General features: G+C 47.6%; 1 protein-coding gene across 1 annotated transcript; it reads right to left on the bottom strand.

Annotated features, from left to right (window-relative positions):
- Positions 1–34,254: 34,254 nt before the first annotated feature.
- TM2D1 (TM2 domain containing 1) lies at positions 34,255–135,445 on the bottom strand. The gene is made up of 7 exons (XM_063939229.1): positions 135,253–135,445; positions 119,057–119,130; positions 99,254–99,362; positions 78,572–78,663; positions 58,388–58,461; positions 46,297–46,414; positions 34,255–35,178 (listed from the first exon to the last, which is right to left on the bottom strand). Exons 1-6 carry the CDS (start codon positions 135,384–135,386, stop codon positions 46,304–46,306), a joined length of 594 nt encoding a protein of 197 aa, XP_063795299.1. The 5' UTR covers positions 135,387–135,445; the 3' UTR covers positions 34,255–35,178; positions 46,297–46,303.
- Between the last annotated feature and the right edge of the window lie 8,734 nt (positions 135,446–144,179).

Genomic DNA, 144,179 nt, shown 5'->3' with positions numbered 1-144,179 from the left:
TGTGCCCTCCCTACCACGTCTCTCTATGTCCTCCCTACTTGCAGCGTCCATATGTCCTCCCTACTGCCTGCATCTCTCTATGTCCTCCCTACTGCGTCTCTGTATGACCTCCCTCCCGCACTACGTCTCTCTATGCCGTCCTTAACGCCCCGCGTCTCTATGCCCCTCCTACCGCCCCGTGTCTCTATGTCCTCCCTACCGCCCTGTGTCTCTGTGCCCTCCCTACCGCCCCGCGTCTCTATGCCCTCCGTACTGCACTGTGTCTATCTATGTCGCCCCGTGTCTCTCTCTGCCGTCCCTGCGTCTCACTATTCCCTCCCTACCATGTCTCTCTATGCCCTCCCTATCGCCCCGCGTCTCTATGTCCTCCCTACCGCCCACATTTTTCTATGCCCTTCCTACTGCATCTCTCTATGCCCTCCCTACCGCGTCTCTCTTTGCCCTACCTATCGCCCTGCATCTCTATGTCCTCCCTACCGCTCGCGTCTTTCTATGCCGCCACGTGTCTCTATGACCTCCCTCCCGTCCCGCGTCTCTCTATGCCCTCCATACCGCATCTCTCTGTGCCCTCCCTACCACCCACGTCTCTCTATGCCATCCCTGCCACCCGCATCTCTCTATGCCATCCCTGCCGCACCGCGTCTCTTTGCCCCCCAACCGCCCTGCGTCTCTCTATGCCCTCCCTACCGCCCGCGTCTCTCTATGCTGTCCCTGTCACCCTGCATCTTACTATGACCTCCCCCCGCACCACGTCTCTATGTCCTCCCTACCACCCGCGTCTCTCTATGCCGTCCCTGCCACCCCGCGTCTCTCTATGCCGCTCCTGCCTGCCACCCTGCATCTTACTATGACCTCCCTCCCGCACCGCGTCTCTATGTCCTACCGCCCTGCATCCCTATGCTCTCCCTACCACCCCGCGTCTCTCTATGCCATCCCTGATGCCCCGCATCTCTCTATGCCATCCCTGATGCCCCGCGTCTCTCTATGCCCTCCCTGCCGCCCCGCGTCTCTCTATGCCCTCCCTGCCGCCCGCGTCTCTCTATGCCATCCCTACTGCCCATGTCTCTCTATGCCCTTCCTACCGCCCCGCGTCTCTATGTCCTGCGTCTATCTATGCTGCCCCGTGTCTCTCTCTGCCATCCCTGGTCCCACTATGCCCTCGCTACCGCCCCACGTCTCTATGTCCTCCCTACCACCCACGTCTCTTTATGCCATCCCTGCCGCCCCGCGTCTCTCTCTATGCCGTCCCTGCCACCCCACCCACCGCTGCTCATCAGCTTATGCCCTGAAGGAGTATGAGAAGCTGGTGTTGGTTCCGACTCGTGCACAAGAATGGTTGCGAATTGTAAGGAACATCACAAAAACATCCATACGTATAATAGATTAAAAAAGAAAGAGAGAGACTCGGGGCAGCTGTACATTGCAGCGAGCCGGGAAACAAAATCTCTGGATAATGTCAAGGCCGGTGAACTTTATCCTAATGAACTAGAAATCCTCGTCTATCAGTATGTAGCTATTTATTTGACAAATCTCCATAGTTACTGCATTATGATAACCCTGCTCACACTGCTATGGTCTGTCATGGTTATGTATATTCATTATTCATCACTATCTGCCATATATTAGCCATATAACTTTATATTTCCCTTTCAGGGGGAGTTTTTCCTCATCGTTATCTCACTCTGGTTTCTTTATTGAATTATTATAATTCTGTTCTGGTAATTTAAGCGGTATATTACTGCCTACAAAAGTTTGATAAACCTTAACTTTTTGTAAATTAAATAATATAATCTGAACAAACACATAAAGCGGGAAGTAATGAAGTCCTGAGTTCCGCGGCTGTGCAAGATGCCGGCCAAACTCGTACATGTTCTTAACCCCTTCAGTGGCAGGTTATACTTTCAAAAACATATCCTGGGGGGGTGTTTTTAAATTGAAGCGGAGGGGGGGGGGGGAGAAGATGCAGGGGGGGCGAGTGATGGGGCAGGACGAGGTAATGCCCACGGGGATTGCCAGCCCCAGCACTGATTCCCGTGCGCCACAATCAGCGAAAAACATTTTACAGCTAAGTCCGCCCCCGGCCAATAGGAGTCCGGGGGGGGCGGGCTAAACTCCATAATGGAGTATGCTGATTCCAGGGCGCCGTACGCGCTGCACGGCTGTCCCCGGGGAATCGGCATACTCCATACAGCGCTGGCAACCCCGGAAGATTTACGGGCATACCACTGAAGGGGTTAAAGGGGCAATCATTTACAAGGCTAAACCATGCCTTGTAAATTATTGCCCCTTTAAAAAAAAAATGTCCACGGCCGCCAAACTCGGACTTCATTAAATCCCGGCCCCTAGGGTTCATTAATCATGAATTAGGCGTGACCAAGGGGGTCTGGATTTCAGTAAAAGTGGTGCACCCCATAACAGCAGTGTGCACTTATCACGGGTATCCGCATGATAGATCTACACTGGCTAGAAAGACAGTCAATAGGCCGACACCATATTGTTGACATACATTAGGTCAACACTCTTTTTTTGTGTTTTCACATTTTTTACAATTTGCTTGATGAACATCTACATGGACTACGATTGGGAATAGTAACATGTGCCAAGGGCAGCGGTAGCGGAGCAATGCACCTTTGCCTAAAGCGCGCCCGGGAAGGTCTACGTGTGCTATTACTGTGGCCACATACCATGAAACATAGAAAAAGACACCAAAAAAACGTAAAAACTTTTCTGTGTCGACCATTTCCATGTTGAACTTTTGACCCTGTCGACCTTCTCTACTGTCTATCTTTTCCATGTAAACTTTTTGACTCTGTTGACCGGATGTATGTCGATCATATGGGGTCGACCTAATTACTGTATACCTAATTACTCTTATCTTATGCGGAAACAGCAAATTGGGTGTGAATTACTCCTGAAATAAATGTTCACAAGAAACGCGTATATCAGCAGAGACGAGCAGCCCTACATCCGCTTGCCACGCCAATGTCCACGTAGTTGAGCGATTACTTTCAACTGCGCATGTAGGAGAACCCATGAAAATCCCTACGACGCATGTATTAGAGTGAGCGCACGAAGGTGCTGTTGCGATCGGGTCATATGGTATAAGAAAGGTGGCAGAAAAGTGGCAGGCATTCCGGGGTGGTGGCTAGTAGTGGATGCAAAAATGGGCAATTCGGTGTGCGTGGTATGGGGTTGTCACAGGCATGTCAGTGAAAGTGGCTGCGTTTCCAGACACACAGCCGCAGGAGGCCATAGTCAGACAGAGACACAGCACCTGCCACGGTAGAAGTAATGGTGGCGTGCATGGGCGCTGAAAGTGGGCACCTCAGACCTTGCACCTTCGGCAGTGTGGATGTACACTAGGGAAAGGGTTTTTAGGCCATTCGCAGAAACTTGCAGACAGAAGGCCGCCGCTAGACGCTGCTGCTTGCGACTTAGACCCAATATGTTTGGTCCTTTAGGACGTTAGCGAGAGCTCATTATACGTCAAGTAACAGAAGTATATGTTTGAGCTTGAGAAGATCTTCACACTTGGTTATATTTGAGAGTTGTTCTTTATAAATTCTTCCGAGATATAGACTTTTTTTATTCTTAAAGTGATTCAGAAAATGTTAGGTTCTTCCATTTATTACAATTGTGCACATAACTTGTCCTGTATTATTAGCTCCCGTTACTCCTTGAGACTAGAGCCCCTGAAGCAGTCCCAACATTTTGAAGAGGCTTTTAATTCTTATTAATCAATATCTCCATTGTCCTTTTATAGTAGAGATGGATACCTGTGCGTTATGATTGGCTGAGTAGTCTCACACTGAACCTTTGCCACCACTAAAATACATCCTTGTGGGCAAAAAAATAAAAAAAGGCACTATTAAACTAAATAGGCTCTTGTGTTTTTTTCCTTCATTAATTTAAATTGTATGATCCTTGTTGACCTAGTACCAGGAATGTTGAAACTGATGTCCTCATGTCTTATAGCTTACCATAAGAACCTTCTGAGTCACCTACTTTTTTTTTTTTTTTAGTGTTTCTCATGAAAAACATAAACAAAAAACTTGGCCGTTTCAGATCTGGACCTTCCTGTGAATCTCATTACTAATCAGAACCAGGCTCTCTTTCAGTGTTCTTCCTAAAATTATATATTTGTTCCCAGTAACCTCTGTAACGAGGGTTATTTCTGAAGACCACATTTCAAATCTGGCAGGACATTCAAGTAGTAAAAAGACAGTTCTACATTTTTGGCAAACCAGTTTAGTGACCAGGTCCTTAAACTTCTTAAACATACGCTGAAAACGACCTGTACACAAAGAAGCCTAGAGCTCATATTTCCATTACGCTTACTGTACGGCTACCATTGTCACAAGATGATTCTGGAATTTGGGTGGCCGTTGATCGATCCAGTAAATCTGGTTAACGTGTTCTTTTTTTTCACAGGTTATACTGGCACAACATGTACTGTATCTGGCTATACAGAGGATCACACTGCATTTCAAAAGTTTGGAAACCATTCTCTAATGACATAGGAAAGCACGACCAAGGACTTAGAAGAGTATCTTATTTGCTAAACCTCAGAGCACCAGTTGGACTAAGTTGAATTCCTGCCTCGGGCTGTGAATGCTTATAATAATAGTACCCTTTATCTGGTGGGACCTACCATTCCTTTGTGAGCATGGCAGGCATCCAACATCTTTCTCATTGTCTATATTAGATGTACCCCAAGCAAACTATTGAAATTCTGATTAAAACTGGAAAGTGATCCAAGAAACTATTGAAGCAGTGTTCTCATTAAAATAATGGAAAATAACAATATTATGCTGCTTTCACACTTAGAATATGTTATGCTAAAATGGGCCCCAAATTAATAGGATTGTAACCTCCGTCCTCCTTAAGACCTCCAAACATCTGTCATGGTTCTTCTAAACCTGGTCAAATAATAAAATATGAGTTTTTCAGCTAAAGACTAAAGACCACCACCCATTCTAGTAAATGGCCGCCCAGAATATTGAGGCCAGAAAATCCTGGATTCCCATATTCATTGAGGATCCATACAATATTGGTCCCAAAGAACATTTTTGGATGTCTACTCAGAATCTTCATGTGTGCTGTCTTTTGAAAATATTCCATCTTTACAGTAATAGCTAAGTAGAAGAGAGTTAGGTCCTAAGGCTCCTCCTTAAGTGGAGGTGGAAAAATAAGAATTTACTTACCGATAATTCTATTTCTCGTAGTCCGTAGTGGATGCTGGGGACTCCGTAAGGACCATGGGGAATAGTGGCTCCGCAGGAGACAGGGCACAAAAGTAAAAGCTTTAGGATCAGGTGGTGTGCACTGGCTCCTCCCCCTATGACCCTCCTCCAAGCCTCAGTTAGGATACTGTGCCCGGACGAGCGTACACAATAAGGAAGGATTTTGAATCCCGGGTAAGACTCATACCAGCCACACCAATCACACTGTACAACCTGTGATCTGAACCCAGTTAACAGCATGATAACAGCGGAGCCTCTGAAAAGATGGCTCACAACAATAATAACCCGATTTTTGTTAACAATAACTATGTACAAGTATTGCAGACAATCCGCACTTGGGATGGGCGCCCAGCATCCACTACGGACTACGAGAAATAGAATTATCGGTAAGTAAATTCTTATTTTCTCTGACGTCCTAAGTGGATGCTGGGGACTCCGTAAGGACCATGGGGATTATACCAAAGCTCCCAAACGGGCGGGAGAGTGCGGATGACTCTGCAGCACCGAATGAGAGAACTCCAGGTCCTCCTCAGCCAGGGTATCAAATTTGTAGAATTTTGCAAACGTGTTTGCCCCTGACCAAGTAGCAGCTCGGCAAAGTTGTAAAGCCGAGACCCCTCGGGCAGCCGCCCAAGATGAGCCCACCTTCCTTGTGGAATGGGCATTTACATATTTTGGCTGTGGCAGGCCTGCCACAGAATGTGCAAGCTGAATTGTACTACACATCCAACTAGCAATTGTCTGCTTAGAAGCAAGAGCACCCAGTTTGTTGGGTGCATACAGGATAACAGCAAGTCAGTTTTCCTGACTCCAGCCGTCCTGGAAACATATATTTTCAGGGCCCTGACAACATCTAGCAACTTGGAGTCCTCCAAGTCCCTAGTAGCCGCAGGTACCACAATAAGCTGGTTCAGGTGAAACGCTGACACCACCTTAGGGAGAAACTGGGGACGAGTCCGCAGCTCTGCCCTGTCCGAATGGACAATCAGATATGGGCTTTTGTGAGACAAAGCCGCCAATTCTGACACTCGCCTGGCCGAGGCCAGGGCCAACAGCATGGTCACTTTCCATGTGAGATATTTCAAATCCACAGATTTGAGCGGTTTAAACCAATGTGATTTGAGGAATCCCAGAACTACGTTGAGATCCCACAGTGCCACTGGAGGCACAAAAGGGGGTTGTATATGCAGTACTCCCTTGACAAACTTCTGGACTTCAGGAACTGAAGCCAATTCTTTCTGGAAGAAAATCGACAGGGCCGAAATTTGAACCTTAATGGACCCCAATTTGAGGCCCATAGACACTCCTGTTTGCAGGAAATGCAGGAATCGACCGAGTTGAAATTCCTCCGTGGGGGCCTTCCTGGCCTCACACCATGCAACATATTTTCGCCAAATGTGGTGATAATGTTGTGCGGTCACCTCCTTCCTGGCTCTGACCAGGGTAGGGATGACCTCTTCCGGAATGCCTTTTTCCCTTAGGATCCGGCGTTCAACCGCCATGCCGTCAAACGCAGCCGCGGTAAGACTTGGAACAGACATGATCCTTGCTGAAGCAAGTCCCTTCTTAGTATCTCTTGAAGTTCCGGGTACCAAGTCCTTCTTGGCCAATCCGGAGCCACGAGTATAGTTCTTACTCCTCTCCGTCTTATAATTCTCAGTACCTTGGGTATGAGAGGCAGAGGAGGGAACACATACACCGACTGGTACACCCACGGTGTTACCAGAGCGTCCCTGCTATTGCCTGAGGGTCTCTTGACCTGGCGCAATACCTGTCCAGTTTTTTGTTCAGACGGGACGCCATCATGTCCACCTTTGGTCTTTCCCAACGGTTCACAATCATGTGGAAGACTTCCAGATGAAGTCCCCACTCTCCCGGGTGGAGGTCGTGCCTGCTGAGGAAGTCTGCTTCCCAGTTGTCCACTCGCGGAATGAACACCGCTGACAGTGTTATCACATGATTTTTCGCCCAGCGAAGAATCCTTGCTGCCATTGCCCTCCTGCTTCTTGTGCCGCCCTGTCTGTTTACGTGGGCGACTGCCGTGATGTTGTCCGACTGGATCAGCACCGGTTGACTTTGAAGCAGAGGTCTTCCTAGGCTCAGAGCATTGTAAATTGCCCTTAGCTCCAGTATATTTATGTGGAGAGAAGTTTCCAGACTTGACCACACTCCTTGGAAATTTCTTCCCTGTGTGACTGCTCCCCAGCCTCTCAGGCTGGCATCCGTGGTCACCAGGACCCAGTCCTGAATGCCGAATCTGCTGCCCTCTAGTAGATGAGCACTCTGCAGCCACCACAGAAGAGACACCCTTGTCCTTGGAGACAAGATTATCCGCTGATGCATCTGAAGATGCGATCCGGACCATTCGTCCAGCAGATCCCACTGAAAAATTCTTGCGTGAAATCTGCCGAATGGAATCGCTTCGTAAGAAGCCACCATTTTTCCCAGGACTCTTGTGCATTGATGCACTGACACTTGGCCTGGTTCTAGGAGGTTCCTAACTAGCTCGGATAACTCCCTGGCTTTCTCCTCCGGGAGAAACACCTTTTTCTGGACTGTGTCCAGAATCATCCCTAGGAACAGCAGACGTCTCGTCGGAATCAGCTGCGATTTTGGAATATTTAGAATCCACCCGTGCTGTCGTAGAACTACTTGAGATAGTGCTACTCCGACCTCCAACTGTTCTCTGGACCTTGCCCTTATCAGGAGATCGTCCAAGTAAGGGATAATTAAGACGCCTTTTCTTTGAAGAAGAATCATCATTTCGGCCATTACCTTGGTAAAGACCCGGGGTGCCGTGGACAATCCAAACGGCAGCGTCTGAAACTGATAGTGACAGTTCTGTACCACGAACCTGAGGTACCCTTGGTGAGAAGGGCAAATTAGGACATGGAGGTAAGCATCCTTGATGTCCAGGGACACCATATAGTCCCCTTCTTCCTGGTTCGCTATCACTGTTCTGAGTGACTCCATCTTGATTTGAACCTTTGTATGTAAGTGTTCAAAGATTTCAGATTTAGAATAGGTCTCACCGAGCCGTCTGGCTTCAGTACCACAAATAGTGTGGAATAATACCCCTTTCCTTGTTGTAGGAGGGGTACTTTGATTATCACCTGCTGGGAATACAGCTTGTGAATTGTTTCCAATACTGCCTCCCTGTCGGAGGGAGACGTTGGTAAAGCAGACTTCAGGAACCTGCGAGGGGGAGACGTCTCGAACTTCCAATCTGTACCCCTGGGATACTACTTGTAGGATCCAGGGGTCCACTTGCGAGTGAGCCCACTGCGCGCTGAAACTCTTGAGACGACCCCCCACCGCACCTGAGTCCGCTTGTACGGCCCCAGCGTCATGCTGAGGACTTGGCAGAAGCGGTGGAGGGCTTCTGTTCCTGGGAAGGAGCTGCCTGCTGCAGTCTTCTTCCCTTTCCTCTACCCCTGGGCAGATATGACTGGCCTTTTGCCCGCTTGCCCTTATGGGGACGAAAGGACTGAGGCTGAAAAGACGGTGTCTTTTTCTGCTGAGATGTGACTTGGGGTAAAAAGGTGGATTTTCCAGCTGTTGCCGTGGCCACCAGGTCCGATGGACCGACCCCAAATAACTCCTCCCCTTTATATGGCAATACTTCCATGTGCCGTTTGGAATCTGCATCACCTGACCACTGTCGTGTCCATAAACATCTTCTGGCAGACATGGACATCGCACTTACTCTTGATGCCAGAGTGCAAATATCCCTCTGTGCATCTCGCATATATAGAAATGCATCTTTTAAATGCTCTATAGTCAATAAAATACTGTCCCTGTCAAGGGTATCAATATTTTCAGTCAGGGAATCCGACCAAGCCACCCCAGCGCTGCACATCCAGGCTGAGGCGATCGCTGGTCGCAGTATAACACCAGTATGTGTGTATATACTTTTTAGGATATTTTCCAGCCTCCTATCAGCTGGCTCCTTGAGGGCGGCCGTATCTGGAGACGGTAACGCCACTTGTTTTGATAAGCGTGTGAGCGCCTTATCCACCCTAGGGGGTGTTTCCCAACGCGCCCTAACTTCTGGCGGGAAAGGGTATAACGCCAATAATTTTCTATCGGGGGAAACCCACGCATCATCACACACACTTCATTTAATTTATCTGATTCAGGAAAAACTACAGGTAGTTTTTTCACACCCCACATAATACCCTTTTTTGTGGTACTTGTAGTATCAGAAATATGTAACACCTCCTTCATTGCCCTTAACATGTAACGTGTGGCCCTAATGGAAAATACGTTTGTTTCTTCACCGTCGACACTGGAGTCAGTGTCCGTGTCTGTGTCTGTGTCGACCGACTGAGGTAATGGGCGTTTTAAAGCCCCTGACGGTGTTTGAGACGCCTGGACAGGTACTAATTGGTTTGCCGGCCGTCTCATGTCGTCAACCGACCTTGCAGCGTGTTGACATTATCACGTAATTCCCTAAATAAGCCATCCATTCCGGTGTCGACTCCCTAGAGAGTGACATCACCATTACAGGCAATTGCTCCGCCTCCTCACCAACATCGTCCTCATACATGTCGACACACACGTACCGACACACAGCACACACACAGGGAATGCTCTGATAGAGGACAGGACCCCACTAGCCCTTTGGGGAGACAGAGGGAGAGTTTGCCAGCACACACCAAAACGCTATAATTATACAGGGACAACCTTATATAAGTGTTTTCCCTTATAGCATCTTAATATATTATAATATCGCCACACAAAATGCCCCCCCCTCTCTGTTTTAACCCTGTTTCTGTAGTGCAGTGCAGGGGAGAGCCTGGGAGCCTTCCTAGCAGCGGAGCTGTGTAGGAAAATGGCGCTGTGTGCTAAGGAGAATAGGCCCCGCCCCCTTTTCGGCGGGCTTCTTCTCCCGTTTTTCTGACAACCTGGCAGGGGTTAAATACATCCATATAGCCCCAGGGACTATATGTGATGTATTTTTAGCCAGCATAGGTACTTTCATTGCTGCCCAGGGCGCCCCCCCCCAGCGCCCTGCACCCTCAGTGACCGTTGGTGTGAAGTGTGCTGAGAGCAATGGCGCACAGCTGCCGTGCTGTGCGCTACCTTAAGAAGACTGGGAAGTCTTCAGCCGCCGATTTCTGGACCTCTTCTCTCTTCAGCATCTGCAAGGGGGTCGGCGGCGCGGCTCCGGTGACCCATCCAGGCTGTACCTGTGATCGTCCCTCTGGAACTAGTGTCCAGTAGCCTAAGAAGCCAATCCATCCTGCACGCAGGTGAGTTCACTTCTTCTCCCCTAAGTCCCTCGTTGCAGTGAGCCTGTTGCCAGCAGGACTCACTGAAAATAAAAAACCTAACAAAACTTTTACTCTAAGCAGCTCTTTAGGAGAGCCACCTAGATTGCACCCTTCTCGGCCGGGCACAAAAACCTAACTGAGGCTTGGAGGAGGGTCATAGGGGGAGGAGCCAGTGCACACCACCGGATCCTAAAGCTTTTACTTTTGTGCCCTGTCTCCTGCGGAGCCGCTATTCCCCATGGTCCTTACGGAGTCCCCAGCATCCACTTAGGACGTCAGAGAAATACTATTTGGCTGTTCCCCTAGAGGGACAATCACTCGCCATATTCCAGACTCAGTGTCTGATGCTTTAACAAAGTCAATCACAGTCAATTGGCATGTGCGCTCAGGAGGACACATCCTGCCATAATGGCATGCACTGGAGCAGATCTGCTCATGAGCCATACTGTAGATACTGTAGAACTTATGCACAGGGCAAATGCTGTGCATGGGATCCCTTCTTTAAGGTTTCCTGTACATGCCTGTTTGCGTTTTCTTCTAGTATTTTCACCCTTCTTGCCTTCTGACCTTGCCTGTTATCTGTTGCCTTGATTTTGGATTTGGATTAGTCTCCTGCCCACTCAATGGTTGCTCAATCTGTCCTGAAATTGATCTTTCCTTCTGGGTCTCTGAATTGGATTTACATGTCCCAGGGGCAGAGTTATGCTGTGTACTGTAAAAAAAAAAAAGAATCGGGTGGTTCTGCACCATCGATGGTGGAAAATTATCTGGTTCTCCACGGTCGAACGCAAAATTATTAAATATCGGCCGTAAATCAATGATTTAAAATCATCGATGGTGGATGGCCATCTCTAGACACTACAGATAAAAAGAGAGTATAGAGATACCGGTTGGACAGGCGATTTAATCAAAACAACATGAACTTCCAATCAACTTGGGTAATCATAATTGGAGCAAAATTTGTTAAGCTGGATCATGAGCGGACAACATTATTAGGCCCAGGTAAACATGGACTTCTGGCTCAAGCAAAATAAATAATTTTTCCATTAATGTCCCATCACCAAAAGTCTCCAAAAGATAACATTCATGCACAAATGTCATACTGATAAACTTTAAAGTGACACTATCATGACAACTATTTATTTAATTATTATTGTCGCATTTTTCTTGCTTTTACATACAAGACAGGTTCACTCTCTCTACGTTATATATCTTGCTACATCCACCTATTGTTTGCAGCACAGAGAGGAACACAAAAAGCAGTTGATGCTCCACCACTAAAACAAGTTTTTGTGCAAAATGCAATCTTTGAAAGGTTTTGTTAAAAAAATGTATTGAAATAATACAGTTTTGGTTATAGTGCCCAATCCATCACCTAAACACAGTGCAAAGAGCCACTTCGCAGGCTAAGAATTTTCTCTGCATAGAGAATCTGCTGCACAGAGCAACTCTTTTATCACATTGATGGAAATGGCCACATGAATCTTCAATTGGAATAAGGTGCATAATCTTCTTAACGCTCTGGTATACGTGCCTCTTCCCAAGAGTTTGTGGACTTTGCTAGTGGCTTTGCATTTATTTCCCAGAAATTAGAAACAGCCCAAACACCCCTTTTTCCTATCTCTCAAGAACATGGGGGCAGATGTATTAAGCCTGCCGAAGTGATTAAGCAATGATAAGTGGAAGGTGATAACAGAGCAGCCAATCAGCTCCTAACTGTTTATTTACATATTGGAGCGGATTGGCTGGTGCGTTATCACCTTGCACGTATCACTGTTTTATCACTGCTTTTTCACTTCTCCAGGCTTATCACGTTTGCCCCATTAACTGATACTTTGCATTTAGATAATAACATACTACTAACAGAACACATAAAGTAGATTTAATTAGGGTTGGACTCATTATACTGTACTCACATTGCCCCCTGGTGTAATTCAGTGGTTTTCACCCACTTGCTTCTATCGTGTCAACTCAAATCTGGGACTGCCGAGTTGTATCCCTTAATGAAATGTTTCCCAGCTTGGACCTCAAGGCACTCTAACAGTCCAGGTTTTAAGAGTATCCATACTTAAGCAGGAGTGACTTAATCATACTCCCCATTTTCCCCATTCATGCTCCCATACCTCTCCAATACCCCTTTCACATCGTAATGCCAGGTAGCACCCGGGAATTGGAAAATAATAATAATAAGATTTTACTTACCGGTAAATCTATTTCTCGTAGTCCGTAGAGGATGCTGGGACTCCGTAAGGACCATGGGGAATAGACGGGCTCCGCAGGAGATAGGGCACTTTAAGAAAGCTTTGGATTCTGGGTGTGCACTGGCTCCTCCCTCTATGCCCCTCCCCCAGACCTCAGTTAGGGAAACTGTGCCCAGAGAGGATGGACAGTACGAGGAAGGATTTTTGTAAATCTAAGGGCGAGATCCATACCAGCCACACCAATCACACCATATAACTTGTGATAAACTACCCAGTTAACAGTATGAACAACAACATAGCCTCGGTTCAACCGATAAACTATAACATAACCCTTATGTAAGCAATAACTATATACAAGTCTTGCAGAAGAAGTCCGCACTTGGGACGGGCGCCCAGCATCCTCTACGGACTACGAGAAATAGATTTACCGGTAAGTAAAATCTTATTTTCTCTAACGTCCTTGAGGATGCTGGGACTCCGTAAGGACCATGGGGATTATACCAAAGCTCTCAAACGGGCGGGAGAGTGCGTAATGACTCTGCAGCACCAAATTGAGCAAACAGGAGGTCCTCCTCAGCCAGGGTATCAAACTATCAGAACTTTGCAAAGATATTTGACCCCGTCCAAGTAGCAGCTCGGCACAGCTGTAGTGCCGAGACCCCTCGGGCAGCCGCCCAAGAAGAGCCCACCTTCCTAGTGGAATGGGCCTAAACCGATTTAGGTAACGGCAATCCTGCCGTAGAATGCGCCAGCTGAATCGTGTTACAGATCCAGCGAGCAATAGTCTGCTTTGAAGCAGGGCCGCCAACCTTGTTGGCTGTATACAGGACAAACAGTGCTTCTGTTTTGCAGATCCTAGCCGTTCTGGCCACGTAAATTTTCAAAGCCCTGACCACATCAAGGGACTCGGAATCCTCCAAGTCACGCGGAGCCACAGGCACGACAATAGGTTGGTTCATATGAAAGGATGAGACCACCTTTGGCAGGAATTGAGGACGGGTCCGCAATTTCGCTCTATCCATATGGACAATCAGATAGGGCTTTTAGTGAGAAAAGCCTCCAATTCCGAAACTCGCCTAGCCGAAGCCAAGGCTAACAACATGACCACCTTCCAGGTGAAATATTTCAACACCACTGACTTAAGTGGTTCAAACCAATGTGACTTAAGGAACCGTAACACCACGTTAAGGTCCCAAGGCGCCACCGGCGGTACAAAAGGAGGCTAAAAATGCAGTACTCCCTACACAAACGTTTGTACTTCAGGAAGAGAAGCCAATTATTTTTAGAAGAAAATGGATAAGGCCGAAATTTGAACCTTTATCGATCCTAATTTCAGGCCCAAGTTCGCTCCAGTTTGAAGGAAGTGAAGCAGACGGCCCAAAAGGAATTCCTCCATAGGAGCATTCCTGGCCTCACATCAGGAAACATATTTTCGCCATATTCAGTGATAGTGTTTCAATGTCACTTCCTTCCTAGCCTTAATTAGGGTAGGAATGACCTCCTCCGGAATACCCATTACTGCTAGGATCCTGCATTGAACCGTCATGCCGTCAAACGCAGCCGCGGTAAGTCTTGGAACAGACAGGGCCCCTGCTGCAGCAGGTCCTGTCTTAGACGAAGAGGCCACGGATTCTCTGTGAGCATTTCCTGCAGATCTGGAAACCAGGTCCTCCGTGTCCAATCTGGAACAATGAGAATTGGTCTAACTCCTCTTTTTCTTATTATCCTCAACACCATGGGTATGAGAGGAAGAGGAGTAAACACAGAGACCGACCGGAACACCCACAGTGTCACTAGGGCGTCCACAGCTTACTGCCTGAGGGTCTCCTGACCTGGCGCAATAACTCTGCGGCTTTGTGTTGAGGCGGGACGCCATCATGTCTATCAGTGGCAGTCTCTACCGAATTGCAATCTGTGCTAAGACTTCCTGATGAAGTCCCCACTCTCCAGGACATAGGTCGTGTCCGCTGAGGAAGTCTGCTTCCCAGTCATCCACTCCCGGAATGAAGACTGCTGACAGTGCGCTTACATGATTCTCCGCCCAGCGAAGAATTCTGGTGGCTTCCGCCATCGCCACTCTGCTCCTTGTGCCGCCTTGGCGGCTTACATGAGCTACTACGGTGACGTTGTCTGACTAAATCAGAACCGGTTGGTCGCGAAGTAGGGTCTCCGCCTGACGTAGGGCGTTGTATATGGCCCTTAGTTCCAAGAAGTGAAGACAAGTCTCTTGACTTGACCAAAGACCTTGGACATTTTATTTTTCCCTGTGTGACTGCTCCCCAACCTCGGAGGCTCGCGTCCGTGGTCACCAGGATCCAGTCCTGAATGCCGAACCTGCGGCCCTATAGAAGGTGAGCACCCTGCAGCCACCACAGGAGAGATACCCTGGCCCTGGGGGAGAGGGTGATCAACTGATGAATCTGTAGATGTGACCCGGACCACTTGTCCGGTAGGTCCCATTTGAAAGACCTCACATGGAACCTGCCGAAGGGAATGATTTTCCCCGGACTCGGGTGCAGCGATGCCGACACCTGTCTTGGTTTCAATAAGTTCCTGACCAGAGTCATGAGTTCCTGGGCCTTCTCTATCTGAAGGTAAACCCCTTTCTGGTCCGTATCCAGAATCAAACCCAAGAAGGGCAGACTAGTCATAGGAACCAACTGTGACTTCGGGATATTGAGAAACTAGCCGTGTTGCTGTGACACCTTCAGCGAAAGTGACACGCTGTTCAACAACTGCTCTTTTGATCTCGCCTTATAGGAGATCGTCCAAGTATGGGATAACTGTGACTCCTAGCTTGCGTAGGAGCACCATCATTTCCGCCCATTACCCTGAAATTGGTAATGACAATACTGTACCGCAATTCTCAGGTACGCCTGATGGGGTGGATAAATGGGAACATGAAGGTATGCAGCCTTTATGTCTAGATACACCATCAAATCCCCCCTTTCCAGGCTGGCCATGATCGCTCTGAGCGATTCCACCTTAAATTTGAACCTTTTTCAGTATAGGTTCAGAGGTTTTAATTTTAAATAGGTCTGACCGAACCGTACGTATTCGGGACTACAGCCAAGGTTGAGTAATAGCCCCTTCCTTGTTGCAGGAGGAGAACCTTGAGCACCACCTGTTGGAGATACAATGTGTGAATTGTATTTAATATAACTCCCCTGCTGGGGGAGAAGCCGGTAGGTCCGATAAGGAAAACCGTCGAGGAGGCACCTTTCGAATTCCTTTGTAACCCTGAGAACAATTTTTATTGCTCCGGGATCCACCTGTGAGTGAACTCAGATGTGGCTGAAGAGTCGAATATGTGCTCCATCTGGGACGGACTCCCTTAGCGGAGCTCCCGCATCCTGCGGTGGATGTAGTAGAGGCCGGGGAGGACTTCTGTTCCTGGGAACTAGCTGTGCCCCGTGCCCTTACCTCTGGTAAGAAAGGACGCTCCTCATACTTTCTTGTTATTCTGCGACCGAAAGGACTGCATTTGATAATGTCGTGCCTTCTTAGTCTGTGAGGGAATATAAGGCAAAAGATCAGAATTACCAGCTATAGCTGTGGAGACCAGGTCCGAGAGCCCTTCTCCACACAATTCCTCAGCCTTGTGAGGTAAACCCTCCATATGCCTCTTTTAGTCGGCATCACCTGTCCATTGCATGTTCCACAGGACAAGTCTAGCAGAAATCGACATAGCGTTGACTCTAGAACCCAGTAGACTAACGTCTCTTTGGGCATGTCTTATATATATATATATATATATATATATAAGACAACATCTTTTACATATAAATAAATATATATATATATATATATATATATACTAGGGACAATAACATGGCATCCTTATCTAGGGGTTAAACCACCGCTGATAAGGTATCTGACTACGCTGCTACAGCGCTATAAACCCATGCCAACACAATCGCCGGTCTGAGTAGTGTACCAGAATGTGTGTAAATGGACTTCAAAGTACTTTTACTGCATGCTATTTGTAGGATCCCTGAGGATAGCTGTTAAGTCAGTGCTACCTTTTTGGGTAAACGTGTCAATGCCTTGTACACCCTAGGGGAAGATTCCCATCTTATCCTGGCCCCATTAGGGAAAGGATATTCCCTGAGAATTCTTTTTGGGAAGCTGCAGCTTCTTGTCTGGAGATTCCCGCTCTTTTCCTTCATGAGAGGAGGGAAATTTACCTCAGCTTTCTTCCCCTTAAACATGTGTACCCTTGTGTCAGGGACAGATGAGTCATCAGTGATATGCAAAACATCTTTTATTACAATAATCATATATTGAATACTTTTTTGCCAGTCTTGGCTGTACTTTGCATTATCGTAGTCGACACTGGAGTCAGACTCCGTGTCGATAACAGTGCCTATTATTTTGGATAGTAAGCGTTGTGAGACTCTGAAGGTCTCTGTGACATAGGGGCAGACATGGGTAGATTCCCTGTCTGTTCTCTAATCTTTTGTAATAAGGTCATCTTAGCACTTAATTTCACATAGCCAATCAGGTGTCGGCGTTGTCGACGGAGAGACCACGTACCCACACAGATTTGCTCCATCTCTTCCTTCGGAGAGCCTTTTACCGCAGACAGGTTCCCCCCTAGGCCCTTTGGAGAGACAGAGAGAGAGAATGCCAGCACACACCCCAACGCTATATAACCCAGGAAAAAACACAGAATGTTTACCCAGTAGCGCTGCTGTAATGTATAATCGCCAAATATGTGCCCCCTCTACTTTAAAACCCTCTTCACCGTGTGTCAAGCAGGGGAGAGTCCGGGGAGCTTCCTCTCAGCGGTGCTGTGGAGAGAAAATGGCGCTGGTGAGTGCTGAGGGAGAAGCCCCGCCCCCTCGGCGGCGGGCTTCTGTCCCGCTCAAACTTACTAAAATATGGCGGGGGCTCTTTTATATACATGTACAGTGCCCACCTGTACATGTATATATACTTTTTGCCATAAGAGAGGTGTTATATTGCTGCCCAGGGCACCCCCCTGCGCCCTGCACCCTTACAGTGACCGGAGTATGTGAGGTGTATGGGAGCAATGACGCACAGCTGCGGTGCTGTGCGTTACCTCAGTGAAGCTCTGAAGGCTTCTGCCGCCTGAGTCGTCTTCTGACTTTGTTTCTTCTGGCTCTGTGAGGAGAACGGCGGCACGGCTCTGGGGGTGGACGCCCAGTAAGAACCTGTGTTCACCCCCTCTGGAGCTAATGGTGTCCAGTAGCCGAGGAAGCAGAGCCTATCTTAGACAAGAAGGTCTGCCCCTCTCTCCTCAGTCCCTCGACGCAGGGAGCCTGTTGCCAGCAGTGCTCCTTGTAAAAATGTAGAAAAAAAAAAAAAATGCTTTCTAGGCAGAGAACTCAGGGAGCTCCCTGCAGTGCACCCATCTCGCTCTGGGCACAGTGTAAAACTGAGGTCTGGAGGAGGGGCATAGAGGGAGGAGCCAGTGCACACCCAGAATCCAAAGCTTTCTTAAAGTGCCCTATCTCCTGCGGAGCCCGTCTATTCCCCATGGTCCTTACGGAGTCCCAGCATCCTCAAGGACGTTAGAGAAAATAATAATAATAATAAAAAATGTATGTATATAGCACTCTTTCTCCAATAGGAAAAGGGTCCTTCCTGGGTGCGACCTGGCATTGGAGCCTTACAAAATGCCGGGTCGGGTTGCCATCGGGGGCGAGGACTGTGGTGGCATCAGAGGCGACGCTGGGAGATGAGATCATCTCCACGCCACCTCTGCCTATACTGTGAACGAGTCCCGGGTCTCATCGACCCAGCAACCTGTTAACACTGCCACTGACCCGGTAATAACCCAGGAATAACCCTTCTTTATTTCCAGGTTGAATTACTGGGCCAGGGAATTCGGGACTGATCCCTTTCACACCACACAGCGACCAGCGTCTACCCGACAATATATTAGGTTGATACCGAGTTATTGTGCAGTGTGAACGGGGTATAAGATACAAATTGTTATGTTTCTTAAAATGATGTGTGTTATGCTGTTTATGTTTAAAAAAATTGTACAATTATGGTGTCGAAGTCAAAAATATTACATAGAGAACATACAGACTCCACACATTGAGTCGCTATACTTGCAAATACGCACAGCGAGCACAGCAATATATGGTAACATACGCATTTACACAGACATGCCACAGAGATAGATTCGACACATATTTTATACAGCACATCATTTGAACATATCAAGTGCCAGAAATCATAAAGTTTCAAATTATATAATGGAGTAATGTCATGTACGTGTATCATTGGAACGAAGCAAGATGGACATGTCGTGTTTGGTATTAAAGCTACAAGTTTAATGTGTATATCAATTTGATGCCTGCTATTAAGTTGTAGCACATTGCCATTAGTAGATATGATTAAATGTATGAAAGCTAAAGTCACTCTTATTAGAACAATGGATTTCCTGGAAGACAGCATGCCTGACCAGTGGCTATCTCCTGTAATTACACCATCAAGGCTGGACCTTGCTTCCATATGAACTGACCAGTGACTCATCATGAATGAGAAAGTTCCCTCCCCTAGACTAGTCTGTGCCCTCCCCCAAACTACATAGTATATAGCTGATTGCAGACACAAGAGCTGGCGGTTGTCTTTGTCCCAGATGATGGTGGAGATGTTGACTGTCCAGTGGCTGCATGATTTTACAGAGAGAGAGAGAGTGATATGGAATGGAGACTTTGAGCAAAATATGGTAATTGTATCGCTGGTCATGTATGTATCTGAATTAGTTCGTATTAACTGCTTACTGTGTAAATTGTAACCATGTAACTATATATATATATATATATATATATATACTATACATTGTGATATATTGAATACATATCCTTTTAATAACAAATATATGCATCAATGAGCTTTGGAACTCAGATAATATGTGGGTGTATTGTTTTCTCTTATGGGATGCAGTGTTTTGCGATGTATAGCGCACATTCATAGCACATGGTAATAAGATGCGCAGGCGTCCACAGTATATATTAGAGCGGGCATTTTAAATATTTGTTAGAAAGCAATTTGACATTTACAGATGGGCGCTCGTCCGGGATATCACATTCTTAATGATGCACTGTACATTACAAGCGCAGCTGCGGTCAACATAAGAAATATTTTTTTTTATGTTAAGAATTTATGGCAGTTATTGTTTACTGCCAAAGGGCGGACTGTCGAAGTCAAAAATATTACATAGAGAGAACATACAGACTCCACACATTATGAGTCGCTATACTTGCAAATACGCGCAGCGAGCACAGCAATATATGGTAACACGCATTTACACAGACATGCCACAGAGATAGATTCGACACATATTTCATACAGCACATAATTTGAACATATCAGCGCCAGACATCATAAAGTTTCAAATTATATAATGGAGTAACGTCATGTATGTGTATCATTGGAACGAAGCAAGATGGACATGTCGTGTTTAGTATTAAAGCAACCAGATTAATGTGTATATCAATTTGATGCCTGTTATTAAGTTGTAGCACACTGCCATTAGTAGATATGATTAAATGTATGAAAGCTAAAGTCACTCTTATTAGAACAATGGATTTCCTGGAAGACAGCATGCCTGACCAGTGGCTATCTCCTGTAATTACACCATCAAGGCTGGACCTTGCTTCCATATGAACTGACCAGTGACTCATCATGAATGAGAAAATTCCCTCCCCTAGACTAGTCTGTGCACTCCCCCAAACTACATAGTATATAGCTGATTGCAGACACAAGAGCTGGCGGTTGTCTTTGTCCCAGATGATGGCGGAGATGTTGACTGTCCAGTGGCTGCATGATTTTACAGAGAGAGAGAGTGATATGGAATGGAGACTTTATTTGAGCAAAATATGGTAATTGTATCTCTGGCCATGTATGTATTTGAATTAGTTTGTATTAACTGCTTACTGTGTAAATTGTAACCATGTAACTATATATATATATATATATATATATATATACTGTACATTGTGATGTATTGAATACATATTCTTTTAATAACAAATATATACATCAATGAGCTTTGGAACTCTTATGGGATGCATTGTTTTGCGATGTATAGCGCACATTCATAGCACATGGTAATAAGATGCGCAGGCGTCCACAGTATATATTAGAGCGGGCATTTTAAATATTTGTTAGAAAGCAATTTGACATTTACAATGGATTACTAGGTGATCCATCGCGCCCTATGGGCGCTCTTCACACCATCACAAGGGCCTACGCCCCTTTAACCCTTGCACACCATTGGGGTGTGCAATATTTTTATTTTATGGAGCATTACCTCCAATCATAATTTTGTGAGTGGTTAAATATTGCACGGACAAAGGGCATGTGATGGTTAAGGGGCTGTAGCCTCTTGCGACGGCGTGAACATCGCACGCAGGGCACGATGAATCACCTAGTAGGTGATGTGGTTGGGGGAGTGGCGGGAGCATGGGAGATGTCGATGGGGGAGGGGGACCATCCGGGGGTGGGGAAAGGGTGGTAGCGGGGGTGCCGTGGGTGGGGGAGGGAGTCCTGAGCCACTGCGGGTGGGGAAGGGGCGGGTGCGGGGATGCTGCGGGTGGGGGAAGGGTGGTTGCAGAGGGGGCGCGGCTGGGGGAGGGGGTCCAGAGGTGCTGCGGGTGGAGAAGGTGAGGGTCCAGAGGGGGCACAGATATGGGAGGTGTTCCAGAAAATATATATTTATTATTATTAATTGGCCTGATATTCTCAGTAAAACTTCTGCCGGATTAAAAATGTACAGTATAACCTTCACTTAAGTCTTGATGTTCACTGAAGTTTCCAACAAGGTTCCAAGATCCGGTGGAAGAGATGTGACTTTTCACGTTCTTGTATAAAGAGTACATTTATAACACAACCTTATATAATAATAGACAGAAAAATATATGCAAAGTACATTAGAAACAACACCAATCTGCACCCGGGTTGAATGTGTTATTACAGGATATAAATAACGGGCTGCTGTACACAGCTTCCAACAGCCCTAAGGTTCACTGAATAATAAGTACATTAATATCTGTAAGGACTTGTTATTAGCTACAAAGACTGTGGAATGTCCTTTTTTGCTTCAATTTTTAATTAGTGAAAATATACTAAAGGAAGCAGTATTTTGTAATTTCATAATTTAAAAACAGTTTATTAACACGGCTTTAATGCATTCTGTTTCATTTTGTATTCCCAAGATACTTATGTTTTTTACCACTTGAAATCTACAATCATGGTGTAAATTTACTAAAGCTTATAAAGAAGACAAGTGGTGGTGCAACCCATCAGCCATCATTTCTCTGTTGCATTGTAGAAAATAATGGAGCTGAAAAACACTTTTAAAATAATTCTTGGATTATCTACAGGTTGGCGTGGATCTATAAATGTTCTAATACAATTTGAATGTTCTAACTCTATGATTGGCTGCTTGAACAGGCTAATGCTTAGAACTGCTATTGGTTAGTCTATCCCTTTGAATGGTCTTTTTCTCTGATTAGTTATCAGCTTGATCTAGCCCTCACCCAACCCTCGATTTACATCTCTGATCTTATTTATTTTCATATTCCTGCTCCACAAATGAATGCAGTCTCTCCTCCCAACTAGTTACTTCCTTCCACTCCCGCCTCCAAGATTTTGCCCATGCTGTTCCTTACCACTGCAACTCTCTCCCTCTCCCTACTAACTAGACTCTCCGCCTCTGTATAAAACTTCAAATGGGCTCTAAAGATCCACTTCTTCATCGAAGCCTTCCAGCTCTCATCCTAACCCACTGCTCCTCGTCTCTCCCCTTTTTGTCACCCCAGACTGTCTCCCACTCATCTTTACATTGAAAAATTTCACGAGCAGGGTCCTCTTCCCTCAGGTGCTTGTCCTTCCTTCACTTATACCATAATCTCCTCACTGCCATCAACGGCACCAAACATTTGGGTTTGTACGCCCTGCAGCTGAGTTGGGTGTTATGACCGCTGGTGCAGAAATGTTTATTAATCTCGTCCTTGTTAAAATATGTTTTTTACCGTAAGTCCCTTTATTTGTGTGCGTTTCTACTGTTCCTGTGAAATGTACACTGTGGAAACCTTGTGGAACCATATAAATAAAGGATAATAAATATCACAGTTTTAATGCTCTGACTGGCAATAGGTGTAGACTATAATGTTGGATGGTCTAATTAATCTGCTATGTAAATCTTACAATGTTCTTATTGGATATAGGTGGGTTTAGCCAATCCCAAAAAGGTTCTATTACTCTGGCTATCTGCTAAAGCTCCTTGGTGAATTGCGCAAATACAATTGGTGCTAACTTCACAATGAAATGCATCTACAATGAGTGTTAGAGTGTTATAAAAACTAGGAATTCGCTATTTTGTTTTATTTTTCTCTCTGTTCCTCCCCTGTATTGGCATGTATTACAGAAGTAACCCTTGAGAAGCTATACCGAAGGAAAATTAAGCTTGTATCTCAGGCCCTACAGAAAACAAAAGGAAAACTAGAAAGAAAAAACAGACTGAAGGATTTTTTTTAAATCTTTTCTTTTTAGGAAAGTTGACCTTCTAAAATCCAGAACTTTCAAAGGCCAACCGGGGGTCTTGCCAGGGCTTTAAACAACGCGTTTATTAATTAAATATACCTCTGCTTTCAATACTCACAAAAGAAAGAGTGTAAGGCTGGACTTGAAAATTTAATAGACCACCACAGAGAGACTGTATCAGCTTGGAGGAGAACATTAATATTTAATTTTAAAAGTTACATTTTTTATTTTAAAATCAATAGACTTGAGTCTGCCTGAAATATTTGGCTTTCAGATAAGTAGGTTCATTTTTAATGTGATCTTATTAAAAAGATCTTGAGCGAGTCTCATTATATGTGCAGTGTTATTGTAACGCACTTTTTTTTTCTTTACCTTCTTTTTATTTAAATGCGCAGCGAGTATAAGAAACCCGTTACTTGTGCAGGAATCATTTATTCCAGGCACTTCTTATGCAATGTCAGAAGTCACCGCACATCAGTAGATGCCCTTTATTTAAAAATTCCTTTATCATTTAACTTTATTACAATAGACATAGCCTATACACTTAGAGTGACAAGGACTATTTCCTTAATTACTGTACTTAGATAATAGCATTTGCCGTGGCAGTTACAGTGCTATTCAATCAAGCGAGATTCGATACAAAAAAGCTGATTTGCCAAAAAAGACCTTAAGCATTAAGTGCCCTGAGTCACATTCTATTTGCTTTATAAGGTAAAGGTATCTGCAATGCATAGCACTTTTCAGAACTTTCTGCGTGGCAAAATTCATTTATTTTTAATAGATGACCGGTATCTGGACAGAAAGGGAAAGTTGCTTACCTGTAACCGAAGCACTCCAGGGGTGATTCAGACTGGCTTGCGGTGTCTGTGACCGTCCGATTCATGTAATAATTATGACGTGACACTACAAGGCAAATGTTTATGTAACAGAAAAAACAAGTACCTGCTGTGTAACTTTCATCCGCATTACAAAAATATGAGGGTTCGACCTCAGAACCTCCAGAAAGAAAATTAATTAATGAAAATGCTTAAGTGGATAACGTATAGAACATAAGAATAGTGGAAGTCATCCAGACATTTTGTGACCATATAAAACATGTCATGCCAGAGGAGCGCATAACTGCTAATATAAATATGGTAACGGTACAATATACGTGTTGGGTTTTTTACCTCTCTCTCTGGGGCTTTCTCGTCATATGTAATGTGGCCGCGTTTTCCATCGCATATTGGGGGTCATTCCGACCCGTTCGCACCCAAGGGTTCTTCGCTGCGGTGCGAACGGGTCAGAACAGCGCTTGCACGGCGGACGCAAAATGCGCACGCGTGCCGTCGCCGGACAACGACCAGAAGAAAGTGACCGCTAGCACGATCGCAAGAAGACTGACAGCGAGGAGGTGTTCCGGGGCGTCTACTCACCGTTTTCCGGGTGTGGAGATCCGAATGCAGGCGTGTCCAGGCGTTTGGGGGGCGGATGTCTGATGTCAATCCCGGGACCTTCGTCGCTGGATCCGTCGCACAGGGTAAGTAGGTCTGACCCTGGTCTTGTTTTGCAGGAAACTTTGTTAGCATAGCAGGGCTGCACAAGCGATCACAGCCCTGCATAGCTAAAATACACTCCCCCATAGGCGGCGGCAAGTTGATCGCACGAGCAGCAAAAAGTGGCTACGTGCGATCAACTCGGAATGACCACCTTTACCTACAGATCGGGTCTATTAATCATTCTGCCTCCTCCAGCACTTTTAGGAAGTCAGCTAATACGGCTTTCCAAGAAACCGCTATATTTTTTACCCCAAATTCTCACACTGTGCACTGCAAGGGCCGGAAGACGCGGAGGGATCCAAATGTATCCCTCTTTGCAATCTGGGTTTTCTACCTATAGGAAGGAGCAGGGCTCGGCAGACTAGTGCCATTGGTTCCAACTGTTAAGCTTTGAAAACGTTAAGACTGGGGATGACATGTAACATCAGAGCTTTAGTGCAAGGAGATATCTATGGTAGCCAGTGGCGCAGAGAGGGAGCGGGAGGGGCGGTACTAATTACTCTGGCCTGTGCTTATTGGAGGAGCCTGGCGGGGGCCCATGTCTGCGCTTCTCCTTCACTCCTCCTTCTTACCTGTCAGCCAGTCAGCAGCCTCTCTCCCTAGCCCAGCACACGCTGCTATGTTCTGGGTCCAGGAATCCTGCCTGCAATTGGAGTTAGTGATCGCACCCCCCCTGGATCTGCCTCCGGCTGAGGAGCTCACAGCCTCAGGTCGCACCACTCTGCAGCACACAAATGGGGGTTTTCCGCATTTTTTAAAGGGGGCATGGCCATACCTCTGTGATTAGGACACACCTTAACGACTTAACCTAGGCCCCAGCAATCTCTCTACAGCCCTGATGGTAGCTCCTGTGTTACTACATTGCTGAATGGGTCTTATATATGTGAAAAACATTAGTTTATGAAATGGCCCATTTCTTGCTACATTTTGCTAAAATTTCCAGTTATATTAGATGTCTACGTCTGCTAAAACAGTTGCCTATTAACTACAGTTCTCAGAATCACAATTTGATTGTAGATGTTTCTAGGTTTATTTATTGGTGACAAAGACACCAATAGATAACTTTCATTTACCTCTGTTATATTTATAATTTACATGTCTTTTTTTATTGAATATACAAATGTATTGAGGCAAATTCAATTGATAGCAACTTGCCGCTGAAGATCACCGCAATGTCTGACCACATTACTGCCATATTACGGTAGAAAACCTCACCTAAATGTCCCTAACACCTCTATGCATAGGAAAAATTATGGCTGTTACCAGGCTGCGTCTAACCATACCGGAGGCACTTTGGGGTCTGAATTCCCCATTGTTTCACAGGTGCTTTATAGATTGTAAGCTTACGAGCAGGGCCTTCCTACCTCTATGTCTGTCTGTTTTTACCCAGTTTTGTTCTATTACTGTTGTTCTAATTGTAACGGAATATGCTGCGCTATATAAGAAACTGTTAATAAATAAATAATATTGAATATTTGTTATTTTGAACTTATACAGTATAGTATGTATTGCCAGACGTAACTTATTTTCCATTACTTTTAGGAACTCAACTAATACTGCTATAGTGTTTGGAATCAGACTGCTCATATACTTTATATATAAAAGGTAAATAGTTTATTGAAGGTTGAATTAAGGCCATATCATTTTGCAATGAAAAGTTATGCTACAATCAAAGTTAACACTCAGACATAATGTTTAATGAGCGGAACAAAGTGGGCCATATAGAGCTGTCTATAGGGGCTGACAATACAAAGTGGGTACCTCCAAAAAGAGTGTGATGGCCGGCTATGCGCTAGCCAAAATAGTCTGCTCAGACGTTTGGCAATACGCTCATTTGTAATCTCATTAGTTTTCTAATATTGCAAAAATAAGTCAATCTACACAGAAAACCATACAGTGCATTATTGCAGAATATGGATTATATTCTATATAAAAACGGTCACTAACTAGAACATAAATGGGTGAAACCGATGATAAGCCACCAGCCAGGGGTAGTGGGGACTCACAGAGTTATAAGCTAAGAATTAGAACAGTAGTTTCTGCTTCGTCATTTAAGGTTTCTCCGTTTCTTGCAAGGGTCATCTATCTTCAGACATGAATTCATTGGCTTGTTCACGGCCTGCTGGAACCTGCAAGACAAGATGGCTATGGCCGTGGAAATTATCATGTGGAGAGAGAGATACGTTGTGGATAGGAGAGCACAGCAAGTAAGAGAGATGAGCAGCCGGCCCTCGTCAACATCATTCACAGATTCCAGGAGAGTAGTTCGCTTGTCGAATTAAGTTGCTTGAAAGGGCCATTCCTCCTGCGGGCACAGTGTTCCCTTTTCATCTGAAGATCGGTTCTTTGTTTAGACACATGTAGGAGATGCCTGAAGCCAGGAAGTAAACTCTTCCTCTCTACATTACATTACACATGTCATACCAGCTAATGCATTCAATAGAGTGCGTCTCTCATCAGCTGCAGCAGTTTATAATAAAGATGTAACTGAAAATCTCAGCATTACACCAGTCAGCACAGAAAAAGGAATCCTACTGTACTCCACCTGCAAACCACTATAAGCATTATGCAGCGCTGGGAACGTACGGAACCTTTCCACTCTGCATGTGTTTTGCACCAGAGTAGCATCAATGTGTTAAACGTAAATATGTACCCAAAGGTATTAAAGTGCGTTTATGTGCTTCTCTGTATTAATAATTAATTTCATACAAGTGTAAACATATGGCACACCCTGATAAAAAAAAAAAATTCCTATGTAAATTATGTTACATTTTTGGTAAAGAATTTATTTTGGGATGTCTTACATTGATGTGGGTTTTTATGCATTTATAATGTAATTTGCAATGTTTAAAGACATTGGGGGGGTATTCAATTGATGTTGGATCCTTTCCGACGGAAAGGATCCGACATTTCAGTATTCAATTAGCGGCCAAATCCGACAGGATTTCACCGTTCTCGACAATGTCAATCCAACTTTTTTTTAAAGTTGGATTGACATTGTCGGAAACGGGGCTAAAACCTGTCGGAATTGGCTTCGAATCCGACAAAACACGCAGCTCCGTGGCTAATCCGCCGATCCACGCGTTTTCCGACAAGTCGGAATTGCTAACCTGTCGGATAAACGGCAGCACAATTGAATAGGTCGGGACACTATCCGACCTAAACAAGTTGTCAGTTCCGACTTGAATTGAAAAAATGGGTGAGAGAACAATGTTAAGACGACTATTGCTGGAGATACTCGAGCTTATGTTGTGTATGCACTCACTAAATTCCGATCCACCCCTACCCCGCCACGTCGGCTAGCTGCCCTACCCACTACAGTCGGTTATTTTATTTCTGTATCTTGTACCTACAAATGTTAATTTACAGTGTACTGAGAGTGTAAGTCAAGTTACACTTACTATGTATATTCCTTGTACGGAGCTGCAGACACTGTGTGGCACCATAAAAATAAACGTTAAGTTTATTTTTCCTAAATGTCTCGCCTTCTGAACATAGAAATGTTAAGACATTAAAGCATAAGGGAGACGGGTCAGGAGTATTGGTCCCTGGTCCCTACCGTTGAATATTAACATGCTGCAAAGGGCACTTAAGTGTTCTAGGAATTGAATTAGCGGATATACCAACATACACTTGCTGCGGAGTATGGGTCATTCTGCATACCTCAGTCTATACTGGTCCAAAACCCAAATTTACCTATAAATTGTGTGCATCCAAAATAGCGGTTGGGCGTTGCAGAACCTTTGGTACTGTTCGGGTCTTTCCATAGTGACACGCTAGCTCTGCAGCTTGCAATTTAAGCCTCAACATTGAGTCATCCATGCTATAACTAGATTAAAGGTGATCAGAAGCCCCAAGACATTGCTAAATAGACCCAATAATGGGCGTCTCAGGTGAGAGGCACCAGCAAAGAGTTATTTTTGGGTTGGAGGAAATTTAAAATAAGGGGTATTGTTTTGACCCTTCAAACCTGTCCATACCGTAAGGAGTTCGGTTCATTATGAGTGCTTGTTATGTCAACATTAAGCATCTCAACATGCCCATGTCGGCATTTACCGGGTGAACATACCCCTGTGGGAGGTTAATCGCACATATATGGGAAAGCCTGGAGACAGGATTTTGTTGGATACTCCAGCCTCAAAATATTGAGGGCCTAGAGACCGCACAACTTTTCTGCAACAGGAACATAATACATGTTCCTATACTATTACTTATATCTATTAAAAGATGAAAATAGAATATACAGTAGTGCGGAAAAAAAACAAAGCAGAATTTGATGAAGATTTATCATCCTGCTAAATGCAACTAGTGTCTTTCTATTCTATTTTGTTGCATTGTAATCGAATTGATGCTGCACCGTTGCTTTATTTAAAAAAATTCTAACATTGTTAAAAAAAAAAAAAAAAAGAATTTGAATTTTAATGCTTTATTTAGCCACAGGAGCAGGACACGAACAAGCAAACACAACTGAACTTACAGAAGACAAGAAACCAGCTGTAGCTGAGTGTTATTCATTTGCCGTCAGTCCTGACAGCAAGGTGAGCAGCTCGCAACTAAACTACTCCAAACCGTTGTCGTTTCCAGATGTAGGTCTAGCAGTGTTTTCCATCAATGCAATTCCTACAAGTTGAAAATAACATCTACTATTATTTTAATAACTCAATTTTAAGAGGGGCTGCTGAGGAACAATACATCGTACCAAAGTCTATTACTCATTGTGAACCCCTTCTGCAACCAACCACGCGTTCGGCCATCTTTCTGTCTTCGTTCTACGTTAATGGATATCAAGCCTGATGATAAGCTATGTTTGCAATCATTATTTTAAACCCTCGTAAAATGATTACAGTATTTTAAATCCAGGACTGTGAATAAATGTGAGGGACAATGATGTAACTGTTCCTAGGGAGTCATATTTATACTCCATATCTAGAGGTGAGCCAAGATTCTCCTAAGCTCTTAAGAACCTTTAACACAGGATGCTATTTATCACATCAAACTTGCCTGATGCTACGTCCATACTGAAGCAATTAGGCTTTGCGTGTTTCGTCATCTTTCATAAAGTTGAGATAAGTTTTCCAAGCATGGTACAGTGTGGTAATTGAATTTTGATCAAACACACATGTTCTATAGCCCAGTATGGATATTTAAAGGCTGTGAAATGTTCTGAAAACTTCAGACTCACCATGCAGCCAAGAGGACAGGATGTACTCTGAGGGAGTGAGAAAGGAAGAGTGTTGTAACTCGCTACATCTGTAAAACAAATATTTTTGTTCTGGGTTTTGTACTTTGAAAATTGCTGCAAATCAAGTTCGTCTTAACGGGTGTACAGGTTGTCAAAATACACAGTAGTTCAAAACAGAACGGTGAGAATAAAATATCAGGGACCAGCAAGTATTGATGTTGCAGAAAACGTCCTCTTTATACCGCTATTCATTTTTTTTGCTACTTGTCCAATGTAGACATAGCTAGCCAACATCATAAACCCAACTAACTGTTAAGTCAGGAATTCCATGAATTAAAAATGTACTTTTAAAAAAATAAATAAACGTAAACCACTGTGGCTATAAAAAAACAAGCTTCATGAATGCCTTTTTTCCCTTACTGCTATTAATGATTTAGCAATTTGCAGATTTTTCAGTGTGATGAAACTGCCATGGCAACCACAGTCAATTGATGTAGTAAGCAAACGAATCTGGAACAGCCCCTCTCCCAAGCTGTGATTTCACTATGACATCCTCCTTCTCCTCTTCACATGACATGTTAAGTGTCTGAGAGACTGTGTGTCAACCATCTTTGTTATTCCAATATTGAGAGGTTAGAAAGGAGAGAAATGATTTGTTAAAGAATAGACATAACCCTTTGGCAAAGCACAACAATATTGTTTCCGCAAAGTAAGTAGTAGTACCTGACAAACTATACAGTGGTGAACAGGGAATTGAGAGAGGTGTGGGAAACTAGACTCCTGACTTTACAAACTCACTTGTTGCAAGTGTATAGCCTAGAGGTAAGCAGATCAGAAACAATGTGAATAATCTGCAAAGTAACTTCCCAATTGGGTAAAAGATGAATAAAGTCTGAAGTTCCCCTTTAATGAGTCATGCAACAGAATTGATAGGGTATGTACTTGTGATCTGGCAGTCCGGGCCAGCAAGCGTAAATCTTATAAATGACCAGCTACTGTACAGACAGAAAAATCCCTCTTAAGCAAGAATTGGCAGCAGATCGGTCCTGTTACATAACAGTCCGCAGTGGGCTGTGATACACAAAGCAGAGGCCAGGTCACATTAAGATATGGCCTGACAACTTGCTATGGTTAAGATTGTGAGGGAATCCTGGCAAGGCAGTATAATCATTCCATTCAATACTCTGTGAAACCCTATGTTGTAAAAATGGGTGGGTGGGTGGGTGGTGGGGGGGGGGGGTGTGGTGTGGTGTGTGTGTGTGTGTTAGATATCTATCTATCTATCTATCCATCCATACACACACATGTATATATACACATACACACTTAAAAAATGTGAAACAAGCAGCGTTTACTTCATCAACGTTTCGGGGAAACCGCTGTTTTTCTGGATAGATTATATTGCTGCTCTTGGAAAAAGGTCCTTAATAGAACCAGAACGTTGACATGGCATTTTTGCCGACTTGCTATATGAGCATTAAATAATCTTATTTGATGACTACTGTGGCGAGTGCCCCCTCTCTTTTGGATATTTACTTCTGGACTTCTATGGAGTTGCTGAGCTGGGAGTACACTGCTTGCTGCTTTCAAGTGAAGATGTGAGCACAGATTATAGGGGGTCATTCCGAGTTGATCGTAGCTGTGCTAAATTTAGCACAGCTACGATCCATCTTCCCTGACATGCGGGGGATGCCCAGCACAGGGCTAGACCGCCCCACATGTCAGTCCGCCCCCCCCCCCCCCCCGCATATATACAAAAGCATCGCCCAGCGGCGATGCTTTTGTATTTGTGGAGTAACTCCCGGCCAGCGCAGATCCTGCGGCTGGCCGGGAGCTGATCGTCGCTGCCACTGGTCACGCAGCCGCCGCGGCCCGCCCGCCCCCCCCCCCCCCCCCCCCAACGGTCCGGCCACACCTGCGTTGGCCGGACCGCGCCCCTTGAGCGGCGGCTTAACGCCGCCGTCCTGCCCCCTCCCGCCCAGAGTCCACCCCTGCCTCAGAGGCGATCGCTAGGCAACGACAGCTGCCATGCGCCGGCGCCGCAGTTCCGACCCGATCGCTGCGATAAACTGCAGCGAGCGATCGGGTCGGAATGACCCCCCCCCCTAGTCGGATAGATCTATATGTGCTTTTCAGATATGAAAATATTAAGGGGAGATATAATAAGTATATCACCTAACATCACAATGTGGAAATCCATGTGATAATATTAATACTTAGTTATATGCATTTTGAAGTTTGCGGCGGGGGCTATAGGTGTCTAGCAGGATATATTATTATATAATAACAGGATATATAATACGGTTAATATTTTGTTGCTCCTGGTCTCACTTAATGACTATTTAACATACAGTATACATACAGTATAGGCTGCTGCAGTGCATCAACTTGTAGGATGAACAAGTCGGTACTCCCTCCAAGTTTGACATTTGTCTGCATGAAAACATACACGGCTGGAAATGAAGTCCCTCTTGTGCTTTTCTTTCCCTTACTGATACCATCATCTACTCCCTACAACGGCACCTAACACTCGGGTTCTGCCGGCCCTGCTGATTGAGTATTACAACCGTCAATGCAGAAACGTCTCTAAACCATGTCCTGGTCCTCCAAGTAACTTTTACTTGTTTTGTTCTGTTTATGTACTTTGTAAGGCACTGCGTACCCCTTGTAACACCATATAAATTAAGGATAATAATAAACGAAGACATTTTCAACTACAAGTTCAGTTTCAAACTGCACGGAGCTCTCGGTTATCTGATTGTGGCCTGTTCCATATCATGATCAGCATCATCGGAGGAGCTTGCTTCCCAGATCTGTCCTACTTCAGGGCATCACTCCCAAGGATTGGACATGGAGAGATTTCAAGGAAAGGGAACCAAAATTTTAAATACTTTCAACATTCCTTATTTTAAAAAGGGAAAATCGTAATCATTACGTTTAATGCTTTGAACTAATACAATTCAATCTTGCTTAGTCTGCAAATCAAGAGAAGACCTGTAGGTGTCGCCACACGCACCACCCATTTAGCCACTGACCAATAGCAGCAAATTGTGCAGAAATATTTCTACAAGAGCGAATGTCTATGTATGGTACAGTATAACAACCTAAAAACCACTGAATCGCTCTTTACAATTTATTATAAATATATTTAACACAAAATATATATATATATATTACTACACATATAAACCACCAAGCAGGGAGAAGTAAAAGCAGATTAAGATTTAACCAATATATAACATTTATAGTGCAATGTACTGTTAGACACTTAATATCACAATGTATAGCACTTGCTCATTCGTTAGAACAAATGATTTGAAGACAATGTGCAGAAAAATCAATCGGGTAGCATACATCTTATATAACATAAGAATACTGGGGCAGATGTATTAACCTGGAGAAGGCATAAGGAAGTGATAAACCAGTGATATGTGCAAGGTGATAAAGGCACCAGCCAATCAGCTCCAATATGTAAATTAACAGTTAGGATCTGATTGGCTGCTGCCTTTATCACCTTGCACATATCACTGGTTTATCACTTCCTTATGCCTTCTCCAGGTTAATACATCTGCCCCACTGTATCCTCTGATCTCACGGGCATTCTAGTGATGCATCCTTGTGCCCGAGGTCAATCCTTTATGCCTAGGACAGAGACATGACACATAGGTAGGCCACGTTCTCCTCTTTGGGTGTCATGCATTCAAAATGATAAGCCAACAAAAATTTCCAAAGTAGCGCCACGACTGCAAAATATAAAAACATTTTACAAAAGTAAACAGTTAGTAGCTTCTCAGTCCTTCATTCTGTGAAACCCGTTTGCTCCAGTTAGGTTGATCATTTTTAATCGTGTAGATGAAGATGTGCGTCAGAACTTTGCATTGTGAACAGGACTAATTGGGCCAGGGTTAACGCTCTAGAGGGCCAGATTTAATTGGGTATGCAGGTCACGTTTCGGTTCTTCCGTTTGGCGAAGGTCTAGTGCTCCAAAAGGGCCTCCTCGGTGAGAGAAAGCGGACGATGACAAGGGGAGGAGTAAGCCTAGAAGGAGAGAGACTGACCAAAGTTAAACCAGTGCCAGGGCTTGCTTACTACTACCCTGGCACACATGCACTGCAGAAAGTACATCACCTACACCATGCCTCCAGGCCAATGTCTAACATCATTGCATTGTGACAGTATAACCATGCAAGACGACGACTGACAGGAGAAGGCATTATAGGTCGTAGACCAACACAATGGCACTCTACTGGAAAATTTGCATTTTTTTTCAATCAGCCTTCACTGGTGTTAATAGTTACATTTTATTGCCATCCGCCACTGTAGAAATATTTATTGTATATACAAAAACTGGACACAACATTAAAGAATCCTGCCAGGATTCCCTGAAATTTTCAACTGTTGGTGAGGGTTCCGGCCCAATCCAAACTGACAGCGGGCACCAGTTGCAGAGGTTGGCACCAAATAACACAGCGTAAAGAGAGAAGAAAGTTACAGGTGACTGTCTGTATACATATTCCTGAGCTGCAAAAGAATTCCGGCACATTCTGGATCAATACAATGTTCTCTTGAAATCTAATGGTGGAAAATAATTTAGCTGCAGCAACACAAATAGTCCAAAACCTAATTCATTCCTTATGTTTCAGAGCCGCAGCTCTTGGCAGATACTGATAACACTATGATAGATTAAAAGCAATGTTCTGTTCGGAGTCTTGTAAGCACAAGAAACTATATTTACTGCTCAAAACCCCGTTCCGTCAAGGTTAGCGGTGCTGGGAAAGACCTACAATCCGTTCAAACAATTGTATTGACGCCCAGCCTAAACCAATGGTAGACTGGTGTGAAGTCCCGGGTGGTGTGAAATTCCGTGGATTACAACAAAAAAAAAAAAAAGTGAAAAATAAAATTATATGGAAAAATAAATATTACTGTACAAGCCCCCCCGACTCCCAATACGCAAAAACATACTGTTAAGTTACTCAGTCCAACTTATGTCGTCGCTGGTTGTAAGGAAGAACCGACCTTGACTGCTCATTTCTCGGAAAACTCTTCATTTGGTGCTCACTTCTTGAAGGTTTTTACGGTCTTTTTTTTAGTCCCCCCGGCAATGGTATCGGACCCGTCTGAGGAAACCTGTGCACGGTATCAAACATGAACGATTCCCGCATCCTTCAGTAAAAAAGTGATCTTCGAACTACGGGAATTTCTGAAAATCTGAACAAAAGGTTAAAGCTCAACACTATCTACAGAAAAATCATACACATACTTTATATGACGTTAGTCTCATATTTACTGGTATTCTTGCCTAAGCCGACCTTTACTAATGTAATAAGGAGATTTATGGTAAGACTTACCATGGTTAAATCTCTTTCTGCGAGGTACACTGGATTCCACAGGGAATAACATCGGCATGTAGAGTTGGATCTTGATCCAAGGCACCAACAGGCTAAAGCTTTGACTGTTCCCAAGATGCACTGCACCGCCTCCTCTATATCCCCGCCTCCAGGCACCGGAGCTCAGTTTTGTTAACCAGTCCAATGCAGTAGCAGGTAAAAGAGACGGTAGATGTTAGCCACATAGAACCACATTCTCACGACAGGAGAAGGTACCAGCGGCTAATGCCATACAAATCCAAAAAACTAAGTGCGTCAGGGTGGGCGCCCTGTGGAATCCAGTGTACCTCGCAGAAAGAGATTTAACCATGGTAAGTCTTACCATAAATCTCCTTTTCTGCAGCGGGGTACACTGGGATTCCACAGGGAACAACATCGGGGATGTCCTAAAGCAGTTCCTCATGGGAGGGGACGCACTGTAGCGGGCACAAGAACCCGGTGTCCAAAGGAGGCATCCTGGGAGGCGGAGGTATCAAAGGCATAGAACCTGATGAATGTGTTCACTGAGGACCACGTAACCACCTTGCACAATTGTTCAAGGGACGCGCCACGGCGGGCCGCCCAAGAAGGTCCAACAGACCGAGTAGAATGGGCCTTAATAGCAGCAGGAGCTGGAAGTACAGCCTGCGCCTAAGCTTGTGCAATCACCATTCTATTCCATCTGGCCAACGTCTGCTTATTCGCATGCCAGCCACGTTTGTGAAAACCAAAAAGGACAAAGGGGTATACGCAATTGCCGCAAAAGTAAAAAAACGGGCCGTTTTCGACAAAAAAAAAAAAAACATGTCGAATTGGATTCGACAATGCAATACAGTACTTTTCGACAGAAAAACGGACGTTTCAGATTTGACTTTTTGCAATTCGACATTTTTTAAATTCGACATGTCTGCAATGGTAAAAATGCGGCTTTTCGACAAAAGTATATTCAATTGAAGAATGTCGATTCGACAACAGTGCTTTTCGACAGTAATTTCGTCAATTTCATTCAGCCTCACTTTGCTGGCGGAATCTAATAAAAAATTTTAAAAACATTTTTTTTGTGGTTTTTTTTTATTGCTAATAGCATATCTATTTATATTAGAAGGGATTATGTACTTGGTTTGTCTATTAGCAGACACAAGTATTATTTATATATATATTTTTTAATGGAATGGGTTAAAAACCCGAAAAAAAAATGCGTGGGGTCCCCCCTCCTAAGCATAACCAGCCTCGGGCTCTTTGAGCCGGTCCTGGTTGTAAAAATACGGGGGGGGGAAATTGACAGGGGATCCCCCGTATTTTTAGAACCAGCACCGGGCTCTGCGTCCGGTCCTGGTGCTAAAAATACGGGGGACAAAAGACGTAGGGGTCCCCCGTATTTTTAACACCAGCACCGGGCTCCACTAGCTGGAGAGATAATTCCACAGCCGGGGGACACTTTTATATCGGTCCCTGCGGCCGTGGCATTAAACCCCAACTAGTCACCCCTGGCCGGGGTACCCTGGAGGAGTGGGGACCCCTTCAATCAAGGGGTGTCCCCCTACCGCCACCCAAGGGCCAGGGGTGAAGCCCGAGGCTGTCCCCCCCCATCCATGGGCTGCGGATGGGGGGCTGATAGCCTTGTGTAAAATCAAAGAATATTGTTTTTTGCAGCAGAACTACAAGTCCCAGCAAGCCTCCCCCGCAAGCTGGTACTTGGAGAACCACAAGTACCAGCATGCGGGGGGGGGGGGGGGGGGAACGGGCCAGCTGGTACCTGTAGTTCTTCTGCAAAAAAAATACCCAAATAAAAACAGGACACGCACACCTTGAAAGTAAAACTTTATTACATACATGCCGACACACACATACTTACCTATGTTGACACGATGTTCGGTCCACTTCTCCAAGTAGAATCCATGGGGTACCTGAAAATAAAATTATACTCACCAAAATCCAGTGTCCTGTTCTTTTTTTTGTAATCCACGTACTTGGCAAAAAAAAAAAAAAAACCGCATACACGAACCACGAACTGAAAGGGGTCCCATGTTTACACATTGGACCCCTTTCCCCGAATGCTGAGACCCCCCGTGACTCCTGTCACTTGCCCCACCGCTGACCGCAAAGTTCCCACCATTGGAACTAATGCAGCGGCTGTGCAATGCGCTGTCTCACAGCTCAGATGCGCATAGCCAATCAGGAGAGTGCCACGACGTGGCGCTCCCTGATTGGCTGAAGGAGTCACGGGGGTCTCAGCATTCGGGGAAAGGGGTCCCATGTGTAAACATGGGACCCCTTTCAGTTCGTGGATCGGGTATGCGGTTTGTTTTTTTGCCAAGTACGTGGATTACAAAAAAAAAAAAGAACAGGACACTGGATTTAGGCGAGTATAGTTTTATTTTCAGGTACCCCGGATTCTTGGAGACGTCGACAGACGGAGACGTGGACACAGTCGGCGTGTGAACATAGGTAAGTATGTGTGTGTCGGCATGTATGTAATAAAGTTTTACTTTCACGGTGTGCGTGTACTGTTTATTTGGGTATTTTTTTTGCAGTAGAACTACAGGTACCAGCGGGCCCGTTTCCCCCCCGCATGCTGGTACTTGTGGTTCTCCAAGTACCAGCTTTCGGGGGAGGCTTGCTGAGACTTGTAGTTCTGCTGCAAAAAACATTCTTTTTTTTGACACAAGGCTATCAGCCCCCCATCCGCAGCCCTTGGATGGGGGGGGGGGGGGGGGGGCAGCCTCGGGCTTCACCCCTGGCCCTTGGGTGGCTGGAGGGGGGAGACCCCTTGATTTAAGGGGTCCCCACTCCTCCAGGGTACCCCGGCCAGGGGTGACTAGTTGGGTATTTAATGCCACGGCCGCAGGGACTGGTATAAAAGGGTCCCCCGGCTGTGGCATTATCTCCCCAGCTAGTGGAGCCCGGTGCTGGTTCAAAAAATACGGGGGACCCCTATGCTTTTTGTCCCCCGTATTTTTTGCACCAGGACCGGACGCAGAGCCCGGTGCTGGTTCTAAAAATACGGGGGATCCCCAGTCAATTTTTCCCCCGTATTTTTACAACCAGGACCGGCTCAAAGAGCCCGAGGCTGGTTATGCTTAGGAGGGTGGACCCCACGCAATTTTTTCTGTGCTTTTTAACCATTTTTGCGCCGTCGGAAAAGTTGAATCCAGGACGCACTTTATCCGTCAATTGGTCCGATTTTCGACAGCGGGACTGTCGAATCCGTTTTTTATTGAATATGTCGAATTCCGGCCCCGGCGGCCGGAATTCGACAGTCGAATTTAAAAACGGTCGAAATCCAGCCGGAATTCGACCACAATTGCATATACCCCATAGAGAGAAATCAGATCTCCTAAGGAAGGCGGTTCTCTTCACATAGGTAGGGAGAGCCTGTACCACCCACATCCAAAGACCGCTTTTTGGTGGACAAATCAGGAGAGATAAAGGCCGGGGCAACAATCTCTTGGTTAAGGTGGAAAGATGACACCACCTTAGGTAGATAACCAGGGCGAGTTCTAAGAACCGCACGGTCACGGTGAAAAATCAGAAAGGGTGACCGACAAGACAAGGTACCCAAGTCTGAAACCCATCTAGCAGAGGCAATAGCCAGCAAAAATAAGACCTGGAGCGAAAGCCATTTAAGGTCCACAGACTCAAGAGGCTCAAATGAAGACTCTTGCAGGGCATTCAGAACAACAGACAAATTCCATGGAGCCACACGAGGGACATAGGGAGGCTGAATCTGTAAAACACCCTGAGTGAAAGTGTGAACGACAGGAAGAGACGCAATCTTTCTCTGAAACCACACCGACAAGGCAGATATATGAACCTTGAGGGAGGACAGACGAAGGCCTAAGTCCAGGCCCTGTTGCAGTAAAGCCAAAAGTTTGTCAGTACTGAACTTGTATACATCGTAATTCTTAGCCGCACACCAGGTGAAGTAAGAATTCCAGACCCTATAATAAATCCGCGCCAAAGCTGGTATACGGCTTTTAACATAGTTTGAATAACCGTCTCAGAAAATCCTTTGGCCCTCAGGAGTGAAGCTTCAAGAGCCACGCCGTCAAAGCCAGTTGGGCCAGATCCTGGTAGACACAAGGGCCCTGAACGAGGAGGTCTGGGCATTGCGGAAGCAGAGGAGGACGCTCTATCAAGAGACCCTGCAGGTCTGAGAACCAATGCCGTCTGGGCCATGCTGGAGCAATTAGAAGTAGGATTCCTCCTTCTTGCTTGAACTTCCTTATTACCCTGGGCAGGAGTGACCCGGAGGGAACACGTATGGCAGGCGAAAAGTTCCATGGAATTGCCAGTGCGTCCACGAACTGCGCTTGAGGATCCCTTGTTCTTGCTCCGAAGACCGGGTCCCTGTGATTGTGTTGAGACGCCATCAGGTCTACATCTGGTAGGCCCCACTTGTCCACTAGGAGTTGAATGCTCCACACTCTGGTGTGTACGTCCTGACGACTGAGGAAGTCCGCTTCCCAGTTGAGGACCCCCGGAATGAACACTGCCGATATGGCTGGCAGATGGCGTTCAGCCCATTGAAGAATCTTTGACACTTCCAACATTGCTGTGCGGCTTCGCGTGTCACCTTGGCAATTTATGTACGCCACCGTGGTGGCATTGTCGACTGTACTTGAACAGGCCCGTTCTGCACCAGAGGCAGGGCAAGTTTCAGAGCATTGAACACTGCCCGTAACTCCAGAATATTTATCGGGAGGGAAGAATCCTCCATGGTCCACCGACCATGAAGAGAGTGTTGCTCCAACACCGCGCCCCAACCCCGCAGACTGGCATCCGTCATTAGGAGGATCCAGTTGGAGATCCAGAAAGGACGACCCATGCTCAATTGTTGGTCCTGTAGCCACAAGCTCAGTGACAGACGAACCTCCGGAGTCAAGGAAATCATGTGAGATCTGATCCGGTGAGGCAGGCCGTCCCACCTGGCAAGGATTAGCTTCTGTAGAGGGCGAGAGTGAAATTGAGCGTACTCTACCATGTCGAAAGCAGACACCATGAGGCCTAGTACGTGCATCGCCGAGTGTATCGACACTCGTGGGCGAGAGAGGAAGCATCTTCTCCTGTCCTGAAGCTTCAAGACCTTCTCTAGAGACAAGAACAAATGTTGGTTGTGTGTGTGTGTTCAGTAATGACCCCAGGTTCACCATGCTCTGAGCAGGGACCAGTGAGGATTTCTTCCAATTGATGAGCCACCCGTGTGCTTGTAGGAATTGGACTGTCAGTTCCAGATGACGTGTGAAAACCTCTGAGGAGTTCGCCAGGATCAGCAAGTCGTCCAGATATGGCAGGATCCCGATACCTTGCCGACGGAGAATGGCTGTCATGACTGCCATGACCTTGGTGAAGATCCGAGGAGCTGTAGTCAGTCCAAAGGGCAAGGCTTGGAATTGATAATAGAAACAGACAAAATCAGCTGCGCAAAGTATCAGGGAAAGGACAGTACAATTTTAGGAGAACCGATGTATGTATATAAATTGATTTATTAATGAAAAAGCATAAAATAGCAGTAAAAGATGACATAAAATTGTTGGATATAAAAAGGCACACCTTGACTAAGTTTATCCGTTTAAACAGACACCAAATAGTGTCGGTTCTCTATATGGAAGTCCACAAAGGGAAATAAAGTCCAGCTGTTTGTTGGAAAGCAATAGATGGTAATAGCCGTAATGTTAATACTGGAAGTGAATGATCAGTGCAGTAGACATCCCATAATAATAAATTGGGGGAGTGATCCAGTGTTATTTATTGTTCAATTACCTCTCCTTAGGTGGGCTGGTCCAAAGCTGAGCGTCCTCGGCGATGTGTCCTGCAATGCCCACTGTGCGAATGCCGCAGGGGAGAGGGAGCCGTGGATTCACTGTAAAGTGTATGCCGTGTGCTGGTTTATCCGGCTGACGGGGAGCCGTATGTTGATACGGGCGGCTCGAGAATTCAGATCCGCGGCTATTCTGGGATCTCTGTGGAGATGAAGGACGGCTTGCGGGGAGAACAAACCCGCTAATGCTTTCAAATCGGATACCTCGGCAGGTGTGCAGACAGGAGGCGTGGCCTAACTAGTTTCGTCACGTGACCCGTGAATCCACGGCTCCCTCTCCCCTGCGGCATTCGCACAGTGGGCATTGCAGGACACATCGCCGAGGACGCTCGGCTTTGGACCAGCCCACCTAAGGAGAGGTAATTGAACAATAAATAACACTGGATCACTCCCCCAATTTATTATTATGGGATGTCTACTGCACTGATCATTCACTTCCAGTATTAACATTACGGCTATTACCATCTATTGCTTTCCAACAAACAGCTGGACTTTATTTCCCTTTGTGGACTTCCATATAGAGAACCGACACTATTTGGTGTCTGTTTAAACGGATAAACTTAGTCAAGGTGTGCCTTTTTATATCCAACAATTTTATGTCATCTTTTACTGCTATTTTATGCTTTTTCATTAATAAATCAATTTATATACATACATCGGTTCTCCTAAAATTGTACTGTCCTTTCCCTGATACTTTGCGCAGCTGATTTTGTCTGTTTCTATATTCTCCAACCAAACACCCACATAGTGTTTTTCAGCCGCGCATGTATCAGGGTAATTTGATTATTAGCCTCCTGCAATTGAGGCGCTGTAGAAGCAGTCTTCTGTTTTTTCTCTTGGAATTGATAATGTAGGTTGCCAATAGCAAACCGCAGATACTGCCGATGCGATACGGCAATAGGTATGTGTAGGCAAGCATCCTGTATGTCCAGGGATACCATATAATCCTTGGGCTCCAAAGCCAGAACAATAGAGCGAAGAGTTTCCATACGGAATTTCGATACCTTCACAAATTTGTTCAAAGATTTGAAGTTGAGAATGGGCCGGGAGGATCCATTCGGCTTCGGGACTAGGAACAGTGTTGAATAGTACCCCCTGCCCCTCTGAGACAGAGGCACCGGCACTATCAGTCCCGTGTCCGGGAGTGATTGCACCACCAAACGTAGAGTCTTTGCTTTTAATGGATCTGAAGGGATAACCGTCAAGCAAAACCTGTGAGGGGGACGTGTCTTGAAAGAGATGGCGTATCCGCGAGCGACGACTTCCCTCACCCAGGCGTCCAAAGTGGTCTGTTAACCATACCTGGGTGAAACGCAGTAGTCAGCCTCCCACCCTGGGATTCCCCAGGGGGAGGCCCGCCCCGTCTGGTTTGGAAGTCAGGGACAGCCCAAGAACGTTTAGGTTTGGGCTTAGAGGATTTGGAAGTGCGAGCCTGTTTCGGGTACGCCTGACCCTTTGCCTTACTTGGAGGTCGAAAGGAACGAAAGGAGGTAGTTTTAGCCTTCGGAGCCAAAGGATTAGTACTTGGTAGACATACTTGTTCAAATCTTCCCCGAATAGGATGTCTCCCTTAAAAGGGATCACCTCCAAGGTCTTTTTAGAGTCCAGGTCTACCGACCAGGACCGCAACCACAGAATCTGGCGAGCCAGAATAGACGTAGTAGACGCTTTGGCCGCCAGAACACTGGCATCAGAGGCCGCCTCCTGAATGTAATGAGAGGCTGTGGTAATATATGAAAGACACTGTCTGGCATTATCAGAAAAATCCAGAGGTAGCTCTGCCTCAACAGCTTGAACCCAGGCTTCAATACCCTTTGCAGCCCAAGAAGCAGCTATAGTGGGTCTATGTACAGCACCCGCAAGAGTGTAAATAGACTTCAAGCAACCCTCCACGCGCTTATCCGTCGGTTCTTTCAGAGAGGCGACGGTACTGACAGGCAGAGTAGAAGACACCACAAGACGTGCTACATGTGAGTCCACCGGTGGCGGTGTTTCCCAATTCTTACTTAACTCTGCAGAGAGGGGATAACGAGCTAGCATCTTTTTAGACAGGGAGAATTTCTTCCCTGGAAACTCCCAGGATTCCCGACGTATTTCAACCAAATGGTCAGAATGTGGCAAAACTAATTTAGTAACCTTCTGACGTTTAAACTTGTCAGGTTTCTTAGACGTATCTGGAGGATCAGTTTCATCCTCAATCTGAAGAATCAGTTTGATAGCCTCCAATAGGTCAGGAACATCAACCTGCGTTGTAAATTCCTTATCAGAAACATCTGCATCAGTGTCTGATGGGTCAGTATATACCCCATCTTCATCCGATGAAGTATCTGCAACATAAGTGGATTGTGAGGAAGAAATGGCCTGCTTAGATGATACCTTGGTCCTAGGAGAGAGAGGGTTAGGCTTTTGTTTAACCAAAGACTGATTTAATTGCTGTAACTGAGTAGACAGAGTATCCGCCCATGGCGGATTAACTACAGGGACAATATGTGGCTGTAATGGCACAGGAGGTCCCACAGGGGGCGTAAGTCTCGTTACTAGCGTAGTCAGTAAATTAGAAAAAGCAGACCAAGGCTGGTCTTGGTGTGCCACAGGTGCTGAAGATTGACTGAGGGGTACAGAACCCCCGTTACCTGGACCCTGAGCTGGAATATTTTCCTCAGATAAATCCACGGCGTCAGCACTGCATGATGCAGGTTCAGCCAGGGATCTCCCGCCCTGTGTAGCAGAGATTATATGGAAACGTAGTTGTAGGGCATAACAGTACAATATAGCCAGACACCGTACCTGACAAAAAAACCCTGTGCAATGTCACTGCCAATGCAGAACACAAACAGAGGATTTAAGTGGTATATGGTGACTGAAATACACAGAGAAAAATACAAAAAACAGTATATCCTGTGACATACTATATAAATATATATACATGACCCTGATGCACTTAGCCCCCTCAGGGTACAGAATATAGTGATAGCAAGATGTGATACACGGAACAGGAACCACACGGCAGCTATAGGCACACACAGTCACATGTACAATGCAGAAATTATTACACACAACAATAAGACTGCACTGGACTAGTAATACTACATAAAACTATGTATGTACAGATATAACAATGCACAGTAAACAATGGATGTATATCACAGAATACTTGTACTAAATATCTCTGTAGTTATGCACTTGTTCTTAACTAACACTGTCTAAACGACATGTAGAATACTTAAGTGTCCTGTAAATGCACAGCGTTGATGAGGCAGGCGGCTTTACAGAGGAGGCATCACCCAGTAGTCCCAGAATCAGCTCAGCTGTGTGTAATGGAGCCCAAACGCTGACAGGGAGTGAGGGAGACAGAGAGATGCAGCTCCAGAGCGGGAACATTTGCTATAAATGGCGTCTGGGGCTGGGGGAGGGGCTACAGGTCAGAGCCTTATCCCCTCTACTGGACTTCACCACCAGGTACTATGGAGCCTGAAATAAACTGAGCTCCAGTGCCTGGAGGCGGGGATATAGAGGAGGCGGTGCAGTGCATCCTGGGAACAGTCAAAGCTTTAGCCTGTTGGTGCCTCGGATCAAGATCCAACTGTACACCCCAATGTTATTCCCTTTGGAATCCCAGTGTACCCCACTGCAGAAAGACATTATTTTTTACAAGCCATAATGGGAAAATGAATGACTCATTGGTCAGATATTGGGGCAGATGTATTAACCTGGAGAAGGCATAAGGAAGTGATAAACCAGAGATATGTGCAAGGTGATAAAGGCACCAGCCAATCAGCTCCAATATGTAAATTACCAGTTAGGATCTGATTGGCTGGTGCCTTTATCACCTTACACATATCACTGGTTTATCACTTCCTTATGCCTTCTCCAGGTTAATACATCTGCCCCATAGTCCCTAATTGAGTGGATCCAACTGCACTTGCCACTTTGAGGTTTGCAAATGGTTACCGTAGAAAAATACTAGAACTATAATGGATGAGTATACTTGTTTGAACAGAGAGTTGTGTCACAAAAATGAATGCCCATTGGTCTAATGGCATTGGAAACCATTTTTAAACAGTGATTTAGAAGCCATCGTTTGATACATTCTATTAGAAATCTAAAAAAAAAACCCCAAACTTATTTTTGTATTAATGCACATTAGTCTCTAGTCTTTTTTTTTTAACGACAGACAGACACAGAAAAAAAAGGTATGGTAAGATAAACAGGTTTTTAAAAATGAATAAACAAAATATTTTGTTTAAACCAGTTTTTTTTTTTTTTTTGCATTAATGCGTTAATAGAAAAAAATGAATCCTGCTTATTATATTAATACTGTGAAACATTGCTATGTTTTAGAAACCTTGACCAACCATGGTTTAATGATTCCTAACATTACCAAATCCAAAGTTATTTGGCTTTGATATGATTTATTTTCCATCTTTCAATAAAACCAATTTTTTACTGCTTATTATTTCTGTTACATCTGAGTATATGAAGATAGACTAAACATACTAAAACATACAAAGTACACTCAGAGACATCTCAATAGAACTGAAGGTTTTGAATGTAAATAGACATTAATGAGATTAAACCATGAGATTTCTCTGTGTATTGCCTCTATTATGTGTTTTAGTTGTTCACCCTTTGAGATGGATAATGTTTAATTGGGGGTTTCTCCTGTCTTATAGGATTGTTAGGGAGTTTGTAGAGTCTTACCTGATGCTAGGAAGATTTAGTACCTTTCTGGTCTGTTTCACCCTATGTCTCTGTTGTGTGTGAATTTACTGCATTGATTCATCTCACTCAATGAAGATCAGAATCAACAAGAATGTGGAATATTACCAGGGTGATTTCCTTAGAATAGTCTTTTTTTAAAGCAGTCACGGCATAATAAATGCTTCTTTTAAACCATTTGGTTCAAACCAAGGTGGTTTACACCAGCCAACCCTAAGATAGATAATATAGTCAAACAAGCCTTATTTTTTTTTTTATAAACACACTGCCCTTGCCCACTTTTAAAATAGCCATTTCATGCCGTTTATGGAGTGCATATCATCGTACAGGCTTATCAATGGCTGCAAGAGATATTTAACGCTGCAGCCATCTCCCCTCCTACCGCAACTTTACCCTTTTTAAAGCATGAAATTAACTTACCATCAGATTATGGGTATAACTGCGACTCTCTGAATGTCTCGTTATTGATGCTCAGATGGATGAGTCTAGCTCCGTAATAGTCAATTATATAACTGGATCCATCAGATGGTCCAACGATCTTTAAGAGAGAGAGAAAGGAAATTAGTATAATGGTAATTTGTGGGTTGGTACAAAACATTTAATTCCGTTAAGGACGATTCACAATACAGTTAATAACTGGCCCTTCTATTAGATTCGCTCATGGACTTCCTCTCCCACGATGCTTTGCCAGCAGGCCAGTAGCTAAACACCGATAAGGTCTAGCGTCACAGAAGCTGACTATCATGGGTCAGGGCTCTGTAGTGGTGAAGGTTAATCCCTGATCTCTAGAACCTGTGTGGCCCTGACTATTCCCAGCACGCTGTAGACAAACACTGCTCTTTGCGCCAGTCTTGGCTGCTCTACAGAGAGTTTGGCTTCTGACCACAGGAATACATTTAAAAGCCAGCATAACCATCTTATTTAACACACAATTAAGGCAGAGCCCTGCAACCTGCTATTATATCCTTACAGAAACTACATTTCTGCTGTTGGGGCTTCCTTACGGGCTTCGTGCAGGAGCACTTTCTGTCCATTTGGATGGAGTTCTGGGATCGTGGCCCAAGAGGCACCATTACAGAGACAATATTTATGTTCATTTAAATTACACAGACATTAACGCCTGCCAGTTTGTTTTTTTCTTTGAAAAATATATCACATTTTCCACCTTCCTAACATTATTAATTCAAAAGGCTGCTAAGCTTAATTAGTGATGTGCACCGGAAATTTTTCGGGTTTTGTGTTTTGGTTTCGGTTCCGCGGCCGTGTTTTGGATTCGGACGCGTTTTGGCAAAACCTCACCGAAAATTTTTTGTCGGATTCGGGTGTGTTTTGGATTCGGGTGTTTTTTTCAAAAAACCCTAAAAAACAGCTTAAATCATAGAATTTGGGGGTCATTTTGATCCCATAGTATTATTAACCTCAATAACCATAATTTCCACTCATTTCCAGTCTATTCTGAACACCTCACAATATTATTTTTAGTCCTAAAATTTGCACAGAGGTCGCTGGATGGCTAAGCTAAGCGACACAAGTGGCCGACACAAACACCTGGCCCATCTAGGAGTGGCCCTGCAGTGTCAGGCAGGATGGCACTTCAAAAAAATTGTCCCCAAACAGCACATGATGCAAAGAAAAAAAGAGGCGCACCAAGGTCGCTGTGTGACTAAGCTAAGTGACACAAGTGGCCGACACAAACACCTGGCCCATCTAGGAGTGGCACTGCAGTGTCACGCAGGATAGCCCTTCAAAAAAATACTCCCCAAACAGCACATGATGCAAAGAAAAAAAGAGGCGCAATGAGGTAGCTGTGTGACTAAGATAAGCGACCCAAGTGGCCGACACAAACACCTGGCCCATCTAGGAGTGGCACTGCAGTGTCAGACAGGATGGCACTTCAAAAAAATTGTCCCCAAACAGCACATGATGCAAAGAAAAATGAAAGAAAAAAGAGGTGCAAGATGGAATTGTCCTTGGGCCCTCCCACCCACCCTTATGTTGTATAAACAGGAAATGCACACTTTAACGAACCCATCATTTCAGCGACAGGGTCTGCCACACGACTGTGACTGAAATGACTGGTTGGTTTGGGCCCCCACCAAAAAAGAAGCAATCAATCTCTCCTTGCACAAACTGGCTCTACAGAGGCAAGATGTCCACCTCATCATCATCGTCCGATTCATCACCCCTTTCACTGTGTACATCCCCCTCCTCACAGATTATTAATTCATCCCCACTGAAATCCACCATCTCAGGTCCCCGTGCATTTTCTGGAGGCAATTGCTGCTGGTGAATGTCTCCACGGAGGAATTGATTATAATTCATTTTAATGAACATCATCTTCTCCACATTTTCTGGAAGTAACCTCGTACGCCGATTGCTGACAAGGTGAGCGGCGGCACTAAACACTCTTTCGGAGTACACACTGGAGGGAGGGCAACTTAGGTAGAATAAAGCCAGTTTCTGCAAGGGCCTCCAAATTGCCTCTTTTTCCTGCCAGTATACGTACGGACTGTCTGACGTGCCTACTTGGATGCGGTCACTCATATAATCCTCCACCATTCTTTCAATGGTGAGAGAATCATATGCAGTGACAGTAGACGACATGTCAGTAATCGTTGGCAGGTCCTTCAGTCCGGACCAGATGTCAGCACTCGCTCAAGACTGCCCTGCATCACCGCCAGCGGGTGGGCTCGGAATTCTTAGCCTTTTCCTCGCACCCCCAGTTGCGGGAGAATGTGAAGGAGGAGCTGTTGACGGGTCACGTTCCGCTTGACTTGACAAATTTTCTCACCAGCAGGTCTTTGAACCCCTGCAGACTTTTGTCTGCCGGAAAGAGAGATACAACGTAGGTTTTAAATCTAGGATCGAGCACGGTGGCCAAAATGTAGTGCTCTGATTTCAACAGATTGACCACCCGTGAATCCTGGTTAAGCGAATGAAGGGCTCCATCCACAAGTCCCACAAGCCTAGCGGAATCGCTCTGTTTTAGCTCCTCCTTCAATGTCTCCAGCTTCTTCTGCAAAAGCCTGATGAGGGGAATGACCTGACTCAGGCTGGCAGTGTCTGAACTGACTTCACGTGTGGCAAGTTCAAAGGGTTGCAGAACCTTGCACAACGTTGAAATCATTCTCCACTGCGCTTGAGACAGGTGCATTCCACCTCCTTTGCCTATATCGTGGCCAGATGTATAGGCTTGAATGGCCTTTTGCTGCTCCTCCATCCTCTGAAGCATATAGAGGGTTGAATTCCACCTCGTTACCACCTCCTGCTTCAGATGATGGCAGGGCAGGTTCAGGTGTGTTTGGTGGTGCTCCAGTCTTCTGTACGCGGTGCCTGAATGCCGAAAGTGGCCCGCAATTCTTCGGGCCACCGACAGCATCTCTTGCACGCCCCTGTCGTTTTTTAAATAATTCTTCACCACCAAATTCAAGGTATGTGCAAAACATGGGACGTGCTGGAATTTGCCCAGATGTAATGCACGCACAATATTGCTGGCGTTGTCCGATGTCACAAATCCCCAGGAGAGTCCAATTGGGGTAAGCCATTCTGCGATGATCTTCCTCAGTTGCCTTAAGAGGTTTTCAGCTGTGTGCGTATTCTGGAAAGCGGTGATACAAAGCGTAGCCTGCCTAGGAACGAGTTGGCGTTTGCGAGATGCTGCTACTGGTGCCGCCGCTGCTGTTCTTGCAGCGGGAGGCAATACATCTACCCAGTGGGCTGTCACAGTCATATAGTCCTGAGTCTGCCCTGCTCCACTTGTCCACATGTCTGTAGTTAAGTGGACATTGGGTACAACTGCATTTTTTAGGACACTGGTGACTCTTTTTCTGAGGTCTGTGTACATTTTCGGTATCGCCTGCCTAGAGAAATGGAACCTAGATGGTATTTGGTACCGGGGACACAGTACCTCAATCAAGTCTATAGTTGGCTCTGAAGTAACGATGGATACCGGAACCACGTTTCTCACCGCCCAGGCTGCCAAGGCCTCAGTTATCCGCTTTGCAGCAGGATGACTGCTGTGATATTTCATCTTCTTTGCAAAGGACTGTTGGACAGTCAATTGCTTACTGGAAGTAGTACAAGTGGTCTTCCGACTTCCCCTCTGGGATGCCGATCGACTCCCAGCAGCAACAACAGCAGCGCCAGCAGCAGTAGGCGTTACACTCAAGGATGCATCGGAGGAATCCCAGGCAGGAGAGGACTCGTCAGACTTGCCAGTGACATGGCCTGCAGGACTATTGGCTTTCCTGGGTAAGGAGGAAATTGACACTGAGGGAGTTGGTGGTGTGGTTTGCGGGAGCTTGGTTACAAGAGGAAGGGATTTAGTGGTCAGTGGACTGCTTCCGCTGTCGCCCAAAGTTTTTGAACTTGTCACTGACTTATGATGAATGCGCTGCAGGTGACGTATAAGTGAGGATATTCTGAGGTGGTTAACGTCCTTACCCCTACTTATTACAGCTTGACAAAGGCAACACACGGCTTGACACCTGTTGTCCGCATTTGTGTTGAAATAATTCCACACCGAAGAGCTGATTTTTTTTGTATTTTGACCAGGCATGTCAATGGCCATATTCGTCCCACGAACAACAGGTGTCTCCCCGGGTGCCTGACTTAAACAAACCACCTCACCATCAGAATCCTCCTTGTCAATTTCCTCCCCAGAGCCAGCAACACCCATATCCTCATCCTGGTGTACTTCAACACTGACATCTTCAATTTGACTATCAGGAACTGGACTGCGGGTGCTCCTTCCAGCACTTGCAGGGGGCGTGCAAATGGTGGAAGGCGCAAGCTCTTCCCTTCCAGTGTTGGGAAGGTCAGGCATCGCAACCGACTCAATTGGACTCTCGTTGGGGATTTGTGATTTCGAAGAACGCACAGTTCTTTGCTGTGCTTTTGCCAGCTTAAGTCTTTTCTTTTTTCTAGCGAGAGGATGAGTGCTTCCATCCTCATGTGAAGCTGAACCACTAGCCATGAACATAGGCCAGGGCCTCAGCCGTTCCTTGCCACTCCGTGTCGTAAATGGCATATTGGCAAGTTTACGCTTCTCCTCAGACGCTTTTAATTTTGATTTTTGGGTCATTTTACTGATCTTTTGTGTTTTGGATTTTACATGCTCTGTACTATGACATTGGGCATCGGCCTTGGCAGACGACGTTGATGGCATTTCATCGTCTCGGCCATGACTAGTGGCAGCAGCTTTAGCACGAGGTGGAAGTGGATCTTGATCTTTCCCTATTTTTTTAACCTCCACATTTTTGTTCTCCATATTTTAATGCGCACAACTAAAAGGCACCACAGGTATACAATGTAGATGGATGGATAGTATACTTTATGGATGACGAGTGACGACACAGAGGTAGGTACAGCAGTGGCCTACCGTACTGCTATATACAGTATAATGGACCTGGTGGACACTGTCAGCAGACTGTGTTTATAGTATAAAGAAAAAAAGACACCACAGGTATACAATGTAGATGGATGGATAGTATACTTATGGACGACGAGTGACGACACAGAGGTAGGTACAGCAGTGGCCTACCGTACTGCTATATACAGTATAATGGACCTGGTGGACACTGTCAGCAGACTGCGTTTACAGTATAAAAAAAAAAAAAAAAGACACCACAGGTATACAATGTAGATGGATGGATAGTATACTTATGGACGACGAGTGACGACACAGAGGTAGGTACAGCAGTGGCCTACCGTACTGCTATATACAGTATAATGGACCTGGTGGACACTGTCAGCAGACTGCGTTTACAGTATAAAAAAAAAAAAAAAAGACACCACAGGTATACAATGTAGATGGATGGATAGTATACTTATGGCCGACGAGTGACGACACAGAGGTAGGTACAGCAGTGGCCTACCGTACTGCTATATACAGTATAATGGACCTGGTGGACACTGTCAGCAGACTGCGTTTATAGTATATAAAAAAAAAAAAAGACACCACAGGAGTGTTTTTCAGGCAGACAAACGTATACTGGTGGTCACTGTCAGCAAAACTGTGCACTGTACTCCTGCTATAGCTGCTCCCCAGTCCCCACAATTAAGCAGTGTGAGCACTCAGCACAGATATATTATGCAGCACTCTGAGCACAGATATGGTATGGAGCGTTTTTTTCAGGCAGAGAACGGATAAAAAACTGGTGGTCACTATTAGCAAAACTCTGCACTGTACTCCTCCTAACAGCTGCTCCCCAATCCTCCCCACAATAAGCTAGGCAATCAGATCAACTGTGTAGTATATAACTATATAAACGGAGAGGACGCCAGCCACGTCCTCTCCCTATCAATCTCAATGCACGTGTGAAAATGGCGGCGACGTGCGGCTGCTTATATAGAATCCGAATCTCGCGAGAATCCGACAGCGGGATGATGACGTTCGGGCGCGCTCGGGTTAACCGAGCCATACGGGAGAATCCGAGTATGGCTCGGACCTGTCTAAAAAGGGTGAAGTTCGGGGGCGTTCGGTTTCTCGGAAACCGAACCCGCTCATCACTACTTAACATACAAGTTAGATTACACCACTCACAAATACATATGTAAATTTCAGGAGCTTAACGGGTGATACGTCAGTTAAAATGGTGATCTTGGGGGAATATTTTCTTTCCTATGTAGAGCGGGCTTCCTGTTTTTAATCTACTGAAGTATATCTAAGGCGGGCTGAAACGGCCGAGACAAGAACATAAAACTGGAGCGTAGCTGTACAGAAAATAACAATTTAAAACGAAAAACAGTAAGTTCTGTCAATGTGTGGCAACTTATGTATAGAATTGTGAATAACTATCACGATGGTCTGACTCCTATACAGGTTGAGTATCCCATATCCATATATTCCGAAATACGGAATATTCCGAAATACGGACTTTTTTGAGTGAGAGTGAGATAGTGAAACCTTTGTTTTTTGATGGCTCAATGTACACAAACTTTGTTTAATACACAGAATTATTAAAAATATTGTATTAAATGGCCTTCAGGCTTGTGTATAAGGTGTATATGTAACATAAATGCATTCTGTGCTTAGATTTAGGTCCCATCACCATGATATCCGATTATGGTATGCAATTATTCCAAAATACGGAAAAATCCCATATCCAAAATACCTCTGGTCCCAAGCATTTTGGATAAGGGAGACTCAACCTGTACTAGCCATCAGAATCGTCTAGATTTCATGCATATTGTAGCTTTGTTTTGTGCACTAGATAAAACAGTCCCTGTACACGAACTATGGGATGGAAGGATAATTGGGGAGGAAGTGCTAAACCTAACCTCCCCACCCCACCCCCCATATCCCGGGCTAACACGAACAGTTGGATCGGGATTCTGGCGTCTGCATTTCGTCCGCTGTTGGAGTCAGCATTTTGGCAGCGTGTTGAGATTCTGACTGAAGGCATCCCCTTTAGGCAATGTCATGGTAGCTAGCAGTCCACTAATACTGAGACTGTAGAACCACCTTACAAATGCTAATAAAACAAACCTACTGTGTGAAGAAACAAGAATTACCTGGAGTCAGTCAACTGGATGTTTAATTCTACGTGAACAGTGGGCGAAATTGTACTAAATCCATGCTATGAAGATCTTTCGAATATTAGGAACCTCAAATATCAAGGTGACACGGTCATTTGATTCCATAAGAGGTATTTTGAAGCCTACATTGTATCTGAAAGCCTGGGGACCAGACAAGTATTTGGGGGGTTTCGGCGACTGTACTAGGGGTCTGGTTGTGCACGAGGACTGTAAATAACATTCTCAGTTCACCGATGAGAGCTTGTAGTGCTCTGTGGTTCATCAGGAAGTTCAATGCCCGTCTAACTGAACAGATGTGACGATAATGAATTACACCACAAACAGATCTGCAGATTTTCATGCTGGAATTTGCATTGCAAAATGCTGACATATGAGCAGAAAAACAGCTGCGGAAAATGACCAAATGATGAATCAGTGCATCACAAGGCTCCTTTAATTGTGAATTAGAAACTGTACAGTCCGCCATCTGACAGGTTACACAGTTCTTGTACCGAGTTCTGAGACCATTATAAACTGATGCTTTGTCCATAAACTTTACCGATTTTATTGGACGACGTAACAAAAACTGCAATTACAGAGATCAACTATTTTAGTTAAAGTACACCCACAGACATAAAAGCAAGACTTCCATATATAGGGTTAGGCTCCTGGGGGGGGGATGGGGAATCAGGGTCAGGCTGCAGAAAGGAACAGATAGGGTTAAAATACTTATCGGGATCCATTGGGATTTTGACCATTGGGGTGCCACTGTCGGCATCCTGACCGCCGGGACTGACTGCCAGGATTGCGTAATGGACCAGAGTGACTCCACTTCTTACACTTTTGTGCAACGTCCCTGACACCAGTTAACAGATGGATTTATTGATTAAAGTAATTAACACTAATGGATAAAATCAACATAACTGTGGTGACCTGCAGACAATGGGGGTCATTCCGACCCGATCGCACGCTGCACTTCTTCGCAACCGTGCGATCGGGTCGGTTCTGCGCATGCACGAAGGCCGAAATGCGCAGGCGCGTCGTTGCCCGGCGGTGCCGCGAACGAAGAAAGCGGTCGCCGCGGCGACCGCAAGAAGACTGACAGGAGGAAGGCGTTCTGGGGCGTCAACTCACCGTTTTTCGGGCGTGGAGATACGAATGCAGGCGTGTCCAGGCGTTTGGAGGGCAGATGTCTGACATCAATTCCGGAACCTGCATAGCTGAAATCATCGTACCAGGTAAGTATGCCTAGGGCTAGTCTTGTTTTACACAAAACTTTTTTTGCATAGCAGGGCTGCACAAGCGTTCGCAGCCCTGCTATGCAGAAATACACTCCCCCATAGGCGGTGTCTAGTTGATCGCACGGGCAGCAAAAAGTTGCTACATGCGATCATCTCGGAATGACCCCCCAATGAACGCTACCATGTTGTGGGCTCAGCCAATGTTAATGAGACTGCAACCTACTCATTTAATTGCATCCTTGAACGACACTGAGGCATTAGGTAGCTCGTGCCTCGTGCTCCCTTCTTGTCATTTGAGGCCTGCCTGGATTGTGTAGACGAGACAGGTACACATTAAACAATTAGATCTTGACGAGGGTTCCTGGGTTGACCGATCTGCGGCTTCTGGAGAATTAATGCCTCATTAACCCTCCAAGACAGGAGATGGCTTAAATAGCAATACCTGGTCCCATTTTCATGGTTTACAGCTGCATCTGTTCCACTTGGTATACTTTCTCATTTCTTACTGCACACAAGAAAATGTTTTATTTTTGGGACGGCTAAGGGTGTGTTCTGGGAACCAAAATATGAAGGCCCCCATACTGGACAGTCCCAAATAAACCTTGTAGGTTTCAATTTAAAGTGCCCCTTCCTGTGGTCTACTGACATTTTGCCGACTAGCTCGTGGGTCGCAGTAAGACCTGATGCATCCAGAGGCCAAAACTTAGGTCTTATAGGCCTCGGGCTCACAACTAAATATAGACCACAGCACTGTTGACCCTTGCTCGCCTTTGTGGAATAATATGGCTTTTTCTGAGGTTCGGTTGTTGGACAGTGGCTCGGGGTGGACCTCTTTTGGTGTCTCAGCTGTGGGGCAACTGTATCAGGACAGTGTCCTTCATATATTTGAATACTTCTCAACCACATATGCTGTTCCTAGACAATATTTTATTGTTACTTACAGCACAGACATGCTTTATCTGCACAGTGGGGTCATGCTCCTCCGCAATTCTCTGACTCTCCCGTTCATGCGCTGGTTCGTAACATGCCTGAGCGTAAAGCTGCGTCTGCTCTCTACTCCTCTCTCCTCCTCTGGGCGCGGTGGCTTAGGGCCATTGAGAGATAAATGGATGTCTGATCTGGGTGCTCTTGATAATGAGGATTGGAATTGTATGCTCGGCTCTCCTAGAACAGCTACGGCCTATGCTAGATAACAACAAATCCAGCTCTATATTTTGCACAGAATTTATTGGACTCCAAGTAGACCATTTCACATAGGTGGCTTACCGTCCAATGCTTGTCCTAAATGTAAGGCCTTGGATGCTGGCTTCTGGCATCTGCTCTGGCTCTGTCCACGTGTTTCTGCTTATTGGGTGGAGGTGACGAATTTTATCAGCGATATGCTTATTCAGTTCCCTGTTCTGTCCCCTCGCATGTGTATATTTGGTCTGGATTTGGAGGAATCTCTCAGTGGTCCTCTTAAGTTGTATCTTAATAATCCGCTTACTTTGGCACGCATATGTATCGCACGCACCTGTATGGCGCGGGACCCTCCCGCCTTTCCAGCATGGACGGCGCTTGTTAACGCTACGCTCTCTCATGACCGTTTTATGTATACTAAACGCAAATGACCGGGTAAATATGATAAGGTCTGGGGACTCTGGGCGAAATCTAGATATTTCATCGGTTCCCCAGCCGCATTATAGGGTATTGGTTATTTTTGTGTGCCCCTTGCCTCTAGCGTTTACCGAGCTACCCTCTCTGTACACGTGTGTTATTTTGCCGATCTCTGGTTTTTCTCTGCTATTTGCCTGAACTCTGTATGTCAGACTGTGAGATGCATTTTTCATTTTTGTTCACCTGTGATTGAGATCTTTTGCTGCTGGTTCTCTTCAAGAAATACAAGGTTCTTTTTGTTTCAATGGGTTTATTTGTTTGTATAGGTCTTTTGAAGATCAATAAAAAACTTTATTTAAAAAAAAAAAATGTAGACCACAGCATGCTAAGCCACTGGTGCTGCAAACGCCAAGAGTTGCACTGTTTACATACCGCTGTTTGCTCCGCTGGCATTAAGCATATAGGTCGGAAGAATAACAATCCCCCTTCCCCTTGGCGGTTTGAGACCAGCATCCATCAGATTAGCGCCAGACCCTTCTTTTTGTTTTTCCCTTGTTGGTTTGTATTTTTTGCTTTACGATTTGACATTACAGACACCTCGCACCTCTCCGAAGCCTGCTTTCAGCCTGCATGGAAACCATTTCACTGGTCTGCAGACCTGCATTTCCATGAAGGTCTCAAAAGTCTCTGGCACAATGCAATGAGCTACATGTGCAAGTAGAAGAACTCCACACTATAGCACACTACACATACCTCTAAGTATATCAGCTGGAAAATAAAGACATTTTCAGCTACAACCCTTGATTAGCCTAAAACACATCCATTTCTGCCATTGCTAAGTCACTTCTCCTAAGTTTCCAGATACACATAACCACAAAGAAGCAGTACAAAAACAGCACCATAAATAATAAATAACTATAAAAATTCTGCAGTCTTTAATGTCCTGTGTTATTCTTTGCTTCTCTCTCTTTGTGACATACAGATGATGTGCTCTTCATCAATTTTTGCCACGATGTGTACGCACGCATTGCAGCAGCGTCTAGACTCGCCAGAGAGCGACTATTCGCACTCGCAATCAGACAATGTAATCTCCATGGGGTAGACTATACAAACGTGAATGGGCACGCTACCCGCAGCAAACCGAGCGCGGGTGCGAACAGTCGCAGCCTGGACGAGGCGGAGCAGATCTGTAGTCCTAAATGGGAATAGTGACGGTTTGCAAATTCTGTAGATCCATGTCATATGCCATGTATGTACGGAAGTGCTGTACTTCCTACACCATTTTCCCGCAGATCTGAGCAATTCTCCACAGCGCTGCGCAGCTGCCGACACCCGGCAGAGAGGAGGAGGAGGCATGGATGGAGGAAGCTGCAAACGGGCCTCCTCCTCTTTTAAAACGCCCCTGAAAACACCCAACATAAGAGGCTACTGTAGATAGAAAAAAAAAAAAACACTGGAGGCCAAATGTCAAAGGTTGCAAATCGGCAAAAGGTTATGGCAATTTTGCCGCTGGATTCAAAAATTTGTAAAAGCAAAAACTATGTTTATTTTACCTTTAAAAAAAAAAAAAAAACACGCAGCTTTAAAACCTACGCCAAAATAGAAGACAAAACTACAGTATTAGGTTTGGCCCCGAGTTGCTGAAACTTTATCATTTTTATAATTATTATATTTAAATAGGTATAGGCGAGTGTGTCTACACACGTTTTTTGGTTATATGCTATGGTGATGTAGAGGCGCTATTAGTAAAACGAAGGGCCGTATTTACAGGAGTGCCGGTGAATTATAGCGCATGGGAGAACTGCAGACCTGTCAAATCATTTTTATTCAGCCGGGGAAGAAGCATGGCTGGAGGGGAGGGACATAATTCATATGAATGGAGATCACTTTTATAGTATGACGGGCAGATAACCTTGAAGTACGCCGAAGCCAAATCATGTAGAGGATTTTCTATTGTAAGGATTACTTACTAGCATGGGTTTATCCAGACACTGCAACAGCAATGCATCACTGTCTATCATCTATTAAAGTAACTTACACCTAATATAACAAATCACTTTGGTTTTCTTCCCACTTCTCTGGGATATTTACATTAAATCGACAAGCTCAATGCAGCAAAATAATGTCATCCTAAATGCACTGTGTGAGGAGCTCACCTGCATGGAGATGAGGATAAAGTCAATGAGACTTCCAATGCCGCAGAAACCGACCGTGCAGAACTTCAGCATTCCTGGGTAGATGGGAAAATAACAGATTACACTGGATTCTCTGCCTTTGTCTCCATCTAGTCTGCAATGAACTCCAGAGTTTACATGAACTGGTTAACATTGAGCTTTAATGCACTTCATTTACATATTTAAAGTTCTTAAAACTATAGAGAACGGCATATTGGGTATAGCAGAGATTTAGATGGAGGGAAGTCATGTGAGCAGTGAATCTGGACAGTTATGGAATCTTCAGGAACATCAATAAACTTCTTCACACCTGTCCAGCGAGAGGAGGTGGGAGACCATGTGGAGAAAAAGAGCCACCAGCAAAGGACTGACAGGAAACTTGTTGTAACGGGAGGGTTAGGCTGCGGGGGGAGGGGACGGCTAGGGTTGCGGCAGTGGTGGGTCAGGGTTAGCCTTAGAATACTAACCAAAAATTTCCGCCATTTTCACCATTGGGTTCACGCTGACGACATTCTGACTGCCAGGACAACCGGTATTGAAACGAGTTTTATGGTAAGAACTTACCTTTGTTAAAACTCTTTCTGTGAGGTACACTGGGCTCCACAAGGATAGACATTGGGGTGTAGAGTAGGATCTTGATCCGAAGCACCAACAGGCTCAAAGGCTTTGACCTTCTTCCCACGATGCATAGCGCTGCCTCCTATATCACCCCGCCTCCGTGCACAGGAGCTCAGTTATGTTAACCAGCCCAATGCAGTAGCAAGTAAAAGAGACGACAACTGCAAGTTGCCACAAACACCACACTCTCCCGACAGGAGAAAGTGTCAGCGGCTATAGCCACACCAACCCAAAGAAGCTAAGTGCGTCAGGGTGGGCGCCTTGTGGAGCCCAGTGTAAATCGCAGAAAGAGTTTTAACAAAGGTAAGTTCTTACCATAAAACTCGTTTTCTGCTGCGGGGTACACTGGGCTCCACAAGGATAGACATTGGGGATGTCCTAAAGCAGTTCCTTATGGGAGGGGACGCACTGAAGCGGGCACAAGAACCCGGCGTCCAAAGGAAGCATCCTGGGTAGCGGCAGTATCGAAGGCATAGAACCTTATGAACGTGTTCACGGAGGACCACGTAGCCACCATGCACAATTGTTCAAGGGTCGCACTACGGCGGGCCACCCAAGAAGGCCCAACAGACCAAGTAGAATGGGCCGTAATGTGAGCAGGAGCTGACAGGCCAGCCCTCACATAAGCATGTGCACTCACCATTCTAATCCATCTGGCCCAAAGTCTGCTTGTGAGCAGGCTAGCCCCGTTTGTGAAACCCAAAAAGAATACAGAGAGAATCAGATTTCCTAACAGAAGCAGTTCTCTTCATATAGATACGGAGAGCCCGTACCACATCCAAAGACTGCTCTTTGAGAGACAGATCAGGAGAGACAAAGGCCGGGACCACAATCTCCTGATTAAGGTGGAACGAAGAAACCACCTTAGGCAAATAACCGGGACGAGTCCTAAGAACCGCCCGGTCACAGTGAAATATCAGATATGGGGAACCACAAGACAAGGCACCCAAATCTGACACTCTTCTAGCTGAAGCAATAGCCAGCAGAAACACCACCGTAAGGGAAAGCCACTTAAGATCAGCTGAACCAAGAGGTTCAAACGGAGACTCTTGTAATGCCTCCAAAACCACCGACATGTCCAAAGGAGCCACAGGCGGGACATAGGGAGGTTGGATACGCAACACACCCTGAGTAAAGGTATGCACATCAGATAAGGTCGCAATCTTTCTCTGAAACCACACCGACAAGGCAGATATTTGAACCTTGAGGGAGGCCAGACGCAGGCCTAAGTCCAGGCCTTGCTGAAGAAAGGCCAACAACTTGGCTATACTAAACTTGGAAGCGTCATAATTGTTAGATGCGCACCAAACAAAGTAAGAATGCCAGACCCTATGGTAAATCCGAGCAGAAGCCGGTTTCCGGGCCCGCAACATAGTTTGAATGACCGCCTCAGAAAACCCTTTAGCCCTCAAGACGGAAGCTTCAAGAGCCACGCCGCCAAAGACAGCCGGGCTAGGTCCTGGTAGACACAGGAGCCCTGAACGAGGAGGTCTGGGCATTGTGGAAGTAGAATTGGACGCTCTGCCCTGCAGGTCTGAGAACCAGTGCCGTCTGGGCCACGCTGGAGCTATGAGAAGCAGAATTCCTCTTTCTTGCTTGAACTTCGAATTACCCTGGGCAGGAGAGACAGCGGAGGGAACACGTACAGCAGCCGAAACCTTCACAGCACCGCCAGCGCATCCACGAATGCTGCTTGAGGATCCCTTGCCCTGAAGACCGGAGCCTTGTGATTGTCGAGACGCCATCAGATCTACGCCTGGAAAGCCCCACTTTTCCACTAGGAGTTGAAACACTGCTGGATGGAGGCCCCACTCTCCGGCGTGTACGTCCTGACGACTGAGAAAGTCCGCTTCCCAATTCAGGACTCGCGGAATGAATATTGCCGATATGGCCGGTAGATGGCGTTCCGCCCATTGCAGAATCCGTGAGACTTCCTTCATTGTCAAACGGCTTCGAGTGCCGCCTTGATGATTTATGTAAGCCACTGTGGTGGCGTTGTCCGACTGTACTTGAACAGGACGGTTCTGAATTAAATGCTGGGCCAGGTTCAACGAATTGAAGACCGCCCGCAATTCCAGAATGTTGATCAAGAGGAGATCCATCGGCCCTGAAGGGAGTGTTGCTCGAGCACCGCGCCCCAACCTCTTAGACTGGCATCTGACGTCAACAGGACCCAGTCGGATATCCAGAAGGGACGGCCCCTGCACAATCGTTGGTCCTGGAGCCACCAGTGTAGCGACAGACGGATCTCCGGAGTCAATAAGATCATGTGAGACCTGATCCGGTGAGGCAGGCCGTCCCACTTGGCTAGAATGGTATTGAGCATACTCGACCATGTCGAATGCTGACACCATGAGGCCCAGCACCTGCATCGCCGAATGTATCGACACTTGCAGACGAGAAAGGAAGCAACGAATCCTGTCCTGAAGCTTCAGAACTTTCTCCTGGGACAAGAACAACCACTGGTTGTGAGTGTCCAATAGCGCTCCCAGGTGCACCATGCTCTGAGCAGTGACCAGGGAGGATTTCTTCTAGTTGATGAGCCACCCGTGGGCTTGTAGAAACCGGACAGTCATATCCAGATGACGTAGGAGAAGTTCTGGGGAATTTGCCAGGATCAACAAGTCGTCCAGATACGGCAGTATCCTGACCCCTTGACGGCGGAGTAACACCGTCATCACCGCCACAACTTTGGTGAAGACTCACGGAACCGTAGTTAAACCAAAAGGTAACGCCCAAAACTGGTAATGGAGGTTGCCAATCGCAAACCTCAGGTATTGCTGATGTGACACTGCTATAGGAATATGAAGGTAAGCATCCTGTATGTCCAGGGAGACCATATAATCCCCAGGTTCCAAGTCCAGAACTATAGAGCGAAGGGTTTCCATACGGAACTTGGAAACTTTCACAAACCTGTTCAATGCCTTGAGATTGAGAATGGGCCGAGAGGACCCATTCGGTTTTGGGACTAGAAACAGCGGAGAAAAGTACCCCCGGCCCCTCTGAGCAAGAGGCACCTGTACTACGACTCCTGTATCCAGGAGGGTCTGTACCACCGAATGTAGAGTGTTTGCCTTTGTCTGGTCCAACGTCTGTCAGGCAAAATCGATGAGGGGGATGGTTTTTGAAGGCTATGGCGTAACCTAGAGTGTCGACTTCCCGTACCCAGGCATCTGAAGTGGTCTTCAACCATTCCTGGGTATACCCTAGAAGCCGGCCCCCCACCCTGGGATCCCCCAGGGGGAGGCCCGCCCCGTCATGCGGCAGGCTTATCCGTCTTGGAAGCTGGCTGACGGGCAGCCCAGGCTCTATTGGGCTTCGGCTTACCAGGTTTGGAAGTGCGGGCCTGCTTGTGGTACGCCTGACGTTTTGCTTTACCTGAAGGACGAAAGGGGCGAAAGGTAGTACCTTTAGCCTTCGACACAGAAGGAGAGGTACTTGGCAGACAGGCAGTTTTGGCAGTAGCCAAGTCAGCCACTATCTTAGTCCTCCCCAAACAGAATATCTCCCTTGAAAGGGAGTACCTCCAGGATTTTTCTAGAGTCCAGATCCACAGACCAGGATCTCAGCCACAATATCCGGCGAGCCAGGACGGATGTAGTAGAGGCCTTTGCTGCTAGAATACCGGCATCAGAAGCCGCCTCTTTAATATAGTGAAAAGCTGTGACAATATATGACAAGCATTGTCTAGCATGGTCAGAAGAGATTTCAGCTCCCAACTCTAGGGCCCATGCTTCAATAGCCTCTGCAGCCCATGTTGCTGCAATAGTGGGCCTTTGTGTAGCACCCGTGAAGGTGTAAATCGCTTTCAGACAACCCTTCACACGTTTATCCGTAGGCTCTTTTAGAGATGTGACGGTAGTGACAGGTGGAGCTGAGGAAACCACCATCCTAGCCACATGCGAGTCTACTGGAGGAGGCGTTTCCCAATTTTTAGACAACTCTGGAGCGAGGGGATAGTGAGCCAGCATCTTCTTTTGAGGCACAAACTTCTTTCCCGGGTTCCCGACGTATATACACTAGGTGGTCAGAGTGAGGCAAAACTTGTTTAACCACCTTCTGACGCTTGAACCTATCTGGTTTCTTAGGAGGGACGGATGGCTCGGGATCATCCGTAATCTGTAGAATCAACTTAATAGCCTCCAAAAGATCAGGAACATTCACATGTGAACTACCCTCCCCATCAGCCGTATCTGTGTCAGAATCTGTGGGGTCAGTGTAAGCGCCATCTTCATCAGACGAGGTGTCAGTGACAGCAGTGCATTGTGAGGAGGTAAGAGCTCGCTTAGAGGACCCCTTGGTCTTAGGCGAGCGAGGACTTTTTAGTAGTCAAGGACTGGTTCAATTTCTGCAATTGAGCAGACAAGTTATCTGCCCACGGCGGGTTAGCCGCGGGGACCACATACGGTTGAACCGGCATAGGAGGTCCCATAGGGGGTGTTAGTTTAGTAACTAGCGTATTTAGAAGCGTGGAGAAAGTAGCCCACGGTGGGTTATTATGGACCCCTGTTGCCACAGTCCCACTGGGGGGCAAGGAGCCCGCAGCTGCTATAGTCTCCTCATAGGGATCTGTGGCTTCAGCAACACCGGCAGTGTGTTCAGCCCCAGAACCGTTACCTTCAGAAGCAGACATGATATAACTTGCTATGTCAGGTAACACAGTACAATTGTCAGCAGCACAATACCTCATGCCCAAACCCCTGTGCAGTGTAGTCAGCACAAGCAGAGATACAGGAGAGATATGGTGACTAAAATCACAGAGAAAAATACGTATTAGAGTATATCTTGTGAATATCCTATATTATAAAACCTGACGCACCAGGCCCCCTCAGGTTATAGAATATAGGGATAGCAAGGTGAGTGAGAGACACGCAATGGAAATCACTCAGCAAGCTAATGCACACACATATAGTCTTAGTTATACAATGCAGAGGTTATTACTAACAATAATACTGCACTGGACCAGCTTATATATATATATATATATATATATATATATATATATAGATAGATAGCTCTGTAATCAATATATAACACTGCACAGTAACAACTGGATGTATATCACAGGGTACTTGTACCAGAGAACCCTGACTAAATGCACTCTTTCTTAACTAACACTGTCTAATTGACATGTAGAATACTTAAGTGTCATGTAAAGTCACAGCTCTGACAACCAGGCGGCTTTAGAAAGGAGGATTTGCCCAAGCAGTCCCAGGAACAGTGTAGCTGGGGAAATGGCGCCCAGACACTGACAGGGAGTGAGGGAGAGACAGATATGCAGCTCCAGGGCGGGAACATTTACTGGAAATGGCGCCCTGGGGGAGGGGCTCCAGGTCTAAGCCTTATCCCCTCTGCTGGCAAAACCACCCCGTACTGCGGGCTACTTGTAAAAAGGTTTAGAGAGAAAACCTGACCTGCACCCATGCCCTGGTTATCTAGTGGGATCGCCTGTACTGCCACAGTGTCCACCGCCAGCACGCGTGGCCCGCCTGCCACCGGCAGCGCCGGATCGCGATAAAGTGCGGGTTCCGCGAGCGGGACCCACTTACCTCCTCCCGAAGTGCGGCCACGCGATCCCGGAGAGCCCCAGCCATGTGTGACTGACTTGGAAGAAAACCAGAGCCTCCTGCTGTAGGTACCCGGCAACCAGGGCGCGGGAGTGTACAGCGCCGCTGGGGGGAGAGATGGAGCTGCAGCAGGCAATGTCTACTGACATCCAGCACAATCTGTGCCTCTGCTGCAGCCCTTGTAGTCTTCTTTTTTCCTCAGAAAAAGCTTTTTCTAGAGCTGCTGTGAGCAGCTCTTCCTGTTACATGCTTGCACTGCAAGCACCAACTACAAAACTGAGCTCCTGTGCACGGAGGCGGGGTGATATAGGAGGCGGCGCTATGCATCTTGGGAAGAAGGTCAAAGCTTTTGAGCCTGTTGGTGCTTCGGATCAAGATCCTACTCTACACCCCAATGTCTATCCTTGTGGAGCCCGCAGCAGAAAGGGCAATCATTTAAAAGGCAGAACCAACCTGGTTTTGCTTTTTAAATGATTGCCCCTTTAAAATAACAAAGAAAAAATGCAGATGCACACTCTATAGTACTAAGCACTGCTAATCAGAATAAACTCTGCAATCAAACAGAGCAAAATCGAGGTGCTTGGCATAATTCTTGACCAAAAAATAAAAGGGCCTACCAACCAACGTCCAGGTGACCTCATCTGGTGGGTCTCTAACATTACGGTTCAAGTCCAGGGCATGGGTTTCCCCTCCATACCCATCGGAATCTCACCGCTGCATGCAATGCGCAGGGTACTACATTTACCCCTAGGGTTCTGAGGTGTTTGGCTGGAAGTGGAGAACATATTTGAGGTGTTGAGCAAATGGCAGGATGCTGGAGGAGCACTTGATGCCCGTCACGCATGGTGGAGGAAATGTAATGGGAATGGGGCTGTTTTGGTGCTGGTAAGGTGCGAGACTTACACAGAGTGTATGGAAAAATAGAGGGCTACAACTCTATTTTACAATGTCACGTCATTCCTTGTGGTCAGCAATTCATTGGTGCAAATTTCAGCACATGGCAGGCCAACGATCCTAAGCATAGTTCCAAGAACGGGTTCCCAGTAGAGCTGGCCACCTTCCGACATGACACCCATTTCCTGATTGAATGTATCAGATTGGGGCGTGGGGTTGTATTCGTTGGGAGCTCATGTCATGGTGATTCCTGGGTGCAAACATTCCCTGGTTATCTTCAAAACCGGTCGGCGGAACGCCTGCAAACCTGTTACTGTTGCAAGCCTTGGATTCTTTGACACGTATGATGAACAAAACATTGATACAACATAAAAAATAAGTTACAACGCTGTCAATGTAGTGACACAAGTTTCAGGTCAACTGAACGTTAGTTACCTTAATCAAAAAAAAAAAAAAAAACACACACACACACAAGACATTTCAATTGATTCCAAAGTTTTGCATGTACAGTACATATTTTATTAATTTAAAGATAATACAAGTTCTGTATTAGAACTGCTTGTACATAAATCCCCGGGCACTAGCGGAGAATAGGTCCACATTAGCAAAAATGTTTCCTTGGTGGGAGAGAAATGGCTTTTATTCTAATTTCCCTACTAAAAAAATAAAATAAAAAAATCTACCAATACATATTATAAAAATATATGTAATACCGGATTGGCTGTGGTTATAATTCAGGATTTGGAAGGTGTGATCTCACAGCTTGTTAACAGAGAGCTGGGCGCCAGGGAGGAAAGAGTATTTACTTAAGACTTCCATGTCCTTGAACGACCTTCTCCTCAGCAGGGTGTAGTGACATCATAACCCCAGGAATATGTGACCCTGTACTGAGGAATAGCAGCCTGATCCAACAGTGATATCACCTCATCACTGAAGGCAGAACATTTCCAGCAAAATCATTATTAAATTCTATCGCTTTCTAAACAAAAAACTTTCAGATACAACACCGGACGACGTAAAGGTTAAACATGGTTAATGTTTGTTATGCGAAGGATTTTTAACTTGTGCGTTCTGAAAGCATTTTAGCAAGTAGATGAGATTATTCAGACTAATCCACGTGTAAGGCTTAGAAGGAGAGTTATACTCGGAGCATAACATTGCCAAAATCATCAGCGAGAAGTTTAATCCACATTATCATGCAAGCACGGAACTGGCACAGCAGAAGGCAGGTGCATAATGTTATAGGGAATGCTCACGTATCATTTTATTTTATTTTAAGTCTCATGTATTAACATTCTCATTAGTAATAATAGTACTACTACAAACCTAGCACAATTCTGGATTCTCAAAACCATTTAGAGGGGAATGCAATTAGCAGCGATAAAGCAGCAATTTGACGCAATCTGACTTTTTGTGGACATCTAAAAAAAAAAACTATCGCCGGTTTGCGTGGTCCAGCGATTCAACCGAACCTACTTCAAATTCGCGAATACGACATTCGTTCGATAATTCGTCAAAACCAGAGAAAAAAAAAAAAGTGTAGGAGAAAATGAGGAAATCTGCCTGTACCGCAAACAAAGCCAAACTACAACAGGGAAACAGTATAGAAGTCTATTAGTGGTCATTATATAAAGAGTTGGGGTACTTAACTTGGGTCAAATGGCTGTTATATGCATTTTTCATAAAAAGTGGACAGAGTGTTTTTCAGCAAAATAAGTACTCAAATTAAATTGGAGGTACATACAAGTGGATATAAGTATATATTTGGGTCATTTTAAGTCACTTTAAAAAAACAACAACAATAAAGCTTAAAAAAATAAATAAATGATTACTCCCACCAGCGAGCCTAAAAACACTTGTCCCACTCAAAGCACCCCAATATACCTGTCCCATACCTTGTACAGAAATTTTTAACCCCAAAAATGACATGTTATTATTGGCCAATTAGAAATAATTAAAAACATCTAATACTCCTTTCAGACATACGACCTGGGATTTTCTCTTCAGCAAAAACCCGGGTTTTTGTTCGAGACCCCTTTTCACACAACTCCACAGACCCGGGAAATTCCAGGGTTGGTCCCTTTCAGACATAAGCTGCTGGGGCTATAAATAGACTGGGTATGGTTCCCATAATGCATTGCTGGATTCATGGCTGACAAGCACACTTCTGGCACAGTTCTCTGCACAGCTCTGTGTTCCTCTCATGTGTGGCGTCTGTCCCTCTACGGCTACTGCTGATGATGTCGTCAGCAGGCGGCCCTTCCTGGCCAATTAAAACGGTTTACATGCGGCCAGAGAGCAAATTCCCAGGTCGCATCATTCAGACTTAACCCGGGTCGCCAATCCGGGAAGAAAGACCCGGTAAAAACCCAAGTCGGGTTGGTGCCTTTAGACATACCAAAATCCCGGGTTGATGCGCGTTCATGTGCAAAATCCCGGGATTTTGGAGGATGTCTGAAAGGGGTATAAGTGCCTATTTAGTCATTCAGGGGGGTGTCCAAATGTTCTGAACCAAATTATGACACTTGTAACTTAAAAAGAGGATTTATGTCTTACCTCGGTAAATCGTTTTATTTGAGTCTATAGGGGGCACAGGAGGAGGCTTAACGATGGGTACAGGCTGGGCTGGGAACAGGCTGGCACCAAAAGGGTTACTTAAAAGTACCCAACAGGCCTCGACTCCCTTGTCCTCTATACCCCGCCCCCACCAGTTTTAGTAGCAAGCCCAAGGCAGGAGCAATAAGATGAACACCACACACAGAGAGACACTGCGAAGATGGTTGGCCACACACCGCCCACACAGGAACTCAGATCCGCAGGACAAGTGCGTCAGGGAGAGCGTCCTGCGCCACCTATGGACTCAAAGAAAAGGATTTACCAAGGTAAGACATAAATCATCTTTTCTTTTTCATCTACTAGGGGGCACAGGAGAAGGCTTAACGCTGGGACATCCTAAAGCTGTCCCCCAAAGGGCGGGGACGTTCCTGGACTGCGCTCAGGACCCTACGCCCGAAGGCAGTGTCACTTGACTCAAAGGTGTCGAACGCATAGAACTTTATGAAGGTCTGGGCAGTGGACTTTGTAGCAGCTTTACAAAGCTGCTCGGCCAAAGCCCCACGAGAGGCCGCCCAGGAAGCACCCACAGCACGCGTGGAATGCACTTTGACCCCCAAAGGTGGGGGAAGGTTCGCCGCCGTATAGGCGTGTTGAATGGTCAACCGAAGCCATCTGGCCAAGGTCTGTTTGGACGCTGGCCTCCCGTTTGTGTGAATTCAGTACCACAAACAGGGAGTCCGTGCTGAATATATCCTCGTTTCATTTCCACATAAACGCGAAGAGCGCGGACAACATCTAAGGAAGCCTCCTCAGGATGAGGCGCTGGTAAGGCCGGCACCACGATTTCTTGATTCAGATGGAATCGAGACACTACTTTAGGAAGAAAACCTGGCCGAGTGCGAAGGACCACCCTGTCTAAGATCAGAAACTCTATGCACCGAAAATATAGCAACAAGGAACAAGGTCTTCAACGTAGGTCAGCTGAGTCCACGGAGCTACTGGAGGTACAAATGGCGTCTGCACATGAAGCACTCCCTGAAGGAAAGTCTTGACATCTGGAATGCTCGCAAGTTGTTTTTGAAAGTGCACCAAGAACGCCGAGACCTCGACCTTCAAGGACGACAACCGGAGTCCCAGATCTAAACCTAACTGGAGAAAGGCCAAAAGTCGAGGCAATCTAAAGGACCGCGGGCTGAAGGGGCGAGTCATGCACCAGGAAAAGTATGCTTTCCAGATACGGTGATAGACCCTGGAAGACGATGCTTTCCTGGCATTAAGCATTGTTTTGATGAACGGCCTAGAAAACCCCTTTTGTCTCAGGATGGATGACTCAATAGACACGCCGTCAAAGTGAGGCGTATGGGGTCTGGATGTACACAGGGTCCCTGGGACAGAAGGTCCGGGCGTACTGGGAGATGCCACAGGGTGTCTATGGACAGATTGAGAAGATCCGCATACAACGGGTGACGTGGCCAATCTGGAACCACCAGGATCATCATGCCTCCCTGTTGCTTCAATTTTCTCCGGAGTCCGAGAATCCTGGAAATCGGAGGAAAGGCATACACCAGGGGAAACGACCAATGGGCTGTTAGGGCGTCCATCAGGAACGCTTGAGGATCTCTCGTGCGAGAGCCGAACCGGCAGATCTGCCTGTTGTGGTGGGATGCCATGAGATCTATGTCCGGCAACACCCACCGAGACACCAACTGGTCGAACACTTCCGGGTGGAGTTTCCACTCACCCGAGTTAACGGCTTGACGACTCAGGAAGTCTGCTTCCCAGTTGAGTACCCCTGGAATGAACACCGCTGACAGTACCGGAAGATGAGGTTGGGCCCACAGGAAGATCTTGGATATGTCGTGCATGGCCCTAAATGAAGGATTGTCTGCGAGGGCATCAAGGAAGATTTTTTCCAGTTGATGAATGAACGTGTTCCGAGAGCGTCTCCGGGGACTGACCCAGAAGCAGGAGGTCGTCCAAGTAGGGTAGTGTCCGTATTCCGGTGCATCTGATCTGAGATGGGCAGCAATCACTGCCATAACCTTTGTGAAGACTCGTGGAGCCGTGGATAGGCCGAAAGGTAAGGCTCGAAATTGGTAATGACGGTCCTTGATTGCAAACTGGAGATACCGTTGGTGACACGGTCGGTTTGGAATATGTAAATATGCATCCTGGATATCCAGGGATGCCATATAATCCCCAGGTTCCAGAGCCAACATTCTAGTTCTGAGAGATTCCATGCGGAATTTGGGGAGCCGCAGGTAAACATTCAACTTCTTGAGGTGGAGTATGGATCGATATGAAGCGCCCAGCTTCTGAACCAAAAAGAGCGAAGTGTAAAAACCGTGTCCCCATTGTTCCGTTGGTACTGGAACGATGACTTTGGCGACGAGAAGGGAGCAGACTGATTGTTGTAGCGCTGCTGCCTCTCCGGAATCCCCTGGGAGCCCCGTTGTGAAGAATCGTCTTGGAGGGCAGCGCCAAAACGTCAGGGCATATCCATGAGTGACAAGTTCCCTGACCCAGGCGTCCTTCGTGATGTCCAACCATCGTGGGGCAAAGGACAGGAGTCGGCCCCCCATCCTGGGATCCCCCAGGGGAAGGCGCGCCCCGTCAAGCCGCAGGCTTGTCAGCAGGTTTGGTGGTTGGGCGTCTGGTAGCCCAGGGCAGTTTTGTGCAAGATTTGGAACCTTTCAGCGGGGCCTGGTAACTTGAGGAGGCCTGGCCCTTAGCCCTTCTTTGAAAACGAAAGGGGCGAAAGGAAGGTTTCGGCTTACGGGCCGCTGCTGACGGAAGGAAGGCGGTTTTAGCGGTCGCCAATGAGGTTACAATGTAATTTAATTCCTTGCCGAACAAGGTATCACCTGCGAAAGGTAATGTTTCCAGAGCTTTCTTGGAGGATGCGTCCGCTCTCCAAGTACGGAGCCATAATGAGCGTCTGGCCGCAACCGTTGAAGCCGCAACCTTAGACGTTAGGATAGCTGTATACAGGGCAGCTTCACCAAGGTAGGTAATGGCCTTCTGAATATTCCCCACCAAGACCAACAACTGTTTTCTACTAACAGTAGTCGACAGACCCTGGTGTAGTTGCTCCATCCAACAATTGCACCTGCATGTGTGTAATCTGTTTTGAGTAACGCGTCTAACTTACGATCAGTTGGATCTTTGAGAGAAGAGGTATCCGGAATTGGCAGAACTGATTAACGTACCAGGCGTGCCACATGTGCGTCCACTGGTGGGGGGGTTCTCCCACTTGGACCTGTCCTTAGATGGAAATGGGTAGAATGAATGATATCGTTTGAAGAGCTGAAATCGTTTATCTGGTCTGGCCCAAGCTCCTTCCAACATATCGTCCAATTGTGCTGAGTAGGGAAATTGTGTGGAATCTTTCTTTGTTTTTTTTGAAAACCGGAGTCTTAGATGTGGGAGCCGGATCCTCATGTTCAATATCCAGGACCAGACGTACCTGCTTGACCAGGACTTTCACCTCTGCCACAGAAAGGTAGTCTTCCAGACCGGAAGAGGTGTCCAGATCAGAACCCCCTGACCCACTCTCCTGATGTGAATGAGGGGACTCTAACTCTGAATCCCCTTCCGAGAGAGGTGTAGCGGTGTCGCTAGAGGCATGAGCCCGTCTGGGACGTCTTTACCTGTCCATAAGTTGTTGCATGGAGGCTGAGAACTGAGAAAAGCCCTGAACCGACTGAGCCAATGTGTGAACCCAAGGTGGTTCAACCTGGGGAGGAGGAAGCAGATAAGACTAACCTGTTGCAGATGGACCAGGCGGTGCTGGATCAGGTGGCAATACTGGCGTAGCCAAGCGATCCACCAGTTGCGATATAACTTGTGTGAGGGTGGTCGCCCAAGCCGGTTCCTGTATGACAGGTGGAGGTGTGGGATCAGCTCGTGGCGGAGCTCCCGAACATGCAGGGCATAGGTCCGCGGAATCCTGTGGGGAGAGAATATTGCAGCACACACGACAAGTGGGAGGCTCCGGTGTAACAAGCTTTTTGCCTCTGGATGACACACTTGTATACAATTCAAGGGTAACAATGAGAAAGCACTCAACCCAGGTAAATTACACAGTAAATAAGCTAGGCCGGTCTCTGGGGCACTCCCTGCAGACCCAGGCTCTGTATAAGGGATGTGAAGCCAACCACATGTACTGCAGTAGCACACCCACACTAAGCCACACAATGCTTGAAATAAAACAAGAAAAAGTGGGCCAAGATACTCAATTGTCCTATGGTAAACCAGTAGGCAGGAGAAATAGGCTGAACCGGCCAATGGAGCGGGGTACAGGGGAGAATATGGCCAGACCTTCCTCTCTCCGCAAGTCCTAGCTAGCATGTATGCTAAAATGGCTGCTCAGCGTTTTCTGGGAGGGACAGAGAGAGGAGGGAGGAGGAACAGTCCTGGGGCAGACCCTGAGCAAAGCTACTAGTGAGCCCCAGGGGTGAGGGAGAGGCGGTAGGCTGGGCACCCTCCCCCTCAGATGTTGGACCCCTGGGACAGTGTCCACCTGCCCTGCAGCTATTACCCTGGTGGTCTAGTGGAACAAGGTGCAGTGCACCTGTGCCCCCACTATTCTGCCCTACTCTGCTGCAGGGAGACTATCAACTCACCCTCCAGGTCCGGACGCGGCTTCGGGAGGAGGCAGAGTGCTGCCTGGCTGTCCCGCGGCGGAAGACTCCGTCCCAGTTACCGGCGCTCCCGCCGGGGACGCTGGGTGTCGGAGCGGGCATGCTGGGTGCTAAGTGCGCCAGCGTCCCGCTCTCTTCGCTGCGGCACGATAATAAAATTTAAAAAAGTAACCTAGCTCTTTAGAAACAGCTTCTAAATGAGAGGCTGCCTTGGCACCAAAAAAGAAAAAAACTGGCGGGGGCGGGGTATAAAGTACAAGGAAGGCAAGGCCTGCTGGGTACTTTTAAGTAACCCTTTTGGTGCCAGCCTGCTCCCAGCCCAGTCTATATTATACCCAGTGTTAAGCCTTCTCCTGTGCCCCCTAGTGGACGAAAAATAAATTGGGATTTTTCCCAAGCCTAGCCCCTGCACAGAGGAGATGAGGTGAAATTTGCGGTAAATAGTATGGAGTATTATTGGCATTAATTTATTGCAGACAATTGAATAGGAACTTATCCTGGGTCACAATAAGATCTCCGTTCTTAACAAGAAAATGGGTTATAGTGGCTAATTGCATTCCCACTTATTCTTTCTGTCAACAGACTGTCCCCTCCAGAAGAAATCAGGGATGCATAGAGGTCATATACAGATGAAAAATAAGAATTTACTCACCGGTAATTCTATTTCTCGTAGTCCGTAGTGGATGCTGGGAACTCCGTAAGGACCATGGGGAATAGACGGGCTCCGCAGGAGACTGGGCACTCTAAAGAAAAGATTAGGTACTATCTGGTGTGCACTGGCTCCTCCCTCTATGCCCCTCCTCCAGACCTCAGTTAGGGAAACTGTGCCCGGAAGAGCTGACATTACAAGGAAAGGACATTTTGAATCCAGGGTAAGACCCATACCAGCCACACCAATCACACCGTACAACTTGTGATAACCTTACCCAGTTAACAGTATGAACAACAACTGAGCCTCACTCAACGGATGGCTCATAACAATAACCCTTAGTTAAGCAATAATTATATACACTTATTGCAGAAAATCCGCACTTGGGACGGGCGCCCAGCATCCACTACGGACTACGAGAAATAGAATTACCGGTGAGTAAATTCTTATTTTCTCTGACGTCCTAGTGGATGCTGGGAACTCCGTAAGGACCATGGGGATTATACCAAAGCTCCCAAATGGGCGGGAGAGTGCGGATGACTCTGCAGCACCGAATGAGCAAACACAAGGTCCTCCTCAGCCAGGGTATCAAACTTGTAGAACTTTGCAAATGTGTTTGAACCCGACCAAGTAGCTGCTCGGCAAAGTTGTAAAGCCGAGACCCCTCGGCAGCCGCCCAAGAAGAGCCCACCTTCCTTGTAGAATGGGCCTTCACCGATTTTGGATGCGGCAATCCAGCCGCAGAATGAGCCTGCTGAATCGTGCTACAGATCCAGCGAGCAATAGTTTGCTTTGAAGCAGGAGCACCCAGCTTGTTGGGTGCATGCAAGATAAACAGCGAGTCAGTCTTCCTGACTCCAGCCGTTCTGAAAACATATTTTCAAAGCCCTGACTACGTCCAGCAACTTGGAGTCCTCCAAGTCCCGAGTAGCCGCAGGCACCACAATAGGTTGGTTCAAATGAAACGATGACACCACCTTCGGGAGAAATTGGGGACGAGTCCTCAATTCTGCCCTGTCCATATGGAAGATCAGATATGGGCTTTTACATGACAAAGCCGCCAATTCCGACACACGCCTAGCCGATGCTAAGGCCAACAGCATGACCACTTTCCACGTGAGATACTTTAGTTCCACGGTCTTAAGTGGCTCAAACCAGTGGGATTTCAGGAAATCCAACACCACGTTAAGATCCCAGGGCGCCACTGGTGGCACAAAAGGGGGCTGAATATGCAGCACTCCCTTAACAAATGTTTGAACCTCAGGCAGTGAAGCCAGTTCTTTTTGAAAGAAAATGGATAGGGCAGAAATCTGGACCTTTATGGACCCCAATTTTAGGCCCATAGTCACCCCTGACTGTAGGAAGTGCAGGAAACGACCCAGTTGGAAGTCCTCTGTAGGGGCCTTCCTGGCCTCACACCAAGCAACATACTTCCGCCATATACGGTGATAATGTTTTGCTGTCACGTCTTTCCTAGCCTTTATCAGCGTAGGAATAACTTCATCCGGAATGCCTTTTTCCGCTAGGATCCGGCGTTCAACCGCCATGCCGTCAAACGCAGCCGCGGTAAGTCTTGGAACAGACAGGGCCCTTGTTGCAGCAGGTCCTGTCTGAGAGGCAGAGGCCATGGGTCCTCTGTGCGCATTTCTTGTAGTTCCGGGTACCAAGTCCTTCTTGGCCAGTCCGGAACAATGAGTATTGTTCTTATTCCTCTCTTTCTTACTATTCTCAGTACTTTGGTATGAGAGGAAGAGGAGGAAACACATATACCGACTGGTACACCCACGGTGTCACTAGGGCGTCCACAGCTACCGCCTGAGGGTCCCTTGACCTGGCGCAATATCTTTTTAGCTTTTTGTTGAGGCGGGACGCCATCATGTCCACCTGTGGCAGTTCCCATCGGTTTGCAATCAGTTGGAAGACTTCTTGATGAAGTCCCCGCTCTCCCGGGTGGAGGTCGTGTCTGCTGAGGAAGTCTGCTTCCCAGTTGTCCACTCCCAGAATGAACACTGCTGACAGTGCTTGCACATGATTCTCCGCCCATCGAAGAATCTTTGTGGCTTCCGCCATTGCCATCCTGCTTCTTGTGCCGCCCTGGCGGTTTACATGGGCGACCGCCGTGATGTTGTCTGACTGAATCAGCACTGGTCGGTTTCGAAGCAGGGGCTCTGCTTGACTCAGGGCGTTGTAAATGGCCCTTAGTTCCAGTATATTTATGTGTAGAGAAGTCTCCAGACTTGACCACAACCCTTGGAAGTTTCTTCCCTGAGTGACTGCCCCCCACCCTCGGAGGCTTGCATCCGTGGTCACCAGGACCCAGTCCTGTATGCCGAACCTGCGGCCCTCGAGAAGGTGAGCACTCTGCAGCCACCACAGAAGAGACACCCTGGCCCTTGGGGACAGGGTGATCAGCCGATGCATCTGAAGATGCGATCCGGACCACTTGTCCAACAGATCCCACTGAAAGATCCTCGCATGGAACCTGCCGAAGGGAATGGCTTCGTATGAAGCCACCATCTTTCCCAGGACTCGCGTGCAGTGATGCACCGATACCTGTTTTGGTTTCAGGAGGTCCCTGACCAGAGATGCTAATTCCTGGGCCTTCTCCACCGGGAGAAACACCTTCTTCTGTTCTGTGTCCAGAATCATACCCAGGAAAAGCAGACGCGTCGTAGGAATCAGCTGCGACTTTGGAACATTCAGAATCCAGCCGTGCTGTTGCAACACTTCCTGAGAGAGTGCTACGCTGATCAACAACTGCTCCCTGGACCTCGCCTTTATGAGGAGATCGTCCAAGTACGGGATAATTATAACCCCCTCTGCCGAAGGAGTATCATCATTTCGGCCATTACCTTGGTAAATATTTTCGGTGCCGTGGACAGGCCAAACGGCAACGTCTGGAATTGGTAATGACAGTCCTATACCACAAATCTGAGGTACTCCTGGTGAGGTGGATAAATGGGGACATGCAAGTAAGCATCTTTGATGTCCAGCGACACCATAAAATCCCCCTCTTCCAGGCTTGCAATAACCGCTCTGAGCGATTCCATTTTGAACTTGAATTTCTTTATATAAGTGTTCAAGGATTTTAAATTCAAATTGTGGAATAGTAACCCCTTCCCTGTTGAAGGAGGGGGACTCTGACAATCACTTGCTGGAGGTACAGCTTGTGAATTGCCGCCAGCACTACCTCCCTTTCCATGGGGGAAGCTGGCAAGGCTGATTTGAGGTAACGGCGGGGGGGGGGGGGGGGGGGTCGCTTCGAATTCCAGCTTGTATCCCTGAGATACAATTTGTATAGCCCAGAGATCCGCCTGTGAGCGAACCCACTGGCTGCTGAAGTTTCGGAGACGCGCCCCCACCGCACCTGGCTCCGCCTGTGGAGCCCCAACGTCATGCGGTGGACTTAGTGAAAGCAGGGGAGGACTTTTGTTCCTGGGAACTGGCTGCATGGTGCAGCTTCTTACCTCTACCCTTGCCTCTGGCAAGAAAGGATGCGCCCCCGACTCTCTTGCCTTTCTGGGAACGAAAGGACTGCATTTGATAATACGGTGCTTTCTTAGGCTGTGAGGAAACCTGAGGCAAGAAAGCCGACTTTCCAGCTGTCGCTGTAGACACGAGGTCCGACAGACCGTCCCCAAACAATTCCTCAACCTTATAAGGCAAAACCTCCATGTGTTTTTTAGAATCAGCATCTCCTGTCCACTGCCGAGTCCATAAGACCCTCCTGGCAGAAATGGACATAGCATTAATTCTAGAGCCCAGCAGGCAAACGTCCCTCTGAGCATCCCGCATATATAAGACGACGTCTTTGATATGGCTGCAATAATCATGTATCGGATGGCCTTGGTCACTTTAGACTGTAAATGTGCCTCATCATCGTCGACACTGGAGTTGGACTCTGTGTCGGCATCTGTGTCAACCATCTGAGATAGAGGGCGTTTATGAGCCCCTGACGGTTTCTGAGTCGCCTGGGCAGGCGCGGGTTGAGACCCCGGCTGTCCCAAGGCTGCAGCGTCATCAAACCTTTTATGTAAGGAGTTTACATTGTCATTTAAGACCTTCCACATATCCATCCAATCAGGTGTCGGCCCCGACGGGGCGATACCACACTTATCTGCCCTTGATCCGCCTCCACGTAACCATCCTCATCAAACATTGTCGACACAGCCGTACCGACACACCGCACACACACAGGGAATGCTCAGACTGAGGACAGGACCCCACAAAGTCCTTTGGGGAGACAGAGAGAGAGTATGCCAGCACACACCACAGCGCTATATAACACAGGGATTTTCACTGCTAATAAGTGATTTACCCAATAGCTGCTTTTTTTTGTATTGTTTTGCGCCTAAATTTATGTGCCCCCCCTCTCTTTTTAACCCGTCTTGTACCTGGATACTGCAGGGGAGAGCCTGGGGAGCTGCTTCCAGCGGAGCTGTGAAGGGAAAATGGCGCTGGTGTGCTGAGGAAGAAGGCCCCGCCCCCTCAGTGGCGGGCTTCTGTCCCGCTTTCCATGTAAAAAAAATGGCGGGGGTTTTTACATATATACAGTGCTAGACTGTATATATGTATGTTTTTATGCCAAAGGTACTTCAATTGCAGCCCAGGGCGCCCTTCCCCCCAGCGCCCTGCACCCTAGTGACCAGAGTGTGTAAGTGTGCTGGAAGCAATGGCGCACAGCTGCGGTGCTGTGCGCTACCTTAATGAAGACAGGAGTCTTCAGCCGCCGATTTCGTCGTCTTCAAGCTTCTGTTCTTCTGGCTCTGCAAGGGGGACGGCGGCACGGCTCCGGGAACGGACGATCGAGGACAGGTGCCTGTGTTCGAACCCTCTGGAGCTAATGGTGTCCAGTAGCCTAAGAAGCACAAACTAGCTGCAGATAGGTAGGTTTGCTTCTCTCCCCTAAGTCCCTCGTAGCAGTGAGTCTGTTGCCAGCAGAAGCTCACTGAAAATAAAAAACCTAATAAATACTTTCTTTACTAGTAAGCTCAGGAGAGCCCACTAGGAGCACCCAGCTCTGGCCGGGCACAGATTCTAACTGAGGTCTGGAGAAGGGGCATAGAGGGAGGAGCCAGTGCACACCAGATAGTACCTAATCTTTTCTTTAGAGTGCCCAGTCTCCTGCGGAGCCCGTCTATTCCCCATGGTCCTTACGGAGTTCCCAGCATCCACTAGGACGTCAGAGAAATGGGATATGGTTTTCCTTTCACTTAAACCATATGGTACAGTCTCTTACCTAGAGCAGGGTAACCCAGATAAAATCTATCAGCTCCCAACCATCCAAGGAACAAAGACAGAGCCACGGCCACTTTGTAGGAATAACCATTCCTGCAAGGAAAACAAAACATAACTTTGTGGTAACTGTTGCTTGAAACATCCTGGCAATGAGCATACATTCTTAGCAGGACAGTGAGGTGCAATACTAACTTCCAGTTTATGTTGTATTGCTGCAGCCTTGCACCTGTACAGTGCATAAACCTTGCTCCAATGTTCCTCAGTGAATCATGTACTGTAACTGTAATGCCTGCAGCTATTGTACTCCAGCGGGCGCATGAGAAATCGTATGTAATGGAGGCTCAGGATTAGCGCCAGTTTCTACCACAACCCGATTTTCTTCAAAGTACATTGTTCAGTATTATATACGTCCAAAACAAAGACAAGAAAGATTTCCTGGGTCCATTTCAATAAGATGAGGAAAAAGTATCTCTCCTGGCGTAATACCAGAAAAGTAGGGAGCGAAAAAAATAGGATTTTAATTACCTACCGGTAAATCATTTTCTCGTAGTCCGTAGAGGATACTGGGGGATCCATTTAGTACAGACATGTCCAAACTGCGGCCCTCCAGCTGTTGTGAAACTACACATGCCAGCATGCCCTGACACAGCTTTAGCATTCTCTGACAGCAAAACTGTGTCAGGGCATGCTGGGATATGTAGTTTCACAACAGCTGGAGGGCCGCAGTTTGGACATGCCTGATTTAGTACCATGGGGTATAGACGGGTCCACTAGGACCCATGGACACTTTAAGAATTTGATAGTGTGCACTGGCTCCTCCCTCTATGCCCCTCCTACCAGACTCAGTCTAGGAAACTGTGCCCGAGGAGACGGACATACTTTGAGAGAAGGATATAAAAGGATAGTGGTGAGATTCCGAACCAGCACACACAAACAAGAGGATAGCCGTGCTAACCAAATTTGGAACAGGAACAGCAACGGCAGAACCAAACAACACCTAACCAAGAAACAGCGCAGGATGAACGAAGCACGGGGCGGGCGCCCAGTATCCTCTACGGACTACGAGAAAAGGATTTACCGTTAAGTAATTAAAATCCTAATTTCTCTTGCGTCCTAGAGCACAGGTTCTCAAACTCGGTCCTCAGGACCCCACACAGTGCATGTTTTGCAGGTAACCCAGCAGGTGCACAGGTGTATTAATTACTCACTGACATTTTAAAAGGTCCACAGGTGGAGCTAATTATTTCACTTGTGATTCTGTGAGGAGAACCTGTGCCCTAGAGGATACAGGGGATCCATTTAGTACCATGGGGAAGTACCAAAGCTCCCAAACCGGGTGGGAGAGTGCGGAGGGTACTGCAGAACTGGTCCTCAGAGGACAAGGTATCGAACTTGAAAACGTGTTCGAACCTGACCAAGTAGATGCTCGGCAGAGCTGCAAAGCCGAGACACCCCGGGCAGCCACCCAAGAAGAACCCACCAACCTAGTAGAGTGGGCCTGTACAGATTTTGGAACCGGCAATCCTGCTGTGGAATAAGCATGCTGGATAGCGAGCCTGATCCAACGTGTAATTGACTGCTTTGAAGCAGGACACCCAATCTTAGAACAAACAAACAGCGAGTCCGATTTTCTGTGACAAGCTGTTTTCTACACATACACCTTCAAAGCCCTCACAACATCCAAAGACTCTGAAGCAGAGATTTCGGTAACGCAGACACGACCTTAGGAAGAAATTGCTGACGAGTCCTGAGTTCAGCTGTGTCCTCATGGAAAATTAAATAGGGGCTCTTGTGAGACAACGCCCCCAGCTCCTACAGACATCTTGCTGAGGCCAAGGCCAACAAGTGTGACGGTCTTCCACGTAAGATATTTTACTTCTACCTCCTGTAACGGTTCAAACTAGTCCGATTGGAGGAACTGTAGCACCAAATTGAGATCCCAATGTACCGTGGGAGGCACAAAGGGAGGCTGGATGTGCAGAACCCCTTTCAAGAACATCTGGACCTCAGGGAGAGAAGCCAAGTGTTTCTGAAAGAAAATGGACAAGGCCGAAATCTGGACTTTTATGGAGCCCAGGCGTAGGCCCACATCCACACCCAACTGCAGAAAAAGCAGGAAACGTCCTAGATGAAATTTCACTGCAGAATATTTTCTGCTCTCACCCAAGAGACGTATTTCTTCCAAATACGGTGGAAATGTTTAGACGTTACCCCCTTCCTGGCTTGGATAAGAGTCCGGATGACTCCTGGCTAGAATCAGCCGTTCAACTTCCATGCCGTCAAACGTAGCCATGTTAAGTCTTGATAGACGAACGTGCCATGTTGCTGAAGATCCTCGCGAAGAGGTAGAGGCCACGGATCTTCCAGGAGCATTTCCAGAAGGTCCGCGTACCGGGCCCTTCTTGGCCAGTCCAGAGCAATGAGAATTGCTTGAACTTTTTCTGTTTTTATTCTTTTCAGATTTCTTGGGATTAGCGTAAGTGGAGGGAACACGTACACCATCTGATAGACCCATGGAGTCGTCCGAGCGTCCACTGCCACTGCCTGTGGGTCTCTCAACCTGTACCGCTTGAGCTTCTTGTTGAGACGAGAGGGCATCATGTTGATTTGTGGACATCCCCATCGTCGTGTCAAGCACCTGAACACCTCCGGGTAAAAGCCCCACTCCCCCGGGCGCAGGTCGTGTCTGCTGAAGAAGTCTGCTTCCCAGTTGTCTACTCCCAGAATTAAGACCACCGACAACGCCACAGCATGTTTTTCTGCCCAGAGGACAATTCTTGATACCTCTGACATTGCTGCTCTGCTTTTGGTTCCGCCCTGTCAGTTTATGTACTGCCATCACATTGTCCGACTGAACCTGAATGGCCCGATCTTGAAGAAGATATGAGGCCTGCAGAAGGTCGTTGTATACAGCCCTGAGTTCCAGAATGCTGACTGGAAGGACGACTTCCTGACTTGACCATCTTCCTTGAAACTGCACCCCCTGGGTGACCTCTCCCCAACCTCTGAGGCTCTCATCTGTGGTTAGCAGAATCCAATTCTGAATCTCGACCCGTCGCCCCTCAATTAGGAGAGAAGTCAGGAGCCACCACAGAAGGGAGAACCTGGCCTTTGGCGACAGACGGATCCTCTGGTGCATGTGAAGGTGCGATCCGGACCATTTGTCCAACAGATCCAGCTGGAAGGGCCTTGCATGAAACTTTCCTTATTGAAGCGCCTCGTAAGAGGCCACCATTTTCCCCAGAAGGCAAATGCATAGATGCACCGATATCTGGGTTGGCTACAGGACATCCCAAACCATCGACTGGATTACCAATGCCTTTTCCAATGGAAGAAAAACTTTCTGCGACTGTGTCCAGTATCATTCCCAGAAACAGGAACCTCCGAGTTGGCTCTAGGTGAGATTTCGGGAGATCTAGAATCCACCCGTGATCCAGGAGTAGTTTGGCTGTGAGACCAACGCTGTCCAACAACCTTTCCCTGGACGGTGCCTTTAGCAACAGATCGTCCAGGTCCGGAATTATGTTCACTCCCTGCTTGCGAAGGAGAAACATCATCTCTGCCATCACCTTGGTGAACACCCTTGGTGCCGTGGAGAGACCATTTGGCAGGGCCTGGAACTGGTAGTGACAGTCCTGTAGTGCAAAGCGAAGATAAGCCTGGTGAGGCGGCCAGATCGGAATGTGAAGGTACGCATCCCTGATATCCAGAGACACTAGGAATTCCCCCTCCTCCAGATCTGAGATCACCGCTCTCAGAGACTACATCTTGAATTTGAACACTCGTAAGTACGGGTTCAATGATTTTAGATTCAAAATCGGCCTTACCGAACCGTCCGGTTTCGGTACCACAAACAAGTTGGAATAATATCCCTTGTTTTGGAGATGTGACTGAAATTTTTTAGTCAGGCTCCCACCTGCCAGTCTTTCAGGCCTCGAGGTCCACGGTCCTGCAGAAGGCTTTGAGGAAGCAGAGCTGGAGCTCTGTTCCTGAGAACCGGAAGTTGCTGGTTTGAGTGGTTTACCTCTAGCGCCTCTGTTGGCAGTAGAAGATCCTCTGACTTTGCCCTTAAACTTGGCAGTCCAAAAGGACTGTAGAGTAGGTTCTGAGTAGGTCTTCCTGGTTGGGGGAGCTGCAGAAGGAAGATATGTGGACTTACCCGCAGTAGCTTTGGAGATCCATTTGTCTAGTTCGTCTCCAAATAAGGCCTCTCCTGTGAAGGGTAGACCTTCCACGCCTTTCCTGGAGTACGCGTCCGCAGTCCACTGGTGTATCCATAAGCCCCTGTGTGCTGACACTGCCGATAGCAGTGGTGCGTGCATTAAGCAAACCTACTTCTTTTATGGCTTCCACCATAAAGTTTGCAGAGTCCTGTATATGTTGCAGGAGTAACACAATCTCCCCCCTAGATAAGGAATTCAACCCTTCAACAAGGTTACCCGACCATTTAGCAATGGCTTTAGTAATCCAGGCACATGCTATAGTGGGTCTCTGAGCCACCCCAGCAGCTGTGTACAAGGATTTGAGTGTAGTCTCAATTTTACGATCAGCCGTGTCTTTCAGGAAGGCTGCACCAGGGACGGGTCTCACAGTCTTCCGTGACAACCTGGACACAGATGCATCCACTATCTGTTGACTTTTCCATTTTTTCCTATCCTCAGGAGGAAAAGGAAAAGATGACAGTAACCTTTTAGGGATTTTAACCCACGGTTCTTTAAACGGGTATTCAATTCCTTTGACACAGGAAAAGTGACAGAGGACTTCTTTTTTACATTAAAATAAGATTCCTCACTCTCCTCTGTCACCTTATCAGGAATTTGTAGCACATCTCTTCTATAAGAGCCTCTATTCCCTGTGACAGAGCAGCGTCCCCCCCTTCTGAATCCCCCTCCCCCCTCCTCCATGTCTGACCCCTCAGCGTAAGAGTCAGACTGCGGGATATGGGCCAGAGTTCGTTTTTGTGGACAAATGCCAAGGGACCGAGACGCTTGTTTGAGTCTCAGTTCATAATCTCATCCACAGACTGTCTTAAGTATTGCGTCTCTTTCTCACTGCGGGACAATTTATTAGAGATATTGGAAATCATTCCTTTGATGGTATCCAGCCACGCTGGGTCAGCCCCGCTAGCCTGAGAAGGTGCACTACACTGAGTACATAGTAGTGAGCTCCCTGGGGAAGAGGAACACTCTGCCGTACATGAAACACACTCTTTGCCGGGCATATTGTAAATGTGACAGCACAATCACACACACAGGAAAGGTTAAAAGCACAATTAACCCACAAAGAGCCCTTCCAGGGAGAGACAGATATTATGGAGCCAGCACACTGCGCCCTTATTGCTAGTGCCAAGTTTAGCCAGGTCGCAGACGAAGTACCCAAATTGGGGACTTCGTACTCTAATAATCGCTCCCCCCTGCTATGACCCCCTGGTGCCGTTGAGGTAATCTGGAGTCACACCGGAGGAGCGGCACGTCCCTTTCAGTCAGCGTCTGTAGAGGGAAAATGGCGCTGGTGAGCTGCTGGATCCGCTCATAGTGAAGTCCCGTCCCTTCAATGGCGCGTGGTCTTCCCGCTTTTTCTATACTGGCTGAGGTAATTTGTGCTTAAAATGGAAAGAGAACAGTTTTAAGGCTTTGTTTGCCAGTGTGGGTACTGTGTATAGTGTACTGAGACGCAGTTGTGTACCGAGTCTGGAGATGCAATACGCCCCGGTCAGAAGCCGCGCGTCTCCGTACCCTCATGCCGCCATAATGGCTGGTGACCCGCTAACCGGGACACCGGCGCAGTACTCACCACTCTTCTGGCTCTGTGAAGGGTGACTGCGTGCTGCGGGAAAGTACGCTCGCCGTGTTGGGGCTTGCGAATAGTTCCCTCATGAGCTAGTGTCCTGTCAGCGGGGAATGGTCCGTTTCCCCCACCCTTAAGTCCCACAAAGCAGGCAGGCTGGTGCCATGCAGTCCTGCCTGAAAATTACAAGCAGAAAAATAAATGCAGAAAACTCTTCAGGAGCTTCCATAAGCGTTACAGGCACTTTCTAAACTGAGTCTGGTAGGAGGGGCATAGAGGGAGGAGCCACTCTATCAAATTCTTAAAGTGCCCATGGCTCCTAGTGGACCCGTCTATACCCCATGGTACTAAATGGATCCCCAGTATCCTCTAGGACGTAAGAGAAATGATAGTGTAATATGTTCACAAATAATTCATTAAAAGGTGCAACTACAATCTGTTTACCTAATATAGGTGAGTAACAGGCATTAGATGATAGCACCTCCTGTTGGGTATCAGCTGTATATTTTCTATGCTGTGGTTTGGCAGCTTTGACCGATTCCTATTGCCGTTTTAAAACCATCGGTCAAAGCTGCTGATGATTGTCGGATCTGATAATCCGCAGCATAGGAAACATATATATTAGTCTCCTAAAACACTGTAATCTTCCCACAATAAAACATCTTTCCGCAATCATAATGATCAAATAGCTTATTTTCTTAAAACTGTCTCAATAGTATATTACTATCACAACGGTCATAAAATCAGAATCACTCACATTAAAACGTTCATCATCTGCGGATCCGCATCTCTAATAGTCCCTCCATTGGTTGCCCATATTCTACCGTATTCAATTTAAAATACTTTTACTCACATATAAAGCTATTAACCGGACTATACCAACATATATCTCTTCACTCATCTCAAAATATCTCCCAACTCAACCTCTCCGCTCTGCACAAGATCTGCGTCTCTCATCTGCACGGATTACTCGCTCCCATTCACAATTGCAGGACCTTCTTCAGGCTTCACCCACTCTGTGAAATGCCCTCCCACACACAATAAGACTCTCCTCTAGTCTCCAAACTTTCAAGCGCTCCCTGAAAACTCACCTCTTCAGGCAAGCCCATCAAATTCCAGAACTGCCCACATGACCTACGGAGGCACACATATCTAATTACATCCCATTAGGACTGGTGGGACCGCTATGCTATAGATAGCTCCTTATGTATCCTTCCTCATTCCCTATAGATTGTAAGCGTGCGAGCAGGGCCTTCCTACCTCTATGTCTGTCTGTTATTACCCAGTTTGTCTTAATTGTTTCCAATTGTAAAGCGCAACAGAATATGCTGCGCTATATAAGAAACTGTAAGTAAATAAATAAATTATAAGACGTAAACAGCGGCCTGTAGCCATTACCAACCCTTGGTTCTGATCAGCAGCATTAGAACTGAAACTCATTGTGATTTGAACAATGGCCCTCATTCCGAGTTGTTCGCTCGTTGCCGAGTTTCGCTATATTGCGATTAGTCGCTTACTGCGCATGCACAAGGTTCGCAGAGCGCTTGCGCTTAGTTATTTTACTCAAAAGTTAGGTATTTTACTCACGGCATAACGAGGATTTTTCATCGTTCTGGTGATCGGAGTGTGATTGACAGGAAGTGGGTGTTTCTGGGCGGAAACTGGCCGTTTTATGGGAGTGTGCGAAAAAACGCTGCCGTTTCTGGGAAAAACGCGGATGTGTCTGAAGAAACGGGGGAGTGTCTGGGCGAACGCTGGGTGTGTTTGTGACGTCAAACCAGGAACAAAACTGACTGAACTGATCGCAATGGCTGAGTAAGTCTGGAGCTACTCAGAAACTGCTAAGAAATTTCTATTCGCAAATCTGCTAATCTTTCGTTCGCAATTCTGCTATGCTAAGATATACTCCCAGAGGGCGCGGCTTAGCGTGTGCAATGCTGCTAAAAGCAGCTAGCGAGCGAACAACTCGGAATGAGGGCCAATGTTCCTAGGGTGTCCAGTTAAATGGGATAAAGCCACTTGACGCTATACATCAGCAGACTGAATTTACACCTTTAAAAAAACGAGTTTTATGGTAAGAACTTACCCTTGTTAAAACTCTTTCTGCGAGTTACACTGGGCTCCACAAGTCTGGACAATGGGGTGTAGAGTAGGATCTTGATCCGAGGCACCAACAGGCTCAAAGCTTTGCCCTTCTTCCCAAGATGCATAGCGCCGCCTCCTATATCACTCCGCCTCCCAGCACAGGAGCTCAGTTTAGTTAACCAGCCCAATGCAGTAGCAGGAAAAGAGACGACAACGGTTAGTAGCCACATACACCACATTCTCACGACAAGAGAAGTGTCAGCGGCTAATACCATATCAACCCAAAGAAGCTAAGTGCGTCGGGGTGGGCGCCTTGTGGAGCCCAGTGTACCTCGCAGAAAATAAGATTTTACTCACCGGTAAATCTATTTCTCGTAGTCCGTAGTGGATGCTGGGGACTCCGTAAGGACCATGGGGGAATAGCGGCTCCGCAGGAGACTGGGCACAGCTAAGAAAGATTTAGGACTACCTGGTGTGCACCGGCTCCTCCCACTATGACCCTCCTCCAGACTTCAGTAAGGATACTGTGCCCGGAAGAGCTGACACAATAAGGAAGGATTTTGAATCCCGGGTAAGACTCATACCAGCCACACCAATCACACCGTATAACTCGTGATACTATACCCAGTTAACAGTATGAACATAACAGAGCCTCTCAAAAGATGGCTCAACAATAACCCTTGTAGTTAACAATAATAAATATATACAAGTATTGCAGACAGTCCGCGCTTGGGACGGGCGCCCAGCATCCACTACGGACTACGAGAAATAGATTTACCGGTGAGTAAAATCTTATTTTCTCTGACGTCCTAGTGGATGCTGGGGACTCCGTAAGGACCATGGGGATTATACCAAAGCTCCCAAACGGGCGGGAGAGTGCGGATGACTCTGCAGCACCGAATGAGAGAACTCAAGGTCCTCCTCAGCCAGGGTATCAAATTTGTAGAATTTTGCAAACGTGTTTGCCCCTGACCAAGTAGCAGCTCGGCAAAGTTGTAAAGCCGAGACCCCTCGGGCAGCCGCCCAAGAAGAGCCCACTTTCCTCGTGGAATGGCCTTTTACAGATTTAGGCTGCGGCAGGCCAGCCACAGAATGCGCAAGCTGAAGTGTGCTACAAATCCAGCGAGCAATAGTCTGCTTTGAAGCAGGAGCACCCATCTTGTTGGGTGCATACAGGATAAAAAGCGAGTCAGTTTTCCTGACTCCAGCTGTCCTGGAAACATAAATTTTCAAGGCCCTGACTACGTCCAGTAACTTGGAGTCCTCCAAGTCCCTAGTAGCCGCAGGCACCACGATAGGTTGGTTCAAGTGAAAAGCTGATACCACCTTAGAAAAGAAAGTGGGGACGAGTCCTCAATTCTGCCCTATCCATATGGAAAATCAAATAGGGGCTTTTACATGACAAAGCCGCCAATTCTGACACACGCCTTGCCGAAGCCAAGGCCAAAAGCATGACCACTTTCCACGTGAGATATTTTAAATCCACGGTTTTGAGTGGCTCAAACCAATGTGACTTTAGGAAACCCAACACCACGTTGAGGTCCCACGGTGCCACTGGAGGCACAAAAGGAGGCTGAAAATGCAGCACTCCCTTGACAAATGTCTGACCTTCAGGCAGTGAAGCCAGTTCTTTTTGGAAGAAAATCGACAGAGCCGAAATCTGGACCTTAATGGAACCCAGTTTTAGGCCCATAGTCACCCCTGACTGTAGGAAGTGCAGAAATCGACCTAGCTGGAATTCCTCCGTTGGGGCCTTCCTGGCCTCACACCACGCAACATATTTTCGCCATATGCGGTGATAATGTTGTACGGTTACATCTTTTCTAGCTTTAATCAGCGTAGGAATGACTTCCTCCGGAATACCCTTTTCTTTTAGGATCCGGTGTTCAACCGCCATGCCGTCAAACGCAGCCGCGGTAAGTCTTAGAACAGACAGGGCCCCTGCAGCAGCAGGTCCTGTCTGAGCGGCAGAGGCCATGGGTCCTCTGAGATTAATTCTTGAAGTTCCGGGTACCAAGACCTTCTTGGCCAATCTGGAACAATGAGAACAGTTCTTACTCCTCTTTTCCTTATTATCCTCAGTACCTTGGGTATGAGAGGAAGAGGAGGGAACACATAAACCGACCGGTGCACCCACGGTGTCACTAGAGCGTCCACAGCTATCGCCTGAGGGTCTCTTGACCTGGCGCAATATTTTTCTAGCTTTTTTTTTTTTTTAAGCGGGACGCCATCATGTCCACCTGTGGCCTTTCCCAACGGTTTACAATCAGTTAGAAGACTTCTGGATGAAGTCCCCACTCTCCCGGGTGGAGGTCGTGCCTGCTGAGGAAGTCTGCTTCCCAATTGTCCACTCCCGGAATGAACACTGCTGACAGTGCTAACACGTGATTTTCCGCCCATCGGAGAATCCTTGTGGCTTCTGCCATCGCCGTCCTGCTTCTTGTGCCGCCCTGTCGATTTACATGGGCGACTGCCGTGATGTTGTCTGACTGGATGAGAACCAGCTGGTTTTGAAGCAGGGGCTTTGCCTGACTTAGGGCATTGTAAATGGCCCTCAGTTCCAGAACATTTATGTGTAGGGAAGTCTCCTGACTTGACCAAAGTCCTTGGAAGTTTCTTCCCCGTGTGACTGCTCCCCAGCCCCGAAGGCTGGCATCCGTGGTCACCAGGACCCAGTCCTGTATGCCGAATCTGCGGCCCTCTCTGAGATGAGCACTCTGCAGCCACCACAGCAGAGACACCCTGGTCCTTGGAGACAGGGTTATCAACCGATGCATTTGAAGATGCGATCCGGACCATTGGTCCAACAGGTCCCACTGAAAGGTTCTGGCATGGAACCTGCCGAATGGAATCGCTTCGTAGGAAGCTACCATCTTTCCCAGGACTCGCGTGCAATGATGCACCGACACCTGTTTTGGTTTCAGGAGGCCTCTGACTAGAGATGACAGCTCCTTGGCTTTCTCCTCTGGGAGAAACACTTTTTTCTGGACTGTGTCCAGAATCATCCCCAGGAACAGTAGACGTGTCGCCGGAACCAGCTGAGACTTTGGAATATTCAGAATCCAACCGTGCTGGTGTAGCACCTCCTGAGATAATGCTACGCCGACCAACAACTGCTCTCTGGACCTCGCCCTTATCAGGAGATCGTCCAAGTATGGGATAATTAAAACTCCCTTTTTCCGAAGGAGTATCATCATTTCGGCCATTACCTTGGTAAATACCCTCGGTGCCGTGGACAGGCCGAACGGCAACGTCTGGAATTGGTAATGACAATCCTGTACCACAAATCTGAGGTACTCCTGGTGAGGATGGTAAATGGGGACATGCAGGTAAGCATCCTTGATGTCCAGAGATACCATGTAATCTCCCTCTTCCAGGCTTGCAATAACCGCCCTGAGCGATTCCATCTTGAACTTGAATTTTCTTAAATATGTGTTCAAGGATTTCAAATTTAAAATGGGTCTCACCAAACCGTTCGGTTTCGGTACCACAAACATTGTGGAATAGTAACCCCGTCCTTGTTGAAGTAGGGGCACCTTGACTATCACCTGCTGGGAATACAGCTTGTGAATTGCCTCTAACACAGCCTCCCTTTCTGAAGGAGTCGTTGGTAAGGCAGATTTGAGGAAACGGCGGGGAGGGGGGGATGTCTTGAATTCCAGCCTGTACCCCTGAGATACCACTTGAAGGATCCAGGGATCTACCTGTGAGCGAGCCCACTGATTGCTGAAGTTTTTGAGACGGCCCCCCACCGTACCTGGCTCCGCCTGTTGAGCCCCAGCGTCATGCGGCGGACTTAGCAGAAGAAGCGGGGGAAGACTTTTGTTCCTGGGAAGTGGCTGTATGCTGCAGCTTTTTTCCCCTACCTCTGCCTCTGGGCAGAAAGGACGCGCCTCTACCCCGTCTGCTCTTTTGGGGGCGAAAGGACTGTACCTGATAATACGGTGCTCTCTTTGGTTGTGAGGGGACATGTGGCAAAAATGCTGATTTCCCAGCTGTTGCTGTGGACACTAAGTCTGAAAGACCATCCCCGAACAACTCCTCACCCTTATAAGGCAAAACTTCCATGTGCCTTTTAGAATCTGCATCACCTGTCCACTGCCGGGTCCATAACCCTCTCCTGGCAGAAATGGACAGTGCACTTATTTTAGATGCCAGCCGGCAAATATCCCTCTGTGCATCTCTTATGTAGAAGACAGCGTCTTTAATATGCTCTACGTTTAGCAATATAGTGTCCCTGTCTAGGGTGTCAATGTTTTCTGACAGGGAGTCTGACCATGCAGCTGCAGCACTGCACATCCATGCTGAGGCAATAGCTGGTCTCAGTATAATACCAGTGTGTGTATATACAGCTTTCTGGAGAGCCTCCTGCTTTCTGTCAGCAGGTTCCTTTAGGGCGGCCGTATCCTGGGACGGCAGTGCCACCTTTTTTGATAAGCGCGTAAGTGCTTTACCCACCCTAGGGGGTGTTTCCCAACGTGACCTATCCTCTGGCGGGAAAGGGTACGCCATTAGTAATTTTTTTGAAATTACCAATTTTTTATCGGGGGAAGCCCACGCTAGTTCACACACTTCATTTAATTCTTCAGAAGGGGGAAAAACTACTGGTATTTTTTCTCCCCAAACATAATACCCTTTTTTGTGGTACCTGGGGTCAACTCAGAAATGTGTAAAACATTTTTCAATGCCTCAATCATATAACGAGTGGCCCTATTGGACATTACATTAGTCTCTTCGTCGTCGACACTGGTGTCCGTATCCGTGTCGACATCTGTGTCTGCCACCTGAGGTAGCGGGCGTTTTAGAGCCCCTGATGACTTTTGAGACGTCTGGGCAGGCACGGGCTGAGAAGCCGGCTGCCCCGTATTTGGCATGTCGTCAAATTTTTTATGTAAGGAGTCGACACTTTCGCGTAATTCCTTCCACAAGTGCATCCACTCCAGTGTCTGCCCCGCAGGGGGTGACAACACATTTATAGGCACCTGCTCCTCCTCCACATAAGTCTCCTCATAAAACATGTCGACACAGCCGTACCGACACACCGCACACACACAGGGAATGCTCTGACAGAAGACAGGACCCCACAAAGCCCTTTGGGGAGACAGAGAGAGAGTATGCCAGCACACACCAGAGCGCTATATAAATCAGGGATTAACTAAATTATATCCCCTTATAGCTGCTATATGTATATTGCGCCTAAATTTAGTGCCCCCCCTCTCTTTTTTACCCTTTTCTGTAGTGTAGACTGCAGGGGAGAGCCAGGGAGCTTCCTTCCAGCGGAGCTGTGAGGGAGAAATGGCGCCAGTGTGCTGAGGGAGATAGCTCCGCCCCTTTTTCGGCTGACTTTTCTCCCGCTTTTTTATGGATTCTGGCAGGGGTATTTATCACATATATAGCCTCTGGGGCTATATATTGTGATATATTTGCCAGCCAAGGTGTTTTTATTGCTTCTCAGGGCGCCCCCCCCCCAGCGCCCTGCACCCTCAGTGACCGGAGTGTGAAGTGTGTATGAGGAGCAATGGCGCACAGCTGCAGTGCTGTGCGCTACCTTGGTGAAGACTGATGTCTTCTGCCGCCGATTTTCCGGATTCTTCTTGCTTCTGGCTCTGTAAGGGGGCCGGCGACGCGGCTCCGGGACCGAACATCAATGGCCGGTTCCATGCGGTCGATCCCTCTGGAGCTAATGGTGTCCAGTAGCCTAAGAAGCCCAAGCTACCACCAGTTAGGTAGGTTCGCTTCTTCTCCCCTTAGTCCCTCGCTGCAGTGAGTCTGTTGCCAGCAGATCTCACTGTAAAATAAAAGACCTAAAATATACTTTCTCTCTAGGAGCTCAGGAGAGCCCCTAGTGTGCATCCAGCTCAGCCGGGCACAGGATTCTAACTGAAGTCTGGAGGAGGGTCATAGTGGGAGGAGCCAGTGCACACCAGGTAGTCCTAAATCTTTCTTAGCTGTGCCCAGTCTCCTGCGGAGCCGCTATTCCCCCATGGTCCTTACGGAGTCCCCAGCATCCACTAGGATGTCAGAGAAAGAGTTTTAACAAGGGTAAAATTACCGTAAAACTCATTTTCTGCTGCGGGGTACACTGGGCTCCACAAGTCTGGACAATGGGGATGTCCTAAAGCAGTTCCTTATGGGAGGGGACGCACTGTAGCGGGCACAAGAACCCGGCGTCCAAAGGAAGCATCCTGGGAAGCGGCAGTATCGAAGGCATAGAACCTTATGAACGTGTTCCCAGAGGACCACGTAGCCGCCTTGCACAATTGATCAAGGGTCGCACCAAGTTGGGCCGCCCAAGAAGGTCCAACAGACCGAGAATGGGCCGTAATGTGAACAGGAGCTGATAGACCAGCATTCACATAAGCATGCGCAATCACCATTCTGATCCACCTGGCCAGGGTCTGCTTGTGAGCAGGCCAGCCACGTTTGTGAAATACAAACAAAACAAAGAGAGAATCAGACTTTCGAATAGAAGCAGTTCTCTTCACATAGATACGGAGAGCCCGTACCACATCCAAAGACCGCTCTTTGGGAGACAAATTAGGAGAGACAAAAGCTGGAACCACAATCTCCTGATTAAGGTGGAACGAAGAAACCACCTTAGGCAAATATCCGGGACGAGTCCTAAGAACCGCCCGGTCACGGTGAAAGATCAGATATGTGGAACTACAAGACAAGGCACCCAAATCCGACACTCTTCTAGAAGAGCCAATAACCAACAGAAACACCACCTTAAGGGAAAGCCACTTGAGGTCAGCTGAACCAAGAGGTTCAAATGGAGACTCTTGTAACGCCTCCAAAACCACCGACAAGTCCCAAGGAGCCACAGGCGGGACATAGGGAGGTTGGATACGCAACACACCCTGAGTGAAAGTATGAACATCAGGTAAAGTCGCAATTTTTCTCTGAAACCACACCGACAAGGCAGAAATATGAACCTTGAGGGAGGCTAGACGCAGGCCTAAATCTAGGCCCTGCTGTAGAAAAGCCAAAAGTTTGGCTGTACTAAACTTGGAAGCGTCATAATGGTTAGATGCGCACCAAACAAAGTAGGAATGCCAGACCCCATGGTAAATCCGAGCAGAGGCCGGTTTCCGGGCCCGCAACATAGTTTTAATGACCTCTTCAGAAAAACCCTTAGCTCTTAAGACGGAAGCTTCAAGAGCCACGCCGTCAAAGACAGCCGGGCTAGGTCCTGGTAGACACAGGGGCCCTGAACGAGGAGGTCTGGGCGTTGTGGAAGTAGAAGTGGACGCTCTGACGATAGGCCTTGCAGGTCTGAGAACCAGTGCCGTCTGGACCACGCCGGAGCTATGAGAAGCAGATTTCCTTTTTCTTGCTTGAACTTCCGAATTACCCTAGGCAGGAGTGACACCGGAGGGAACACGTACGGCAGCCGAAACCTCCACGGCACTGCCAGCGCATCCACGAATGTGCTTGAGGATCCCTTGTCCTTGCTCCGGAGACCGGAACTTTGTGATTGTGTCGAGACGCCATCAGATCCACATCTGAAAGACCCCACCTTTCCACGAGGAGTTGAAAACACTTCTGGATGGAGGCCCCACTCGCCGGCATGCACGTCCTGACGACTGAGAAAGTCCGCTTCCCAATTCAGGACTCCCGGATTGAATATTGCCGGTAGATGGCGTTCTGCCCAACGTAGAATCCGTGAGGCTTCCTTCATTGCCAAACGGCTTTGAGTGCCGCCTTGATGATTATGTAAGCCACTGTGGTGGCGTTGTCAGACTGTACTGGACGGTTCTGAATCAAATGCTGGGCTAGGTTCAACGCACTGAAGACCGCCCGCAATTCCAGAATGTTGATCGAGAGGAGAGATTCCTCCTTGGTCCACCGACCCTGCAAGGAGTGCTGCTCCAGCACCGCGTCCCAACCTCTTAGACTGGCATCTGTCGTCAACAGGACCCAGTTGGATATCCAGAAGGGACGGCCTCTGCACAATTGTCGGTCCTGGAGCCACCAGAGCAGCGACAGACGGACCTCCGGAGTCAAAGAGATCATTAGAGACCTGATCCGGTGAGGCAGGCCGTCCTACTTGGCTAGAATCAGCTTCTGGAGGGGGCGAGAATGGAATTGAGCATACTCCACCATGTCGAATGCTGATACCATGAGGCCCAGCACCTGCATTGCCGAATTTATCGACACTTGAGGACGAGAAAGGAAGCAACGAATCCTGTCCTGAAGTTTCGGGACTTTCTCCTGAGACAAGAACAACCTCTGGTTTTGAGTGTCCAACAGCGCTCCCAGATGCACCATGCTCTCAGCAGGGACCAGGGAGGATTTCTTCCAGTTGATGAGCCACCCGTGGGCTTGTAGAAACCGGACAGTCATATCCAGATGACGCAGGAGAAGATCTGGGGAATTTGCCAGGATTAACAAGTCGTCCAGATACGGCAGTATCCTGACCCCTTGATGGCGGAGTACCACCGTCATCACCGCCATAACTTTGGTGAAGACTCGCGGAGCCGTTGTTAAACCAAAAGGTAACGCCCGAAACTGGTAATGGAGGTTGCCAATAGCGAACCTCAGGTATTGTTGATGGGACACTGCTATAGGAATATGCAGGTAAGAATCCTGTATGTCCAGGGAGACCATGTAGTCCCCAGGTTCCAAGGCCAGAACTATAGAGCGAAGGGTTTCCATACGGAACTTGGAAACCTTCACAAACTTGTTCAGTGCCTTGAGGTTGAGAATGGGCCGGGAGGACCCATTCAATTTCGGGACTAGAAACAGCGGAGAATAGTACCCCCGGCCCCTCTGAGCAAGGGGCACCTGTACTACGACTCCTGTATCCAGGAGGGTCTGTACCACCGAATGCAGAGTGTTTGCCTTTGGGTATACCCTAGAAGCCGGCCCCCCACCCTGGGATCCCCCAAGGGGAGTCCCGCCCCGTCATGCGGCAGGCTTATCGGTCTTTGCTGCTGGCTGACGGTCAGCCCAGGCTCTTTCGGGCTTCAGCTTACCAGGTTTGGAAGTGCGGGCCTGCATATGGTACGCCTGACCTTTTGCTTTACCTGAAGGACGAAAGGGGCGAAAGGACATGCCTTTGGCCTTCGACACAGAAGGAGCTGTATTAGGCAGACAGGCAGTTTTGGCAGTAGCCAAGTCAACCACTATCTTATTTAAGTCCTCCCCAAACAGAATATCCCCATTGAAAGGGAGTACCTCCAGGGTTTTCCTAGAGTCCAGATCCACAGACCAGGATCTCAGTCACAATATCCTGCGAGCCAGGACTGACGTAGTAGAGGCCTTGGCTGCTAGGTTACCGGCATCAGAAGCCGCCTTTTTAATATAGCGAGAAGCTGTGACAATATATGACAAGCATTGTTTAGCATGGTCAGAGGAGATTTCAGCTTCTAACTCCAAGGCCCATGCTTCAATAGCCTCTGCCGCCCATGTAGCTGCAATAGTGGGCCTTTGTGCAGCACCTGTGAGGGTGTAAATCGCTTTTAGACAACCCTCCACACGTTTATCCGTAGGCTCTTTTAGAGACGTGACGGTAGTGACAGGTAGAGCTGAGGAAACCACAATCCTAGCCACATGTGAGTCTACTGGAGGAGGCGTTTCCCAATTCTTAGACAGCTCTGGCGCGAGGGGATAGCGAGCCAGCATCTTCTTTTGAGGCACACACTTCGTACCCGGGCTTTGCCAGGGTTCCTGACGTATATCCACTAGGTGGTCAGAGTGAGGTAAAACTTGTTTAATCACCTTCTGACGGTTGAACCTATCTGGTTTCTTAGGAGGAACGGATGGCTCGGGATCATCCGTAATCTGCAGAATTAATTTAATAGCCTCCAAAAGATCAGGAACATCCACATGTGAACTACTCTCCCCATCAGCCGTATCCGAGTCAGAACCTGTGGGGTCAGTGTATGTGCTGTCTTCATCAGACGAGATGTCAGTGACAGCAGTGGATTGTGAGGAGACGAGCGCTCGCGTAGAGGACCTCTTGGACTTAGGCGAGCGTTGGTCAGACTTTTTAGTAGTCAGGGACTGGTTCAACTTCTTTAATTGAGCAGATAAATCGTCCGCCCACGGCGGGTTAGCTGCAGGGACCACATACGGTTGTACCGGCATTGGGGGTCCCATAGGGGTGTTAGTTTATGAACTAGCGTATGCAGAAGCGTGGAAAAAGCGGCCCACGGAGGGTCAGTATGTGCCTCCGTTGCCACAGTCCCACTGGGGGGCAAGGAAGGAGCCCCCAGAACCAGAGCCCACAGCTGCTATATTTTCCCCATATGTGCCTGTGGCTTCAGCAACACCGGCAGTGTGTTCAGCCCCAGAACCGTTACCCTCAGAAGCAGACATGATATAACTTGCAGTATGAGGTAACACAGTACAATTATCAGCAGCACTATATTCCTAAACCCAAACCCCTGCGCAGTGTAGTCAGCACTAGCAGAGATAAAGGAGAGATATGGTGACTAAATCACAGAGAAAAATACGTAATACAGTATATCTTTGTGAAAATCCTATATTAGATAAAACCTGACGCACCAAGCCCCCTCAGGTTATAGAATATAGGGATAGCAGGTTGAGTGAAAGACACGAAATGGACACCACTCAGCTATCATATGCACACACAAATAGTCACAGTCTGTACAATGCAGAGGTTATTACTGACAATAATACTGCACTGGACTAGCTTACACAGCTATATAACAATAGATATAACAGTACACAGTAAGAACTGGATGTATATCACACTGTAATTGTACTATAAACCCTGACTAAATGCACTCTCTTACTAACACTGACTAAAAAGGCAGGTAGAATACTTAAGTGTCTTGTAAAGTCACAGCGCTGACAACCAGGCGGCTTTACATAGGAGGATTTGCCCAAGCAGTCCCAGGAACAGTGAGCTGAGGAGTAATGGCGCCGCAGACACTGACAGGGAGTGAGGAAAAGACAGAGATGCAGCTCCAGGGCGGGAACACTTGCAGGAAATGGCGCCTTGGGGCTGGGGGAGGGGCTTCAGGTCTAAGCTTTATCCCCCTTGCTGGCAAAACCACCGGGTACTGTGGGCGATATTAAAATCGGTTTTAAGAGAAAACCTGACCTGCGCCCATGCCCTGGTGATCTAGTGGGATCGCCTGTATCCACAGTGTCCACCGCCAGCGCACGGCCCGCCTCCCATTGACCGCGCCGGATCGCGATAAAGACCGGGTCCCGCGAGCGGGACCCACTTACCACCTCCCGAAGCGTGGCCACGCGATCCTGGAGAGCCCCAGCCGTGTGTGTCTAACATGAAGAAAACCGGAGCCTCCGCTGTAGGTACCCGGCAACCAGGGCTCGGGAGTGTACAGCGCCGCTGGGGAGAGCTGGAGCTGCAGCCGTGAATGTCACAAGACATTTACCACCGCTGCTGCCCTTGAAGTCTTCACTTTTTACCTCATAAAAAGCTTTTCTTAGGGCTGCTTGGAGCAGCCCCTCTGTTAAGTGCCTGCTTACTGCAGCACCAACTGACAAACTGAGCTCCTGTGCTGGGAGGCGGGGTGATATAGGAGGCGGCGCCATGCATCTTGGGAAGCAGGTCAAAGCTTTGAGCCTGTTGGTGCCTCGGATCAAGATCCTACTCTACACCCCATTGTCCAGACTTGTGGAGCCCGGTGTACCCCGCAGCAGAAAAATGCATTTAATTATTTTTTTTTCTCCTTTCTTTTACATTGCTGCGTCGGGGGAACAAACGCTTTCTTCTTATCTCTATGACAAATCTTAACCTAGTGACCAAATCTAAGGGCTGTATTCAATAACCGTCGGGTTCCGATCTATTCAATAGGGGCTGATTTTTTCCAACAAGTTGGGAATTCCCGACTTGTCGGAAAACACGTGGATCGCCGCCGATCCACGTGCTTCTGTCGGAAATGAGGCCAAATCAGACAGGTTTTGGCCCCCTTTCCGACAAACTCAATCCGACTTGAAAACAGGTCGGATTGAGGTGAGGAGACAAACGGTGCTGCGGGCCGCGCCGGGAGCAGAGATCGGCGGCTGGCGGGGGGAGCTGGCTGCGGGGGGACATGTCTGCAGCACCTCTCCCTGCAGCAACTCCCCCCGCCGCCATGTCCCCCCGCAGCCAACTGATATCTGCTCCCCCCGCTGCCCAGCTTACCCCGCCGCCATCCCGATCACGCCCGCCTCCATCTACACTGCTAGCCGCCGACAGCAGCGGCCGTCCATTGAATAGGGGTCGTCGGATCCATTCAAACAACTGCATGTCAGAATGGATCCGGCTTTTATTGAATATACCGCTAAGACTCTAACTGGTTGGCACATTACACACAACTACTGGAATCAATTTAGAACCAGTTGTGCTGCGAGGGAAAATTGGCCATGCTGGGCTACCGTATTTAACAGCGATTTGCACAGCCACATATCATGGCTGCACATGAAGGAGAGTTGAATATGCTCCGAAAGTCTATTCATCAGGAAATGGACTCTGCAACACTGGCCACAGTATGTAATATGACATCTCTCATATGTGATATAAATTGACATTCACTACACAAAATCTTAAATGTTAATGTTAACATATAGTTCACTTCTTAAGGATACACACTGTACTTTTAATTAAATAAAAAAACATTAAAAAAAAAAAAGTATAACCATTTTTTTTTTATACCGTAGTCTCATACTAAGTTATTTTCTTTTTTTTTTTTGCTAAATGGGACAGATGACAGCGTATGTGGATATTTAACCATATGACATCATCAGATTTGGCCAAACATGTCTCAAACAAAAGTTACGAATAAAGTTGCACCAGAAATAATCGCAGAGTACCCAGGGGAGTCCTACTTACACACTGCGGCAGGGAACGGGTCTGTAGAAGCCGAGCTCCTTTCCAGAGAAAGTCGTCACAACGCCCTCAAAATTTTTACAGGAAATATTAGGTGCTGGGAAACAGGGAGCTGCACATACAATAATGAGAGATTAGTACATCTTCCCGTCAGTTATGTAACAATCAGTGATAAAAGTGGAGAAGTGAGTCAGTGAAGAAGCTGCCCATGGCAACCAAAAAGCTGCTCTGTATACTCTTATAGGATGCAAATTATAAATGTTACGCCAATGCCGATTGGTTGCCATGGGCAACTTCTCCACTGGCTCACTTCTCCACTTTTATCACTGCTTAGTACATGTCCCCTAAGGCAGAAATAACAATAGGATGCATCTTATATAATCAATGAAATAACTAAACACAAGGAAATCACCTCTAGATAAACTCTGTTCATATTTTTACTGAGGTGCCGATAACAACAAACGGAGAGATTGAATGTTATTTGGCTACATACACATGCAGGGCCGGGTGAAATGGAGTACGAATTCGCCCTCATAGTTCTTTTAAAGGGGCAATCATTAATAAGGTATTATAACTATGCTTTTTAAACGACGGCCTCCTTAAAAAAACGTCTAAGGTAGGCCGTCATCCCGCACGTCGGGAGATCACGGACTCCATTACATCCGGCCCGCAGCGTTCATTCCAGCACCTTGCGCCTGTCACAAACCGTGCAGTTCCTCTTTCCTGACTGGAGTGTCGCTCTCTGCTCTGGTGCTTCTAGCACACTCTGGGCTGCACCTCAGTGCTGAGATACAGATCAGCGTGTGCTAGAAGCACCAGAGCAGACAGAGACACCACAGACAGGAAAGAGGAACTGCACGGGTTGTGACAGGTGCAGGGTGCTAGAATGAACACTACACATGTAAAAGATCTGACTGTTTGGTGCTCCCAATTGTATAGCACTGTGCAGAGTACTGGTGCTATATAAATAAACATTAATACTGTACTCCAGCATCATACACATACACTGATAACGGGATACGGTCATTAGGTCGACATGGGAAAAGAGCCGACCTGGGAAAAAGGCCGACCTGGGACCTGGGAAAAATAAGATTTTACTCACCGGTAAATCTATTTCTCGTAGTCCGTAGTGGATGCTGGGAACTCCGTAAGGACCATGGGGAATAGCGGCTCCGCAGGAGACTGGGCACAACTAAAGAAAGCTTTAGGACTACCTGGTGTGCACTGGCTCCTCCCTCTATGACCCTCCTCCAGACCTCAGTTAGGATACTGTGCCCGGAAGAGCTGACACAATAAGGAAAGGATTTGGAATCCCGGGTAAGACTCATACCAGCCACCCCAATCACACCGTATAACTCGTGATATTATACCCAGTTAACAGTATGAAATATATCTAAACCTCACTAACAGATGGCTCATAACAATAACCCTTTAGTTAGGCAATAACTATATACAAGTATTGCAGACAATCCGCACTTGGGACGGGCGCCCAGCATCCACTACGGACTACGAGAAATAGATTTACCGGTGAGTAAAATCTTATTTTCTCCGACGTCCTAGTGGATGCTGGGAACTCCGTAAGGACCATGGGGATTATACCAAAGCTCCCAAACGGGCGGGAGAGTGCGGATGACTCTGCAGCACCGAATGAGCAAACTCAAGGTCCTCCTCAGCCAGGGTATCAAACTTGTAGACTTTTGCAAAAATGTTTGAACCCGACCAAGTAACAGCTCGGCAAAGTTGTAAAGCCGAGACCCCTCGGGCAGCCGCCCAGGAAGAGCCCACTTTCCTCGTGGAATGGGCTTTTACAGATTTAGGGTGCGGCAGTCCAGTTGCAGAATGTGCAAGTTGAATCGTGCTACAGATCCAGCGAGCAATAGTCTGCTTAGAAGCAGGAGCACCCAGCTTGTTGGGTGCATACAGGATAAATAGCGAGTCAGTTTTCCTGACTCCAGCCGTCCTGGAAACATATTTTCCGGGCCCTGACTACGCCCAGTAACTTGGAGTCCTCCAAGTCCCACGTAGCCGCAGGCACCACAATAGGTTGGTTCACATGAAAAGCTGATACCACCTTAGGAAGGAATTGGGAACGAGTCCTCAATTCCGCCCTATCCATATGAAAATCAGATGAGGGCTTTTGCATGACAAAACCGCCAATTCTGATACACGCCTGGCCGACGCCAAGGCCAACAGCATGACCACTTTCCACGTGAGGTATTTTAGCTCTACGGATTTAAGTGGCTCAACCCAATGCGACTTCAGGAAATCCAACACCACGTTGAGATCCCACGGTGCCACTAGAGGCACAAACGGGGGCTGAATATGCAGCACTCCCTTAACGAAAGTCTGAACTTCAGGCATTGAAGCCAGTTCTTTTTGGAAGAAAATGTACAGAGCCAAAATCTGGACCTTAACGTAACCCAATTTTAGGCCCGTAGTCACTCCTGACTGTAGAAAGTGCAGAAATCGACCCAGTTGAAATTCCTCCGTTGGGGCCTTCCTGGCCTCACACCCAGCAACATATTTTTGCCATATGCGGTGATAATATTTTGCAATCACATCTTTCCTAGCCTTAATCAGCGTAGGAATGACTTCCTCCGGAATGCCTTTTTCCTTTAGGATCCGGTGTTCAACCGCCATGCCGTCAAACACAGCCGTGGTAAGTCTTGGAACAGGCAGGGCCCCTGCTGCAGCAGGTCCTGTCTGAGCGGCAGAGGCCATGGGTCCTCAGAGATCATTTCTTGAAGTTCTGGGTACCAAGCTCTTCTTGGCCAATCCGGAACCACGAGTATAGTTCTTACTCCTCTCCTTCTTAGTATTCTCAATACCTTGGGTATGAGAGGCAAAGGAAGGAACACATACACCGACTGGTACACCCACGGTGTTACCAGAGCGTCCACAGCTATCGCCTGAGGGTCCCTTGACCTGGCGCAATATCTTTTTAGCTTTTTGTTGAGGCGGGACGCCAGCATGTCCACCTGTGGCCTTTCCCAATGGTGTACAATCATTTTGAAGACTTCTGGATGAAGTCCCCACTCTCACGGGTGGAGGTCGTGCCTGCTGAGAAAGTCTGCTTCCCAGTTGTCCACTCCCGGAATGAACACTGCTGACAGTGCTAACACATGATTTTCCGCCCATCGGAAAATCCTTGTGGCTTCTGCCATCACCATCCTGCTTCTTGTGCCTCCCTGCTGGTTTACATGGGCGACCGCCGTGATGTTGTCTGACTGGATCAGCACCGGCTGGTGTTGAAGCAGGGGTCTAGCCTGACTTAGGGCATTGTGAATGGCCCTTAGTCCCATGATATTTATGTGTAGGGAAGTCTCCTGACTCGACCATAGTCCTTGGAAGTTTCTTCCCTGTGTGACTGCCCCCCAGCCTCGAAGGCTGGCATCCGTGGTCACCAGGACCCAGTCCTGTATGCCGAATCTGCGGCCCTCTAGAAGATGAGCACTCTGCAGCCACCACAACAGCGACACCCTGGCCCTTGGAGACAGGGTTATCAGCCGATGCATCTGAAGATGCGACCCGGACCACTTGTCCAACAGATCCCACTGGAAGATCCTTGCATGGAACCTACCGAATGGAATTTCTTCGTAAGAAGCTACCATTTTTCCCAGGACTCGCGTGCATTGATGCACCGACACCTGTATTTGTAGGTCTCTGACTAGAGATGACAACTCCTTGGCCTTCTCCTCCGGGAGAAACCCTTTTTCCTGTTCTGTGTCCAGAACCATACCCAGGAACAGTAGACGCGTCGTAGGAACCAGCTGCGACTTTGGACTATTCAGAATCCAGCCGTGCTGTTGTAGCACTTCCCGAGATAGTGCTACTCCGACGAACAACTGCTCCCTGGACCTCGCCTTTATAAGGAGATCGTTCAAGTACGGGATAATTATAACTCCCTTTTTTTTGAAGGAGTATCATCATTTCGGCCATTACCTTGGTAAATACCCTCGGTGCCGGGGGCGTGGCTTGGACGGGCATGGAGTAGCACTTGCACAGTGCAGCTCTCCAGCCAATATATCCTGACACAGTATCCTGGACTCCCTCCCTGGGTCTGTAATTGAGGTCAACGCTGCATGAATGCTCCCTGCCTCCCTGGAGTGAATTTGGGCTGGATATCAATATCCATCTAGCTCCTGCAGCCCTATCTGTCCGGCGGGCCCTGCTCGGCGCTGGAGCTGCTGCCTCGCGCTCACCTCGGACCGGAAGTTCGGCTCCCGCTCTCCGCCGCCGCTCGTGTCTCTGTGGGGAGAGGTGGGGGACACTCGCCTGCCGCCCAGTGTGCCTGCTGAGGGACCCGAGGAGGATCTGTGGCGCCTGGAGCACTCTGCACCGCCGCGGACCCGTGCCGCCCGGGGGACCGGAAGTTCGGCTCAGGCTTTCTACCACCGCCCGCACTTCTGTGGAAGGGAGCGGGGAGTGCTCGACTGCCGCTGTCGTGCCGCTCTGTGAGCCTGCTGGGGGACAAAGAATATAGCTGAGGCTACCTGGATCGTCATCCTGCACCGCCGCGGGCCCGGGGGACCGGAAGTGCGGCTCCCGCGATCTCTCCCTGCTCGCTGCAGCCATCCGGGACACTTTTACTCTGTGGGGGCCTATCTGAGCTGGCTGGAAATCCACTGGGTCGCGTGTGCCCTTCCCCCCTCTCCCTCCGCTGCACGTCTCTGGCTGACCGATCCGGATCTCACCCTGCCTGGAGGTCAGTACTGGGGAATGTTCATCTTTACTGCACGGCTCTGATTAAGGGGGATATTGTCTGATTCCCTGCTCCATCAGGCGGACACTCTACATTATATTCGTTTAGCTATACATATTTATACCCTGCCCTGAGCCCGCTGGCCTCTCTGTAGGGTGTCGGCGTGGGCGCCCGCCTCTTGCTTGCTTATATTTGCTTTGATATATCTGCTCGGCTGGACAGAGCGACACCGTGTTGTCTAAAATGGTGCGCGGCCGCCAAATTAATGCGGCGGCGGGCGCAATGGATAAGTTTGTCCGGAATCCTGGCTATCAGCGGCGGGGGGGTGAGAATGCTGGATCTGAATCAGCACCACCATCTCCTGCGTATAGTTCCGCTTCCTCAGACCATCCGGATGCTACTCTGCAGAGAGTATTAGATGCAGTGACCGCCAGTGAGACGCGTCTGGCGGACAAGATTGGGCAAGTGTAGTCTGATCTCTCCATTATCCATCAGGACCTTCAGCGGGTGAGGGAGCTAGTAGGTGAGGCTGAGACCCGTATATCCAATGTTGAAGACTCTGTCGGCCCGCTGGGTCACCGCACTGATGCTTTGGAATCTCAAATGTCCGAGGTGCGCAAAAAACTGACGGATATGGAGGGGCGCTTGCGGCGCAATAACGTCCGTTTTGTTGGCCTGCCGGAAAAGGAGGAGGGCTCAACTCCTGAAGAATTTCTTGTAAAGTGGCTCCGAGATGCTTTTGGAACTGAGGAATTCTCGCCTTATTTTACCGTAGAACGGGCCCATAGAGTTCCGATGCGCCCGCTGCCTCCGGGGGCTCCACCTCGCACCTTTATCGCTAAGTTCCTCCATTTCCGGAACCGCGACACAGTTCTAAGGCTGGCCCGCACTAAGGGCCCTTTGAAGTGGAATGGATCGCCCATATCGGTTTTCCCAGACTTTGCCGTGGATGTACAAAAGGATAGTGCTCAGTTCCTGTCTGTTAAGAGGAGGCTCCGTGAACTTGACCTGCCGTACGCCATGCTCTTCCCATCTAAGCTGCGAGTAGTGGCTGATGGGGAAACAAAGTTTTTCACAACTCCCCGTGAGGCCACGGCGTGGCTGGATAGACGATTTCCGGCGAGGCGTGCCCTTGCAAATCCCTGAGTCTCCGGCCTAACCCTGATGCTGACTTTATCCTGTTTGCTTTAGTCGTGTATTTTTTCTCTCCTTGTGTGCTTCTCTTGTTATTAATTATGTGGGCTGTACATGCGTGTTAATTAATGTGTGGCAATAGGCTGCGGGGGTGTTGGATTGGGGTCATTGTCCTCTGTATCCCAGTTACTTTATTCTGCTCTCGCAGGTAAGACAGGTCGAGTGACTACTCGTTTGCCTACTTTGATGCTTCGGGTAGGCCTTAGAATTTATATTATCCCCTGTTATTTCTGGGGGGGGGGGTTGCGCTCGTGGTTCGATATGTTTGGCTCTTTGCTATACGTGTATGCTTGTTTTGGGTATGAACAGACCCAGGGGGTGGATGTCTATGATTTCCCCTCCTATATTTGGGGGGGGGGGTTGGTTGCTGGAGGCTCTGTTTTCCCGAGAGTCATTATATTCTTGGCCCCGATCAAGGTGTACTTGCACCACTTACTGGTGCTACAAAGGTTGTATATTTGAATTTAGGTACTTGTGTTTAGTTTTGGGATCCAAGTATGCTGCAAGTTGGGGGTGGTATACAGGGAGGGGGGCGGGGGAAGGCTCTGGGTTATGGTTTCATTGTGTGTGGAGATGTATGTTGTGAGTGGACATGGTTTATTGTTGTATTATCTAAGCATCGGTATCTGGTAACTGAACATGTGCATGGTGGATTTGGCTGGCCGCGGGGTGTTGCATTTATTTTACTTTTGATGCATTATGGCTGGGATTAAAGTGTTATCGTGGAATGTGCGAGGTCTCAGTGACAAAGTTAAGAGGTCCCTGGTACTCCGACAGATTAAAACTTGTGCCGCTGATGTGGTCTGCCTTATGGAAACACACTTGGTGGGGAATAAGATTCTTTCGCTAAAAAGGCCATGGGTGGGATGGGCGTACCATTCCATGTATACTTCTGCCTCTCGTGGAGTTTCAGTCCTTATTAAGCGGACCGTCCCCTTCGTGCTGGAATCTGTGCAGACGGATCCGTGGGGGAGATATGTTTCTGAAAATAAGAATTTACTTACCGATAATTCTATTTCACATAGTCCGTAGTGGATGCTGGGACTCCGTCAGGCCCATGGGGAATAGCGGGCTCCGCAGGAGACAGGGCACATCTAAAAAAGCTTTTAGGTCACATGGTGCGTACTGGCTCCTCCCCCTATGACCCCCCTCCAAGCCTCAGTTAGGTACTGTGCCCGGACGAGCGTACACAATAAGGAAGGATCTTGAATCCCGGGTAAGACTCATACCAGCCACACCAATCACACCGTACAACTTGTGATCTGAACCCAGTTAACAGTATGATAACACAAACGAAGTAGCCTCTGAACACATGGCTCACAACAACAGTAATAACCCGATTTTTGTAACAATAACTATGTACAAGCATTGCAGACAATCCGCACTTGGGATGGGCGCCCAGCATCCACTACGGACTATGAGAAATAGAATTATCGGTAAGTAAATTCTTATTTTCTCTAACGTCCTAGTGGATGCTGGGACTCCGTCAGGACCATGGGGATTATACCAAAGCTCCCAAACGGGCGGGAGAGTGCGGATGACTCTGCAGCACCGAATGAGAGAACTCCAGGTCCTCTTTAGCCAGAGTATCAAATTTGTAAAATTTTACAAACGTGTTCTCCCCTGACCACGTAGCTGCTCGGCAAAGTTGTAATGCCGAGACTCCTCGGGCAGCCGCCCAGGATGAGCCCACTTTCCTTGTGGAATGGGCCTTTACAGATTTAGGCTGTGGCAGGCCTGCCACAGAATGTGCAAGTTGGATTGTACTACATATCCAACGTGCAATCGTCTGTTTAGACGCAGGAGCACCCAACTTGTTGGGTGCATACAATGTAAACAACGAGTCAGATTTTCTGACTCCAGCTGTCCTTATAATATATATTTTTAATGCTCTGACAACGTCCAGTAACTTGGAGTCCTCCAAGTCGCTAGTAGCCGCAGGCACCACAATAGGCTGGTTCAAGTGAAATGCCGAAACCACCTTAGGGAGAAATTGAGGACGTGTCCTCAATTCTGCCCTGTCCGAATGGAATATCAGATATGGGCTTTTGTATGACAAAGCTGCCAACTCCGAAACTCTCCTGGCTGAAGCCAGGGCCAACAGCATGGTTACCTTCCATGTAAGGTATTTTAAATCTACCGATTTTAAAGGCTCAAACCAATGAGATTTGAGAAAATTTAGAACCACGTTCAAATCCCACGGTGCCACTGGAGGCACTATTGGGGGTTGTATATGTAGTACACCTTTGACAAAAGTTTGTACTTCAGGCACTGACGCCAATTCCTTCTGGAAGAAAATTGATAAGGCCGAAATTTGAACTTTAATGGACCCCAATTTGAGGCCCATAGACAATCCTGCTTGCAGGAAATGTAAGAATCGACCCAATTGAAATTCTTCCGTTGGAGCCTTCTTGGCCTCACACCACGCAACATATTTTCTCCAAATGCGGTGATAATGTTGTGCGGTCACTTCTTTCCTGGCTTTAATTAAAGTAGGAATAACTTCCTCAGGAATGCCCTTCTCTTTTAGAATCCGGCGTTCAACCGCCATGCCGTCAAACGCAGCCGCGGTAAGTCTTGGAACATACAAGGTCCCTGCTGAAGCAGATCCCTTCTTAGAGGTAGAGGCCACGGATCCTCCGTGAGCATCTCTTGAAGTTCCGGATACCAAGTTCTTCTTGGCCAGTCCGGAGCTACCAGTATTGTTCTTACTCCTCTTTTCCGTATAATTCTCAGTACCTTTGGTATGAGAGGCAGAGGAGGGAACACATACACTGACTGGTACACCCACGGTGTTACCAGAGCGTCCACAGCTATTGCCTGAGGGTCTCTTGACCTGGCGCAATACCTGTCCAATTTTTTGTTGAGGCGAGACGCCATCATGTCCACCTTTGGTTTTTCCCAACGGTTCACAATCATGTGGAAAACTTCTGGATGAAGTCCCCACTCTCCCGGGTGAAGGTCGTGTCTGCTGAGGAAATCTGCTTCCCAGTTGTCCACTCCCGGGATGAACACTGCTGACAGTGCTACGACATGATTCTCCGCCCAGCGCAGAATCCTTGCAGCTTCTGCCATTGCACTCCTGCTTCTCGTGCCGCCTTGTCGGTTTACGTGGGCGACTGCCGTGATGTTGTCGGACTGGATCAACACCGGCTGACCCTGAAGCAGCGATTTTGCCAGGCTTAGAGCATTGTAGATCGCTCTTAGCTCCAGTATATTTATGTGAAGAGACGTCTCCAGGTTTGACCACACGCCCTGGAAGTTTCTTCCCTTTGTGACTGCTCCCCAACCTCGTAGGCTGGCATCCGTAGTCACCAGGACCCAGTCCTGTATGCCGAATCTGCGGCCCACTAACAGATGGGCAGTCTGCAACCACCACAGGAGAGACAACCTTGTTCTCGGTGACAGTGTTATCCGCTGATGCATGTGCAGATGCGATCCGGACCATTTGTCCAGCAGATCCCACTGAAATGTTCGTGCATGGAATCTGCCGAATGGAATCGCTTCGTACGAAGCCACCATCTTTCCCAGGACTCTTGTGCATTGATGTACTGACACAGTTCCTGGTTTTAGGAGGTTCTTGACAAGTTCGGATAACTCCCTTGCTTTCTCTTCCGGGAGAAATACCTTTTTCTGAACCGTGTCCAGAATCATGCCCAGGAACAGCCGATGTGTTGTCGGGGTCAATTGAGATTTTGGAAGATTTAGAATCCACCCGTGTTGCTGAAGCACTACTTGTGTTAGCGCTACACCGACTTCCAGCTGTTCTCTGGACTTTGCCCTTATCAGGAGATCGTCCAAGTAAGGGATAATTAATACGCCTTTTCTTCGTAGAAGAACCATCATTTCGGTCATTACCTTGGTAAAGACCCGAGGGGCCGTGGACAACCCAAACGGCAGCGTTTGAAACTGATAATGACAGTCTTGTATCACGAACCTGAGATACCCTTGGTGTGAGGGGTAAATCGGGACATGTAGATAAGCATCTTTTATGTCCAAGGACAGCATGAAGTCTCCTTCTTCCAGATTCGCTATCACTGCTCTGAGTGACTCCATCTTGAACTTGAATTTCTTTATGTACAGGTTCAAGGATTTCAGATTTAGAATAGGCCTTACCGAACCGTCCGGTTTCGGTACCACAAATAGTGTGGAATAATACCCCTTTCCCTGTTGTAGGAGGGGTACCTTGACTATCACCTGCTGAGAATACAGCTTGTGAATGGCTTCCAAAACCGACGTCCTTTCTGAGGGAGACGTTGGTAAAGCAGACTTTAGGAACCGGCGAGGGGGAGACCTTTCGAACTCCAGCATGTAACCCTGAGATACTATCTGCAGGACCCACGGGTCCACTTGTGAGTGAACCCATTGATTGCTGAAAATCTTGAGTCGACCCCCCACCGTTCCTGAGTCCGCTTGTAAAGCCCCAGCGTCATGCTGATGGCTTTGTAGAAGCCGGGGCGGGCTTCTGTTCCTGGGCAGGGGCTGCTTGCTGCCCTTTCTTACCCTTTCCTCTGCCTCGCGGCAGATAAGACTGTCCTTTTGGTCGCTTTTTATAGGAGCGAAAGGACTGCGGCTGAAAAGACGGTGTCTTTTTCTGTTGGGAGGGGGTCTGAGGTAAAAAAGTGGATTTGCCGGCAGTTGCCGTGGCCACCAGGTCCGAAAGACCGACCCCAAACAATTCCTCTCCTTTATATGGCAATACTTCCATATGCCTCTTGGAATCCGCATCACCTGACCACTGTCGCGTCCATAAACTTCTTCTGGCAGATATGGACATCGCGCTTACTCTTGATGCTAGAGTACAAACATCCCTCTGAGCATCTCGCATATAAAGGAAAGCATCCTTTAATTGCTCTAGAGTCAATAAAATACTGTCCCTATCCAGGGTATCAATATTTTCAGTCAGAGAATCCAACCACACTACCCCAGCACTGCACATCCAGGCTGAGGCTATTGCCGGTCGCAGTATAACACCAGTATGTGTGTATATACTCTTCAGTGTAGTTTCCAGCCTCCTATCTGCTGGATCCTTGAGGGCGGCCGTATCAGGAGACGGCAACGCCACTTGCTTTGATAAACGTGTGAGCGCCTTATCCACCCTAGGGGGTGTTTCCCAGCGCGCCCTAACCTCTGGTGGGAAAGGGTATAATGCCAATAACTTCTTGGAAATTAGCAGTTTTCTATCGGGGTTAACCCACGCTTCATCACACACGTCATTCAATTCCTCTGATTCTGGAAAAAATACAGGTAGTTTTTTCACCCCCCACATAATACCCCTTTTTGAGGTACCAGCAGTATCAGAGATCTGCAAAGCCTCCTTCATTGCCGTGATCATATAACGTGTGGCCCTATTGGAAAATACGTTTGTTTCTTCACCGTCGACACTAGATTCATCTGTGTCGGTACCCGTGTCGACTGACTGAGGTAAAGGACGTTTTACAGCCCCTGACGGTGTCTGAGACGCCTGAACCGGTACTAACTGGTTAGCCGGGCGTCTTATTTCGTCAACTGACTTTTGTAATGTGCTGACATTATCACGTAATTCCATAACTAAAGCCATCCATTCCGGTGTCGACTCCCTAGGGGGTGACATTACCATCATCGGCAATTGCTCTGCCTCCACACCAACATCGTCCTCATACATGTCGACACACACGTACCGACACACAGCAGCCACACAGGGAATGCTCTAATCGAAGACAGGACCCCCTAGCCCTTTGGGGAGACAGAGGGAGAGTTTGCCAGCACACACCAAAAGCGCTATAAATGTATATAAACAACCCTAGAAGGTGTTGTTTACTATATATGCGCTCTTAATATATAAATATCGCCAATTTATGCCCCCCTTCTCTTTGTTACCCTGTTTCTGTAGTGCAGTGCAGGGGAGAGACCTGGGAGCCTTCCTCACCAGCGGAGCTGAGCAGGAAAATGGCGCTGAGTGCTGAGGAGAATAAGCTCCGCCCCTTTTTCGGCGGGCTTTCCCCCGGTTTTTAAGAAACTGGCCTGGGTTAAAATACATACATATAGCCTTAATGGCTATATGTGATGTATTTATTTTGCCACTAAAGGTAATTATATTGCTGCCCAGGGCGCCCCCAGCAGCGCCCTGCACCCTCCGTGACTGAGTCAGTGAGCCGTGTGACAACAATGGCGCACAGCTGCCGTGCTGTGCGCTACCTTCAAGAAGACTGAGGAGTCTTCTGCCGCCTGCTTTCCGGACCTCCGTTCTGCCGTCTCTTCAGCGTCTGTAAGGGGGATCGGCGGCGCGGCTCCGGGACGAACCCCAGGCTGACCTGTGTTCCGACTCCCTCTGGAGCTAAGTGTCCAGTAGCCTAAGACTCCAATCCATCCTGCACGCAGGTGAGTTGGAAATCTCTCCCCTAAGTCCCTCGATGCAGTGATCCTGTTGCCAGCAGGAATCACTGAGATTGAAACCTAAAAAAAAACTTTTCTAAACAGCTCTTTAGGAGAGCCACCTAGATTGCACCCTCTCGGACGGGCACAAAAACCTAACTGAGGCTTGGAGGGGGGTCATAGGGGGAGGAGCCAGTACGCACCATGTGACCTAAAAGCTTTTTTAGATGTGCCCTGTCTCCTGCGGAGCCCGCTATTCCCCATGGTCCTGACGGAGTCCCAGCATCCACTAGGACGTTAGAGAAATGTAGATTATTTTACGTTCCTGTCCTCCTTCTGGCGGTTTATGTGCCCCCTCCCTATTCCCCTGATGTTCTTAAGAGGGCTGCCGGGTTCATGGCCTCTTCCCCCAGGATATCGGTTATTTGCCTCGGGGATTTTAATAATGTGCTAGGACGCGGCGATGGACAGGCTGTCTAGGTCTCCGTCGGCTGCATGCCCTGGGAATCTCTCTTTTGCAAATGTGGTGTCGGGGTTGGGCCTGGTCGATCCTTGGAGATTGAGACACCCATATCTTAGACAATACTCCTGTTTCTCTCACTCCCATTCTTCATTCTCCAGGATTGACCTGGCCCTCCTCTCGAGCGACATGGTTCCCCGGGTGGGCGATATTAGATATGAAACTAGGGGTATATCAGATCACTCCCCTTTGACTCTTACTTTAGATTTTAATTGTTCTAGGGGCCAGGCTGTATGGAAATTTAATCCATTCTGGCTTGTCCACATGGGGGACGGATCTGACCTGGTGGCCGCATGGCGGGAATTCTTCGACTTAAATAGTGCCGGAACTGCTATCTCTATTCTATGGGACACGTTTAAGGCCTTTCTGCGAGGGAGTTTGATTAAACGGGTATCTAACTTGAAGTCCTTTTATAAGCAGCGGGAGATGGTGTTGGAGGCCCAGAGTGTCGCCGCGGAATTGCAATACTTGCAGGATTCCTTAAATAGTTCTAAGTTAGCCTGGTTATCGGCTCAGAGAGAATGGAAGGATTATCTAATGGAGAAGACTCAGCATAGACTCCTTTTCTCCTCCCATACATTATACGCTACGGGTGATAGGCCGGGGGCGTACTTGGCCTCCCTGGCCCGGGGTGACAGACCTACTAGTGTAGTAGTTGAGATTTTGAATTCTGACGGCATTTCCCTAACTCAGACCCCACAAATGGCGGCTGAATTTGTGTCCTATTATAGTCGCTTGTATGAATCTAAATTGGAGTGCACTCAGTTGCACCTCAACGATTATTTAGACGCTGTTTCCTTCCCCACCCTGTCCAGCGAGGCTTGTGATCTGCTGGAGGCGCCTATCTCATCTGATGAGATTATGGCTGCTATTCAGGCCTCCCCTAGTGGTAAAGCCCCCGGCATGGATGGCATACCTTCAGAGGTCTATGGGCATCACCTGGATTTTTTTGTCCCTCGCCTTCTGGAGCTGTACGGCCAAATTTTTGCACAGGAGTCTCTCCCTCCATCTATGGCGGAAGCAATGATTGTGGTCCACCCTAAACCAGATAAGGATCTTAGGAGAGTTGAGTCCTATCGCCCTATATCCCTCTTACCCACTGATATTAAAATATTGGCTAAGGTTTTGGCTGGCAGATTAAATACAGTTATATCTCACATTATAAACCCAGATCAGACGGGATTTATGCCCAATAAGTCGACCTCCATTAACCTTAGACGTCTGTTTACTCATCTACAACTCCCCTGTAAGGACCCCGCCTCCTCCATAGTCGTTTCGTTGGACGCCGCTAAGGCTTTTGATTCCGTAGAATGGGCTTATTTGTGGGAAGTTATGCGTAGATTCGGTATAGGCCCAAACTTCATTAAATATGTTCAATTGATGTATTCCTCTCCCTCGGCGAGAGTGGCGGTTAATGGTTTCATATCTCATTCCTTTCCTCTATCTAGAGGTACGCGACAGGGTTGCCCACTGTCCCCTACTCTATTTGCTATGGCCATTGAGCCCCTTGCGTGCCTCTTGAGGGCGGATGCGGGGATCACTGGCTTCAAGGAGGGTGCCCGCGAGGACAGGGTGGCATTGTATGCCGATGACGTTTTGCTATTCGTGGATCGCTATGCTGAGTCTATGCCTAGGATCTTGGAAGTTATTGTTGAGTTCGGGCGATACTCTGGGCTCCTGATTAATTGGGAGAAATCATTTATTATCCCACTCCGGGGGGAGGTTCCTGCTTCCCGGCTGGTGGCTCTTCCGCTGCGGTGGGTGGACTCATTCAAATACTTGGGCATCTGGGTGTCTAATGATCCTCAAAAGTTCTCCTCCCTAAATATCACTCCACAAATAACGTATCTCCGTAGTCGGGTGAAGGCATGGGGGAAATTACCCTTAACATTCACAGGGAGGGTAAATATGGTAAAAATGGTCTTCCAGCCCAAACTTCTGTATGTTCTCCAACAATCTCCCGTTTATATCCTGCAGAAGATTTTTAAACAAATAAATGGGTTACTTTCCTCCCTGGTGTGGGCTAGTAAGCGGGCACGTTTGCGACTGGATACTTTGACCAGGTCACGGGACATGGGGGGTTTGGCTCTCCCCAACTTCCGCTTTTATTATTATGCGGCGCAGCTGGCGCATGTCTGGGAGTGGGTTACCGACCTTGATGCCCTGGCTTTGCATTCACTGATGTTGCACCATGACTAACCCCTGGGGGCTCCCCATTGCAGCTGCTCCTGTGTGGTAGCGTCAAAATGTCCACATTGCCACTGATTAAACAATCCATCCTGATATGGAAATTGGTGCACTCTGTGATGCGAGGCCACGGTATTGATCCTGATACCCCACTGGATAACGCGTATGGGTTGCCGGAACTGTGTCAACTTCAGGTTAGGGAGGTGTGGTGTAACTGGGGAGTACACTCCTTAGGACATTTATATAGTGACGGGATCCTTACCTCATTTCAACAACTTCAACAGGCACATAATATCCCCTCTGGGTTCTTTTTTCGCTTCCTTCAGCTGAGACACGCTTTGGCTACCCAATTCCCAGGTGGCCCTCCGGTCCTCGTTGACTCCCCTGTCAAATTAATGTTGCAAACGCTAGACTCGGGTCACTTGGTCTCTAAAATATATGGTCGTATTCTGCAGCTACATCATGCGGAGCCTCTAACTGCTCTCCGGGGAAAGTGGGAGTCGGATGTGGGTACTTTGCCGGACGATGCATGGAATACCGCTATGGGAGCCCATCGGATCTCCACTTCCTCTGTCAGGTACCAGCAAATACAACTATATATTCTGCATAGAGTATATATGACTCCGGTGAGGTTAGCACATATTGGGGGGTCTCATAGCTCCCAGTGCCCTAAGTGTGGAACCACGGGTGCTGATTTCTGGCATCTACTTTGGGTGTGCCCTGGCGTGTCTCGATTCTGGATGGCTGTCATACGCGCTATATGTGATACGGGGGTTCCCTCCTCCATATGCACACCTGCTCTTTGTACCCTGTTGATTGTGGACGAGGAAGCTTTAGACCCACCTAGCAGACGATACGTTATCAACTTATGCGCTTTAGCCAGAGTCTGTATAGCCCGGCTGTGGCTGGCGGGTGAGGCCCCGACAGTTAAGGCTTGGATAGCCTTGGTCAACGAAACTGTCGCACACGAAAAATTTGTGTTCCTGGCGAGGAAGGTGGAGAGGAAATGGTGTACAATTTGGGGCAGGTGGATAGAGTCTAAATATTTCAAGGATACATAAAATCTAGCCTTGTGTCTCTCTCCTTACTTTGTCCTGGTATATTTTGGGGGTAGATGCCCCGCGGCCAGCCTTGCAGAGATATAGTGAGTTATACTGTGCTTGTTATAGTATGCTAATGTCTGTTTTGGAAGTGTTATGTTTGGGATGTGACATCCTCAAGATTAGACCATTTGAGAATATGTGATATAGGAGATATTATATACACTTGATGTACCATGTGCCCTGTATATGTACAGCTGTTTCTGTGCATATTGGGTGTGTATGTAATGTTATGTTTGTTTTTGTGTGAATTGTTAATGAAAACCTGAAAATTCAAATAAAAATTATTGAATTTAAAAAAAAAAATACCCTCGGTGCCGGGGACAGACCAACGGCAACGTCTGGAATTGGTAATGACAGTCCTGTACCACAATTTTGAGGTACTCCTGGTGAGGAGGGTAAATGGGGACATGCAGGTAAGCATCCTTGATGTCCAGTGATACCATGTAATCTCCTTCGTCCAGGCTTGCAATAACCGCCCTGAGCGATTCCATTTTGAACTTGAACCTTCGTATATAAGTGTTCAAGGATTTCAATTTTAGAATGGGTCTCACCGAACAGTCTGGTTTCGGTACCACAAACATTGTGGAATAGTAACCCCGGCCTTGTTGAAGGAGGGGTACCGTGATTATCACCTGCTGGAAGTACAGCTTGTGAATTGCCGCCAGTACTACCTCTCCTCGAGGGCAGCAGGCAAGGCTGATTTGAGGTAACGGCGAGGGGGAGTCGCCCCGAAACTCCAGCTTGTATCCCTGTGATACTACTTGCAGAACCCAGGGATCCACCTGTGAGCGAGCCCACTGGTCGCTGAAGTTCCCGAGACGCGCCCCCACCGCACCTGGCTCCACCTGTGGAGCCCCAGCGTCATGCGGTGGACTCAGATGAAGCGGGGGAAGATTTTTGATCCTGGGAACTGGCTGTCTGGTGCAGCTTTTTCCCTCTTCCCTTGTCTCTGTGCAGAAAGGAAGCGCCTTTAACCCGCTTGCTTTTCTGAAGCCGAAAGGACTGTACCTTATAATACGGTGCTTTCTTAGGCTGTGAGGAAACTTGAGGTAAATTTTTTCCTTCCCAGCTGTTGCTGTGGATACGAGGTCCCAGAGGCCATCCCCAACAATTCCTCACCCTTATAAGGCAGAATCTTCATGTGCCTTCTAAAGTCAACATCGCCTGTCCACTGCCGGGTCCCTAATACCCTCCTGGCAGAATGGACATTGCATTAATTCTGGATGCCAGCCGGCAAATATCCCTCTGTGCATCCCTCATATATAAGACGACATCTTTAATATGCTCTATGGGTAGCAAATAGTATCCCTGTCCTGACAGGGTAATAGACCACGCTGCAGCAGCACTATCCATGCTGAGGCAATTGCAGGTCTCAGTTTAGTACCTGAGTGTGTATATACAGACTTCAGGATAGCCTCCTGCTTTTTATCAGCAGGCTCCTTCAAAGTGGCCGTATTCTAAGACTGCAGTGCCACCTTTTTTGACAAACGTGTGAGCGCCTTATCCACCCTAGGGGATATCTCCCAACGTGACCTATCCTCTGGCGGGAAAGGGTACGCCATCAGTAACTTTTTAGAAATTAGCAGTTTCTTATCGGGGGAACCCACGCTTCTTCACACAGTTCATTCACTCATCTGATGGGGGAACAAAACACTGGCTGCTTTTTCTCCCCAAACATAAAACTCCTTTTTTTTTGGTGGTACCTGGGTTAATGTCAGAAATGTGTAACACATTTTACATTGCCGAGATCATGCAACGGATGTTCCTAGTAGATTGTGTATATGTCTCAACCTCGTCGACACTGGAGTCAGACTCCGTGTCGACATCTGTGTCTGCCATCTGAGGTAGCGGGCGTTTTTTGAGCCCCTGATGGCCTTTGAGACGCCTGGGCAGGCGCGGGCTGAGAAGCCGGCTGTCCCACAGCTGTTACGTCATCCAGCCTTTTATGTAAGGAGTTGACACTGTCGGTTAATACCTTCCACCTATCCATCCACTCTGGTGTCGGCCCCACAGGGGGCGACATCACATTTATCGGCATCTGCTCCGCCTTCCACGTAACCTTCCTCATCAAACATGTCGACACAGCCGTACCGACACACCGCACACACACAGGGAATGCTCTGACTGAGGACAGGACCCCACAAAGTCCTTTGGGGAGACAGAGAGAGTATGCCAGCACACACCAAAGCGCTATATAATACAGGGATTCACACTTCTCACAGTGATTTTTCCCTTATAGCTGCTATAATACACAATTTTGCGCCTAAATTTAGTGCCCCCCCTCTCTTTTTAACCCTTTGAGCCTGAAAACTACAGCTGAGAGCCTGGGGAGCTGTCTTCCAGCTGCACTGTGAAGAGAAAATGGCGCCAGTGTGCTGAGGGAGATAGCCCCGCCCCTTTTTCGGCTGACTTTCTCCCGCTTTTTATGGATCTCTGGCAGGGGTATTTTTCACATATATAGCCTCTAGGACTATATATTGTGATTAATTTGCCAGCCAAGGTGTTAATATTGCTGCTCAGGGCGCCCCCCCCCAGCGCCCTGCACCCTCAGTGACCGGAGTGTGAGGTGTGCATGAGGAGCAATGGCGCACAGCTGCAGTGCTGTGCGCTACCTTGTTGAAGACCGAAGTCTTCTGCCGCCGATTTTCAGGACCAACTTCATGCTTCTGGCTCTGTAAGGGGGACGGCGGCGCGGCTCCGGGACCGAACGATCGAGGTCGGGTCCTGTGTTCGATCCCTCTGGAGCTAATGGTGTCCAGTAGCCTAAGAAGCCCAAACTAGCTCCAATCAGGTAGGTTCGCTTCTTCTCCCCTTAGTCCCTCGTAGCAGTGAGTCTGTTGCCAGCAGATCTCACTGAAAATAAAAAACCTAAAATATACTTTCTTTTCTAGGAGCTCAGGAGAGCCCCTAGTGTGCATCCAGCTCAGCCGGGCACAAGATTCTAACTGAGGTCTGGAGGAGGGTCATAGAGGGAGGAGCCAGTGCACACCAGGTAGTCCTAAAGCTTTCTTTAGTTGTGCCCAGTCTCCTGCGGAGTCGCTATTCCCCATGGTCCTTACGGAGTTCCCAGCATCCACTAGGACGTCAGAGAAAAGGTCGATGTGAGTTTATCACTTTTTTTGTTTTCATTCTTTTTACTTTTTCATACTTTACGATCCACGTGGACTACAGTAACCAGTGCCGAGTGCCGAGCGCAGCAGTAGCGGAGCGAGGCACCTTGCCCGAAGCATGGCGAGCGAAGCAAGCCATGCGAGGGGACGCGGTGCACTAATTGGGGTTCCCCGTCAATTTACGAAGGAAACGACAACAAAAAACAGTCAAAAACTCATGTCGAACTAGTGCATGTCAACCAATAGTGGTCGACCTAATGACCCATACCCCTAAAAAATAAATGTATTTTCACAAGCAAAAATATCTCAGAAGTATGGCAGCATCCACTGAGCAACTTTTGGACATGCCAGGAATAGCCATACAGCATAGTTCACCAACCAGTAGTCCATGGAAAGACTATTTTGTAACCAAATTTTATCTGGATTTCACCAGGTCGCCTGTCTTGCTCTAAAGCAATTTCAGCATCTACCAAACCAATTTTAATAATCCTTCAGCAAAGCCTGACCATGTTCCCAATCCCACCACCAACGGATAGCTGGCAGTAAGAGTCTGTAACCTGATAACTGTGAAAAGGCCGCAGCTGCACCATGTCTGGCACTCACAGAAATATTCCCCGTATAAATGAACGTACTCACCAAACGCTGTATAATTTGCACATTTTACGGGCTCTTGCGTTGCTGGGTTTATTTCGGGAACTGTGCACACATATGTTCAAGGATTAAGGAAAATGAGCGATAAATGTTCATTATACACAAATCAATATACTGTGGTTAATGTAAATGTTCACAGATGTTTCTCACCCTTTAGGCTGTCTGAGCTCTCCATAGGATACAGTGTAACTTATAAACATAAAAATCAATGCTGCTTAACGCAACACAGCACTTAGGCCTGACGAAACGTATGTGTCCGACACGCCACGAGCTGCAGCCGTAGACACCGATGAACCGGGGCAATTTTAAAAAGCAGCCGCTCCACGAGCCCCGCCACTGCTGCTGCTTCAGCCGGCTACTAATAACAAACAGATACCCCTTTGCACTCTGGAACTCCCTCCAATGGGAAGGAGCGAGGTTCAGCGGGCTGGCGCTAAACTAAAGATGGCGTCAAGCCATCAAGTAGTCAAGATTTAAAAATGTTAAAGTCCTAGTTCCATTTGTAGATTGCAGAATTTATGCCTTAATAAGACCCCTTTCACACAGGTATATTGCCGAGTCGACGCGGGTCGCTGTGCAGTGTGAAAGGGGTCAGTCCAGAATTCTCGGGTCGCCTGACCCAGTATTTCAACCCGGGAATAAAGAAGGGTTATTCCCAGGTCAGTGGTAGTGTGAACGGGTTGTCGGGTCGATGTGAAAGCGGTAGACGTGTATGAAAACAACTCTTTTAAAAAAAGAAGAAAAAAACTTTTTTAGTGACTAAAGATACAGCAGCTTCCATACAGGGGTGAGCTGTACACCCCAATGGAGCAGCACCGAGAAAAATGAATAATTAGAAAGCGAGACTAATTATTCCTGTAGCAAATGTATACAGATGAAGGATCCTTATTAAGTAAGCGTTTTATATTTACCACTGTGCAAGTTACTCCTATGTATATGGATCTTTCATTGTCAGTGGATTATAAATGGCACACAATCTCTGGGGCAGATGTATTAAGCCTGGAGAAGGCATAAGGAAGTGATAAACCAGTGATAAGCACAAGGTGATAAATGCACCGGCCAATCAGCTCCAGTATGTAAATTATCAGTTAGGATCTGATTGGCTGCTGCCTTTATCACCTTGCACATATCACTGGTTTATCACTTCCTTATGCCTTCTCCAGGTTAATACATCTGCCCCACTGTTCTTTTTCATATCAATACCCTATAGGGTATTAGTATATATGTGTATGTGTGTATATATGTATGTATATATATATATATATATATATATATATATATATATAAAAATTAGTTATTTTATAGTCTACAGCAGAGATTGTCTACCCTTTACAACTCGCGGCACACAGAACAAGAGCTAAATATTGCCAAGGCACACTGAAATATAATGGTGATGCATGGTGCAGTTGCGCGTCCTAGGATGTCATGTCGCAGCTTCTCCATAGGTAACGCCTGAGCCACATCTGAGAAAGCCAGAAGAGCCCAACACTGGCCGGGCCCAAAATTAGAACTGGCTCTGCAACCACTAAACCCACCAGTATTGATCGTTCCAGGGCCTCAGTAGCGGCAAAACACTGACAAGCCTGGCTGTGCTTCTATGGCGGCACACCTGGAGACTGCTCAGGGCACACTAGTGTGTCACGGCACAGTAGTCGAAAAACACTGATCTACAGGAATTATTTTATTTATACTCTATAGCAGTGGTTCCCAAACTAGGTGCTACGGGTCGGTGGCCCAGGACTAATGGTGTGTACACACGGTGAGATATTTTCTTACGATTTTGACTATATAGTCAAAATCGTAAGAAAAGTTAGTGCAGATCGCAAGGTGAAAGTCACCTTGCGATCCCGGTGCGGTCGGCACTGCAAGCATAGATAGTCAAAACTGACTTGCCTGCACAGTCTATCTCGTAGAAGAGATAGTCAAAATTGACACTTAGCCAAAATCGCACATAGGCCCTCATTCCGAGTTGTTTGCTCGTTATTTTTCTTCGCATCGGTGCGATTTTCCGCTAACTGCGCATGCGCAATGTTCGCACTGCGGCTGCGTCAAGTAAATTTGCTAAGAAGTTTGGTATTTCGTTCTGGTGATCGGAGTGTGATTGACAGGAAGTGGGTGTTTCTGGGCGGAAACTGACCGTTTTATGGGTGTGTGTGAAAAAACGCTGCCGTTTCTGGGAGAAACGGGGGAGTGTCTGGAGAAACGGGGGAGTTCCTGGGCGAACGCTGGGTGTGTTTGTGACGTCAAACCAGGAACGAAACTGACTGAACTGATCGCAGTGGCAGAGTAAGTGTCGAGCTACTCAGAAACTGCTAAGAAATTTCTATTCGCAATTTTGAGAATCTTTCGTTCGCAATTCTGCTAAGCTAAGATTTACTCCCAGTAGGCGGCGGCTTAGCGTGTGCAATGAGGGCCATAGTTAGTATCGCAAGCTCAGTCATTATGTGTTTGCAATGCCGACCTAGCCCCTGTCGCATAGTGAGAATCGGGGTTAGCCCGAAACTCACCATGTGTACACACCTTACACCAAATTATTTATGGTCCACGATAGGGAAAAACCACAGCTGGCGCATGCCAATCACAAAATATGTGCACAAACCCAACACCACATAATTCAACCTAAGAATGACAGGTAGCCCAATTCACGTAATTTAATCATATTTGTAGGATTTTTGGCCTAGGGGGTGACGTGAAAAAAAATAAGAATTTACTTACCGATAATTTTATTTCTCATAGTCCGTAGTGGATGCTGGGGACTCCGAAAGGACCATGGGGAATAGCGGCTCCGCAGGAGACTGGGCACAAAAGTAAAAGCTTTAGGACTACCTGGTGTGCACTGGCTCCTCCCCCTATGACCCTCCTCCAAGCCTCAGTTAGGATACTGTGCCCGGACGAGCGTACACAATAAGGAAGGATTTTGAATCCCGGGTAAGACTCATACCAGCCACCCCAATCACACCGTACAACTTGTGATCTGAACCCAGTTAACAGCATGATAACAGAGGAGCCTCTGAAAAGATGGCTCACAACAATAATAACCCGATTTTTGTAACAATAACTATGTACAAGTATTGCAGACAATCCGCACTTGGGATGGGCGCCCAGCATCCACTACGGACTATGAGAAAATAAGAATTTACTTACCGATAATTCTATTTCTCGGAGTCCGTAGTGGATGCTGGGGTTCCTGAAAGGACCATGGGGAATAGCGGCTCCGCAGGAGACAGGGCACAAAAAAGTAAAGCTTTTACCAGATCAGGTGGTGTGCACTGGCTCCTCCCCCTATGACCCTCCTCCAGACTCCAGTTAGGTACTGTGCCCGGACGAGCGTACACAATAAGGGAGGCAATTTGAATCCCGGGTAAGACTCATACCAGCCACACCAATCACACCGTACAACTTGTGATCTAAACCCAGTTAACAGTATGATAACAGAAAGAGCCTCTTAAAGATGGCTCCTTAACAATATAACCCGAATTTGTTAACAATAACTATGTACAGTATTGCAGATAATCCGCACTTGGGATGGGCGCCCAGCATCCACTACGGACTCCGAGAAATAGAATTATCGGTAAGTAAATTCTTATTTTCTCTATCGTCCTAAGTGGATGCTGGGGTTCCTGAAAGGACCATGGGGATTATACCAAAGCTCCCAAACGGGCGGGAGAGTGCGGATGACTCTGCAGCACCGAATGAGAGAATTCCAAGTCCTCTTTTGCCAGGGTATCAAATTTGTAGAATTTTACAAACGTGTTTTCCCCCGACCACGTAGCTGCTCGGCAGAATTGTAATGCCGAGACCCCTCGGGCAGCCGCCCAAGATGAGCCCACCTTCCTTGTGGAATGGGCCTTAACAGATTTAGGCTGTGGCAGGCCTGCCACAGAATGAGCAAGTTGAATTGTGTTACAAATCCAACGAGCAATCGTCTGCTTAGAAGCAGGGGCACCCAACTTGTTGGGTGCATATAGTATCAACAGCGAGTCAGATTTTCTGACTTCAGCCGTCCTTGAAATGTATATTTTTAAGGCTCTGACAACGTCCAACAACTTGGAGTCCTCCAAGTCGCCAGTGGCCGCAGGCACCACAATAGGTTGGTTCAGGTGAAACGCTGATACCACCTTAGGGAGAAAATGCGGACGAGTCCTCAGTTCTGCCCTATCCGAATGGAAGATTAGATAAGGGCTTTTATAAGATAAAGCCGCCAATTTAGATACTCTCCTGGCGGAAGCCAGGGCCAGTAACATAGTCACTTTCCATGTGAGATATTTAAAATCCACCTTTTTCAATGGTTCAAACCAATGGGATTTGAGGAAATCTAAAACTACATTTAGATCCCACGGTGCCACCGGAGGCACCACAGGAGGCTGTATATGCAGTACTCCTTTAACAAAAGTCTGTACCTCAGGAACTGAGGCCAATTCTTTTTGGAAGAATATTGACAGGGCCGAAATTTGAACCTTAATAGATCTCAATTTGAGACCCATAGACAATCCTGATTGTAGGAAATGTAGGAAACGACCCAGTTGAAATTCCTCCGTCGGAACACTCCGATCCTCGCACCACGCGACATATTTTCGCCAAATGCGGTGATAATGTTTCGCGGTGACTTCCTTCCTTGCCTTAATCAAGGTAGGAATGACTTCTTCTGGAATGCCTTTCCCTTTTAGGATCTGGCGTTCAACCGCCATGCCGTCAAACGCAGCCGCGGTAAGTCTTGAAAGAGACAGGGACCCTGTTGTAGCGGGTCCCTTCTCAGAAGTAGAGGGCACGGGTCGTCCGTGACCAACTCTTGAAGTTCCGGGTACCAAGTCCTTCTTGGCCAATCCGGAGCCACTAGTATTGTTCTTACTCCTCCTCACCGTATAATCTTCAATACCTTTGGTATGAGAGGCAGAGGAGGAAACACATATACTGATTTGTACACCCAAGGTGTTACCAGTGCGTCCACAGCTATTGCCTGTGGATCTCTTGACCTGGCGCAATACTTGTCCAGTTTCTTGTTGAGGCGAGACGCCATCATGTCTACCATTGGTCTTTCCCAACAGTTTATTAGCATGTGGAAGACTTCTGGATGAAGACCCCCCTCTCCCGGGTGAATATCGTGTCTGCTGAGGAAGTCTGCTTCCCAGTTGTCCACGCCCGGGAAGAACACTGCTGACAGTGCTATTACGTGATTCTCCGCCCAGCGAAGAATCTTGGCAGCTTCTGCCATTGCACTCCTGCTTCTTGTGCCGCCCTGTCTGTTTACATGGGCGACCGCCGTGATGTTGTCCGACTGAATCAACACCGGTTTTCCTTGCAGGAGTGGTTCCGCCTGGCTTAGAGCATTTTAGATTGCTCTTAGTACCAGAATGTTTATGTGAAGAGACTTTTCCAGGTTCGTCCATACCCCCTGGAAGTTTCTTCCTTGTGTGACTGCTCCCCAACCTCTCAGGCTGGCGTCCGAGGTCACCAGGATCAAATCCTGTATGCCGAATCTGCGGCCCTCCAATAGATGAGCCTTTTGCAACCACCACAGAAGATATACCCTTGGCGACAGGGTTATTCGCAGGTGCATCTGAGGATGCGACCCTGACCATTTGTCCAACAGATCCCTTTGCATGGAATCTGCCGAATGGAATTGCTTCGTAAAAAGCCACCATTTTTCCCAGGACTCTTGTGCATTGATGTACAGACACCTTTCCTGGTTTTAGGAGGTTCCTGACAGGTCGGATAACTCCTTGGCTTTTTCCTCGGGAAGAAAAACCTTTTTCTGAACCGTGTCCAGAATCATCCCTAGGAACAGCAGACGTATCGTCGGAAAACAGCTGCGATTCTTGGAATATTTAGAATCCAGTCGTGCCGTCGAAGAACTACTTTAGATAGTGCTCTTCCGACCTCCAACTGTTCTCTGGAACTTGCCCTTTTTAGGTCGTGCAAGTAAGGGATAATTTAGATGCCTTTTTTCTTTGAAGAAACATCTTTTCGGCCATTACCTTGGTAAAAAGGCCCGGGGTGCCGTGGATAATTCAAACGGCATCGTCTGAAACTGATATTGACAGTTCTGTACCACGAACCAGAGGTACCCTTGATGAGAAGGACAAAATTTGGACATGGAGGTAATCCTTGATGTCCAGGGACACCATATAGTCCCCTTTTTTCCGGTTCGCTATCACTGCTCTGAGTGACTTTATCTCGATTTGAACCTTTTATGTAAGTGTTCAAAACATTTTAGATTTAGACTATGTGTCACCAAGCCGTCTGGCTTCAGTACCACAATATAGTGTGGAAAAATAATACCCTTTTCCTTGTCGTAGGAGGGGTACTTTGATTATCACCTGCTGGATATACAGCTTGTGAATTGTTTCCAATGCTGCCTCCCTGTCGGAGGGAGCCGTTGGTAAAGCAGACTTCAGGAACCTGCGAGGAGAAGATGTCTCGACTCTCCAATCTTTACCCCTGGGATAATACTCGTACGATCTAGGGGTCAACTTGCGAGTGATCCCACTGCGCCCTGAGACTCTTGAGACTACCCCCCCACCTTGAGTCCGCTTGCACGGCCCCAGCGTCATGCTGAGGACTTGGCAGACGCGGTGGAGGGCTTCTTTTCCTGGGAAAGGGCTGCCTGCTGCAGTCTACTTCCCTTACCTCTATGTCTGGGCAGATATGACTGGCCTTTTGCCTGCATGCCCTCATGGGAAAGGAAAGATTGAGGCTGAAAAGACGGTGTCTTTTTTAGCTGAGATGTAACTTGGGGTAAAAAAGGTTGGATTTCCCAGCTGTTGCTGTGGTCCCCAGGTCCGATGGACCGACCCCCAAATAACTCCTTCCCTTTATACAGCAATACTTCCATCTGCCGTATGGGATCTGTATCACCTGACCACTGTCGTGTCCCTGACATCTTCTGGGAGATATGGACAACGCACTTATCTTGATGCCAGAGAGCAAATATCCCTCTGTGCATCTCACATACATATATATAGAATGCATCCTATTAAATGCTCTACATGAATAAAATATTTTCAGTCAGGGAATCCGACCAAGCCAACCCAGCACTGCATCTCCAGGCTGATGGCGATCGCTGGTCGCAGTATAACCACCGTATGTGTGTATATACTTTTTAGGATATTTTTCCAGCTTCCTATCAGCTGGCTCCTTGAGGGCGGCCGTATCTGGAGACGGTAACGCCACTTGATAAGCGTGTGAGCGCCTTATCACCCTAAGGGGTGTTTCCCAACGTACCCTAATTTCTGGCGGGAAAGGGTATAACGCCAATATTTGCTATCGGGGTAACCCTACGCATCATCACACACTTCATTTTATTTTATCTGATTCAGGAAAAACTACAGGTAGTTTTTTCCACTCCCACATAATACCCTTTCTTGTGGTACTTGTAGTATCAGAAACACGTAACACCTCCTTCATTGCCCTTAACGTGTGGCCCTAATGAGAAATACGTTTGTTTATTCACCGTCGACACTGTATTCAGTGTCCGTGTCTGTGTCTGTGTCGACCGACTGAGGTAAATGGGCGTTTTTAAAACCCCTGACGGTGTTTCTGAGACGCCTGGACCGGTCCTAATAGATTGTCGGCCGTCTCATGTCGTCAACCGACCTTGCAGCGTGTTGACATTCTCACGTAATTCTCTAAATAAGCCATCCATTCCGGTGTCGACTCCCTAGAGAGTGACATCACCATTACAGGCAATTTCTCCGCCTCCTCACCAACATCGTCCTCATACATGTCGACACACACGTGCCGACACACAGCACACACACCGGGAATGCTCTGACAGAGGACAGGACCCACTAGCCCTTTGGGGAGACAGAGGGAGAGTCTGCCAGCACACACCAAAAACGCTATAATTATATAGGGACAACCTTATATAAGTGTTTCTCCCTTATAGCATCTTTTATATATATACAATATCGCCAAAATCAGTGCCCCCCCTCTCTGTTTTAACCCTGTTTCTGTAGTGCAGTGCAGGGGAGAGCCTGGGAGCCTTCTCTCCAGCTTTTCTGTGAGAGAAAATGGCGCTGTGTGCTGAGGAGATAGGCCCCGCCCCTTTTACGGCGGGCTCGTCTCCCGCTATTTTTGAAGTTAGGCAGGGGTTAAATATCTCCATATAGCCTCTGTGGGCTATATGTGAGGTATTTTTTGCCTCTAATAAGGTTTTTATTTGCCTCTCAGAGCGCCCCCCCCAGCGCTCTGCACCCTCAGTGACTGTTGTGTGAAGTGTGCTGAGAGGAAAATGGCGCACAGCTGCAGTGCTGTGCGCTACCTTTATGAAGACTCAGGAGTCTTCAGCCGCCGATTTTGGACCTCTTCTCTCTTCAGCGTCTGCAAGGGGGCCGGCGGCGCGGCTCCGGTGACCATCCAGGCTGTACCTGTGATCGTCCCTCTGGAGCTAGTGTCCAGTAGCCAAGCAGCAAATCCACTCTGCACGCAGGTGAGTTCACTACTTCTCCCCTAAGTCCCTCGTTGCAGTGATCCTGTTGCCAGCAGGACTCACTGTAAAGTAAAAAACCTAAGCTAAACTTTCTCTAAGCAGCTCTTTAGGAGAGCCACCTAGATTGCACCCTTCTCGTTCGGGCACAAAATCTAACTGGAGTCTGGAGGAGGGTCATAGGGGGAGGAGCCAGTGCACACCACCTGATCTGGTAAAAGCTTTACTTTTTTGTGCCCTGTCTCCTGCGGAGCCGCTATTCCCCATGGTCCTTTCAGGAACCCCAGCATCCACTTAGGACGATAGAGAAATAGAATTATCGGTAAGTAAATTCTTATTTTCTCTGACGTCCTAGTGGATGCTGGGGACTCCGAAAGGACCATGGGGATTATACCAAAGCTCCCAAACGGGCGGGAGAGTGCGGATGACTCTGCAGCACCGAATGAGAGAACTCCAGGTCCTCCTCAGCCAGGGTATCAAATTTGTAGAATTTAGCAAACATGTTTGCCCCTGACCAAGTAGCTGCTCGGCAAAGTTGTAAAGCCGAGACCCCTCGGGCAGCCGCCCAAGATGAGCCCACTTTCCGTGTGGAATGGGCTTTTACAGATTTTGGCTGTGGCAGGCCTGCCACAGAATGTGCAAGCTGAATTGTACTACAAATCCAATGAGCAATAGTCTGCTTAGAAGCAGGAGCACCCAGCTTGTTGGGTGCATACAGGATAAACAGCGAGTCAGATTTTCTGACTCCAGCCGTCCTGGAAACATATTTTCAGGGCACTGACTACGTCCAGCAACTTGGAATCCTCCAAGTCCCTAGTAGCCGAAGGCACCACAATAGGCTGGTTTAAGTGAAATGCTGAAACCACCTTAGGGAGAAATTGAGGACGAGTCCTCAATTCTGCCCTGTCCGTATGAAAAATTAGGTAAGGGCTTTTATAGGATAAAGCCGCCAATTCTGAGACACGCCTGGCTGAAGCCAGGGCTAACAGCATTACCACTTTCCATGTGAGATATTTTAAGTCCACAGTGGTGAGTGGTTCAAACCAATGTGATTTTAGGAATCCCAAAACTACATTGAGATCCCAAGGTGCCACTGGAGGCACAAAAGGAGGCTGTATATGCAGTACCCCCTTGACAAACGTCTGAACTTCAGGAACTGAAGCTAGTTCTTTTTGGAAGAATATTGACAGGGCCGAAATTTGAACCTTAATGGACCCTAATTTTAGGCCCATAGACAGTCCTGTTTGCAGGAAATGCAGGAAACGACCCAGTTGAAATTCCTCTGTAGGGGCCTTCCTGGCCTCACACCACGCAACATATTTACGCCAAATACGGTGATAATGTTGCACAGTTACATCCTTCCTGGCTTTGATCAGGGTAGGGATGACTTCATCCGGAATGCCTTTTTCCTTCAGGATCCGGCGTTCAACCGCCATGCCGTCAAACGCAGCCGCGGTAAGTCTTGGAACAGACATGGTCCCTGCTGGAGCAGGTCCTTTCTTAGAGGTAGAGGCCACGGGTCTTCCGTGAGCATCTCTTGAAGTTCCGGGTACCAAGTCCTTCTTGGCCAATCCGGAGCCACGAGTATAGTCCTTACTCCTCTCCTTCTTTTGATTCTCAGTACCTTGGGTATGAGAGGCAGAGGAGGGAACACATACACTGACTGGTACACCCACGGTGTTACCAGAGCGTCCACAGCTATTGCCTGAGGGTCCCTTGACCTGGCGCAATATCTGTCCAGTTTTTTGTTGAGGCGGGACGCCATCATGTCCACCTTTGGTTTTTCCCAACGGTTCACAATCATGTGGAAGACTTCTGGGTGAAGTCCCCACTCCCCCGGGTGGAGGTCGTGTCTGCTGAGGAAGTCTGCTTCCCAGTTGTCCACTCCCGGAATGAACACTGCTGCCAGTGCTATCACATGATTTTCCGCCCAGCGAAGAATCCTTGCAACTTCCGTCATTGCCCTCCTGCTTCTTGTGCCGCCCTGTCTGTTTACGTGGGCGACTGCCGTGATGTTGTCCGACTGGATCAACACCGGCTGACCCTGAAGCAGAGGCCTTGCCTGACTTAGGGCATTGTAAATGGCCCTTAGTTCCAGGATATTTATGTGAAGTGACGTTTCCGTGCTTGACCACAAGCCCTGGAAATTTCTTCCCTGTGTGACTGCTCCCCAGCCTCTCAGGCTGGCATCCGTGGTCACCAGGACCCAGTCCTGAATGCCGAATCTGCGGCCCTCTAGAAGATGAGCACTCTGTAACCACCACAGGAGAGACACCCTTGTCCTTGGAGACAGGGTTATCCGCTGATGCATTTGAAGATGCGATCCGGACCATTTGTCCAGCAGATCCCACTGAAAAGTTCTTGCGTGGAATCTGCCGAATGGAATCGCTTCGTAAGAAGCCACCATTTTTCCCAGGACCCTTGTGCATTGATGCACTGACACTTGGCCTGGTTTTAGGAGGTTCCTGACTAGGTCGGATAACTCCCTGGCTTTCTCCTCCGGGAGAAACACCTTTTTCTGTACTGTGTCCAGAATCATCCCTAGGAACAGCAGACGTGTCGTCGGAATCAGCTGCGATTTTGGAATATTTAGAATCCATCCGTGCTGTCGTAGTACTACTTGAGATAGTGCTACTCCGACCTCTAACTGTTCTCTGGACCTTGCCCTTATCAGGAGATCGTCCAAGTAAGGGATAATTAAGACGCCTTTTCTTCAAAGAAGAATCATCATTTCGGCCATTACCTTGGTAAAGACCCGGGGTGCCGTGGACAATCCAAACGGCAGCGTCTGAAACTGATAGTGACAGTTCTGTACCACAAACCTGAGGTACCCTTGGTGAGAAGGGCAAATTGGGACATGGAGGTAAGCATCCTTGATGTCCAGAGACACCATATAGTCCCCTTCTTCCAGGTTCGCTATCACTGCTCTGAGTGATTCCATCTTGAATTTGAACCTTTGTATGTAAGTGTTCAAGGATTTCAGATTTAAAATAGGTCTCACCGAGCCGTCCGGCTTCGGTACCACAAACAGCGTGGAATAATACCCTTTTCCCTGTTGTAGGAGGGGTACCTTGATTATCACCTGCTGGGAATACAGCTTGTGAATGGCTTCCAATACCGCCTACCTGTCGGGGGGAGACGTTGGTAAAGCAGACTTCAGGAACCGGCGAGGGGGAGACGTCTCGAATTCCAATTTGTAGCCCTGAGATACTACCTGCAGGATCCAGGGGTCCACTTGCGAGTGAGCCCACTGCGCGCTGAAATTCTTGAGACGGGCCCCCACCGTGCCTGAGTCCGCTTGTAAGGCCCCAGCGTCATGCTGAGGACTTGGCAGAAGCGGGGGAGGGCTTCTGTTCCTGGGAAGAAGCTGTCTGCTGCAGTCTTTTTTCCCCTTCCTCTGCCCCGGGGCAGATATGAGTGGCCTTTTGCCCGCTTGCCCTTATGGGGACGAAAGGACTGAGCCTGAAAAGACGGTGTCTTTTTCTGCTGAGAGGTGACCTGGGGTAAAAAGGTGGATTTCCCAGCCGTTGCCGTGGCCACCAGGTCCGATAGACCGACCCCAAATAACTCCTCCCCTTTATACGGCAATACTTCCATATGCCGTTTGGAATCCGCATCACCTGACCACTGTCGCGTCCATAACCCTCTTCTGGCAGAAATGGACAGCGCACTTACTCTTGATGCCAGAGTGCAAATATCCCTCTGTGCATCTCGCATATATAGAAATGCATCCTTTAAATGCTCTATAGTCAACAATATATTGTCCCTGTCCAGGGTATCAATATTTTCAGTCAGGGAATCCGACCAAGCCACCCCAGCACTGCACATCCAGGCTGAGGCGATTGCTGGTCGCAGTATAATACCAGTATGTGTGTATATACTTTTTAGGATATTTTCCAGCTTCCTATCAGCTGGTTCCTTGAGGGCGGCCGTATCAGGAGACGGTAACGCCACTTGTTTTGATAAGCGTGTGAGCGCCTTATCTACCCTAGGGGGTGTTTCCCAACGCGCCCTAACCTCTGGCGGGAAAGGGTATAATGCCAATAATTTTTTAGAAATTAGCAGTTTTTTTATCGGGGGAAACCCACGCTTCATCACACACCTCATTTAATTCATCTGATTCAGGAAAAACTACGGGTAGTTTTTTCACACCCCACATAATACCCTTTTTTGTGGTACTTGTAGTATCAGAAATGTTCAAAACCTTCTTCATTGCCGTGATCATGTAACGTGTGGCCCTACTGGAAAATACGTTTGTTTCCTCACCGTCGACACTGGAGTCAGTGTCAGTGTCTGGGTCTGTGTCGACCACCTGAGGTAACGGGCGCTTTAGAGCCCCTGACGGTGTTTGAGACGCCTGTACAGGTATTAACTGATTTGCCGGCTGTCTCATGTCGTCAACAGTCTTTTGTAAAGTGCTGACACTATCACGTAATTCCTTCCATAAGACCATCCAGTCAGGTGTCGACTCCCTAGGGGGTGACATCACTAATACAGGCAATTGCTCCGCCTCCATACCATTTTCCTCCTCATACATGTCGACACAACGTACCGACACACAGCACACACACAGGGAATGCTCTGATAGAGGACAGGACCCCACTAGCCCTTTGGGGAGACAGAGGGAGAGTTTGCCAGCACACACCAGAGCGCTATATATATATATATATATATATATATATATATATATATATATATATACAGGGATAACCTTATATAAGTGTTTTTCCCTTATATAGCTGCTGTATAGATTTATCTGCCAAATTAGTGCCCCCCCTCTCTTGTTTTACCCTGTTTCTGTAGTGCAGGACTGCAGGGGAGAGTCAGGGAGCTTCCCTCCAACGGAGCTGTGAGGAAAAAATGGCGCCAGTGTGCTGAGGAGATAGGCTCCGCCCCCTTCACGGCGGCCTTTCTCCCGCTTTTTTAAGGAAAAATTGGCAGGGGTTAAATACATCCATATAGCCCAGGAGCTATATGTGATGTATTTTTTGCCATATAAGGTGTTTTTATTGCGTCTCAGGGCGCCCCCCCCAGCGCCCTGCACCCTCAGTGACCGGAGTGTGAAGTGTGCTGAGAGCAATGGCGCACAGCTGCGGTGCTGTGCGCTACCTTATTGAAGACAGGACGTCTTCTGCCGCCGATTTTCCGGACCTCTTCAGTCTTCTGGCTCTGTAAGGGGGCCGGCGGCGCGGCTCTGAGACCCATCCATGGCTGGGCCTGTGATCGTCCCTCTGGAGCTAATGTCCAGTAGCCTAAGAAGCCCAATCCACTCTGCACGCAGGTGAGTTCGCTTCTTCTCCCCTTAGTCCCTCGGTGCAGTGAGCCTGTTGCCAGCAGGTCTCACTGAAAATAAAAAACCTACTTTAAACTTTTACTCTAAGCAGCTCAGGAGAGCCCCTTAGTATGCACCCTTCTCGTTCGGGCACAAAAATCTAACTGAGGCTTGGAGGAGGGTCATAGGGGGAGGAGCCAGTGCACACCAGGTAGTCCTAAAGCTTTTACTTTTGTGCCCAGTCTCCTGCGGAGCCGCTATTCCCCATGGTCCTTTCGGAGTCCCCAGCATCCACTAGGACGTCAGAGAAAAAATGCTGCTATAAAGCAGTGGTTCACAAACTTTTTTTAATCACGGTGCCCCTAGAGTATCAGCATTTTCTCAATTCGCAGTACTTAAAACAGTGTTCCCCAAACTCAATCCCCAAGGCATCCTAATGCCGGGTTCACACTAGACAAGAGGTTCCCAAACACTGAGGCAGATGTATTAACCTGTAGAAGGCATAAGGAAGTGATAAACCAGTGATATGTGCAAGGTGATAAACGTACCAACCAATCAGTTCCAATATGTAAATTAAGCTAGGAGCTGATTGGCTGCTGCCTTTATCACCTTGCACATATCACTGGTTTATCACTTCCTTATGCCTTCTCCAGGTTAATACATCTGCCCCACAGTCTTTAAGGCACCCTAACGGTCCAGGTTTTAAGTATATCCATGCTTGGCCACAGGTGACTTATAGGCCCTACACACTGGCCGATCCGCCGGCGAGCTGTCCGATGGCGGATACGGCCGACCCGGCGGTGGGGGGGCAGTGACGGGGGGAGTGAAGTTTCTTCACTCCCCCCGTCACCCGGCTGCATTGAAGTGCAGGCAAATATGGAGATCGCCCATATTGGCCTGCCTGTACAGCCAACAGGGGACCAGCGATGAACGAGCGCGGGGCCGCGCATCGTTCATCGCTGGAGCCTCCACACTGCACGATATGAACATTATCTCGTTCATTAATGAACGAGATCGTTCATATCATGCAGTCATGTTGGCCAGTGTGTAGGGCCCATTAGTTAGTACCTCACTCAATTTGATTTAACCATCTGTGCTGAGTCATGGATGTACTTAAAACCTGCACCGTTGGGGTGCTTTGAAGACCGCGTTTAAGAACCTCTGCACTAGACAATTTATCGGATGATATAATTCTGATGTGGATTAGTACGATATCTCAGCTGCATCGCTCAGTGTGTACCATTCCCTGGAGCCGCCTGTCCATGGTGCTGCAAGCCCAATGGGACGATGGCAAGCATTTGTCCAAATGCAGCGGCCAACGATACATTGCGCCATCGTCTAACACATTGCGCAGCATGTACGGACGGCGCAATGTATCATGCCGTCGCTGGGTAAACACATTGTTTAGTGTGTACCCAGCAATACAGTCCAGGTTTTAAGGCTATCCATGCTTATGATTTAATTAGTACCTCAGTCAGTTTGATTATACCATCTGTGCTCAAGCGTGGACACCCTTAACACCTGAACTGTTATGGTGCCTTGAGGATCAAGTGGAGATATTCTCCTCTCTAGGGATAATCAGGTAATGTATTATTAGTCGCTATGGGATACAGCAGCACCTGCTCATGTTATGCGCTGCAGATACTGCATTCACGGCGATAAGATGACCGCGTTGTCTGTTAAATGCTCCAGGCTTTATCAGCGATTTTTTTTTAGATAGCGCGCTGATATGCTAGGCAACGTACGAACGGTCTGTGGCACGGGCGGTTCCAACAGCTGCAGTTGTTGTTGCCATATGCATAGCTCTGTCCCCGGCTGTTGGCTCTGACAGCCAGGGATTGTGCATTCACAAAACAGTAACTCCCCCCCCCCCCCCCCCCCCCAAAAAAAAAAAAAAAAAAATTACAGCGGGTGCCGCTGGGAGAGGTACAGACGGCGCTGGCGAACGGCTATTCTAACTGCCGAAAGTGGGAGGGCGCAGATTACCAGCCAGGTGATTTACCTCTCTCCCGCAATGGCACCAATATTACATCCTGACGATAACTGGACCCGCTTCACCGCGACCCGGGGGTGAAGTGGGTCCGCACAACTAATGGCTAGAGCTTGCACGATAATACATCCACCCCAATATTAGTTATGAATAGTCTATAGCAGTGTATCCCAAACCCGGTCCTTAAAGCACTCTAACAGTCCAGGTTTTAAGGATATCCATTCTGAAGCACAAGTAACTTAATTACTGCCTTAGTTTGATTTGATCACCTGTGCTCAAGCACGAATATACTTAAACCCTGGACTGTTGGGGTTCCTTGAGGACAGAGTTTGGGAAACTCTGCTCTATAGGGATAATATCACTGATTATTATCTACAAGTTCCAGCATTTGGCAGTCAGGGTATACTGGGCCTTGTAGTCCCACAGCAACCGGCTAGTAAGGAAGGTTGCCCCTATATGCCAGTAAATACCACCGGTCCCGCCTCACAGGATATTGTCCTAGGCGCAGCTCGTCACACTTCAGGATGCCGCCATCATCAGCGGTCGTACAGACCCAGTGCGACCACCATAGACAACACCACAGCGGGAACCCCGCCGCCAGGAACCGGACACCCCTGGAGAGCGCCATCTTAGGAGTGGCACAACACGCACACAAAGCGCCTGTCAGAGATGGCTCCGCCCACGGGCACGTCACGGCCGGTCATGGGGTGCTGAACTAGGAGACCTGACGGCGCCATCTTGCGTGTGGCAAAATGTGAGGATATCAGGAAATATGAAGTGGTATCTTTGTAACAGGGCATATAAATTTAATAAGACAATCCCCTTTATAAGATTAGTCATACTCTGGCTCACAATGCACTGATTATTATGGTTCATTCTGTTTAGTACATCTTTATGTGGGAAAGCAGTTCATATGAAACCCATTTTTATTGCAGCATCATATTCTTTTCTCCTTTTGAAAAATAAGTTCAGGGGGATTGCAAGATCGCAAAGTGGAACATATAAATATATAAGATCGCACAACTTGGCAACGTCCCATCTCGCCCTGCCCTGAGTCCACCTGTGCATAGCTGCTGGCACGGAAAGACTGTTCAATGCAAAATATGCTGGGTTTGATTTTAATGCTAGTTGGACTGGAAACAACCTTTAGGGGGACATTTACTAAGCAGTGATAAGAGCAGAGAAGTGAGCCAGTGGAGAAGTGCCCATGGTAACCAATCAGCACTGAAGTAACATTTACATACCTCCCAACTGTCCCGCTATTCGGACCCTGTCCCGCTGTCCCACCCGCAGGCAGCAGTGTCCCGCGTGTGGGGGGGCAGTTGGGGGAGGCTTTGATCACCCGCTGCTCTGCTCTGCAAAGCAGCCGGTGATCACTGAATACATGCTGTGCGCACGCGCACGGCATGTATTCAGAGCTAGGAGGGGAGTGGGGGCTGCCCAGCTGCTCGGGGAGCGCTGGGCACACCCCCAAAAGGCAGAAAAACGGGCCGTTTGGCGAGGGCACGTCCACTCGAGCGAGGCCACGCCCATCACGGATGAGGCCACGCCACCTTTTCGGGTCGGCGCGCTGCAAAGCCGCGCGAGAGTCCCGCTTTCTTACAGCCAAAAGTTGGGAGGTATGCATTTATAATTTGCATACTATAAAATGATACAGAGCTGCTGATTGGTTGATGGGGCAACTTCTCCACTGGCTCACTTCTCCGCTCTTATCACTGCTTAGTAAATGTACCCCTAAATCCTTTAAAAAAACAAAAACATATTTTGCATTGGGTATACACTAGAGCGACGTGTACCCGGACAATATGGTGGCCGTCATATATCCACGGTATACATTAGAACAATGTAATGAAGGGTGGAACGATCCCTTGTCCTTCATTACACTGCATGACACCACTGGGGTAATTACGACCTGATCGCTCGCTAGCTGGTTTCTGCAGTTGTGCGTTCAAATAGTCGCCGCTGTGCAAGTGTGCGATCGCATGTGCAGCAGAGCGGTACAAAAATATTTTGTGCAGTCTCTGAGTAGCCCAGGACTTACTCAGCCGCTGCGATCACTTCAGCCTGTCCGGGACCGGAATTGACGTCAGACACCCGCCCTGCAAACGCTTGGACACGCCTGCGTTTTTCTAACCACTCCCAAAAATGGTCAGGTGACACCCACAAAAGCCTTCTTCCTGTCAATCACCTTGCGATCGCCCGTGCGAATGGAATCTTTGCACAAACCCATCGCAGAGCAACAAACCGTTTGTACCTGTGCGATGCGCCTGCGCATTGCGGTGCATATGCATGCTCAGCTCTCACCTGATTGCAGCGCTGCAAAAAACACGAGCGATCAGGTCTGAATTACCCCCCACATGCGATATCGTCCAGTTGGCCGCGCCGGAGGATATCGATAACGACCACGAGTGCGTGCAGATTGGGCATACACACACTGCCTGATCAGGCCGATATTACGTTCCAATTCAGTCTGAAACAACATATCGGCATGATATTGGTGGTCATTCCGAGTTGTTCGCTCGCAAGCTGCTTTTAGCAGCTTTGCACAAGCTAAGCCGCCGCCTACTGGGAGTGAATCTTAGCATAGTAAAATTGCGAACGAAAGATTCTCAAAATTGCGATTACACACCTCTTAGCAGTTTCTAAGTAGCTCCAGACTTACTCGGCATCTGCGATCAGTTCAGTGCTTGTCGTTCCTGGTTTGACGTCACAAACATACCCAGCGTTCGCCCAGACACTCCTCCGTTTCTCCAGCCACTCCCGCGTTTTTCCCAGAAACGGTAGCGTTTTTTCGCACACACCCATAAAACGGCCAGTTTCCGCCCAGAAACACCCACTTCCTGTCAATCACACTCCGATCACCAGAACGAAGAAAAAAACCTCGTAAAGCCGTGAGTAAAATTCCTAACTGCATAGCAAATTTACTTGGCGCAGTCGCAGTGCGGACATTGCACATGCGCACTAAGCGGAAAATCGCTGCGATGCGAAAAAATTTACAGAGCGAACAACTCGGAATGACCACCATTGTTCCAGTACTTTACTCTACCGGTATGGGCTTTTATTAGGTGACCAGTTACCAAGGGTTACCACAGTAGGTGATCCAGAAAGAGTAATATAAACAGGGACAAACACAAGATTTGTAAAGGGGATTGTTTCCTCATATGATGCACGTGACTTGCTCTCTGTAGCCTAGTCCAGTGATTTTTTTGTATGAAAAATAGTGCCTGTGCTCAGAAAATACCTAAAGGTACAAGTTATAGCAGCTTTCATCCTGTTATATCAATTTCCAAAATTATTTCTCTGATTTCTTCCTGTTTCCACTATTAGATATAATAATTTAAAACTATTAAACTAAAAACTTTATGCCGCTACTTTGTACCATTGATTACCATCAGAAAAAAAATCACTGGTTGTATAAGCCAACTCTTTCCCGCTTTATATCATATCTCTGGTAATCTATACAGGTGGAATTTATAAAAAAAAAATATCTATGTATCACGAGGCAGCTTTGCGATATTCAGCCTACCCGGGGATACTGACTGGGAGCTATAAGGTTCTGTGTTCACAGTGCACAGCCGCACTGTGTGAACACATACATTGAAATTTATGTGTTCACATTGAAATCCCGCACTCCTGTCATCCGGCCCAACTGCAGCATGCTGCGGTCGGACCCGGCAGCGGCGGGACTGCCGCACATGTGCAGTCTCCTTCCGGCCCGTTCAACGGGACCCGCTTTGCCGCAATGTGTGGCCGTACCCTAAAGGTTAGCCAGGCAAGTCTCTGCAGATACGCATATATATATATGTCTCCTTCCAAACTCATGGGGAAATTATTACCAGCTAATCTTATCACTTGTGGGGCTTAAACTGTTGCTGTTTAGGACAAAGGGGGGTATTCAATTAGCTGCAATTTTTTTGTGAGAACATTTTTCGCAGCAGTCGGACAAAAATTGCTGCTAAAACGTCTTTTCACGTGTATGCGTGTTCCTGTTTTTCGACCTAGTCAATTCCAAACGGGTTTCAGGTGAAAATTATTGCAGTGAAAAGTGTAGGTGAAAATTGGGAAATCAGCCTGTACCCCAAAAAATGCTAAACTAACATATATTAACAGAAGAGAAGTGTATTAGAGATCACATTAAAATAGTTTTTCGGGATTTAAATTGTGTGAAATTGCTGTTATATGCATTTTTTTTTTATGGGGAAAAAATGATAGAAAGCATGCTTTTTTGTACAAAATAAATGCTCATTAAATTTGGGGGACATGAAAACTGGTATAAGTATATATTTGGGTTATTTTAGGGTACTTTAAAAAAAAAAGTGTAAACAGACTTACTACTCCCACCTGCAAGCCTAAAAACGCATGTCCCACTCATAAAGCACCCTAATATACCAGTCCCATACCTTGAACCCCATATTCCATTTCATCACTTTGAGGGGTATTCAATTCTCTGCATATTTTTCACAGATATTTTTTGCGGCAGTCGGACAAAAATTGCTGCAAAAAAGGCTTTTCGTGGGTATACGCGCTCCCGTTTTCAACCTATTCAATTCCAAACGGGTTTCACGTGAAAATTCTTGCAGTGAAAAGTGTAGGTGAAAATGGGTAAATCAGCCTGCACCCAGCGACATATCTAGAGAGGAGGGGACCCGTGTGTAGTCTCCATGTGTGGGCACCCTCCTCTCCGTCCCGTAGCCGGCAGCGCTGTTAGCACTCTGAGCACTACAGACTCTGGCGGCCATTTTTTCAGAGACCTGCGCATGCGCTGTAGACTCTGGCACTGTGCCAACCCCAAATTCCATCACTTTGCATTTTTTCACCCCAAAAATGACATGTTATTATTGGACAATTAAAAACAATTAAAAACTTCAATGTGCCTAATTATTCATTAAGGGGGGTGTCCCAGGGGTTATGTACCATATCCAAACATTTTACCTTAAAATATAAATTTTTCCCAACTTTTCACCTGCTCAGAGTAGGTGAAGTTAAATTTGTGAAAAAAATAGCACCAATAAATTTTCCCGGATAATTGAATAGGCTGTAATCGCGTTTCACGGGAAAAGTCCAGTTTGACGCGTGAAATTTCCGTTAATGCGGGTAATTTAATACCCCCCAAAGAGAGAAAAAGTCCAATCGCCCGCAAAAAAAACACTTGTTTTAAGCGAAGGTAGGGCATTTGCCCTTTAATAATTTGTCCCCTTTGACTCCAATGAAGCCAGACATATCCCTTACCACTAAGTTAAGCCTCCAAGCTAATGTACTCTGAGAGAATTAGCACACCTCAGTAAGATTGATGGAAGCCCTCTGGGAGATGATAATGGTATAATGAGGAATAGAAGGAAAACAATGGTGACTCTCTATAAACATATAACAAACACCTTTCCTTTCGGCCCATAATATTCACGCTGGCCAATATAAAGTAAAAGCGAAAAATATATACGATGCAACTAGACATTTAGAGAGTGCGGATGACTCTGCAGCACCGATTGACCGAACTTAAGGTCTTCATTGGCCAAGGTGTCAAACTTTGCAAATGTGTTTGACCCCGACCAAGTAGCTGCTCGGCAAAGTTGCAATGCTGAGACCCCCCGGGCAGCCGCCCCGGATGAGCCAACCTTACTAGTAGAATGGGCCTTCACCGATTCCGGTAACGGCAATCCAGCCGTGGAAGTAGCATGCTGAATCATGTTACAGATCCAGCGTGCAATGGTCTGCTTGGAAGCAGGACACCCAACCTTGTTGGGAGCATACAGGACAAACAGAGCCTCTGTTTTCCTAATCTGAGTCGTTCTGGCGACATAAATCTTCAAAGCTCTGACCACATCCAGAGATTTTGACTCTGCGAAGGCATCAGTAGCCACAGGCACCACAATAGGTTGGTTCACGTGGAAAGAGTAAACCACCTTCGGCAGAAATTGTTGACGTGACGTGTCCTCAATTCAGCTCTATCTCCATGGAAGATCAAATAAGGGCTCTTGTGAGACAAGGCCGCCAACTCAGACACCCGCCTTGCAGATGCCAAGGCCAACAGGATGACAACTTTCCAAGTGAGGAATTTCAACTCCACCTTCCGTAAAGGTTCAATCCAATGTGATTGAAGGAACTGCAACACCACATTAAGATCCCATGGTGCCACTGGAGGCACAAATGGAGGTTGGATGTGCAACACGCCTTTCACGAAAGTCTGAACTTCTGGAAGGGAGGCCAATTGTTTCTGAAAGAAAACCGATAAGGCTGAAATCTGTACCTTAATTGAGCCCAATTTTAGGCCCGCATCCACGCCTGCTTGTAGAAAATGGAGAAAACGGCCTAAAGGTAACTCTTCCGTAGGAGCCCCCTTCACACGAAGAAACATATTTCCTAAAAATACAGTGGTAACGTTTAGACGTTACCCCTTTTCTGGCCTGAATAAGTATGGGAATGACTTCACTGGGAATACCCTTACGGGCTAGGATTTTGCGCTCAACTGCCATGCCGTCAAACGTAGCCGCGGTAAGTCCTGATACACGCACGGCCCCTGTTGTAACAGGTCCTCGCGCAGAGGAAGAGGCCAGGGATCTCCTATGAGTAATTCCTGGAAGATCTGGATACCAAGCTCTCGTTGGCCAGTCTGGGACAATGAGGATCGCCCGGATCCTTGTTCTTCTTATGATCTTTAGAACTTTTGGGATGAGAGGAAGTGGAGGGAATACATACACCGACTGAAAAACCCACGGTGTCACCAGAGCATCCACTGCAATTGCTTGAGGGTCCCTTGACCTGGAACAATATCTCTGAAGCTTCTTGTTGAGACGAGATGCCATCATGTCTACTTGAGGAACTCCCCAACAACCTGTCCCCTCTGCGAAGACTTCTTAGTGGAGGCCCCACTCTCCTGGATGGAGATCGTGTCTGCTGAGGAAGTCTGCTTCCCAGTTGTCCACTCCTGGAATGAAGATCGCTGACAGAGCACTTGTATGCTTTTGCGCCCAACGGAAAATCCTTGTGGCTTCTGCCATTGCCTCTCTGCTTTTCGTTCCGCCCTGATGGTTTATGTACGCTACTGCTGTTACATTGTCTGACTGGATCAGTACAGGCAGATCTAGAAGAAGATTTTCCACTTGCAGAAGGCCGTTGTAAATGGCCCTTAACTCCAGAACATTTATGTGGAGACAAGTTTCCTGACATGACCATCTTCCTTGAAGTTTTCTCCCATTGTGACTGCCCCCCAGCCTCTGAGGCTTGCATCCGTGGTCACTAGGATCCAGTCCTGTATCCCGAACCTGCGCCCCTCTAGGAGGTGAGAGCTGTGCAGCCACCACAGGAGTGATACCCTGGTCTTGGAAGACAGGATTATCCTCCGGTGCATGTGTAGGTGGGACCCGGACCACTTGTCCAACAGGTCCCACTGGAACACTCTGGCATGGAACCTGCCAAACTGAATGGCCTCGTAGGCCGCAACCATCTTCCCCAGCAACCGAATGCATTGATGGATTGACACTCTTGCTGGTTTCAGAATTTGTTTGACCAGACTCTGAAGTTCCAGAGCCTTTTCCACTGGAAGAAAGACTCTCTGTAGTTCTGTGTCCAATATCATTCCCAAAAACGACAACCGCGTTGTCGGAATTGACTGTGATTTAATTTTGGCAAGTTTAGGAGCCAACCATGTTGCTGAAGAACTGTCAGGGAGAGTGCAATGTTTTGCACCAACTGGTCCCTGGATCTCGCTTTTATCAGGAGATCGTCCAAGTACGAGATAATCGTGACTCCTTGCTTGCGAAGGAGAACCATCATCTCCGCCATGACTTTGGTGAAAATCCTCGGAGCCGTGGACAGACCAAACGGCAACGTTTGAAATTGTTAATGAAAATCCTGTATTGCAAACCTCAGGTAAGCCTGATGCGGAGGATAAATGGGAACATGTAAGTAGGCATCCTTTATGTCCACCGACACCATAAAATCCCCTTACTCCAGACTGGAGATCACTGCTCGGAGAGACTCCATCTTGAATTTCTTTAGGAAGAAATTTAGGAATTTCAGGTTGAGGATTGGTCTAACGGAACCGTCCAGCTTCAGGACCACAAACAGGCTCGAATAAAAACCTTCTCCCTGTTGTGACTGGGGAACCCTGACGATATAAATTGATTTTGACACAACTTTTGTATTGCGTCGCAAACTACCTCCCTGTCTGGAAGAGAAGCTGGTAAGGCCGATTTGAAAAAACGGCGAGGGGGAACGTCTTGAAACTCCAGCTTGTACCCTTGGGATACTATTTGTAAAACCCATGGGTCTAGGTCCGAACGAACCCAAAACTGACTGAAGAGTTTGAGACGTGCCCCCACCGGTGTGGACTCCCGCATAGGAGCCCCAACGTCATGCGGTGGAAGCGGCAGAAGCCTGGGAGGACTTCTGCTCCTGGGAGCCTAACAAGGCTGGTGATTGTTTACCTCTCCTTCTTCCTCTAGTAGCAAGGAAGGAAGAACCTCGGCTCTTTCTGTATTTATTGGGCCGAAAGGACTGCATCTGATAGTGGTGCGTTTTCTTTTGTTGTGGAGGAACATAAGGCAAAAAGGATGACTTACCCGCGGTAGCTGTTGATACCAAATCATCAAGGCCGTCGCCAAATAAGGCCTTACCTTTATATGGTAGAGATTCCATACTTTTCTTGGAATCAGCATCAGCATTCCATTGGTGAATCCACAATGCTCGCCTAGCTGAGACTGCCATGGCATTGGCCTTTGATCCCAAAAGACCGATATCTCTCGCAGCTTCCTTAAGGTATGCTGCAGCGTCCTTGATATAACCCAGCGTCAAGAGGATGCTATCCCTATCTAGGGTATCTATTTCAGAAGACAAGTTGTCTGCCCAGTTTTCGATAGAACTACTTACCCACGCAGACGCAATGACAGGTCTGAGTAGCGTACCTGTGGTCGCATAAATGGACTTTAACGTAGTTTCTTGTTTACAATCCGCAGGATCCTTAAGGGCCGCCGTGTCAGGTGACGGGAGAGCCACCTTTTTAGACAAACATGACAGGGCCTTGTCCACAGTGGGGGGTGACTCCCACTTTTCCCTATCCGCCTAGGGAAACGGATAAGCTACCGTAATTCTTTTGGGAATCTGAAACTTTCTGTCAGGACCTTCCCAGACCTTTTCAAATAGCGTGTTCAGTTCATGAGAGGGAGGAAACGTTATCTCAGGTTTCCTTTCCTTATACATACAGATCCTTTTATCAGGGACAGCCGGGTCCTCAGTAATATGTAATACCTCTTTCTCTGACGTCCTAGTGGATGCTGGGAACTCCGTAAGGACCATGGGGAATAGACGGGCTCCGCAAGAGACTGGGCACTCTAAAAGAAAGATTAGGTACTATCTGGTGTGCACTGGCTCCTCCCTCTATGCCCCTCCTCCAGACCTCAGTTAGAATCTGTGCCCGGCTCGAGCT

The sequence above is a fragment of the Pseudophryne corroboree genome, chromosome 9 (genome assembly GCF_028390025.1).
Source record: "Pseudophryne corroboree isolate aPseCor3 chromosome 9, aPseCor3.hap2, whole genome shotgun sequence".
In the NCBI taxonomy this organism is placed as follows: domain Eukaryota; kingdom Metazoa; phylum Chordata; class Amphibia; order Anura; family Myobatrachidae; genus Pseudophryne; species Pseudophryne corroboree.
This window is presented reverse-complemented; position numbering and strand designations above follow the sequence as displayed.

Coding starts and splice junctions, on each gene's coding strand:
- TM2D1 (XM_063939229.1), bottom strand. CDS start 135,386: ATGGCGCTCTCCAGGGGTGTCCGGTTCCTGGCGGCGGGGTTCCCGCTG. Junction 99,363..119,056: donor TGCAAATTATACAGCGTTTG/GTGAGTACGTTC, acceptor TTGTATGTGCAG/CTCCCTGTTTCCCAGCACCT. Junction 46,415..58,387: donor TTATCCTCATCTCCATGCAG/GTGAGCTCCTCA, acceptor TCTCTCTTAAAG/ATCGTTGGACCATCTGATGG.